Source organism: Numida meleagris, chromosome 1, assembly GCF_002078875.1.
Source record: "Numida meleagris isolate 19003 breed g44 Domestic line chromosome 1, NumMel1.0, whole genome shotgun sequence".
NCBI lineage: Eukaryota > Metazoa > Chordata > Aves > Galliformes > Numididae > Numida > Numida meleagris.
In genome coordinates, this window is record NC_034409.1 from 77,694,110 (window position 1) to 77,836,942 (window position 142,833).

The following is a 142,833-nucleotide window of genomic DNA, read 5'->3' on the forward strand; positions in this document are numbered from 1 at the left end:
TCGTACAATCAACCCCATATGAGCTCAGCGGTTCATTCCCTGCTCGCCCACTCACTTGGTGCCTCAGGAGGAATATGCTCAACTGCCACCATGGTAGAGCAAGCCACCAGCCCAAGGAAAGTCACACCTCCTGCTGCCATCAGCCCTGCGCAGCTCCCTCACCTGCCCTGGAAAGATGGCCTCCATGCTCCCACATTGCAACCCACACCTTCAAGAGCCACAACCCATCAAAGGTTGGACAGCGACAGGGAAAATGGCTACAACCAGCCCTTAGTTAACACTCTCTGGCCTTAAGTGTTGTTGCACCCCAGCAGCCGCTTCTCCTCCCGCCCCAGGTCTCTGGTGACAGTTTGGACTTGTGCCTGCTCTGACACATACACCTATTTTTTTGTTAATGACCTGCCAAATCTCATTCTCTTCTCTAAGCCTTCCTGCTGAAATACTGCACTCTGCATGGGATCTCCAGTCTGGTTGCAGGCCTATGTTACCAGCAGGGGAGCTGGAAATCTCTTGGCTAACATGAAACACCAGCTGCAGAAACAGGTCCTTCACCCCTCCTAACATTGCTTCTTGAGTACTGTGTCCAGTTTGGGCCTCCTCAGTAATAAAAGATATTAACATTGGGTTCAGCCCTAAGATGGTTAGGGAGCAGCAGCATGTAATATATGAGAATAGGCTATGAGAACTGGATTTTGTTGGCCTTAAGATGAGAAGGGATGAGATGTTACCACTGTCTACAATGGGAGGGCATAGAGGAGATGGATCCTGGCTTCTTGCAGAGATGCTGTGATAGGAGAAGCAGTAGGCACAAGTTGGAACATGAGAAATTCTGACTTCATGCGGGAAAAGCTTCTTCATCATAAGGATCATCAAAATCTGAGACGTTGCCCAGAGAATTTGTGAAATCTGCATCCTTGGAGCTGGACAAAGCCATAAATAACTTGCTCTAATTAGGCCTCTTATAAGTGGAGGTTTGGACTGGATGCCCTCTAGAGTATCTTTCCAACTTCAGTTAACTCATGACTCTGAACTTCATTTACTGAGCTTTGCTTTTTCTTTCTCCTATGTGGCTACTGTTAGCAGGACCAGCCCCATTTCTGTGCTTTGGGAAGATTTGCCCGTACTACTGCAGCACAGAGGCTGTAAGTTATTTTCTTCTCATTGTACTAAGCTGATCTGTACATCTCACCAATTCTTTGCTCCAGCGTGGCATACCACATGCCTCTGCTGAATAGGCACTTGAACTTCATTCTTACCTGGCTCAGAACCACTGAGATGTGTATTTATACAAGGCATACAGTAAGCACCGAAGACCAAAGAGAGAAGTTTTATCTCAGAATAGGAAACCCTGATGCGACTTACAAAACATAACGAATGCACAGTGAGATGATGCTTTTAACGCTTTTTGAACAGGAAAAGTACTTCAGTTTGCACTGTTCCTTCCAGGAGTCTTTGACAGCAGGACAAGAATTTGGGCTTCATCTCAGCAAATGCAACTCCAAAAAATTATTTTCCTAAACATCCAGAGAAATTAACATCTTCCCATTCCCAAGGATTTATTTTGCCCATTAATTTTGCCCTTGTTGTTAATTATGACTTGTGCAAAGCTTGACTTTTCTGTGAGCATGGACTCTCTCTGAAATAATAATAATAAAAAAAAATACCTCTTTGAAGTGGAGATAATATGATTGTTATAAACCCTATCTCCTAGCATTTCTTATAACTGGACAACTAAAGTACTAAATATATGCACTAACCACTCAGAGCTGATATAATATTGCCACCACTTCTGAGTTAATTACTTTTGCTTTCAAAGGTAGAAAAGTAATTTTTAAATTATTTTAATCTCAGTCTCACTCCAAGAGTACTTATTGCATTTCTTCCATAAACTGTGAGCAACGCTAATGAAAGAATCTTTCTTTTAATCTCCTTTGGCTCTTTTACAACAAAGACTGTATCTTTAAGAGAAATAAATCAGTAGCTGTCATCTCACTAGTGGGTATTTCCAGAATCAGGGCTGGAATTTGGAGGTTGAAATCCACATCTTGGCTCTAGGGGAGAGGGCCGTGTTAGTGTTAGAGTTACAGAAGCTCTGTAACTTGCAAAGAAAAAATCTCCCCTTTACCTCATGCGCAAAACCAAAGCTCGCTGTAAGCTGCGGCCTGCTGTCCAACGAGCAGCCCAGTGCTCAAAGCTACATCACCAGTTCTTCAAGTGACAAGGCCGGAAAGGACAGAGCCTCTTATCTCTGCATTTGAAGCTTTAAAACAGCCATATTGTGTGCGAGCGAGAGATCACCGGGATCAGCAGCCTGTCTAATTGGTAATTAGTGGAAGAAGCTTAGAGGGGAGTCAAAAAACAGGACCACGGGGAAGGTGACATTCCTGTATCATAGAATCACAGGATGGTTTGGGTTAGAAGGGACCTTTAAATTCCATTCCATCATGTCTAACAATGAACTTCACTGTCGATTTTTTTTCAGTTCTCTTTGAATACGGGGTTTCTCTTCGAATGCAGGAGTGATTAGCTCCACTGTGCTTTGTGGAAAAAGCCCTTCCTGGTGATAGCAAAGATGCTGCCTGATAACCCAAAAACCAGAGGCACCTAGTGAAATTACATAAGCAAGTGAATAATGCTTCCCCTGGGGGCTTCATCTTTTTTCTTTTTTTTCTGGGCAACAGCCAATCTATACATTCTCTCCTCACAGAGGGACTTACTGAGCTCCCACATCTGGATCCTTCCAACTCCATCACTGCTGCTCAGCAAGGAAGGGGGTGACCTCAGCACTTAACACTCCCTTGGTTTTAGGGGCTGAGAACTGACTGGATAGGTCCCTGTGCGAGAATGACATAAACAAGACTCTGAAGTAACAGGACGCTTGTGAGTTTTGTCACCCAATAGTGCTAATATATACTTTTGAGGTTAGAGGAAGGGAAGCTGGAAGACAGCAGCCACTGATGGATGTGCACAGCTGCTTCAGGGTTCTGCTCTGCATCCTGCTCTTCTCCATGTAATTGCCAGACATCTGTGTTCCTTTATGATTGCTTCTGAATATTAATCAGTCTTCATGGGGTGATCCATGAGGACTCTATTTTTTCAAAGCAGCAGTAGCAGCAAGAAGGTACATTTAGGGTTGGTTTGTCCTCTGCCTGCACGCTCCACCAGCTCATGCTGCTTTATGTGCATAAACAATTAGTTTCCTGACCTTACCACCCTTCAGCAGTTCCTCAACCACTGCACCAATTTTAGGTGCCTTGGACAGACCACTTATAGCAGCTCTGAGCAGCACTGGGCTCAGCAGTGGTTTTTCTGCAGCACTCCTCTGCCCAGTGGGAGAGCTACACTTTCCTTCCCACCTTTGCTTCCAATCTAATTCCTCATTTGCTCATGAGCCTTTGATGTAGGAGACTGGTGGAGAAAATGTAGAATTCAAGCAAGATTGTCCTCCCTTTCACAGATAGTGTCTCCCTCAAGGGCACATGGGTTGGAAAAGTGCAGCTTCTGCCTCTAGGAACTTCGACTGACACTTCCCGCAATGGTCCAAGAGCTCATTAATTCTATTTATTCCAGTTTCCACTGTTTGATGAGCATGGAAATCACATCCTGTAAAGGAATTAGACACACTTGCCTCCTGCTGCTGCTGCAGTACCCAGGCTGTGAGTCTGCTCCATTGCCAAGAGCACGATGGCAGACTCAGTTCTGTTCCCCATCTCCACCTTCAGGGTTTGCAGGCAGATCTGCACCAAACAGAAACATTCTGACCACCTTCTGAGGTTGCCTATTAATCAAGCAATGAAAACAAGAAATTCAGATGTGCTGCCAGCAAGTAGTAGCAACGCCATACATTTTAGCAGCAAACCTCACTAAGATTATTTAGACTGAAGACAGCCAATAGATACTGGTACTATTAAACTACAGTTACGAAGCCATAGAATTGTTCCTGACAGCTTTGCACAAGGTTTAAAGCCAGTTAAGCCTTGAGTTAGCTTATTTGTATGTACATAGAGGAGCTAAGGCAGCCCCATGTGAGGGCACACTGTTCCATACTTTGCCTCTCCCACAGAGAACACGCTGGAGGCTCAAGTTATTTAATGCTCTAGATATATACATCTGTATGAATGTTTTTGTGCATATATGCCCAAACACAGACAGGCATACTTACAGCCTTACCTTGAGCTTAAAGTGTTTTGCCCAGAATTTGCTGTTCACTAATTACATGTGAGTGCAGACATAATGAGGTAAGACTTTTTCAGTTTGATCTACTCAAAGATATCCTCTATGTGTAGGCTATACAGAAAGAGTCACTCCTTAAGATTTCAAGGTTGCAATGACTGCTGTCAATAACCAGCTGTACCCAGCAAGGGCTTCTGAGTGACAAATTCTCTGTGCAGCTTGCTTAGAGGAAAATCCCACCAGAGGCAGAGAAAGCCCAGGACACGCTGCAGGTGCAAGGCAAGGCAGTAGGATCTTGTGTACACCAAAAAACAAGTCAGGTTGGATTTTTTTCTAGCTTTCCTGATACTGCAGTTCCGTATTACCTGGGAAGTGAAGGGATGGAATCTCTCAGACTGATATCGTCTGTTCTAAGCCATCGTTCAAATCACCAGGCTCAGAGGATCTCGTGTGTGTTTTCAGCTGCTTTTTCTACGATGGTTTAGTTGCAAGACTACTTGCTCATCTTCAGATGACGTTTGACATCTCACTGTAAATAGTCTTGGTTATAAAAACCTCATGTGTCAGAGTCTGAGGATGTTTATCTGGTGTTCTGCTTTACACCTGTTTCTTATTCTGACTCTTCAGCAGCTATGTCCTTGGTGATGACTGTTTGAACTTGAAATCTGATTTAGGTACAGGTTGGGCATTAACCAGTTAGCAGAGTTGGCTGGGAGGTAAATAGTCAGCTCCAAATCAGGAAAACTGTCCCCAGAAGGGCTGGCAACGAGCAGGGAACCTGAAGGCCTCAAGTGCATGGCTGACAAGGAAGCACGGGGCTGGAAGCCAGGGCTCAGTTCCACAGCAAACTCAGTCACTTGATGAGCCAGGAACCTCCTTGCTCCTGTCTCCTTCTGGCAGGATTTCAGAATGGGCATATCCTGCCAAGTGCTGCCTACTGCTTTTGGTGAGATGCACAGCCAATTCCAGGCAGGTGAGGGCTGCTGTTCCCATGGGAGACCTCTACCAGTCCCTCTCAGCCTGATGCTGCAGAGCCAGGTGGCCCTCAGTATGCTGAACACTTCCCTGTGGTATGTATCTCACCCAGCAGTAATTTGGGGGGCTCAAATCCTCAAAAGCACATCAGTTTATATCATCATTGTATATAATTTAAATGAAAACAATAATTCATTAGAAATACATAAGAAAGTCACTAGCTGTCTGACAGACACTATTCCCATATTGAAAGAGACCCAGAAGCAATTATCTGCATAAGCTTTTTCCTATGCAAGTGGGTTAGCATCTTGTCTTCATTTCAGAAGGTACTCAAATGTGACTTGGGGTTAATTAAACTACAAGACACCTGGAAGGAAATTCAGTAGCATATATACTTTCCACTTCTGTCATTTATAGTGGGAAAAAAGGAATATTTTACCAGCAAGACATTTTGAACCTATTAGTGTAGAGGAACTATTTGGAGAATTTCAGGACAGAAAGCACAGAGCAGCCCAAATGATGACAGTGCTGGTGCTTGTAATTTATCTACCACCACATGCAGGTGCTGGTCTCTTGTGTCCAGCAGTGCTTGAAGGGCTGATGAGGGCTTCTCACAGATGCTGCACATTGTGCATGTGTCTATTTAAATTCAGGTTATCTGTAACTCAGCAGCACACTCCTTGTATTGATAAGTCTGGTCACGGCACCAATCAGAGTGACAGTCCCTTCTAACCTGACACAAGAAATTGGGCTGAAGCTTTCCACTTCCCTGCAGCCTACCACCAGAGTCACATTGAGGTGAGGTTACAGCTTGTGCTTAAGAAGGGGAAATGAGGAACAGGGGAATGGAGGCTGGGAGTAGGTGAAAGACAGAGAGCAGAGCTCAGAGTTGCAGTGGCAGATCAGTGGATCAAAGCTCCAGTCATTGTTACTCACAGAGGTTTCCTGGGCGATTTACTGCCAGGCCTCAGGCTCCTTCTGTCTCCAGCACTGTTCTCTAGAAAGTTGTATAGTGTGAATCAGGATCCAGCAAAGCATCCTTCCTGCAGAGCCATCACAGTATTTTCTCAGTGCTGGTGCACATTTGAGCCTACTTTTGTGCTGCATAAACTGCCACCACTCTTATGAGCAGCCACCACTCATTCTCTGGCATCTCTCAGAGATGAGGACTGACCCACAGTCATACCTCTCCATGATAACCTCCCTGTGCCAGGGTGTGTGGCAGCTGTGAAGCTACCCAAACCTCTAGCATCTCTTTAACTCTCTCTTACTCACCTGGTTGCAGGAGGATAGCACAACCCCAGCACATAACATCTTGAGAAGAGGAAAGGCTGCAGAGGCAAAGGAGAAAAAAGAGCAGTGAACACCTTTTCCTGCAGGGTGAGGTGAAATCCAGCATGCAGAGCCAAGACACAAGGCACTGACTGACAGGCTGAAGAAGACTGGTGTCTAAGAGGCAGGCCAACAGCACTGTGGTAGACCATTGCTCATGCTCCCATCATTTATGGAGCATAACCAGGTGGTTTGGTTCCATCCGTTCATTCAGGTTTCCCATTAAGTTGACCAGGAGCCCTCTATCCTATCTCCTGAGGAGAGGCTCAAGTTGCCCTCTCACCTTCCCATCCTGTTCCTGCCAATGAGTCAACTGAGGAAGGCTGTGCAGTATCCTCTACCTCCAAGCAGGAAACCCCTGCAGCTGATCTCTATAGTACACAAACTCATGTGTGCCAGAGTCTCTGAGAATTAACTCAGCTGAATTCAAAGTTGCTCTCTACAACTCCCTTTGTTCTCTATAACGACCTGAAAGGATGTTGTAGCAAGGTGGGTGTGGGCCTCTTCTCCCAGGTAACAGCAATAGGATCAAAAGGAATGGCCTCTAGTTGTTGCCTCTCCCTCAAGGAGATGTTCAGGTTGGATAATAGGAAACATTTCTTCTCAGGAAGAGTGGTGAGGCACTGGCACAGGCTGTCCGTGGAGGTGGTGGGGTCACCATCCCTCGAGAGGTTCAAGAAACGTGTAGATGTGGTAGTGATACAGGCTGGTATGACAGTACTTAGGGACATGGTTTGGTGGGCATGGTGGTAGGTGGACTGTTGGACTAGATCATCTTAGAGATCTTTTCCAACCTTAATGATTCTGTGATTGTATGATTCTATTCTAAAGTTGAAATGAAATCCAAAGTCACTGCACTCCAGATCAACACTTTTCCTGTGCTTTCCCACTGTATCAGCTTGTGGCTCCCCAGTAAAACATCACTTCAGTATGATTTCCCAATTGTTAGTGATTATTTCCTGAAAGATCAGAAACTGAGGGAAGCCTTAAAGGAATGCAAAGAAGTCAAGAGGAAGAAAAGAGCCAACATCATCTCCATTTGAATCTGGAGCTTGACGACAAGTGAGTGAGCAGCCATATTACTATGCATCAGCTGGAGCACAAACTGTCTGTGAGCATGGTAGTGCCCTTGGCAGAAGAGCAGGTATCCCATCAAGCCCTAATGGAAAAATTATACAGTGAACCCTCTTCCTGTGGAGTTTTCTTGGGGCATGAGTACTCTTACAGAGAGGCATTAGCGCTTGGTTCATGTGAGGTACCTGTTTGTGCACCTTGGGTTCTGGTGTTTTGAAATTGAGCTCTGGAACCCTTCTGCAACCAGCACCAGCTGTGTGACTGGCCCCTGCTCCCTGTTTTAATGAACTTGTTTCCCTCTAGGAAACGCTCCTTGCCCAGGTTTCTCAGCCTCTGTCCTCTTCTCCCCTCGCTGCAGACGGAGCTGGACGCAGCAGAGCTGTGCCAGCTGCAGGGGCTGTCTGACAGACACAGCAGTGAGCACTTCGTGTCTCAGAGCTCTGCGCAATGATTGCCTCATTAATTCCCATCCCCCGTCCCCACATCCAGAGCTGAGGGAGGACAACTTGCTTTCCCTTATTTCCACAACCAGGGAAGCTGTAGCACAGAAAATTTCTGCCATTCGCTCCTGGCCAGCAAGAGAGTGGTCTTGGGGAGAGGAAGCCAACGCCAGGATACTCCAAAGAAAAATACAGGGGAATAAAAGAACAGAGTGGGCTCTGCGCAGGGAGAGCTCTGTCTCTTGGGCACCCCTAAGGCATATGGATAGAGGCTGCTGTGGGCTCTGGGTGGCACATGAACAGCCGCCGTGAGGACCAGAGGCCAGGGATGCAACGTGTCCCCTCTGCAGCAGGGCAGGGCCGAGGGCAAAGCTGCTTCCTGAGCAGAACTCACCCTAACCAGCCCCACTCTGTGCCTTGCTGCACTCGGAGGACAATTTGATTACACCGTGCTTCCCTTTCGATGTGATCTGATTAAAGGAGGAATTAATGGGGGCAGAGGAAGAGAACGCCATTGCTTTTCTATGCCCACACATAGCCAAAGCCTTCCTGAAAAATGAGATGCTCTCCAGGTGTTTGGTTTTTTTGTTAGGGAGGAAAAATGGAAAGAGCTGTTGGAGGAATGGAAGGCAGATGCCAGCCTTGCTTACAGCAGGGATTTTGCAGAGCTAAAGCTACGTCCATGGGTTCAAGATGCCCAACAGGTGTCTGCCACCAGTGTAGGCCAGAAAATCCACAGCTGAGCCTTCTTAGTGGATGCCTATAGAAGAAGATATGAGACAGGTATCAGAGCTTGCTCTCCTGGTCACACAGCTCCCAAGCACGAGCAGCACCACTGAGCAAGGATTTCCCACTTTTCCCCAAGGACGCACTCCTCCCTAGAGCTCATGGCATTGACATTTCCATAGGGAATCTGATGCATCTCCACTGACAGTGCTTGAGCTTGTTCTCATGCCTGACACTGAGGAAGAGCTGCAGCCAGATGACAGCAGGATGCTTTCATCCCCATTCCCAGCAGCTGCTCATCCCGGCTGTGGATATGCTGTGTTGTGGATGGAGATGTGGGGGCTGGCTCTCACACTACCATTTCAAGTCCAGGATGCTGTCACTGTGCAGATACACTGCTCTGAGGTCCAGAAGCTGCCTCAGGTCCCTGGGACAGTGCAATGGGGTGGCACTGGGACAGATCTGTGCTAACAGGAGAACTGGGGAATGCAGAAACCAGTGGGAACAAGAGAAACAGGAAATAAATGTTCCCAGGTCCATGCTCTAACACTGCAGAGACCTTTGCAGTTTGCTCTCTGTTGTGGTCCATGTTATCAAGGTTTTTGGGCTCAGCTGAGTAGCCCAGCCCTTGAATGGTCTCTGGGACTTGGGAGAACAGAGAGTTAATTTCACATATCCCATCTTATGGAGACCACATTTCCAGTGTCCTGACTGAAGAGAGGAGACACCAAGGCTCATGCACAACAGCTCCTCCCAACTTAGTATCATCTGCAAACTTAGCCAACAGGTTAGGAGGTACACAGCTCAGGTAGGTGTGTTGGCTTGCTTAAGAAGGACATTAAATCCACATCTCTAATGGGAATAGGGTTGGAATGGCATGGTAATACCTAATTTTGAATCTAATACTCTGTGAAAGTTCACATCCATTCAAACCATTGGGATGTGTTTGAATCCTTGGACTAACATTAACTGCTTTCTGTGTGTGAGATAGTCTATCCAGATGGCAAATCACACAACACATGAGCAAGCAACTTCACTGTCATTTCTGTCTACAGCTGAGGAAGAGCCAGGTCACTGGAGATCTTCTGAAGAAACTTCCCATTACTTGTCCCTGATGCTGTACCTGGTAGTAGAGGTGGTGGCACAGCCACAGGGACCAAAGGAGAGGGCAAATAACCCTGGTGGATAAAAAACAGTCTAGTACAGAGTAAAAGGAGTGGGTCAAAAACATTTCTGGAATCTAGGGACTCCTGAGCAGGAAGATGGTTCCAGAAACTGAAGCAGGTAATCATTGTGCATGAAGCTGTGAGGTGGTTAGAAAAGACAGAATGGTAGTCTTGGGGACAAAACAGGTGATGGGTGAGGAAGAAAATGACACCAAGCATTTACCTGAATTGCATACCTTTGTCTATCATGACTATCACAGCTGTGGCAAAGGCATAACTGCTTCTTTGGAGCACAAAGGAAATGACAATTCTTAATTTTAAGAATAAAATGACAAAGGGTTATAGTAAATGGGAGGATACAAGGCTGGCAGACAGCCACTAGTGGGGTTTCTCAGGGCTCCGTGTTATGTGCAGTTCTCTTCAGTGTTTTCGTCAATGACTTGGATACTGGACTACTTGAATGCATACTTAGTTTGCAGATGATACTAACTTGGGAGGAGCTGTTGATTCCCCTGAGAGCAGAGAGGCCTTGCAGAGAGATCCTGACAAATTAGAGAGCAGGGCAATCACCAGCTGCGTGAAGTTCAACAAGAGCAAGTGCCATATTTTGCACCTGGGATGGGACAACCCTGGATCCGTGCTGAAACTGGGGGGTGAAAGGCTGGAGAGGAGCCCCCAAAATGGGACCAGTGGGACCAGGAGGTTCTGGCTGATGTCAAGTTGAATCTGGGTCAGCAGTGTGCCCTGGCAGCCCAAAGGGCCAACTGTACCCTGGGGTGCATCAGGCCCAGCCCTGCCAGCCGGGTGAGGGAAGGGATTGTCCAGCTGTGCTGTGCACTGTGCAGCCTCACCTCGAGCACTGGGTACAGCTTTGGGTGCTGCAGTGTAAGAAGGACATAAAACTGTGAGAGCATCCAAAGGAGGGCTGCGAAGATAATGAAAGGGTCTAGAAAGCAAGGTGTATGGGGAGAGGCTGATGCCTCATGGTGTGCTCAGCCCAGAGCAGAGGAGCTGAGGGGAGGCCTCATGGCGGCTGCAGCTCCTCACAGGGAGCGGAGGGGCAGCGCTGAGCTCTGCTCTCTGTGACAGCAACAGGGCCCGAGGGAACAGCATGGAGCTGTGTCAGAGTAGGGTCAAGTTGGGGGTTAGGGACAGGTTCTGCACCAGAGGGTGGTGGGCATGGAAAAGGCTGCCCAGGGCAGTGGGTATGGCCCCAAGCTGCTGGAGTTCAAGGAGTATCTGGACAAGGAACATCTGTCTCTCTTACATAGGGTTTGGATTTGGGGTTGTGCTGTGTGGAGCCAGGAGTTGGACTCAGTGATCCCTGTGGGTCCTGTCCAACTCAGCATATTCTGTGATTCTATGACAAAAGGAGACAAGGTGCTGGCTTAGGCAGACTGCAGCGGTGCTGGACCCAGTGCCTGCTGGGCTCCACAGGCTTTGTTCTTCGCTCTTGGGATGCTCAGTTTTGACTCTCCTCTGTAGGCAGCTGTACCAACACCACCTTTGTGCAGGGGCTGTGGCTCTCCACAGACTCTGAAGTATCTGAGTAGATCAAAGAACACAGGGATGTAGTAGTCAAAGTGCTTGGGAATTAAGTGTGTGGGGACATCTTTGGCCTAGAAAGTCAAGGTGTGAAAAGCAGGGTTTTGTTCTCCCCCATGAGCACAGGCAGTCCAGACCACAGGTGGCATGTGTGCAATCAGTGCAGGACTAGCAGCCTCCACCTTAGGGTGTAGAAACAACAATGGGCAGAGCATTTTTATATACAGCTTTTACAGATCCTTGAATGTCCGACAGCAGAAGATAGACAAGGTGGCTATGCCCCAGTCTGTCTGATGAATCAATCAACTATTCATTTTAACTTCTGTGCTGACCTCCTTCCACTGCATGGAGCAGGCACGGTACTGATGCAGCCTTGTCAGTGGGACCAGTGATCGGAGCTGGCCCAGCAGTCTGAGCGCAGATGAGCTCTTAGGGCAGATTGATTACCCAGATAGTATCTTACTGCTTTAATTACAGTCACTTCAAGCATTGCTTGAATTATGACATTAAGTCCCACATTTTCAGAGAGCCAAAATCATTCTGCAGTCCCAAATGAAGCCTCAGGACCTGACATGGACCCACACTTGACTGCATCCCACTGACCCAGCCTTTCTCCACTGCCAGAACAGCAGCAGTGACAAAAGCAGTCTGGTTTTGTTTACGATGTAAGGGGAGTCTGTACATCCGGTAACGCTCAAGCAATCTCTAATGATAATTCAGCATTAATGCTTGCTTAACATGACCAGAAGGTGTTAATGAAGTGTACTGAAGAAGTATAACTTTTGCTGAGGTTCTTATTTAGGCAGTGATGGCATGAATATTGTGGGAAGCAGACTTCCCAGCCAGTGACCTTCCCAAAGCATGAGGAAGTGTGCTACAAGAGAAGGAGCTGGAGAAAACTGATAGTGTCATGGGCTTCAGAGATGAAGGATTCTCTTTATACTCTGGAATTTACTGAACAAAGTGACTGCCATTATTACTTAGCTAAATAGAATTTTCTACTTGTGTCGGATTATTTTAAATGTCAGTTTGATTAGTCTAATTGCTGTTGATTTGTCCCTAAGAAATGTATTACTTTCATATAGCCTTACATTGGGAAAATACTTTGAATGGTGATACCATTTATCAATGTTATTTGCTGTCTCCCACCAGACATGTTAGCTTTGCCCGCTGCTTTGTTTTTAGAGATGAGTTTACAGCATTAGTTTCAGCTGTGGGCAGAGCTGCCCTCCCCACGGAAGTCATGAAGGGGCTCCAACTGTTCCACCTGCTGCCACAAGGGAAAGCAGATGTGGCCTTTGTGATTTCCATACCTTAAGATGGAGGCTGGCTGGCCTGGTACCCAGCTGTATCACAGTCATCTGAGGGGCAGGGAGCATTCACACATTCTGGATAAGTGCCCCAAAATGATGAAAACCACTGCTTTCCCTGATGTTTTTAAGGATTCTGTAGTCATAGTTGCCATTTTCTCTTAGTGGTAAAGCAAGTCTTCAGCACTGACAGGCCCTAAAATTCACTAGGCATTAGCTGTGAGGATTTCTGGTGTTACAGGCTTATTGCATTTTTTTCCCCTACACTCTGCTCTGCAGCTTCCAGCTCCTGCTCTGAATTGCTTAGCCTGTGGCAGGACTGCTGGCCTCCACCTCAAAAACAGCAGCATTTTGGAAACAGTGAAAACCATCCTTCTGTGGAGAGCTTGTACAGATGATATACCGTGAGGGCCTGGGGCCAGGTTGTTAGGGGAGCACATCAGTGCAGCTCCATAGAACCAGAGGCTTCCTGGTCCCTGCTTGCCAACATCTACTGCCTGGTAGTCACTGTAGAGCAAGTGCAAGCGAGCAGAGAAGAAAATCACAATGGGAGTGGGGAAAGGAGCCCAAACCAATCATTTTGTAACTTGGATGAGGCTTTATGGTGAGCTGAGTTCTGCCTCCACTTGCTGTAGTCTGGGAATTAGGATCACCTAGCTGCCTGTTGGAAGTCCTCTTGTGAGCTGTACCACTAAGGCTGGACTATGAGCAGGACCTGCCCCAGACCTCTCTGATTGCCTGTGAACACAGCCTGGTCTTCTCCAGTGGGTGGGGAAGGGACTCTATCACTGCTAGAGCATGGCTGCTGTCACAGTTTTTGCTCTGGATGTTAAAGATGCTTGGCAATAACAGCTAATGGTTCCAGAAGCACTGGTACAATTTAGCTCCCACCTGGAGAAGGAAGGAAATGAAACAGAAATCTCCCTTATTCCCTAATGTTTCCCAATAGTGCCTTTCTGCCCTCGAGTGAGGCCTCTGCCATTGAAGGGGACACAGGAGATGAGATGCTCATTTCTCTGTCATCTCTCTGGAGAGATGGTTTCCTGCATTATTCCTGGCGTTATCTCAAGCAAGGAGGAGGAAAGCTCGGTACATCCTTGCTGAAAGCAGCACCAAAGGTGAGATGCTCTGGCCTGGGAATGTAGTCCACATCAAAACTCACTGCGCTGAAAGGTATTGTTAATGTGTTGTTACTGACCTGGCTGGTCAGCTGGGTTTCTGCCTTCCGGGAGCTGGTGGTGTGGACATTACCCCTTCTTGGTACCAGGACAGGAAGCACCCCTCACATATAGCCATGGACTTTTGGAGTCTTCTTCTGATAAATGGGCACCCAGAGTCTCAACTCTGTCTTTTAAGGCCACCCCTGTATGATTTTGTGCAGTTTGTATCAATAAAGAGGAAGGCATCTGGAGAAATACCTCTTATGATGCTGCTATCATCTTCAGCTGCAAGAAGGATGTAGCTTCTTGCTAATGTGTCTTCATCCTTGGGGCCCAGCCCTGGAGCCAGCAAGAATCACAGTACCCATAGTACCCACAGCAAAATAAAACGCAGATTTCTCTCTTCCTTGGGCTAAAAACAGCTTAAGAAGGAGCGCCATGCTGTGTCCTTAGCAGTCCATGTGGGACTGCTGAAGAGCACACTTGTGAAATTTTGGAAATTTGAAGATTGGCTTTGGCACTGATAGCCCGAACCCCGATGCCTGAACACCACAGGCAGCTACAAGTCACCATGGCCCTCATTCCTTGGGCCGCCCAGCATCGCCTGGGAGCTGCTTACTGCCATCAGCCTCTCGGTGCTTGAAACATTTCCAAGAATTCATTTAATACCTGTATTTAAGCCATTACATCTCCCTGCAGGCCTGCTGGAGGCTGGGCTGTGATTAAGGAGGAGATGAGTGCCCTGGTTATGGCTCTTCTTGTACCTCTCTGCTCTCTCCGCTTCCACAAGCAACACACCCCGCACTGCCAGGAGCTGCTCTTTCAGTGCCATCTCCTGCACAGTGCTTCTGATCACCTCAAGAAATATGCTTCCAGGCACAGTGTTTATTTGCTTTGTTTTTGGTATTTCTATCTAATGGCTTCAGTCATGCTTTTCCTGGGGAAGACCCCCTTAGCTGGTGAATTAGCAGTCCCACACGAAGCCCATTAGAGGCCAAGCAGGAGGTCTTCAGTTCATGGCAGCACTCAGCCCTCTGGTGCATTAGTGAGGCTCTATTATCTGAGCAACAAAAAATACAGTCAAAAAACAATAAAACAGGAGAAGGGATGGAGATGGGAGAGTTTTTACACCTGTCTTCATGGAAAAATCCACACAGTTTGCCAGGCCTGTCATTCGCGAGGATAAGCTCTTTTATTCTGGACTTCAGATGGGTCCCGGTGACGTAACAAACACAAATTCCAGCTTCCATTTGGTGCTGTGGCAGCAGCTCCTCCCTCAGCTGTACAAAACGCCTCGTCTATCAGCATCCCAAAGGCAGATGTGTTCCAGCAGAGCTGGCAAGCTCCCTGAAGGACTTTGTGCACCTGTTTCACACACACCTACGTGACACCACACTCAGAAGAAACACCCCAACAAAGAGGTGTTTTTAATGTGGAGTTGAACCCCTTTTTGCTGCTGCATGGTGTTCTTGCACCCAGGTTTCCAGCTTGGTGAAAAGCAGAGGCAGGTCTCTCAGATGAACTCAGAGCTCATTACCCCTCCTAATGGGCTCAGAGGCAGGGGAATATGCCAGGCTAAGTGGATGGTGAGCCACAGCCTTCCTCAGGCATACTGTGTTTTTCTTTGCTTCTGTATAGCACCCATGTGGCCTGGGAGAGTGTGTGGAAGGGAAATGTCTCTCAAGATGCGTCACTTTCTAAAGGCCATGTTTCCCTCCAACCTTGGCTCTCTCCAGTCTCCCCTGTTGTAATGGGGATAGCTTTCATCTCCTGACATCACTGGGAGGTTTGGGAGATGTTCAAAGTACATCTCCTTGGAAGGAAGTGTTACACAAAAAGGAAGAATAATGATGGTGACAGAGCAGGGAGAGCAGATACATTTCCCCAGACAGATTTTACAGCCTAATTTACATTTAAAAAAAAAAAAATTGTTAGAAGCAGCAGGGAAACATCATGAGAAATTCAGCAACTCAAAATATTTCAAAGGGAGAAAAAGAATAAGGGGAAAAAAAAAGGGGATAAAATTCAGTTGTACCAAATCATACCTAGCTCAAGAAGCAGCAAAGCCTGAGCGCAGGGGGCGACCAGCCTGGGGCTGATGCTGTTGATAAACAATCAGAATGACCTATGCTGTTGTTCTTCCATACAGGAAAGGTTGGTTTGGATGCTGCAGCCCCAGCAGACCCAAGTCAGCTGCTGGCCACCGTTACATGGTGCTGGCACATTCCTCCTCCCCCTCCCAGCAGTGTGTGTTGAAGGACATAAGAAAAGCACTGCCCCTGCAGCAGTGTCTGGCAACTCTGGCGAGGCAGGTTGCCATGGTCAGAAGCACAACAAAAGCATTTCAGAGCAGGAGGATCGGCTTACTGGGCACACCTGAGCCAGATCCTCATGCTGCTCACTGCTTTAGCCCACTGCAAAATCACCACTGCTCACTCTCCTCTCAGCAAGCAATGGGATGGAAAGGACTGGCAACAGATTCTAGGTGAAAAACACACAGAATTGTGTGTTTTATCCACAGCAGTACGCACTGCTCCTTTTCTTCCCTGCCAGATGCACATCTCTGCACACCCACATTCCTGCTCAGCACCACCTGTTTTCAGGGCTGGACCCCAGCACCCAGCAGGGTCTGTACATCTCTGGCTGAGTGCAGGCAGCAGGCACCAGCCCCAGTGCACGGCAGTGGAGCTGAGCTGCAGCCTGTGCTGCAGCCAGCCCAGCCCCGCTGCCATCTCTGCATCAGCATCAGCGTTCAAAGGGATGGAAATCAAATTATATTTAGGTCAGGAATGTGTTTGAAGCAAAACTACCTATTATATTTAAAGCATCTTGTTTAGAGATTCTCTGCTGCTGCCAGGATGGCTGCTTCATGAACACTCGCTGTCTTTAATATGATCGTAATGATGCAGAAGGAGCTTCCAAAATCTGATTGTTGTTTAGCCATAAATTAGGTTCATTCTCTCTCTCAGCCTAATTAATGATGCTAAATAAGAAGCCACCTGCTGGTAGCTTGTTTGGTATCTCAAATAGTGACCAAGCCAGGGACACACATCTTGCCCAGGGCTCACGAGGGGATCGAGCCCACAGCCCTACTTGCTCATGCTGATGCACAGCCAGAGGCAAGGAGTGTTCTGCTTCTCAACAACTCGCTCAGGCAGGCACACCAGAGGGCTTGCCCCACCGCTGAGAGACCTCGTGGCCTTTTACCTGCTCATAGAACTTCCAGTTTTCACCTTGTGTCTGACTGCAGGGGCAATATTCTCTCCTCTGAAGGGGACCTGCAAGAGGCAGAGAGCCAAGCAGAGCCTCCTGCACCCCCAGGCCCCTCAGCATCCCCCCAGTGCACTGTGTGGCAGGCACATTGTGGCCAGGCACTTTCCATGGCTCCAGGAAAGGGAGATACTGCTTTTCCACCCTCCCTCCCTGGGATTCTCAGCTCCTGTGAGCAGCAGCCTGGTCAGTATGTTGGGAGGAGGCAGCACCGCAGGACAGCAGACTCCCTGATGGAGGAAGCTGCTTTTCGGGAGCTTTGCGGCCTGGAGCACCTTGTTCAGTTTTGGGTCCCTGGCTCCAAGAAGGGCTTGAGCTGCTTGAGCATGTGCACAGATGAACACCGTATTTAGCAAAGGAACTGGAAAACAAGGCCTACGAGGAGCAGCTGAGGGAATTGGAGGAGGCTGAGAGGCCTCATTGCTTTCCACAGCTACCTGACAGGAGGGCACAGTGAGCCTCAAGTTGCACCAGGGGAGGTTTAGGTTGGCTCTCATGAAGAATTTCTTCATGGAAAGGGTGGTCAGTTCTTGGAATGGGCTGCCCAGGGAAGTGGTAGAGTCCTTATCCCCGGAGGTGTTTAAAGAGAAGTGTGGATGTGGCACAAAGGGACATGGTCTGTAGCAAGACATGTGCAGGACAACCAGGGGATCAGGCCCAGCCAGCGTGGGTTCATGAAAGGCAGGTCCTGCTTAACCAACCTCATCTTCTTCTATGACCAGGGGACCCGCCTGGTGGATGAGGGAAAGGCTGTGGTTGTTGTCTATTTAGACTTCAGCAAAGCCTTTGACGTAGTGTTCTCCTCTCCCACAGTATTCTCCTGGAGAAGCAGCCTGTGGCTTGGACAGGAACACTCTGTGGTGGGTAAAAGCTGGCTGGAGGGCCGGTACCAGAGAGTGGTGGTGAATGGAGTTAAATCCAGCTGGTGACCGGTTGCAGGTGGTCTTCCCCAAGGGTTGGTGCTGGGGCCCAACCTATTTCTTTATTGATGGTCTGGATGAGAGAATTGATTACATCCTCAGTAAATCTGCAGATGACACGAAGTTAGGGGGAAGCGTCAATCTGCCTGAGGGTAGGAAGGCCCTACGGAGGGATCTGGACAGGCTGGATCGCTGGGCCGAGGCCAATTGTATGAGACCAAGTGCTGGGTCCTGCACTTTGGACACAAGAACCCCATGCATTGCTACAGGCTTGGGCAGAGTGGCTGGAAGGCTGCACAAAAGAAACAGATTGGGGGCGATGGTCAACACTCAGCTGAACATGAGCCAGCAGTGTGCCCAAGTGGCCAAGTATGATTCTATGATTTCTGCTCTCCAACAGTGACAGCAATCCTCACTTTCACCAGCACCTTCACCAACCTGCTGTGAGATGGAAGATGGCATCCTCCCTGCCCCACAATGGGCAGATGGAGGCTCTCACATAGGTGGGATGGTGTCAGGGCCTTTGGGGTTAGGAGCCCGAGCAGCTTGAGGAACCTGTTTTATTTTCCAGCTTGAACTCCAGGGTGTGGTCTCTAGCACACTCATCAGATAAAATGCGCTTCAGGCTAAAAGCAGATGCAGGAGTGGTTTGAATGTGGTTAGCAGAGCAGCCACACAGGAAGGCTTCGGAGCTGGAGCACTCTCCATATTATTTGATTAGCATGAACACAGCGCTTGTGGTCCAGCAGCCAGAGGAGGCTGCAGTGCCTTCCTTCCTCTGGACCGACGGCTTTATCTTTGCACTAGCACCAGCCTGCTACAGCTAGGGGAAAACTTACAGCTTCATTTTTCAGACTAAAAACCACTGGTGTCCTATGAGCATGACTAGTTGCACAGCACTCAGGATTACTTCTCAGTTTCTATCCTCAGCTCTTTGTAAAAGAAGCTGCCTTTCTCCAAGGTTAACCTTGAATTCAGATTAGACTCGAGACAGAACTGGCAAAGAACTTTTCTCTGAGCTGATCGTTGACTCTGACATATCAACTTGATTCTAGAAGCTCGGTATTGGATCCATCTGTGCAAGAGCGTCATTTTGGCTGGGAACAAATGTCAGTGAGGCCCCTCTGTAGCATGGGCTTCCCTCGAAGAAAAGAGAAGGGAATGGAAGCGCTGATCAAAGGGGCCCACACAGCATTGCTCTAATGAAGTGTCCTTCCTGGAAGTGCAGAAGATAGCAGGAGGCATCCAAGGAGCTCTGCTGAGGAGAACCAATGTGGAGCAAAGCTATAATGTGGGATTTCAAATAGTCCCGAAGGAGTGCCTCAAATGGGTTGTTTTCTTGAATCAAGGAAATCAAAATGATAAGCGAAGATTTCCAACAAGACACATGACAAATTGGAAGACAACCAAGGGGAGAAGTTTCCATTTATTTATTCCACTTTAAAATGACTTAAAAGCAAATTTAAAACACTTTAAAAAAAGGAGGAGTTCAAAAATCAAGAAGCTGAAAATAAAACCGTAGAGGAGGCATTACAGGGTTAGCAGAACCTAGAAAGCAGAATTAGTGTAAAACAGATTTACAGTCTCAATGAACAGCGAAGTCAGACTGCCCATGTAAACTGAGCAGCACGCAATGCTGCCCCTACCCTCTCAAACACAGAATTCTTTTATCACTTTGCTTGCTGGATAAGAAAACACAACAATTTAAAAAACCCATCACTTTCGGCTGGTAGAGAAAACATTACAAATATGGTATTGCTCTGTAGGCACTGGTACGTGGTTTTCTATGGTAAGAGAGCATGCCAAAGCAGAATTCAAAATTGCATGATTCCTCTTAAATTGATGCAACCTGGGTGTGACTGAAAATACAAACTAGTGATGCTATTTCTCTGGTAGTGCCTGACAGCAGCCCTGCTCCCTGCAAGGCTGGACAGAGCTGGGCAGAAGTGCCAGAAAGCACTGCTGGGAAATGAAGGTAGCTGGTAAGTCAGAGCTCTCTGACAGCTCAGATCCACAAAAAGCTTTTGTTACACTGACAAAGAGTGGCTGCGTGCTTGCCAAGGCTTTCACTCTGCATGTTTTGAGTTACTCTTGACCTTGAGGTGCTGAGGTGACTAAGGAGAGAGGGGGAGCAAGCAAAGGAACAGGTTGCTGCTCAGAACAGGGGCTGCTCAGCAATAACTGCTCCATGGCCAGCAGCTGCTGGCAGGAGGTCAGCCACAAGCGCTGCCCACACAGAGCACTACTTCCCTCCCCTCTGAGCTACGCAGACCCTCTGCAGAGCACTCTGACCACATCATGGAGCACTTGTGTCCTCTGAGGGCAGGGACATGGAGCTCACTAGGATCTGCAACAAAAATCGACCCAAGCAATTGGGGGGAGGCAGCTACTGGGCCGTGGAGAGGGTTAAACCAGTGCCTGTGCTGGGCATCCCGAAGCAGATTTTTAGCTTGCAAGCATCCTCACTTATTCTCCTCTACCTGTTTTGGCATGAGTAGCCTTCCTGCTCCCCCTCTCTGGTGGGCAAGATGCCTGAGATCAGCAGCTCCAAGCCCCAGTGTCCCTGTGCACAGGTGAGGAAAGATTCAGTCTTCTGTTTTACTAGGAAGTCTCTGGATAAAAAACTGTTTAAAAAATGTTGTGGCAGGAAGCAGTTAGTCAAACATATCCTCAAACATGCGTCGCCCCATGGCTATATAAACCTCTTTTTCCTCCGGCGTCATCTGGGCCACCAGCTCAGGGCGCTGACTCACTTGGCTGTAAGAGTGCGGACGCCCAGCCACTGTGACAGTGGGGTCCTCTGCCACCACCTCAAACTCCTCCTCCTCATCCTCCTCCTCCAGCCCGTATGCCATGGTGGCTGCAGCAGGAGGACGGGGAGGAGTTTCTTCCTCCGACTCGCTCGTCTCGCTCTCGGAGTCACTGGCGTTGGCACCGGAGAGAGGAGCGGCACCTCCAACGGTGACTGTAGAAGCAGAGGGCGTCTTCTTCTCATGGATCAGCAGGGCACGCATCACCTCTTCATTATCATCCAGAGCTGCCCGGCCCTCCTCACGCTCCTGGAAGGCATCCAGGTCCCGCCCTCCTGCAAAGAGACGCAAAGGAATGAGATTCTCCTCAGAGAGATTGGGGTGCTGGCACTGAAGGCTCTCTGAATCCTAATTTCCTTACTGCCACTGCGTGTCCTTGGCCATGTCACAACCCTTCTCTGGGACTGGCTCCCTTAAAAGACAGAAAGTGAAGTTTTCTCTTAATAACCTGGTGGTCTAGATGATCTTTGAGGTCCCTTCCAACCCGAGCCATTCTATGACCTGCCAGGATGACAAAGACCAGGATGGGATGCAACTGACCAGGAGGGGCAAGAGTGTTCACAGCAGCAATCTGGCTGGGCTGATTAGCAGAACTTTAAACTACAATTGATGGGGGAAAGGTGTGAGTGACAGAGAAGAGCCAGGGAACACTATCACTTTAGGAAGAAGCAGAGGAAAACCTCAGATTTGTCACAAAGGGATTTGGGAGGGCTTTTCCAATGTGGCCAGTACCCTAGCTGAAGTGCCTCTACGCTGCATGGGAAATAAGCAGGAGGTGGAAACCACAGTGCAATTAGAAAACTATGAACTAATTGCTATCACAGAACCATGGTGGGATGAATCACATGACTGGAAGACTATGATTGAGGGCTACAGAAGGGATAGGCAGGGCAGAAGGGGCGAGGGAGTTGCTCTCTGTGTTAAGAAGTGGATAGACTGTGAAGAGCTGCATCTGAGTATCAGACATCATCAAGTTGAGAGCTGGTGGGTTAAAGTTAGGGAACAGACCAATAAAGGATATCTGGTGGTTCGAGTCTACTACAGGCTGCCTGATCAAGGGGAGCTTGTTGATGAGGCCTTCTGTTGCAAGAGGCACTGCACTTGCAGGCGCTCATCCTGGTGGTGGATGAGATATGTGCTGGGAAAACAACTCAGCGGGCTGCAAGCAAGTCCTGGAGACTCCTGGAGTCTGTTGAGGACATCTTCCTGGTCCAGATACTGAACAGACCCACCAGAAGTGAAGCGCTACTGGACCTGGTGCTCACCAGTGCAAAGGAGATCATAAAGTGGTTAAGACTGGAGGCAGTCTGGAGGCATGCCTTGTTTCAGTTCCTGATCTTGAGGAATACAGGCCTGGCAAAGAGCAGAGTCAGAACTCTGAACTTCAGGAAAGCAAACTTCTGTCTGTTTAAGGAATTATTGGATGGGATCCCCTGGGAAACTATCCTTAGGTACAAAGGAATGGAACAGAGGTGACAGCTCTTTAAGGACACCTTTCTGAGAGCACAAGAGCTCTCTATCCCCCAGCATAAGAAATCAAGTAGAGGAGGCAGGAAACCAGCATGGCTGAGGAAGGACCTGCTGGTTGGGGTGAGGTATATGAAGGAAATGTACAGGCAGTGGAAGCAGGGATGGGTGGCCTGGGAAGACTATAGGGATGCTGTCGAGATGTGCAGAGATGGGATCAGGAAAGCTGCACATGGAAATGCACTTGGCAAGGGATGTGAAAAATAACAAGAAGAGATTCTACAGAGACAGGACAAGAAGCGTGTACCCACTCTCATAAATGAGAACAGACTTTGGAAAAGGCTGAGGCACTCAACAAGTTCTTTGCCTCACTCTTCACTGGCAGTCAGGCTTCCCATAACTCTCACATCCCTGAACCTCCAGGTGGGGGTTGGAGGAGCAAAATGCCACCCACTGTAAGAGCAGAGCAAGTTCAAGACCACCTAATGAGACTGAATGTATACAAGTCTATGAGGCCAGATGACACACATGTCAGGATCCTGAAGGAACTGGCTGATGTGGTTGCCAATCCACTCTCCATCATATTTGAAAAGCTATGGCTGTCAGGAGAAGTTCCTGGTGACTGGAAAAGGAGAAACATCACTCTCATTTTTAAGAGAGAATGGAAGACTGGGGGAACTACAGGCCAGTGAGCCTCACCTCTGTGCCTGCAATGATCATGGAACAGATCCTCCTGGAAGCTATGTTAAGGCACATGAAAGATGAGGAGGTGATCCAAGAAAGCCAGGACAGCTACAAAAAGGTCAGATTGTACCTGATCAATCTGGTGCCTTCTATAATGAAGTAACAGAACTGGTGGACAAAGGAAGGGTAACTGATATCATCTACCTGGACATCTGCAAGGTCTTTGACATGGTCATACATCATATTCTTATCTCTAAATTGGAGAGACAAAGATTTGAAGGGTGGACTGTTCAGTGGATAAGGAAGTGGCTGGATGGTGGCAGCCAGAGGATGGTGGTCATCAGCCCTATGTCCAGGTGGAGGCCAGTGACAAGTGGTATCCCCCACAGGTCTGACTTGGAACCAGTGTTCTTCAACATCTTTATCAATGACATAGTGAGACTGAGTGCATCCTCAGCAAGTTTGCTGATGACACCAAGGTGAGTGGTGCAGTTGATACAACAGAAGGAAGGGATACCATCCAAAGGAACCTGGACGAGCTGGAAAAGTGGGCCCACAAAAATCTAATGAGAATCAACAAGGTCAGGTGCAAGGTGTTGCTCTTGCGCTGGGGCAATCCCAGGTATGAGCACAGACTGGGAGAACTCCCTGAGAGCAGCCCTGCCAAGAAGGACTTATGTGTTTCAGTGGATGAAAAGTTTGAACCAAGCTAGCAAATCTGTGCACTTGCAGCCATGAAGGCATTACGTCCTCCCTGCGTCAGTCCATTAGGCTGCATCAAAAGAGGGGTGGCCAGCAGAGTGACAGAGGTGATTGTCCCCCTCTAGGCTGCCCTTGTGAGGCCCCAGATGGAGTACTGTGTCCAGGCCTGAGGCCTGCAGCACAAGAAGGATGTGAAGCTGTTAGAACAAGTCCAGAGGAGGCCATAAAGATGATCAGAGGGCTGTAGCACCCCTCCTATGAAGAAAGGTTGAGGGAGTTGGGCTTGTTCAGCTTGGAGAAGAGAAGGCTCCCGGGAGACCTCACTGTGGCCTTCCAGTACTCGACGGGAGCTTATAGGTGGAAGGAGACAGACTTTTTACATGGTCTAATAGTGACAGGACAAGGGAGAATAGTTTTAAACTAAAAGAGGGGAGACTGAAGTTAGATATTAGGAGGAATTTGTTTTACTCAGGAGGTGGTGATGCACTGGCACAGGTTGCCCAGAGAAGCTGTGGATGGAGGTGTCCAAGGCCAAGTTGGATGGGCCCCAGGGCAGCCTGATCTGGTGGGTGCCGACTCTTCCCATGACAGTGGAGCTGAAACTAGATGACCTTTAAGGTCCCTTCAAATCCAAGTCATTACATGGTTCTATGGCTCTATGACCATCGGGAGCTTCCTGCATAGGCTACGCACACAGAGCCCAAGCCTGCCCCCCCCCTTGCTGAGCTTCTCATCTACAAGGATTAAGATGGATCCAAGCAGGGAGTGTAAGGAAATCGTGTTATAAAACAGCACTGTTTACAGACTGTATAAGTAAGCTCCGGGTTGCACTTTGCAGGCAGGAAGGGGGAAAGTTCATTAGAGGATCATGGTGTGAGTGCGTGGGATTTATCCTGCAAAGCTGATGAAGCTCACAGCCTGACACCACACGGTGCAGCACAGCGTGCAAGGCTGTGTTAAAAGAGCTGCTGTTCCCCATGCCAACCTGCAGCCCAGTCAGAACAGCGAGGCTGGTCTGTCTGGCTCTCTACCTGGATCTCCTATCTGAAAGGGACTGTGGTTTCCCAGATGGCAGATGCAAGGCCTGTGTCCCTGTTTCAGCAAGGTTAGCTGCACAATAGCTGGGAGGGGTTTGACAAGGTTTGTGCAGGCAGGGTGCCTGCAGTTCACAGATTCAAAAGATAAAATTCTTGCTCGAGAAGTGGCTTTCTGCAAAGAACTTCTAATCCTAAGTTTGCCAAGTACTGAGAGTCTTCTTAGTATCAATAAAACTACAGGCCGTAGGAAGGAAAAAATAAAAAATAAAAAAGAGATACAGAAAATCTTATGTACAAAAAAGGCCCCAAAAGTAGGACAGAGGCCCCAAGGCAAACTTTCTCACACCAAAAGAAGCTGTGTGCAAACAATTGCTGGAGCCAATGTGATGGCTTTCTGCTTTCATGAATTAACACTGCTTGCCCTCTTTTCCAAGACCTGGGATGTGAGCACCACATCCAAGCTGCTGACACCCAAGCCTTTCCCTCCAGAGTTCAAAAATGCACTTGTTACTTTTTTCAACTTGAGACAAAAAAAATGCTGAGAAACAGATAAACTAAGGAAGTATGTCCTGCATTCTGCACTAAAAGCAAGGGGAGTTTGGGGCCACTCCTTTCCTATGGTAAAATAAAGGCCAAAAGACCCATCTCTAGCTTCATGGGAATTGGATTTTATTGTAAGTGAAGCTGTAGTAACAGGTGATGGCCACAACTACTATTATTAATACACTGGCAAAATTCTTGAAAGGAGAGAGCAAAGGCATTAGGTTGGCAGCCTTGTGTTTAGCTGTCTGCCTGTGATTCTACAGCACAAAAGACTATTGTGAGAACTGTTCCTGCCAAATCCAAGCAGTCAATGTTTTCATTCAGTGGTCCCAAATTTTATTCCTTCCTATTTATGACATGCAAGAGTCATAGGACTGTGTTCCAACAGCAATTTCAGGCTATTTCCACAAGCTCCCTCTTAGGTCTCCAGCAGTGAGGTGAAGCAGTGATGCCATTGCATTCTAGGAGATATACTCTCCCTCCATGTCCTTCAGTGTCATCTGAGAAACATTTATGCTGTGTATAGCAAAAGTCATCTCAAGGAGCCCATTTAAAGTAGAAGTGAATTGAATGCCTAGCAGAAAAACATGGGTTACAACTCTATGGCTCCTAACATCATCTGCTACAGATTGCAAGAGGAGGTTCTTTTAATCACCACCTTGTTTAATCTATTGGGATAACATTACAGGATCCATTTGTACTGAAGGCATTACATGCAAACAACATCAACAGGTGTCTTCTGACCATATTTTACATCTGCTTTTTTCATTTCCACTATACCTATAGTACTCCTCTCCTCTTTGGGTGCTGGGAAAGGAACTATTTCAGGGTCTCACACTCACACACGATTCCCTTTCACCATCTTCTCTTCCTAGGGATTATTCTATAATCCCCAAGTCACTTGGAAGACTGTATCTATTGATTTGCACTCATACAAATGATAACAGGTCTCTTTTTCCCATTTTTAGTGTGTAAGCTTAAATAGCAAACTTCGCAATGCAGAAAGTTTATACTAATGCCTACAAGATCTTAGCCACGGTCAGCCAACAACCCATCCTCAACGCAAATGAAAATAAAAGCGAAGACAATGACAAACCAACAGAAAGCAAGGACTCACCTGTGACAGGCCTTCCTACTGTGCTTCCAGAAAATTTATTTCTGATACACTCTTCATATAAAATATTTTGTATGCTGGGAGCACAAAAACACTGCTGGTAGATTTGATAGGCTTCAGAGTCACCAAATGTTAATAAATGCTATTTTCCAGCAGTGTCCCATTGGGGGCCAGCTTTCAAGATGAAACTGAAAGACCTTCATCCAAAAGCAATAAACTCTCAAGGCAGGAGAACATCCATTAATAAAGGTATAGGAAGAGGTAACAGATAATTAACATTTCAGAAGCACAAACAATTCTGTGGATCTAATCAACTGGGATTTTTTACATCTACCCATACCACAGGTGCTTCGCACAGCAGAAGGGAGCTGACAAAATCTGTAGGGTTGGGAGCAGCAGCTGTACACATAGGGTAATGTATTTTTTGCATCACATAAACAGAGCAGCACTTCTCGGTGAATTTTCTTACCATCCTTGATTTCGTCAGGATCATAAGCCCCCTGCACTGTGCTCTCCCGTAGCCAAATCGGCCTCTCCCGGGCTGGCTTTCCTTCACTTGCAGATCTGTTAATATCCTCCTGGTCCTCCATGCTGATGACAACATTCTGGGTATACAAGTCCTCATAGGATGGTCCTTTTGTAGCCCAGGCTTCTCGATGGTGTCCACCTGTAACACCAGCTGTCCCTGAACCGGTCCCAGCTGTACGTTCCTTGCTACACAAAAGTAAAAGACAAAAACAGAGCACTCAGAACAAGTTCCTTCTTGGCCAGGATTGCAACACTTAAACTAGACTATCTCCCACGGTCTGCACTAAGAACTTCAATTTTTATTTCTAACATGCGGTCCAGGAATTTCTACACCAGCTTGCTGATTTGGGCAACCTGTGGTCTCTAATGGGAAGCCGTACATAAGGCCATGGCAACTTCTAAAGCAGATGCTGAAGAGAAGAGGTAATATTAAGGATGCCGATGCACTTATATAAAAACAAATGCACAATCCCAGAATACCCCGAAATAGAAGTCACAGCAGCAAAACTTGGTCCCACGGTAATCTAGTGTTTGGCATCTGGTCTCTGTTTTGCTTTTACATAGCAACCTCATACTGCCCAAAATCCAGTACTAAATTTTAAGTAAGTCAGATGATCGGAGCAAAGACCCAGCATGTTCAATCTGTGAGACACTAACCTCAGGGCTCCTGAAGGGGTTAACTCGCCATGAAAAATACCAATCTTTGAAAAAATACCTTGCTTGAACGGTGAATGACAGTGTCCCCATAAATCACATCTCCCCCGTTATGCAGGATATCTGCACTGCCCACAGATTGCCCTGGGAGGAGTGGGAAATCCAGGCAGAGAAAGATGAGAGGACAGCTTCAAACCAAGGACATGGGCTGGGCAAAGGGCTTTGCGTGGTGCTGGGGAGCAGGGAGAGATAAGACAGAACTGTCTTCACAGCAGAAAAGCTGGAGAGAGAAAGGTGATAACAGAATCAGAAGGTAGGACAGGCACAGTCTAGCACTCCTTTGTGTTCTGAGAGGAGCTGCTGCCAGCAGATTCTCCTTCAGGCTCCCTTCTAGCTCAGGAGACTGATGAAGAAAGGAAACTGTCCTGCTTGAATCTAATGGAAAGAGGACATCAGGCGGAGTATTTTCTGCATACTGATGGAAATGAGCCGAAAATACTCTCTGGCTACAGATGCAGAAGAATGGAAACTCTCTCCTCTCCAGGTGGGGGAAGCCAACAGTAACTATTCCTCTACTTCCAAACTGTATTTCATTTTCACAGAAAAACAACAGATTCACTGCACATTGAGACCATCCACAACCCCTACTAGATGCCAGAGAATTGCAGCCATCCGACTGCCGACGGCAAAGGCTGCTAAGGCTTTCCACGGGTACCAGACCTGCCTAGGTTTCTCCTTTTGTCCAAAGGAAATCAATGATGGATGCTAGCAGTGTTCCTGTTCTGCTGCCAGCTGCTATCAGCTGAGCTGACACAAGTTGTGAGTGAGCACGGTTCATTTGCTGCTATCTACCCGGCAACCTTTCCTCCAACGGAGAAGCTTAAAATAAGGTTGCAGTTGGAGACCTGAGTAATATGCGTCTTTTTAAATCAGGGAGGATTTAACCACCTCTTGACAATCTAGCTCTGCACAATTTTTAGGTGTAAACGAGGGGGAAACACAGGTAGGTGATCATCTTTCTTCCTCAGATATAAAATATCAGCGTGCTGAGCCCCGGTTTGGATTGCGGACTGTTCACAGCCTCCTAATAGTGCATTCGCTGCGATCTGACATCAAAATACTTCACAATATTTGTGTTAGCATGTGTCCACATGCTAACTGCTTCTCTCCCACAGGCAGCCCCGCTAGGAAAGCTTCACAGCAACCTTGAATTTCTGGGCTGAAGGAAAAGACTCGTGCACATGCACTGCTTATATAACCTAAGGAACCACACAGAGAGACCTTCTTCCCAGCGTGTTATTTCAAGTGTTGGCACCTTTCAGTTTTCCAAGACAGGCATGTGTTCTGTGAAAAGCACCGCTCTGCTTCCCACACAATAGAAATCTGTGACTAGCGTTTCCCTGACAATTTTATGTAATCCACTTTCCTCACAAGATGCACAATGCAACTCTCCCCCAGCCTCTCCCTCTCCACGCTGCAGTGTGACAGCTAAATACTCTCCAGTGCCAGGAGCTGCCTAATAATACTTTCACATAGAGGTGCCCAGAAGTATATTTGAAATGGACTTTTTGCCCACACGGTATCATTTAGTGGCAAAATACTTATTCCATAATGTCAGGAACATTTCAAAATGAAGGTAACAGCTTTAAGAAACACCTACAATATGAATTACTTTAAACCATCTACTGCAGTGTGTCACATTCACCTGGAATAATGTAGACATTTCATCGACTCTCTGACCTCAGTGAACTTCGTAAACACATCCCAACTCACTGCATCATTTATGCAACTGCATCTTCAAACGTACTGCTAGCAGGAGTGGGCAGCCTCAAGGCTATGTGACCAGCAGAATATTCCTTACTACAAGAAGAGATCTTACTGTTCAGCACACTCACCCAAGGGATGGGATTAAACACCCTAGATCAGGCACCCTCAAAAGGGCAGATGAAGGCAGTGTGCTCTCCCAATAATTCCTCTGTTAGATCCAAGATGTCCTTTTTCCCCTCGTTCCAGACATTGCACAGCCACCCCGGAGCCAGGAACTGCTCAGACAGCAGCAGCTCGGTGGCCCACATCTAGCTACACTTGCTCTGTTACCCACAGTTTGTTTTATTGTGATGGAAGTTGCTCCATGAGTGGTTAAGCTGCCTTCAAAGGTGACATGAATAATTCTCAACATAGCTGAGGTATGGCCCACAGAAACCACACTGTGCAACGGGAAAACGAGTTGAAATTTTCATCTCAAGCCTGTCTAGACTACTAATTAAAGGTCCTGCAAAACAAGGATAACTCTTTCTGTGCCATATTTGAAATAAATCACTCTTTCATTTAGCTGCTCTTAACAGATTCAGCTTCAAAGGAAACAACTCATGGTCCTTGATAGCATGACCACAAAAAACGAATTCAGTGAAGATTTATGCTATCTAACATCATGCTATTCTGACATAAGAAAATGAAGGGGATATTAAAATCCATCTGTTTTAGGAAACCATGCAGAATGGCTGAGATAAAGCACGTATCTTTTGAAAACTATGCGGCTAACTCACACTCTGCCAAGATTAAGAAAATGAATGACTCCTAGGAAAGTACAGATGGAGATATGACCAATTTTCATGGCAGGTGGATGACAACAGCGCACTATTGATGTAGTTGGTTGAGCCACCATCTTCAACACCTGCAGTTGTCTGTGCCTGTGCAGAGAGAAGAGGTGGGCACTTTGTGACCTTTTCTGTCTGTTTCAAAATCAGCAAAAGTCAGTTTTGTCAAAGACTTCAGAAACTCTAGCCTCCATAAAACGGCCGTAATAAATAACCCAGGATTTGGCACTTTAAAAAAAAAATCTCACAGCAGGACTTTCATGCAATTAGCTGCATTAAATTAATAAACGTTAGTAAATAATTAAATCATCGTATGTGCTGAAGTAAGTTGTGCTCAAGAAAGGATTTTAAAATGCTTATTTATTTTGTCATTCCTTGCTCAGAGTAGCTAATCATTTACAGTGCTTTTTAAGCATTTAAGAATCAAGTAAGTGGGTGCTCCTATTTAATCATGGGACTGTATCAGGGTTCTGCCATGCTGATTTCCTGTGCACTGAGACAAGGTAGCCATGGGGAAGACTGAGAAATGACCCTCTTTTTGGTGGGGTTATCCCAGTTCTAGTACACAAACTACAGAACATAGTTTTTAAAGCAAAATTTAGTGATTCAGCCTGGGAACAAAGGCTTCAAAGACTCCCCATATCAACAAAGATATGTTGAGTGACCTTGGAAAAATCTTCTCCCCTCCATGTATTGCTTCTGTTTTTCTATCGGAATGATGAGCAAAAATTAGCTATATCCTTGGCTAGAAAAAGACTATGAATACATAAGTAATTTTTATTATACTTATTAGAAACTGTCTAGCATTAATATACGATGAACATACTCTCTCAAGGTTAGCCTGAAAGTAAAGAAAAGATTCTCCTGCTTGTTCTCCCATTAACGGAAGTCAAGCATCCCAAGACACTGTGGGAATGCTTCCCTCTGTGGTACAGATTTTTTTCTTGGGTGTTTAATTACTTTTTAAGCAGAGAGAAACACATCACATTTCACCACAGCCGACAAAACTGACAGCTCCCCACATCTTTCTGCATTATTTAAACATCATCGGTTTTTGTCCAACTACAAAAGTTCTGAAAGAAAGTGTCATTTCCCAAGGGCAGGAATGTTTTAAAGATTTTCTGACTATAAAGTGGTCAACCCCCCAAAAGACTAACAAGCAGAAGAAAATCAGGAAGAAAAATACACTTATTACAAATGATGTCTTCAATCTAGTTTTGTCACAGATGGATTTGAAACACAAAGTATAGAATGCAGTTAGCTTAGTTTCAAAAGCTGTGTGGAAGTAAAAGGAGAAGATGAAAGATAAGGAATGGTTTCAGAGAACAATGTGTGTGGAACAGCAAGTGTGGCCAAAAAGCGTTCTAGAGACTAGATGGCACCTATAGAGCTTTGCAAAATGGCCACAGTTTGCATTTCTTAAATACTGGGGCAAAGGCTCAGAATACATCCTAGCTGCAGGTGATCCACGTACCCCACCCCAGAAAAAAGTGCATGCAGACTGATTAGAAGAATAGTAATCTGCCTTGTTTCGTAAAGAAAGTGGTTGCGGATAAGTGGATGAGTCATCTTATAAACCATACATTCCTCAGGGAATTTGTCAGTGGCTTGCACCGCTGGTGCTGAACAAGTGAGTCCCTAATGCACAAGGCTTGGGAAAGCCTCGCGGAGCAGATGAACACACTACAAGGAAGCAATGTGGTCAGAGAAGACAGGGTCCGCTCCCACCTCTGCTTCAAGGCAGGAATCTCAGTGGGCTCTGGTTCGAGGACTTCATAGGCTAAGTTGACATCTTCTGTCTCGCGAAGTAGCTTATAGATGGGCTCGATCTGCTCATTAAATCTTGCCACGAGTGTCCTTGCATCCTTTTTGGGCATCACCGACTCATCCTCTTCCACTTCAGTCTCACAGAAAGTACAGCGGAAAGTTCCTAAAACGAAAAAAGTTGCTAAAGATCAGAAGAAAAGCAACAAGACCAGCTCTTTACGCTGCATTTTCAGCAGCAGTGCCTCACTGTTTGCTTTGCTTGATGCTAAATAGCTCTTCTCACTCTGACAGTCCCTTTCCACGAAGAGTGTACTTGGTTATTATTTAAGCAGAAAACAAAGCCAGCACTCTGATGTCACCCAGTGACACCCATTTTGGGGTACAGTTTCTTGCTCTGAAATGCCCAGATGTGGTACAGTACCACTATTGAGACACTCCCTAATCCCACACACTCTTTCTTGCTAGACATTTTAAATGTTATCTACGACTGAGCTGCGATAAAAAGCTTCACAATATACTGCTAAGAGCTTAAATATCATCTGTTCCAGGTGCTGGAATTGCAATCTCCCAGGCCCCCGAACCATTCAGTTTCACAATGAAGTGGCGTGTAGCTTGACACTGCCCACCCAAACTGCTCTGCAGTAACTGTTAGAACAACCATTGTCACCATGAAATTCATGCAAAAGGATGGCTTCTCCTCCTGCTGCAGGGCCACGGCAAGCAGACCAGTCATTACGGCAGAGTAGCAAAAGTATTTCCCTCATATTAACTTCTTCAAATTAAGAATGGTAAAATAACAATTGTATGCAATCAATTGTTTCACAGAGCTCACCAGGAGCTAGCAAAACAGGTCAAACAGAAAGGCAACTGAAATGGTTGCCTGGCAATGCAGTTACAAAACCTGACTGAACTCCTCCTGCACAGCAGGCCTTTTGGTTCCGTTGCTCCATCTGTGAGCAGGAACCTTAGGGAAGTACTTGCACAGTAGGACCCTGCCATATGGCCCGCTATGAGGGCAGCAGTACAGCACAATGACTTAGCCTTGAAATGCTGCACAAGAGCAAATCCTGCTGCCTCCCCAGAACTTACTTACATACACCATCATGCTCTGAGATTTTTGGATTTCTCTTGTGTGATTTCTTACTTACCCTTTCGGTGGCACCTAAAAATACATAGTATCATCTCTCAGTATCCTAATAAATAAAGAAAAAGATTTCTTTTTCACTAACAGGGAGCCTGAGGATAAGTTGTATCAGGGAAATCATAAAAGCATAGAATGGCTTAGGTTGGAAGGGGTCTTAAAGCCCACCCAATTCCAACCCTGCTACCATAGGCGGGATTGTCACCCACCAGACCAGGCTGCCCAGGGCCCCATGCAACCTGACCCTGAACAACTCCAGGGATGGGGCACTCACAGCTTCTCTGGGCAGCCTGTGCCAAGGCCTCACCATCCTCTGAGTAAAGAATTTCTTCCTAATGTCTAATGTAAATCTCCCTTCTCTTAGTTTAAAGCCATTCCTCTTTGTCCAATCACTATCAGATCGTGTAAAACGTCCCCCCCCCCTCCTACTTGTAAGCTTCCTTACAGTACTGGAAGGCTGCAATGAGGTCTCCCTGGAGCCGCCTTCTCCAAGTTAAACAAGCCCAACTCCCTCAGCCTTTCTTCACAGGAGAGTTGTTGCAGCCCTCTTATCATCCTCGTTGCTCTCCTTCGGCTATGTTTATGTCCAGCAATCAGTGTTAGGATCAGTAGTGGAGCCTGCTATATCACTGACAGTAAGTACAAACACAGTTGGAAGAAGGGGGCTGGCCCATGGTACTGGAGCATGACATAATGAGACAGGTTTGCAAGCCAGGGCTTCCAGCACCTTGCTTTGCTGCATTCACAGATTGTTGGTCTTGTCATCTCATTTTTCAGCATATCTCCTTCCCCCGCTCATAGCAGAGTGATTAAAACAGCCCCAGTTGGCTTTGAGGGCTAGACCATGCTTCTGCACGTCTTGGGAAACACATAAAAAACACTTTAGGGCAGGAAGCAGAATCAGTTCCCTTTCACCAGTCTGTAGAAATGCAATTTTGTACCTCGGCACCATCTAAAATATGTACTGCTCATTGTTACTTGTAAATTAACCCAGCTGTGCTGTTTATGGGGCCTGTAACATGTACAAACTTCCTGCAAAAGCTTTATAAAGTTTGTCCTACCTACGTGTAAAAGCTAGAACACCTGACACCAGCAGTATGCAGTGTAAAGGGTAAGTGGATAAAGTGCTCTCTTCTCCCATCAAAGCACAAAACACTGCTTACTTTTTCATCCTACAAAAAATTGCCACTATTGACTTAAGAGCAGAACAACTATATAAGAGGTCGGCCCGGCAAAAATTGAAGCCAAAGTTTGGTCTCCTTATCCCACATCTGAGGCATGACAAATTGGCACTAGTTAAATCAATTTAAAATAATTAGCACATCTCAGTTGCCATAAAGGACTAAGTCAACAAAGACAAGGAAAACTCTCCTCTTTTTACAACCTACTCCCGAACCTCAACCACAAAGTCCTGCTGCATGTTCCTGAGACAGCTCATGCTGTGAAAACATGTCCATCTGTGAATCCCATGAGTATATGCAAGAGATTAAAATCATTGGGAGAATGGTTCCAATTCCCAGCACCAAAGAATCAGACAATAAATAGAGCTCTAATGAAACGGAACTATCATGGTTTTTCTGCAACTTCCACCCCTCAGGGTTTGTCATAAGCAGAAAATAAAGTTAATAGATGAATTATGTAAAGAATCCGAGAATGAGTGAAATGACAGGCTTCCTCCATTAATATGCTGATTTTTTTTTTGTGGTGATGTAGCATTTCAGAAGAGGCGTATGTGATTAGAGAACTAAGAAGTTGGTTTGCCATGGCAGATGGCATTTATATGTTGCAAACCTCTCTGTTAGACATTAACAGGTCACAAAATGTCACCAGAGCTTTTATGACATGGCACATCGCATCAGCAGTGACACATGCTCCTTACGAACATGAATTATATATGATGAGAAGTGAAGGCCATCCAAAGCCTGAGAATGGCAACGTTCCCACTTTGACGACATATTTCTTCCTTCAGTATAGCTACAACTGATGGCTTTCCATTCAAATATGCTGCATAAGGCAGGGCAAGTAGATAACCTGGAACTTTCTTGTATCTTGGAAATACCAGCGGAGAGCGCACATATCCCGCTCAGGCACACACAAAAGCATGTAAAAATCAGCCACATGGAAGATCTCCTCATCTGCTCCCACACTCTCAAGGACAGACATACTGGTCATCTGGCTCCCAGAGGCATGCTGTGATTAAAGCAGCTCAAGCTCTGAAGTATAGGGCCAGCATATTTACAGATAATTCCCAATGACTTTATTTCACTTGAGAGAAGGAAAAGGTCAACCTCCCACACGCATTACATGCACAATGCCCAAGCATGCGTGCTACATCTGCTGTAATTCTACTGTGTGCAAAAACACAGTGATGGTACAAAAGGAGCTAGCAGAGATAGGAGACGCCAGAATTAACGTTGCTTCCACTACGTTAGCTTGGCTCATCACATATTTACACACTTAACTGGAAATGAAACTGCCCAAGGCCTTCTATAGAAACACTGAATTGTTTGTGTTGGAAGGGACCTTAAAGCCCATCCAGTTCCAACCCCCTGCTACAGGCAGGGACACTGCCCACTAGATCAAGCTGCCCAGGGTCCCAGGAACACCTCCATGGACAAGGCACCCCCAGCTTCCCCAGGCAGCCCGTTCCAGTACCTAGGAGGATCAAGCTCATATCCAGCCAAAGGTGTATTTCTTCCACTCTGTCCTTTGGGATGCTGCCTCAGACTCACTCCATTCTGATACTTACAACCTAAATTTACTCCCATTCATTTCAAACCTATGTACTGTTGTGCCAAAACGTGTACCTCACCTCAGCTAGCTTCCATCTTGTTGTTAATCCTTCAGATACATTTGCCAGCTGGTGTCCTACTAATTCCCTCCACCTTCATTTTGCCCGTCTAAACAAGCCACACATTTTTCACCCCCTAATAAAACTGGCCATCCATCCCCTTGGCCATGCTATTTATGTCATAACACACTTTCTCCAGTTTGCTCTCATCCTTCTTCTATAGAGAAAAGGCTGAAGTGTATGTAACTCTCCAGATGAGATATCCCAAAATCCCAATGGCATTAGTTCTTCTTCGATGGCTGCTGAGACCTTTTAAGATCATGGAAGAGTTGCTTCAATTATCACAAGCTCTAGCAATACTCCCAGATCTTTCTTCCTCCTTCGCAGTTTCCAGTTGATGAGCCCTATGTTTACAAGAGATGTTTGCAAAGGATGCCAAGTGCATGACACTGTACTTTATACTGTGATCATTCAGCTCATTTTTATTACTCCAGCGTTCATCTCACCCAACTCTTTATTCTTGACTGCAAGCACAAAACATTAAGGTAATTTATTTCAAAATCTGCTACAACCTTCTTTTAGCAGTAGCATTATTACCAGTACATGGAGGGTGATCTAAGGCGCAGATAGCAAAATTTCAGCAGTATCTGCTGACTGGAGCAGTACTTGGTTTGAGATACCTAAGAAATTATAGAAACATAGAACCTTTAGAGTCGGAAGGGACCTCTGAGGGCCATCTAGTCCAACTCCCCTGCAGTGAACAGGGACACCACAGCTAGATCAGGTTGCCCTTATCCAGCCTTGCCTTGAAAGTCTCCAGGGACAGGGCATCAACCACACTAGGTAACCTGTTCCAATGCCTCACCAGCCATCTCTGTAAAAGATTTTTTCCTTTTATCTAACCTACATCTACCCTCCCTGTGCTTGAAGCTATCTCCCCTTGTTCTATCGCCACGGATCCTGCTAAAGAGTCCATCCCTTTCCTTCCTGCAGCTCTGAAACGTGCTTCTCTGAAACTTGTTTCAGCAATAAGCATGCAATATTTTTACCCATCATCTTCTAGGCTCTAGAACTGGGCATCTCAAGTGAGAGGAAAAACAGTTTGTGACAGCTTTAGAGAAGTTTACCTAAAAATGACCGGTCTGAAACAACACAGAAACTTAGCTGGCCTACAGGGTCATCAGATCACATTCCTGTGATCGCTACAGCCATTTTCTTGCAGTATTTCCCTGACTCTTACACATTTTTAGCTCTTCTGCAGTAAATCAGACAAAAAGACCATTATATGCACGCAGCTCATCTTTCACAACGTGGAAAATAAAAAAAAATCTGTGGAAGAGAAAATGTCACAGGATACACAAGGAACATGAATTTCAGCACTTTCTAACTCAGGAGTACTTCATTTGATGTGAAAAAGGGACTATTAAGATTCTGAGGAAAGGACAGGAGTTCCTAGGTTCCTACCAACAGAGATCCAGAAAACTGACAGACGAGCTAGAGAGACAAAAGATCTCTTCACAGCAAAACTTGCCATTCAGAACATTATAATACAGGCAAAGGAAGCTACCTTTCCCCTGTCTCTTATTCTGCTTTCTCAGCCCATTCTTCAAAACAGCCAGACTGTTTGTGATGAGTTTTTCCTAAGCAGTTTAAACTTAGGTGGATGCATAGAATGGAAAAGCTCAGCATAAAGCATTTGACAAGTTTTGCACAGAATATAAATAAGGAAAGAAAGAAAAACAGAGCAATTCCTATATCTTCCCTCCACAAACAATCCAAACTAATTTAATGGAAATACTTTGCAGTCTAAGTAATAGGCAGTGCTGTCAGTACAAGTTATAATTAAGTTCCTTTTGTTTCTCACTGATTTTCAGAATTTAGTGGACTATTTAGGACAGCACCTAAAGGCACTTCTCCCCTGAATCATTACTGACAGAAATAGTAGGTCGAGTGGCTACACAGACCTGGATCGTTATTTACCACAGCACACTCCATGTTAGTGTATAAAGGATGGTCACCTACTAGCAATAGAAACCTGAGGGGGTTAAACTGAGGCAAAGAGAGTTTTAATGATTCTAATGAACCAAGCTTGTAATAGAGCTAACTGTTAAAACAATTGATGGTTGATTGGATTAATGATAATGCAGATTAGACTTCAGGATGTGTTGATCTTTAGTGACTCTCACAGCTAAAGGGACTACTCAGCCTTCATGAATCCATCCCTAGCATCTCAGTGAGAAAGCAACTCAATGTGCCTGAGAGGGAAACAAGTTCCTGTCCCCAGGAAAGATGAATCTCCTGCCAGTTCTATCACCTAGCCTTCTCTCTCCCCATCTCTCTATTCTCCCCGTAGTGGAGACCTATAGGCCTATCTGCATTCGTATTTGACTTCTGCTTTAGGCAAAGGATAGAAAAATCCACTAAATAAACGTGTCTCCTGAATGGCACAGCAATATTATTCTCCCTGCAAGTAATTCAGTGTTTCTATAAATGCATTAAAAAAGCCAATTACAGAGCACAGTGTGTTACATAAAATGGAGTGCCACATCTCATCTTTCTAAGAGGTTTCATGGCCCACTGGATCTCAGGCTCTTGAGGACATGCCACAGCCCAAGGCTGACTGCAGTGCTCTATCTTGAAATGTGGCACAGAAAGTGTATGATTTTACTTTAGCCCTGTCTGGACATGGACACCCTGGTTAAGACACGCTGCTTTTAGAGCTTCTTAGGGTACAAACACTGGACCATATGTAGGAAAAGTCAGTTTAAGTAACCCAAACTCTGGAATGAAACATCCAGCTCTGCCACTGAAACATTTATGAGATGAATACTTCCTAGCATCACACCTTAAGATATTATGACAGCTTTCTGTGAATTAGGTGATGAGCAAGGATCGTTCACCTGCTGATGGTTTTTTTTCACTGATCTTCTCAACATGACACAGGACTCCATGGCAGAGGCAGAAATATGAGATCCAGCTTCTCAGGACTGCATTCACTGTCTAACCCACAGGAAAAACAGGTTTGGGAAGCAGTCTTATATACTTCTGCTGTAAAACTCACTCAATCAGCCTCCAAAAAAGGTTTATTTTGTGAATTCAGTATGGGCAAAAAACAGTATTTGATCACACAATTCAACACCATTTCGTAATATATGCACGCCATGGTACAACTCTGACTTTTGAGATCCCGATTTTGAGCCTGAATAATATTTCTTAAACATTTTTCTTCTTTAAGCAGAGCACTGAATTGCCCACCAGGTATTAAACAGAGAGTAAACATTTCATTTGGGATTAATGTCAATCAGTTTCTTTTCAAAGCTTCTATTATTATAATATAGATGTAGCAGACACAGCATTTAAGGGCACTTATGCAGCAGCACTATTTCTGATTTAGATGAGGTAATACTGCCAGAAACATGCTCAAGAGGGCTCAAAACTACAATTCTCCAACATTTGAAGAATGATCAAAAAAAATTGTTTAAAATATAAGATGGTTACTTAAAAAAAGAGATACAGGCATACTCCTTAACACAGCACAATTAGGAAATGGTGAAACAAATCTATTTTGTAATTGCCATTAACTAGTGTCTCGCTGCAATCAGAATGAATTTTCACTTAGTCGGTGCATATGTTCAGCGTGTAAATGCATAAAAACTGAGAGCAGTGTGTAAATGTATAAAAACCGAGGAACTGGCAGTCCTGGAAACAGAAGGTCTCTGTTCAGCTGCAGAGCGAGTTTTACTCAGGCAGTCACATTATCACTGGAATAACTTGGAAAAATGGTGCTGCTAGAATGTTAGTACAGATGGCTAAAAATAGTGTCCAGCACTTGTTCTGGACCTTCTTGGCACAAAATGAACCCTGCTGTTAACAAAAATAGGAACTGCTGAGATAAGACACCCTTGGCAACACCTTAGAATACGTAAGGGAAGCATTTCTCATCCTTAAAAATCCCAAGCACTTAGGGGCAGGGAAAAAGAAGCAGAGAAATGACCTGAGATTCATTCAAGACCCACCCACACTCCCACCCCCCTGGTTCAGATAAACATGAAAGACGTCCCATGCCTGAGATCAGTTTGTTAAGCCACAACAGCTTCACAAACAACTTGTGATTTTCTGGGAGAGATCTGTTCTTCCACATTTACTGTAACTCCCAAATCCCTTTAGAAACATACAAGAGATTCCCCAAGAACAGGGATTTACAGCTCTGACACACCTGCTATGCTACCTGTCATCAAAATGGACACCCATTTCAATAGAAGATGGCTCAGAAATGCCAACAACTGAAAATTCTTACTTTCAAATTCCCTTCAGAGTTTATGTGTGGCAAGGAAAATTCCCTACTGCGTGAGCTTCCTCCACAAAGCTACTAGGGCCACCGATGGAGAACAATGGAGATTAATTTTAAAAAGTCTAAAATGTCATTTGCTCCTCATTATAATAAACTCCAGTTAAAAAGAAGGCTACACAAGGGATGCTGAGGCTTTGCATTTCATGCAGATCTGCTCACATACCCACCAGGAATCTCTTCAATAACAAAAAGCAAGAATGAAGTGTTTAAACCATCCTCCCGAGGCAGTGTTTGAAAGGCCAACAGGCCATTGCCAGAAGCATGGGTTTCCATAGTAGGGCCTCAAGCAGAAGCAGGCCTTGGGAGCCTGATGGCAGCAGCTGGCAACAGCAAGGAGGAGGAAGCAACACCGTGTTCTTTCTAGCTCTTTTCAGTGGCATTGCAAGATGGGGCAGCAGAGAGTACACACTGCTCTTCAGTATGCTTTTCCTTCTTTGTTTTCTGAGAGGCTCTGGAGGCCCTTGACAAGGAACAAAGCAAGTTTTTCAGATGCTGGTTACTTCAGAACAAAGGCAGTCTATTATCAGAGCAGACGTTGTCCTCTTGCCTTCCTTTCTGAAGGTCTGGAACAGGCAGCACTCACCAAATCTGCTATTTACTGGCGCAACAGATCATGCTCCCAGCCTGCAGTTTTTGAAAAGGTGCCCCAGCACTGCCAAGCTATACAATAGCGTGTAATAAGAACAGGTATTGCTCTCCAGCTGGCTTTTGGGGATTCACTTTTTGCTGGCAATAAAAAGGATGATGCAAATTAGCATTTTCTCATCAACTGCCTTGTATTCTCAGTTGTACAAAAGTTGACCTATACCCTCCTGACACGCGTACACACATGCTTTGCCTGAACATCCTACCTGTTAATAATACTTTACATTGCAAAGTATTATTAATATTTGTTACATTTTATCATGTGAAACCTCATCTGTGACTCGCAATCAAGAAAACAGGAGTATCAGTGTAATCTCTTTTGTTCCTTTAGCTACTCAGCCATGCCCCTCCAGTTCTTTTTTCTTCTTAGTGAAATGTCTTTAAAAAACCCTTTCATAGAATCATAGAATTGCTCAGGTTGGAAAAGACCTTCAAGATCATCAAGTCCAACTGCAACCAAACCATATTACCCTAACTTAACAACCACCGCTAAATCACGGCCCTGAGCACCACATCCAAACGGTTTTTAAACACATTCAGGGATGGTGACTCAACCACCTCCCTGGGGAGCCTGTTCCAGTGCTTAACAACCCTTTCTGTAAAGAAGTTTTTCCTGATATCCAACCTAAACCTCCCCTGGTGCAACTTGAGGCCATTTCCCCTTGTCCTGTCACCTGTCACCAGTGAGAAGAGACCAGCCCCGCTCTCACTGCAATCACCTTTCAGGTATTTGAAGAGAGCAATAAGGTCTCCACTCAGCCTCCTCTTCCCCGGACTAAACAGCACCAGTTCCTTCAGTCTCTCCTTGTAGGGCACATTCTCCAAGCCGTTCACTAGCCTTGTTGCCCTTCTTTGGACCTGTTCCAGCACCTCAACGTCCCTTCTGTATTGAGGCGCCCAAAACTGAACACGGTACTCGAGGTGGGGCCTCACCAGTGCCAAGTACAGGGGCAGGATGACTTCCCTAATCCTGCTCACCACACCATTCCTGATACAAGCCAGGATGCCAGTGGCCTTCTCAGCCACCTGGGCACGCTGCTGGCTCATATTCAGCCGACTGTCCATCAGCACACCAAGGTCCCTTTCCATCAGGCAACTTTCCAGCCACTCCTCCCCAAGCCTGTAGGGTTGCCTGGGGTTGTTGTGACCAAAATTCAGGACCTGACACTTGGCCCTATTGAAACTCACAGTTTACCTTGGCCCATTGATCCAGTCTATCCAGGTCCCTCTGTAGTGCCTTTCTACCCTCTGGCAGATCAACACTTCCTCCCAACTTGGTGTCGTCTGCACACTTACTGAGGGTGCACTCAATCCCCTCATCAAGATCATTGCTTTTTTTTCTTTACTCTTTTTACTGTCTTTTCCTCCTTCCCTGTAAAAACTGGCCATGACCAACAAGACACTCAAAACTGCTCCCAGTGTCCAGGAATGGATTATAGCTGAGTTGGACCCTACCTGCTGGGCCCTCTGCATGGAACCCTGTGCTCAGGGGTGGAAAGCCAGCAGAAGGGTGGAAAGGGAAGTCCAAAGCAGTGAGAAAACTTCCTGCAAAGGTAGCGTGCTCAGTGCCTGCCTTTCCCTTACTATGTCATCGTAGTAATAGGGAGCAGTACTGAAAGCACCAGGGGAAAACTCTCTTACCTGACCCATCCCTTTTTCTTCCAACTCCTGCAGTGAGAACCACATAGCCCTGTGTAAATGAAAAGAACTAAAGTGACAGCATGGTCCAGTGAGACAATAGTAAGTGCCAAATGCACATGTTAAAAATAGGCATTTCTACAATTCTTGCCTACTGCACTGTGATCACTTACCACAGGTTTCACGGTAAAAGTGTGTAATGCTCACAAAGTGAAACAGGAAACTTCTCATTGCAAAATATGTGTATCACTCATCTTATCAGCAGCGAAATACTCAGGACGTATAGAGCATCTCTGAGTATATAACTTTCTCTAACTTTGTCCCACTCCAGCAACCTGCATCCCAAGAATAATTAAAAAAAGAAAGAAAAAAACAGTTTGGAAGGACAGGGACACAGAAATAAACTAATTCCTGAGATTAGATCTGTTATTAAAAGACAACTAAGACAGGAAATTTCAAGTGCTAGAGATGCAATATACTAAGAGTCTGATCCTCCTGCAAAGAGTTAGAATTTATCAGAAACAAAGCCTGCAAGACTGATCTACCATTTCAGCCTGACCTATACCTAACCAGCAATAAGCCAGTAATTTATCTTCTCTCTCATCATCTGTAACATAAGCAAGAAAAAAGGACTTGTTGGCATCAGGAGTGTTTTATAAATGTTTCTGACCCGAAGATTACTGCTGTCTCAAATAACCTGCTGGTGATCTGCCATCTTGCTCATGGAGCTGTTAAGGAGACATACTGATGAAGCTTATTGTAATGCCAGACAAAGCAATAAAAAGCCTCCCTGACATCTGCAAATCTTGAGAGTCCAGAGGGACTACCTATCTTAATATCATTTTATCTTATTTCTGTTTCAAGTAAATTTCCTCTTACGGCCAATGTTTCAAATATGATCATCTGTAAAATAAGAGCCAAAAAAGCTTAAATTGCCTTTGCCTTGCTTTCCGCTCACTGTCACAAGGCAGACAGAGACCTCAGATTATTTGACACAGGAAGTACCTTTTTAATGGCCTAAAAATACGCCATCATTTAAAAAGAAAGTATAAAAAGAAAGAGAAGTGGTTAAGAAAGCAAATTCCATCCCACCTTTTATATCTCACTATGTACGCTTGTGGAAAATGCAATACTAAGGTAGACTGTACATGTCCGACAGCTCTAGATAATAAAGTATTTAATATATATCACCTGAAACATCTTCAGAAACAATAATATAAGTTCTCCATAAATCAAACTCCAGCAAAATATATCTTTGGAGGTCAGAGCTCTTGTACACTGAAAGGATGTGCCATGGCTGGATAACAGAAGCTGAAGACAGAACATAAAAAGTTTAACAAATTTTACTCAGGTAATAAGATGGACTGACAGCTTATCTAAGCAATCTCAATTTACTGTTGTCTTCCATTACAGAAAAAATACCCAAAAACGCACTCTCTATTTTATTTCTTAATTTGATTAAACAGAATGCCACATCTGCTAATTGTTACAGCACTTCATTAACCTCTTTAGTCAAACAGTAAAAAAAAAAAGTAAGAAACACACCGTAGGTAAACTACCCTTCAGATCACCAAAGTGTGGAAACTCCAGAATTGTAGTTCTGATACTATCTTTCAGCTCAGTGGGTTGACTCAGCTTTTGCCTGGTTTATTTTGTGAGTATACAAGGAATTCACGTTCGTGAAGTTTCCAGCACAGCAGGTCTCAAGTCCTTTACTCTGACACAGACCAAAAACCCAAACCAGGCACATCCATGCGTAATGTTTCACATTATACATGCAGCTAGTATTCATAAAGGTTTTATAAACCTCTACACGTTTTTATTTCAGGTGTTCTACAATTCCAGTGAGACAAAGGCAAGAGGAAAGTGATCAAATTTACCCAGTTGCTTTTTAAGAGCTAGGCATAGTGCAGCAACATAAAAGAGCACAAGAACATATTAAAAACAAAACACTAAAAACATTCCCGTTTTTCTTAAATAGCCTCCTCTCCATAGGAAGCTTCTCCTGTCTTTGGAAATGAGTGCATCTCTGATAATTTGCTTTACAGAGCTGCTTCTCTCTCCTTCCCTCCCTTTTCCCAGAAAGGAGCAGTGGCTTTGCTGATCACGTGCCATAACATCTCCCGATTAATTCTGATGGACAACCAGCAGTTAGCTGGCACATCATCATCATCGCCCTAGGATGAACAATAATCTGCCTTGCCATCTGCTCGCAGATACATTTTTAAGCAGCCATCACCCCCTCCAGTGCCACTTCCCCTGGAAGTGATGTGCTATGAGGCGGTGATGTGGGGGCTGGGGGAGCATCCTGCCCCGTGCCACTGAGCACTGTGGGAATGGAAACCAGATTGGTAAAGGCAGGATCAGAGGAAGGAAAAATTGCTGCTTCTCCACGGGGGCAGGCAATGCCTGATCTCCTCCAGCAGACAGCCCCAAAAGCCCCACCATTCTTCAGTTCTTTCTCAGGTTCGATGAAGTCGAACAGGCACACACATCCTTGCATTTCTTGAGGCCTGTGCAGAATTCAAGAACAAACCTGTGAAGCCGTAAGGTAGTAAGTTGCTTTGAGACTGCAGGACAGCTCGCTACCTTCACGCCTACTTTCAGGTATAGCAGTGCAGCCCAGGAGGTGACAATCACAGCCTCACTGGAGCTATGTCACTGCTGAGAAGTGCTGATACCACCAGCAAACCACAGGGAGACTACACATTTGGAAACTGATGTCATGTTGTCATACAGACTTAGAAATAAATCAGGTGGAGCCTAAGGTTTTGTGCAGTTGGTGAAATGAGCTATATATCTTTGATGTAGTGTCAGCAAGCTCTGATGATTACCCCACAGAAATGAGGAACTGCTGAAAGCACTCCCTGTGATATGAGCAAGAGCTGCCAAAATTCCAGCGACAATCACAAAGGGCAAAAAGAAAAGCTAAGAGGGATGCAAGAAAGGCTAGAATCAGAGTGGTTCGGGATGGAAGGGATCTTAGCATGTCTCTAGTTCACCTTCTGGCTCAAACCAGGACCAGCTCTGAGATCAGCCAGGCTGCTCGAGACTTTATTCAGTCATCCTGAAGATTTCTAAGGTTGGAAACTGAACAGACTCTCTGGGCAACCTGTTGCACTCCCTGACCCTTCTCGTGGGGAAAAGCTCCACCTCACATACAGCTGGAACCAATTTACACTCACTGCCTCTTGTCCTCCCACAGGTACCACTGTGGAGAACGTGGCTCCATCTTCCTGGTCATCTTCTGTAAGTGTTGAAAGAAACTGTCCCACAAAACATCCTCATAAGCACACCAGGCAAAAACACTGAAGAATGGAATTGACATGAGGAAGATGCACACCTAAAAAAATATTCTCAACAAGTAAGTATTAATAGTCAGTTTCAGTGGAGATAGCCCTACCAAAGGTCTGCCCAGGTCCCAGTGACAGCTAATATTTTCTAGTGACTGGCAAATAAATTATGTGAACAAAACAAGGGCAGAGGGGGGGTACAAATGCTTAGGGAGACAGCGCTGCTAAACCAAACGAAGAAACGTCTGGAATCCACATTAGAAAATTCAGTAGAGACAGGTAGAAGGTCCTGTCCTTAGGTTTTAAAAAGGAGAGTGAGCAGAAAGGGTAACTGTCAAGGCAACACACTGCAAAAATCTCAGGCTTAAAATGAAGGACAAAATAAACAGGAATCAACCGTGCTGTGCTGCAAGCAGTAAAAGAAAATCCGGTTGCTGTGTATATTAATAACTGTCATGCAAAGCATGAGACAATGGTATGTTACCCTGCTTCATTCTGCCCTATGACCACCTGTGGTGATAAAGAGATTGCAGCTTCAGATACTGTAATGATTCCAAAGGAACAAAATGACAATTTAATACATATGCTTCATTAGGAAAAAAAACGGCAAAGACAGACTTGTTCAGTTTTACAAAGGTCGTTGTCATGGTTTTGTGATTTTCGGTTATTGGTATTCCACATCATAACATCATGTAGTGGACATACCTAGTTCTCAGAAGAGAAGGACTACTACAGTCCCCACGGTACTTTGCTCCTTTGTTACCATTTTCCAGCCGGAGGGAAAAGATAGAAGCTCGCAGTATAAAAACTTGCAGATCACGAGACCTCATCCCTTTTTCCGCCGTCTCTCGTCTTGGCAGCACCTCGCTCTCCAGCCGTCTTATCGTCGGTAGTAGAGTAAGACCTACCTTGACTTTGGGACATTCTCTCTCTCTGTGTTGGATTTATCAGCTTAAATTGTAATTATATTGTATTATAGTGTGTTGTTTTGCATTCCGATATTTTATTTAGTAAATTAGTTTGTTTCTCCTCAGATTGTTGCCGCTGTTCTTTGCTCTCAGGGCCATCTCCCTACCCTTTTCCCCTTTCCCCTTTTCCCGGGACGTGGGCCCTTGGGTCCCCCGTCCCCTTTGTCACGGAATCGGGCCTAACGCCCGTAAACCGTTGACAGTCGTGAAAAGCAAGTTTTGGATATTTCATACGTTTTAGTAACAAAAATGATGACAAACTGTTCTTCAATTTCTGTAAGAAAACTTTAGGTTAGGATATTAAGAAAGACTGAAGATACTGGAATATTGCCAGCCTTGGTGGTTAGTTGCATGCTGCTTCAGAACACCATGGGCTGTCTCTGCTAGCTCTGCACTCTAACTGAAAACAGTCCTCAACACACATTAAAATCGAGTTATTTATTTTACTGACTGCTCCTTCCCTACTTTGTCCCTGCTTTTTCAAAGCAGAAACAAACATAACATTTTAAAAGCCACAACAGACATAAAATTGACAACCTGGTAAGAAAAATTCAAACAGAACTTCTCTCCCACTGCTGGTGGCTTTTAGATAAATAACAACTGTTAACAATAACTTCCCTTGGAAAAATTTTGATTCTCTATCATTGTTCTGGTTCACAAATAAATGTTTTCTCACTCATTTTATCTGCTCTATCTTTTAATCCTCAGGTTTCCGGTTTTAGCATGTTTTTTCCACTGTCATTGTGATGAAAGCCAGGCAGCCCAGTTTCTGGTACTTGAAGGGTATCAAATTGTTCACCACCTCTGGAGCCCTGCACTCCTTATGGAAACCAATCCAACAGCGGCACCAAAACAGGGTCCGGAAAGGACTGGTTCAGTATGCAATAGCATGCATAGAGTGAGAAAATCTGAGCCTTATAGATGGCACTGGAGTCACTGCAAATATGCCAACTACCCTGTGGAAACATAACCTGTGTCCCTGTCTTAATATCTCACAGCAAAACTGCATGTTCACATGCAAAGTTTTTTTCACTCAACAGCAGACATGAATAATGAAGTTGTTTTCTTCCAAGAAAATCCTGTAAATACTCTAAAGGCCATAAAACTGGCGAGCCTCTCCACAGATGCACACTGCACCCTGCCCAACGGGAAGTCTATCTGACGCTACTCAACTTGGAGCTCCCAGCATCCCAAGGGACAGAATATTACCTGTTCTCCCTTCCTTTCTTGTTGGCTCCAACAAATGACATTTCGGTCAATACCTCAGCAAGGCTGAGTGCCTTACTTACTGGAATCATAGCAAGCACATGAACTAGCACATTACACATGACTGATACAAACCATCTGCTAACCTGTTTAACTTAAAGTCACAGCAATGCTTTTGACTTTAACACAGTATTTCGCACATGACTCAGCACCAAACATCTCATGATGCCTTCATCCTGTTACTCCAGTTTTCAACACATGCAGGCTAAAAGGAGAAGAGCAGAGAACTGTAGGTCGATGCCTACCCGCAATTCTTGTTCATCCCATTCTCTTCTGCTGTTTCTAGCGTGTTTTACTTAGGAGCTACACTATACAATAAGTCACATATTTTCACTTTGGTAGATAGAGTAGACTTGCAGATTGGAAAGTGGACTGGAAGAAAGCTTAACTCAGCTGGAATTTGATGAACTGATCACCACTCTAAATAAAAAAGAAGCAGTTTCAGGGGTAAAGGCAAAAATTAACAGATGTAGAAGCTGACCAAAAGCTGAAAACATTGTCCAGAATCTGAGCCAAGACGTCTGAGCTCTCAGTTTGCTACAGGCTTTTTTGAGAAACCAAAATAAAGTGCAAAAGAGTAAAAAAATAGTTTTATGCCAGTCACTGATAAAGCAGCAGGTCATTATTTTAATTATTTTATATATTATATGGTGTGGGGCTTTTTTAATGAATATAGCTTTTTCTTAATAAAACCCAAACATCATTCCTGTACAACAGCTCCCCATCTCTCCCAGATTGAAATGTTCCATCCAAAAGAGAAGTTTAACTACATCAGACCATATGTGAGCTTGAATCTAACATGTGACATTTTAATAGGTCCTCCAGAGTCTTAGAATGAAATTGGCAGGCTTCGTATTCATCTGGTACTTATGGCAGCTGGGGAGAATTCTTCTCATTGAACATAAGACATTTATAAGGCAGGCATGAGCATACAGGTTACTTCACTCAACAGCAGGGCATCCCTTACTGGCAGTGTCAAGAAAGAAGCTCTGCCATTGACCACTTCAGACTAGATCAAACTTCTGCCTCAGTACAGCCATGCTGGACTTGAAAGTGCCTCTCCCTCAAAGCTATTAAGAAAGCCTTCGTAACAAGGTGCGCAGATGTCGCCTGGTCTGCAAATGTCTGGTTAGGAGAGCCAAATATCTTGTCCAGCATCAGTGCCCATGTTCAGGAGGAAGTTCTCATTTATTCAGTTGTGTTATTGGAACATCTAAGGTCCTGCAATTGTATTTTAAAACGAAACCAGCACTTGTTAATTTTAGCTTCCTTCCAAAGTCTTCAAAATAGTAGAAATGTCAGCTGCATTAGTTTCTTGAGCTGCCTTTTGTTCTTATTTTAGCAGCATTAACTAACAAAGAGTGCCACCCTACAAGTGATAGTTTGCAATAGAGGCAGATGAGAGAATTTACAGCTTCAAACTATGACTTAAGGAAGAAAATGATGATACATCTAGATGTCCAGCTTTCTCTGAGGATCAGACTTCGGGAGTCTCAACTCAGAATCTCTTCTGAGCTTTGTCACCAAATTATCTCCAGTTACAAATGCATCACACAAGTTGGATGGATATGTATACTTACATAGGTGTGTTACTTCATAAACCCTCACCATAATGCTGAAATTATTGTCCTTAGATAATAACACTGACACAACGATTTTTTTTCTTTAATTTTGCTGCTAATAAATACCAGCACATTTTAATATTATACATGTAAACATGTGTATGGGGCTTATGTGGCAAGGTTTTGGTGCTGGGAGGCCTCTGCGAGCAGAGCCCCACAGCTGCCCTGTGTCAGATAGAAGCCAGCTCCCACTGGCTATCGCAGGTGGCTGTAGCCTGAAGGAGGCTGCAGCCTGAGGAGAGGCCCATGATGGAGCAAGCTGTTCCCTGCAGCCCACAGGGCACCACATGAAGCAGATCTCCACACGGAGCCATGTAGGAGCCCACGGTGCACCAGCGGATATGGCCTGAAGGAGGCTGTGGCCCGTGGAGAGCCCCCGCTGGTCTGGGAGAGCTGCCCCCTGTGGGGATGCGTGCGGAACAGTTCCTGAAGGATGGAGCTCATGGTACAGAGCCATGCTGGAGCAGTGCTTGGAGTGCTGTAGCCTGTGGGAAACCCACACAGAATCAGTTCAGGAAGGATGGCATCCCCTGGGAGGGACTCCACGTGGACCAGGGGCAGAGGGTGACCATGGAGGAGTGGCAGAGAAAAAGCATTATGGACTGACTGCAGCTTCATTCCCCTGTTAGCAATAGGCAATAAGTTACATTAATTTCCCCTGAGCTGCATCTATTTGCCAGTGACAGTAATTGGAGAGTGATCTCTCTATTCTTATTTCAACATCCAAGCTTTCTTTTCATCATTTTTTCTCTCCCATTATGTGGAAGAGGGGGCATGGTATAGCTGAGCTGTAGTGTGAAAACCACCACAGTAGTTCAGTGCAAGAATTCATTGTCTAATACAGTACATGAGACTGTAAACTCATTTGTAGAAAACCACAGTGTACTGGACATCTTGAGAAGAAATGGTATTTGCATATCTTGTTAGACGCACGTTCACATAAGAAATAAAACTGCAATTCTACCCTACCATTTCTGACTTCCTGCTGGTTGAGCATCCACTACTCACTCTTCTCTAAGCCAGACAGCTCCAGGACTGTTCTGTTTAGATCTTACATGCCCATAACTGCAATAACTGAATGCCTTTGAGCTCCATGTCATTAGTTCTCTTATCTGCTCTGTCTTGCCTCCTAGAATGTATATACTTTTTAAAAAATCTAATAATAATAATAAGGATTCTGAATAGTTCACTGTTTTCCTATTAAATATATATATATATTTTTTTTTTTTTACAGAGCAAGGACCAAAAATTTCTCTTCCCACTCAGATCAAGGGTCCTTCCCCACTTGCACAGCCCAAGATCCTCTCTACATTTTTGCATCAGCTTTCTTTTCTTTTTTTTAAAAAAAAACAAAACTCTAACTTCTTTACATATTTTCAAATTAATTTTGCTTCATTCACAACAACCTTGGGAATGCAGCAATTTGTTCTGGTTCCATGTGATCACACAGGGACCAAGCGATGTTTTGCCTTAGAGCTACAACTAAATGAGGCAAACAGCGAATTAAAACACAAACAAAACCCCAAACCACATAACCTCGCTCTGCTGGCACCTGCACCAGTCACTTGCTGCACTATGAAAAGTGGAGCTTTTAACTGGAAGCAGGCACAAAAACAATCACTTGTTGTTGCTGTGATCCCAAACCAGAACACTTCCAATTCTCCTTGGGCACAAGATGAAGAATAGCACTACAAAGTTAGTAGCATCCACTTCTGTATGCTCCAAGGACTAATTCCAGCTAATTCATCACTTAAAAGTCATAACAACCATCCCCATTTAATCCATTCATTGTCTGCCTGATGCACATCACAAAAACATGGCAATACAGATCAGAGGTGCAAGAGAAGCATCTCTCCATTTCACAACAAAGCATTAAGTACTTATACAGGACTTACATCAAGGTCAGCGAAAGCCAGACAAAACGACTGCAGTGGAAGCAAGAAGAAAGTTTCAGTTCTTACACAAAAGTAGTCAGCATCAGGGTACTTTATTAAAAGCCATGCAAGTCTTCTTAAGATGCCAAAACACTGTCTTTTAAACAGAGTCTGATTTAAACCTTTAATAAGAAAATGATACTGCTTTAGATTCCCCCTGCTCAAGATCCTGACACTGGATGAGGGATGTGAAGTTGCTACTGGAACGGAAGTATGCAAATCTGAAGCTACAGGAATATGCTAGATTGGTCTCCAAGCTTTTTTTTTTTTTTTTAAACAGATAGAGTCAGCAATCAAAATTTCTTCAATAGGCACCAATGTAATTTAGAAACTTTATACATGTACTACTGGACTAATATACAAAGGCTGCTCTGAAAGCAATGTCTCCTATGCTATTATATTGGTCCACGACGTCACAGACAGATGTTGGTGGAATAGCAGTACAGGTTGAACCTTCCCACCAATATTCCCTTACATGCTGATGCCATGTGACAGATGGCAGCAGAGGGGCAGTCTAACAGAATGGTGTCTGACACGAAGTACACATGAAGCAAAGGTGTGGAAGTGAATTCCTCCATGTGGAAAAAATGGCACCCACTGACATCCACTGACACTTGCTGAACATTTACAGAGAACAAACAGTGGATGTGAGCACAGTGAGGTGCTGGGTGGTGCAGTGTAACAGTGGTGATAGTGACAGTGGGACACCTCTGCTAGTGCGGTACGCGGGCTCTTGTTTATTGGTGGCAAAAATGCACAGCTAATGGTTGTGACTACACTGAAAACTAGTGTCTTGGAGCTGAGAACGTGCTCTATCCATCAGAGTTATTGCACTCTTTGTATTTGTTGTAGTTTCCATGGAAATAAATGGGTGGCACTACTTTTGAAGCAACCCACATATTATGTACAACATAAAACTTAAGAATAGAAATATTAATGATGAGATAAAAACAAAATGAACATTCAAAGTCTGTTAATAGTACAAAGAAATATTTTCTTCATGCATCCCAATGGATTGTTTTGCACACACCCCACCTGGAGACTGCTCTAGATGGCCTTCTACTTTCTCCCTTGAAATGCATTATGTACTCTCTTGCATGTACCTTGAGATAATGCAGGAAAAAAAAAAACTATGATGGCAGTGAGCCCAGCAACTGGCATTCAGATCTGAGAAATGATGTAGAAAATCTTAGGTTCGTGGTTCATCTCATTAGCAACTACACTCCATGACACTTGAGGAAAACTGGAAGTTGGAGGCCAAAGAACAGAAGAGAATTTACTGGTATAGAGGGAACAGAGCACAGTTATGAGTTATTACAGGAAAAGAGTGAGCTCAGTCTTAAGTTTTGGATGTGATAGAGGATCACAGGAAAAATAGGAAGCAAAATATTTTGACTGGGAGAAGGGAGGACATTCAACTGTTTTGTATTCTCACTAAGAAACTCAGGAAATATGATCCAGATTAACTAATAATTAAACGATTGCATAACTGGTGAAGAACAGCATTTTTAGACTAAATCACTGTTTTCTATGAGCCTGAGAGTGCATTTCAAGAGCCTATCTTGGCTCACTTCTATTTCATGCTTTCTATTAAAGATTATGAAAGTAGAAGAGGATATGCACATGCATCGTACTAATGAGACAGATTTGGAAGAGTCTGCAAGTCTTAGAATGCAAAAGTCTTTCCAAACTACAGATATTGTCAGAAGTCTACAAGATGACGTTTACTGAAGTCCAAAGCATCACCTTTTATATTACTCACACATAACAGCGTTTTCCCTTCTATACTGCCTAGGAAAACTCACCATAAGCCTTATACAAACACCTCTGGATTGGCAGAACAGGGATGAAAATGGTGTTGTAACTTAATTCTTCAGACACTGCAATGCTGGAACACAGACCTACACAGGATCAAATTGAGTGCCTCTGCTCAAGACCATGCCACTAGTGATATTCTCTAACAAGAGAACTTCTGAATAAGATAGGGATTCTGAGCTTTAACTGCTATAACCTGAGAAGAAAAAGCTTACAACAAAAGGAAGGATTTTGCATCATAGCTGACAGTAGTTCTTAAATGAACAGTCATTACAAGTTGAAAAATCAATGTTTTGACAATGAGAAATTGCATTTCATATCTGCATGCAAACACAGGCATTACATTAAAGAAAGCAGTTTTATGCTTCAAAAAAAAAAAGAAAAAAGAAATCAGCAAATGCATATTTGAAATTTTTATCACATATTAAGATTCAAGCAGCAATCTGAGAAGACAAAACCTGCTACTTAAAGGAATTCTGAAGCATTTCTAACACTGATACAGCTATCTTTCCACACTGAGAAGTTAACAGAGTTTTAATGCTCCTTCCCAAGCTGGTTATAAACAAATACACTGATATTAACTGCAAATCTCTCAGCTCTCGCAGAGAGTTCTATATAGAAGGCCTCTCGTGTTGTTTAATTCCTTTTGCTTTCCATCCCCTTAAGTAAAAAACTCACACTTGGTACCATAAACACTTCATTCTCTAGTAAAATATAAAGTACCAAGATGAAATTTTACAACAGTGCTGAAGATTAGCAGAGGCTCACTGGTATTTCTAAGGCATGAGTCCTATTTGCGTGGGATCTAGAGGTTCCAAGTCGCACAAAATTGAAACCTGGCAAAAAATAACTTAGTGAGAAAAATTCTGCTTGTAAAGCTGTTGGTCTAACCAGAGAAATCAAGCAAGTGTGAAGAGAAAGTGATTATATTTCCCTTTCAGAGAGAAGGTAGAAAACCTAAGTAATAAATCATAAAGTCAAGAAAATATGTGGTAGAAGGGGGATCTCTGGAGCTCATGGCTGCAAGCTTCTACTGTGGTATCTATATGACAAAGTCAGCCCAGGAACATGTAGGAGGATCCCCATACCAGCATGCAACTTGAACATGGGCCACATTAAGGCTCAGCCCACATCTTCTCTGGTTCCACAACCAAAGTTGTTCACACTGGTGATAGTCTAATCCAGGGACAAGATGTCAGCACAAAGCAGCAAATCCTTAACACTGCAACAACCAAATGTATTACAGATTGACACGATTAGGATTTCATTTTGGAGGCTAATATTCAATTGCTGTGGAGCAGAGTAGCCTTCATCCCTTGAAAGCAGCAAGTTCCTATTCCTATCTGCTTTACAAGTTACTGCTTTGAGCTGCAGGCAGATTCAGACGAACCACTAAGTCCACTAAGAACCACTTACCTGCAGCAAGACTTTTAACTAAAAGGACAGGGTGCTGCTGAACACTCCTTGGCAGACACATTCCATTGTGGCCATCTGGTGTTACTTACCACACTGTGTAATAGACTTCCTCAAGTTAAATTCTTTAAAGCTCCCAAAAGAATCAAGCCAAACAAAGAACCAGCTCAAACTCTTCCAAAATTTTTAGCTTACATATAGCATCAAATATAGCACGTGAACATTGCTTCCTTTCTCTCTTCCTTTTTTTTTTTTTTAAGCTTCACTGCAATATTTTTAAGATTTTAGATTAGTATTTATTTACATACATACCAGACAATTTAAATAAAACTGTTGCTGATTTCTCATGTAAAGATGGGAATCTTTTTAAAATTGATGTAATCCATTCCCAACACGAAATGTCATTTATTCCTAACATGGTGTTCACAAAGCAGGGAGAGCCATTCAGAAAGCCATCTCTCCATTTCAGTGGTGAAGCATCACAAATCACCTAAGCACTTGTCTTTTATGGTCAGGCTATAACCTTGTCCTCAACTCACTGCAGTAGCGTGTGTGCTACTTCTTAGGCCTGAGGGCTGACAAGCAAACACCTTTTGAATCAGTTTCACCAGCTGAGTGCAATTATTATGGAAATGAAAAAGCAGGTCTCTCTTCTGAATATAATTCACTGCATTTGGGAGAAGTTGCTAATCATCCCTTTACAACTTAAAACTACGGTATTCAAATATGTATTCCCATAAATACAGACACAAGAGCTCATACTCAGACTTGCAGTAAAACAGTTAATCCATTTATCTTCTTGTCAATAGGAGTGTGTTCAGAAGCTTTTTCTGTCTGAACTCAGCAAGCCGGGTCACACAGATTCAGACCAACAGCAAAGGTAATGCAAGAAAGCATTGCCTTAGCTCCACATGCAAGCACAACCAAGAAATATTAGACACATTTAATTCCTCACGAACAAGCAGGAGACTAAGAATAAAACCATAAAACAGCTTCGGAGGACTGCAAAGAGGGAAAAATTCTTTCATTACGCGATTTCAGATCGGCTTTATTAGAGCCACTTTCTATTATTGAGCTTCCTCCCGTTCTGCCGAGGCAGCTGCCCATTTCCTTCCGCATCCGAGATTTCCTTTAATCACCGAAGACAGGATGCTGCGCTCTGACGAAATGCCCTTCCTGGCCATCCCTGGTGGAGGGAATTAAAAGACTTGCCAACCCTTTTGAAATGCAAATCTTCACCAGATAGGTTTCATGCCTCTTGTTACGGTTGCCTCTCCCTGAAGAGCACGTTCAGTGGAACACTGAACGGAGGACGGTTTGCTTATCTTCTAAAATGAATATTGTCTCGCACTTACCACCCCCTAATCTCTATCATTTTTTCTTTCTTTCCTCCTTCCCAAATCTCACATGTTTCAAGCAAAAGAGCTTCTGCTACCTTCAGGTGACAATAAAGCTTGAACCTCCAGTATTAATTCTCTTATCTGCATAGCCAATGTGGCTACACGGAATTTTCCCCCTCAAATATTAACTACTTCTGTCAACTGCTGAGACCTTAACAGTAAACATCCAGACCAAACGCTTCTCTTCACATCACTAATGGAAGAATTCTTTCTCTACACCTTTTTAGAGAGCCTGGGAAAAAATCATTTAATTAAAAAGCATTTTAATTAGAATGAGGAAGACCAATAATCTAGAAAAGGACAAGAGAAAAGAAGATACTGAACTAACTTTGACAGTTCCAGGGAGCAAATAAGCGTCAGTATGAAAATGCTGAACAGTTTTGTTTTTTAGGTTCAATTACAGCCTTACAGTTGTGGGGGATGATGTAGAGAAAAGGGTAATTACTTTTAGTTACCAACTATAAGCACTTTGTGCATCAAGACAAAATTCTCTGAAGTAAAACCTCGTACGCTGCAGGATATTCACCTGGAGCCACTACTGAGAGCTATACTGAATATTACTATCTTTAAAGCTAGACTGAAAAATGCAGTGAGAAACAGGTATTTATGAGCAGCTGTATAATGACAAAAGACTTTTTTTTTGTAATTTTGGAACAAATTACAAAATTTACATTATTTTGTATACAACAAGCTAGATTCCATAAGTTGGTACTAATGTTGCACTTCCAACAAATTCAGACAGAAATGTTTGTGTTGTGAGCTGATCAGTGACTACCAGCACATTCACCGATACAAATCTTACCTTCTTTTTTGCTTTATTTTGTAATGGGGCTCAAGGGGGAAAAAAAGAAATAGGAAGCAGTGAATACACAGCAGTTGGCCACTCTTTGGAAAATCGAATTTCCAGTCCCAAAACATTACCAAAAGTAGAAGGAACCAGCAACTTCCCATTCAAATGTAATTCAATATTGCTTGTAACTCGAGATTGCTGTGGGTAACCTCAACACCAAAGTTAAAAATCAGGGCTAATCGAGCTGGGAGACACACGGTGCTTATTCCTGCAAATGTAAGGAAGCAGACTGCGTGAGCGTGGCAGGGCACACGTGGACTGCAATTGCAAGAAGTATATGTTCGGCATGTATAGAGATGACATTACTGTCAGTTATCCGGCATTTCATCAGGACACCTGCCACAGCGTCAACTGGCATGCTACTGCAAGAAACTTCAGCCTCACAATCCTCAGCTGCTTTGAAAACTGGCTCAGAGAAGCTGTATTATCACTGGCAACCCCGCAGCACAATTGATCAGATCACTACAAAAACTCCATGTTTTTCACTCATTCATACAACTGATATTTCTTGGTAAGCTGGAAACGAGTCTGACCTGACATGATAACAGAAAGAACAGATTGAATGTTGCCAGAGGGGAAGTCATTAATTTTTCAGAGAGTGTAACAGATCAGTGGAAAAGGGTATTTTCCAAGCTCACAGATCAAGGTTCAAATGCTCATCCTCAAGCACAGAATGGAATGGCAACAGGGACCAACTCTGACTTTCTTTTCACCTCATGACAAAAAAAAAAAAAATCATGCCCTTTAAGTATAAATAGCAAAAAAATACACTTTCCCCCCCCCATATTAAAACCAAAACAAACACATCTCCCTCCCAAAACCAACAAGGCAACCTAAAAGCACTTTCCAAGACTGACAGGAGAAGGACTCTCCTCCCTCCCCTCAAGGGCAAGGGATTTCATTCTTCTGCAGCATAACTGCTTTTTCTTCAGTTATTCTCAATTTCAGACATTGAAACAAAAGATCAAAGTAGAGTCGATCACTTCAGTATACATACTGAAACTTATATTCTCCTGAAAAGTTGTTTTCTTTTAATAAGAATCAACTGAACATGAAGCAAAATGCAAGATGTGACGTATTTCTGTCTACAGAAGATCTACTTTTCATTTAAAAAATAAAAAAGAGAGACAAGGCTCTTTATGACTCCAGACTGAAAACAAGTCAGTCAGAACTCCTCTAACTATGGAACTGGCTTTAGGAAATCACTGTAGGCAGTTTTCATTTGTCTTCTAAGATTAGTCTACAGCTTAGTAATGGTTTCATCAGGTCAGAAATCTTCAGGAGTCACCCAGCCCATTCCCCTGCTTAATAAAAGCAATGGGAGCCGTATCTCTCCTTTCCCTCGCCCCAAATTAGACTCCCTTGCATTTACCACATTTTCCCCATTTTCAGTCATCATTTTTCCCAATTACACTTTTTTTTCTGACAGCCCCTTCACAGGTTTGCGCAACTGAGTGCCATCAAATAGAACAGGCTGCCCAGGAGAGTGATGGAGTCCCTGTCCCTGGAGACAGAACCATGTAGATGCGGCACTGAGGGGCATGGCTTAGTAGGCATGATGGGGCTGGGCTGATAGTTGGACTAAGTGATCTCAGTTTCAATCATATTTGTTCAAGGCTCCAAAAGACACCGTCAGAATGCACTGTCAGATGGGCAAGAAGTTTGTGTTCCCCACAGAAGACTGAGGCAGCGCTGCTGCATCCAACAGGTACATCCAGAAAACCCCAAAACCAAACAAAAAAATACAAACAAAAAAAAGCCCCCCAAAACTTCAAGAAAAATACTTCCTCTTGTAGGAATACCAAATGAGCAAAGCTTCTTTGCTATTCCACTTCACCATCTAGAAAGTGAAAATAGTTCCTATTTAAGATATTGTCCATCCCACGGACAAAGCCGATGAAAATAATAATCTCAGCATTTTTTCTTTGACCTTTTTCCCCTTCAATTCCACTGTGGCATCATCATCCCGATTTCTGACAGGTTTGAAGAAACTTTTTAATAACAGTTCTTTTAAAGTATTTTTTGGTCTCAGATTTAACTTGCATTAAAGATTTCCCTTAGATCGTCTACCTACTCAACCTGTACATGGTAGGGTTTTCTTCCAAAAGCTGATCAGGAAGGGCACATGTTGGATGAGATGGAAAGCTTTTGTTTAGGCAGGATCCTTATCTGTTCTGCATTCCACATCTCCGTGGGAATACCATGAGGATCACCAGGGGACATTCAGGTTGGATATTAGGAAAAATTTATACTCTGAAGGAGTGTGCAAGCATTGGAACAGGCTGCCTTGGGAAGCGGTGGAGTCACCATCTCTGGAGGTGTTCAAGAAATGTGTAGTTGTGGCACTTGGGGACATGGTTTAGTGGGGGTGATGAGGATGGGTAGACAGACTAGATGATCTTAGAGGTCTTCTTTTCCAAACTTTATGATTCTGTGAGTCTGAAGCTGGAGAAATCTACATAATGAAGCCTTTCACGGTAAAGTCCCATTACCACCTGCTTCCCAATATCGTATGACTTACAGACTCATGAAGGATTCATACAGATGCCAATTATTTTCTACTGTTACTCCACTGTAATTATTTCTTGGACATAGTATAAATAGCAAACATCAAAACAATCAAAAGGTATCAACCAAATCTAATGCTGCATTGCAGAAAAACAGCATTAGTCTGTTTTTTTTTTTAATTTTTATTTTTTTTAAAAAGCACTTTGGAACCACTTAGTATTATCTAGAGGAGCTCTATCACTTATTCTTCTCAGTGTGCTAGTAGAAGCACTGTCTCACAAGTAACAGGATTCTAGATGTGCTCCTAATCTGACTTACAAGCAGAAGCCCATGACTAAAAGGATGACACTTTGCAGATGGCATTACTGAGCATGCAGTATCAAAAGAACAGCAAGATATCAGAGTAAAAGATAGGAATGGTGCAGTCCAGCTTTCAGGATATCACTGCAAACGTTTTTGCAATGTTCACAGATCTAGAGATCTTATTGTTGTCTATTTCAATTTGCAAAGCCAATAGAAAAGTTAAAGCGATAACCCTTACTTGAAGGACAAATACTGCCTGTACTTCTAATAATAAGATGTCCTTTGCAGACAAAAATTCTATCAATACTGTAAGTAAAGGCTTGCATTTATCAGACAGATTAAAAAAAAAAGTAGAGGCATACCAACCAGAGAACAATCTGGAGTACAGGGAAGGGACCAGCCAGCACTCCACAGGCAACAGCACCGAGTTTTGGATTTTGCCTTGGAAGAGGCTCTTACAATCCCTCCAGTCTCTAACATTACTGTCACCTATCTCTCTATCAAGTTGAATAATCTGCACTTAGAAAAAAAGGTACCTTTCAGAAGGGGTGTCCAGCTTGAACTCACTCCTTTCAGGTTACACGTAGAACCTACACACTCCTCATGAGGCTTTCTGAAGAGTATTTTTACTTTTATAAAAACACGCATTAATTTTGATGTTTTTCTCCATTTTTCTTCCCTGTAGCTCCAGGCCTTATCACACTGGAGCAGAGCAAAGCTGACAGGAGTATTCTTGCAGCTTTTGCCAGAAATTTGAATAGGAACAGTGAAACTAAGCAGAGTATGGACAGTTTCCTTCTGCTGGCGTGTGCCAAAAGCTTTGTGTGGCAGTGCACACAAACAAAACATGCCTGCAAAGTCAAGGAAAATCACACTGACGGGTTTACAAACAGTTGGAAAACTAGGAACACAAAGACAATGAAAATTTCACAGAAATTAAAGTTGATCAAAACTGAATTGCTCTGAATCCTTTCTTTTTCAGGGAAAGTTTCTGGTCTGCCAATTCACACACAGACTTTTTAAGTCCTGCTCTTGGCTGGTAAGGCTGTCAACTGTTGTTAGTAGGAGTAACATATAGCACACAGACAGCAGTATATGGCAGACAAAGCTATCTAAAATGTCTATTCTGAAAAATCATTCAACGTAAAGGACAAGAATCAACAGCAAAAAGAACAATCGGATTGAATATGTAGCATGAACACATAGAATGAATAGCTCAACATGATTTTTTTCTAATGGCTGAAAGGGAGCAAAATCAAAGATGTACCAGAGATGGACAGGAGAGCTCCAGAAGAAAAGACAAAGCAAAGAAAAACAAGTAGAAGGGGAAGCAGAAGAAAAACAACAACAAAATAGATAAGACAGGCTCAGAAGTCATTTGAATTGGATGAGGAAAATGTGAAGATAGTGTAGAACTTGCCCGAGTAAGCAGAAATTCAGAACAATAAGAGAAGACAGTTGTGTTCTAATAGCTTGCTGGGGATGAAGTGAGGAGCTGAGCGCTCAGAAGAAAAGGCTCCAGAAGTCTATACACAAGATCTAGGCAAAAATCAAAGACTGGTCAAATTTCTAATCTTAATAACAGGGCCCAAATCATGTAAAAGCTCAGCTGAATAAATGATGCCTGAATGTGATATAAGGTGCCTTGTGACAGGCACAGAAAACCAGCTTCTAAATATATTTATGTACTTCTTAGCAGGAATACACATAATGACTGACAGTAAAAGAAAGGGGGGGGAGGGGGGTATGAAATTCAAGGTGATGTTTCCCCTTCCAGAAAACTGCCACCTTCAACTATTCATCCCAAAATACATTCCATAACAGCACACATCATAAGTCTCATGAACAGCAAGCTACTATTACAGTGCATCTCCAGGAGCAGTCAGATTGCAATAGCTATTCATCAAACCAGGACCAAGCTGTGGGAGGGCAAGGTGGCTATGAGTAGTTAGCTGCTACAATTCCCAGTAACAAAAGACTCTAGTAATTACAACCACAATTAAGAACATCCCAACAGCATCATCTTTCTAATTCACGTTACCCAATTACCTTCTATCCTCTTATTTCCACTATTATTCATGTCTTACCTAACCAAACATTATGGTGAGGACACAACCCATGGATGTAGGTAAGAGACAACTGCAAGTACATTTACTGTTAATATCAATATTATATTTCAGAATAAGAGAAGTGAAAGAAAACAAGACTGTAAAAAATCAGATTGCAAACATAGAAGAGAACAGAAAAGTTACTTTATTTAGCTTTTATTTTCTTTCTAGAATCAAATTTACTTGTTACCCTGGTAGATACGCTGATACAGTTTGGTATTTAGAATACATAAGGAAATCCTGGGCTTAATACCAGCCACTGTAATGCACTGCAAGATCTAGTTTCTCTCACTCCTCTACTTCAGTCCCACTCTCCCAATTGCAGTTTCTAGTCACATCGTTTCTTTCAAACTGACCTTGAGTTTGACAGGCAAATCCAACACTAGTCTAGATTTACAAATATGATTAGAGTTTGATAACAGGATACATCAGAGACCTTCCCCAACCAGACCCACTTAATCATGCTACGGAACACATATCCATGAAAATAATTTCCATTTTTATGGCATTCAACAAATTAACCAACCTAAGCCAGTATGCATAGAGAAAAGAAGATAGCTCCCTCTACTGGGTGAGACAACACAGCTCTTGGGTCCACCTCACCCTACACAGAACATACTAGCACATATTTAAACCTCAGAGATTTACATATTTTTTTTAAGCCAATCCACAAATTACTATCTAATTGCTTAGACTGCTCTATAATTCCAGAAATAGGCCTACAGAAACTAAATTTCTGTAGTTTCTACTTTTAAAACCACAGGAAACGGCAATCTTCCCAAAGGTCTGTGGAAGAGCCAGATGAAATAACATCCCATCTGAAGGTGAAACACATGAAAAACCAGTGCCCCTTATGTCAGTGTAAATTGAAAGCCCAGGTCTGGAAGCAGACAGTTCAGCAGAGTTATTCACAGTATGCACTTAACACCTGACTTTTCTTACTGTTATTCAATTAAACCTTTTCTTGTGCAGCTCTGCCTCAAGAGACAGTCCTTACCTTGTTTAAGGGAATGGCTGCAGCTTTCTGCCTGCATGAGGTTTCATCGCAATGGCAGAAAATTGCTAGCATGTGTGCAGAACAAAGTGATGAAAGATCAGAGCGCGGGTCAGACAGCAGACGACAGCACAAAGGTAAGGCAATGATCAGTATTTCAAGTGTTTATAACAGGATCTCTTTGGAAGACTACAATCTTTTTCTTTTCTCAGTCAACCCACCTGAAACAAGGCTCAAAGACAGACTTTATTTAAACAGCATTCATGTTTTTCTTCCTGTAGTTCTGAAGACATTGAAAGTGGGTAAGAATTGTCAGCTCTGTGTAGCAAGCCAGTCCGCAGCAATTCCTATCAAAAGCACTGTCTAGTCAATAGACAGAATGCAAACCTGAAACCTCATGAATTCAAGTCCTTTCTATATGTTTTCTGTTGCAATTAGCTGAGTGAAACAAGTGTGACCCTGCATGCACAAAAAGACTCTCTTCTGCAGGTCTCAAGGATATTCACCTTCATATTCAAGAAAAGCCTGGAAAGACAACCGCAGCTTTTAAATCTTCACTGCAAGCCTCTACAGTAACACCAAACCTACCTGCAAAAAGACAGCAGCTTATCTAAATGAAAGCTCTTAATATGGTTTTCATTGTTATTATCAATTCTCCAAGTACAGTTGGAATGGTAATGCAAAACTTGATATATCATCTTATATCATCTGACCTAGGAGGCTAAAAATGCTCAAACCTTTTAACTTTGAGATCGAAGAAAGCAAAGGGAAAGACAAGAAAAAGACAGCTAGAGATTGTCAGACAAGATAAGTCCCCAACATCAAGGCACAGAGAAAATAAAATTCCAGCAGAGGTACAGCTCTGCACTTCCTAATAAAGGACACAGACAACATGACTTGGGAGAAGATTGCCTTCTGTACGTCCTTTTTCACAGAGTATAACTAACCAACTTCTTTCCCTTGTTCAAGGCACATCATAGGTAGGTTTTTCCCCCTTGTTTTCACAAGACTTAACTGAGTTTTCACCCAGGCTTCTCAGACACAGAGAATCTTTTAGTTAAGATACATGAACACTAAAATGACAAAAGCAAACTTGGTGTCTGCTCAAAAGTATTTTCCAAATAAATTGAACAGCAATCAAAGCATGACAATACACCTCTATGTTCCCTTATCACTATCATTTAGTTTCTCTTGGCAAACACTTCTCCAATCTTCAAACAACAATAATCACAACTTGTATTGAAAAAAAGAAGCACCTCAGTTTTGTTCCAAAATTATCCACAAATGAAGTAAAACAGATGTGAAGCAAGAGGGCCTGTAGTCTACATGAAACAGACACTGGATGAAGCTGGGAGGCTGACAGAGATGCTGCAGTAACGACTTTGTGATTGTGATAGAACGATTACAGCACAGACAAACACTGGAAACCTTACCATTGCTGATAAGGAAGGGGAAAAGTGAGAGCCTCTTCTAATCCTACTTTCTTTCTAGAACAATTGTTTAGTTCGCGTTTGATTTTTAATCAGAAAAGAAGAAAGAAGCAGAAGGAAAGTCAAGAACTCTAACTGTCTCCAGTTCTGCATGACAAGGACACTGAAGAAGCAGATAACAGAACAAGATGCCTTTTAACAGTAGATTGCCATAAAGTATAGCTTGGTCTAGACTAGCATAGAGGATGTTTTCCACGCTCTACCTGCTCCACAGACCTCTTTGGCCCTGCATTTTGATTCACAATATTTTATCAACACCGCTGCAGTCCAGGAGCAGCTCAGGTCAACCGTGACTGAAATACACAGGGCTTTCAGCTGCCCTTCAGCTCTTGTGCTGCCAGGAGTTTCAGTGAGTGAGAGGTGTATGTACAGCGCTGATAAGGGCCAAAGGCATCATTGAAAAAGAGTGGCTATTCACTGTACAATAAAACCTGGTCCCCCACACGCCTTATGTTCTCCTTCTACATGCCAGAGTTCTCTCTGGGAGAGACCTAAGAGTCTCTCAGTTCTTTTCTGATATGGAATTCCAGAGGACAGGGAATGGATGCGGACAACACAAATCACTTATTAAAAAGCAGCCACTTTCACTTTAAAAAAAAACGTACACGGACAAAAAATTCAAAGGGAGAGATTAAAGAGTAAAGAAACTAGTTCAGAGGGTGGAGGCCTGATGCACAACCTCTGCTCCCTGCCTTCACCTCAAAATAATCCTAGATTAGGGAGGCAAAATAGGATCTCATCAGGCACAGGTGTTCTTCCCTCCCCGACACAGATTCAGACTCAAAGCATTTGGACTGCGCCTGTAGATAGTGACACCTTGCAATGACTGATTTTATATGCATGAGACAGATACACATCTCCACTGAGACACAGACTTGAAAAAAATGTTGTTTATTCCCAACCACAGACAAGTCTGTAATTAATTCCTTTTAACTTTTGTGAGAATGCTTTACACGAGGGAAACTAGGTCATGCAGTATAATGAAATGGCTAGAAGAAAATTAAACAGTAATAGTTTACTCCCTGCATGCCCACATCTACATTATAAATTTCCTGCATACAAAACTCAGCAATTTATATGCCTTCTCTGCAAAGAGACCTCAATTTCTCTGCTGCTTGTCACTCAAGTATATCTATCTACAAGCATTTTACCGAAATTACTATTTGCCTGGACAGACAATGTAAGAACTACCCTATCCATTACCAAAACTACCTGCGGGCAGCTGACTGTTTAGATCACAGCAACAATGGACAGTATTTTTGTACTCATACGCTTACCTCTGCAGAAACAGAGTGCTCCTCCCTCCTGCCAGGCTTGAGAGAATTGCTCTAAGACTCCCTTTCCTTAACACCCAGCACTTACAAAGGAGAAAGCCAGAGCACTGCTACCCATACTCTTACCTGCCCTGGGGTCAAACAGCTGTTTGGCCTCCAAGTCTGTGAAAGTACTGAAGCAAATGGGGCATTTAAAAGAGGCGCGATTGGTGGAGTCTCTCTCGTCCGTCTCAATCCTCCTCCTCATGTGGTCCAGCTTGTACTTCACCACATTCACCAGCAGGCGGTAGTTGATGAAGTAGTAGTTATGGCGGGTGGTTTTGCCATCTGCAGCTGTCTCTACCCTCATTCTGCATTTGATGAACTTGTCACCCTTGAGGGTGTTGAGGACAGACCGCAACTGCTTCCTATCAAATTTAAGGAGCTCTAGCATGTCCTCTTCCTTCACGCAGGGGTTTCGGATGAGGATGTCCAGAGCCAAAGCGTGTTCAATGCCATAAAAACCACGCACGACATACTTGGCAAGGCGCTTGAGAGCTGCAGGGACCTCAGTGAGGACGTCTGGGTCAGTCATAGCAGGTTCAGATCTTGACCTTCATGTATACTGCAACGAAAAAAGGATGCTTAACTTCTGAAGTCAGAAGACTAGTTTTCATGTATCTTCCCTACAGTTAGGAAAAGGATGTTGTGTTTTCCCTCCTTAGATGTTAATAATGCCAATGCAACAATCGTACAATTAGGAATCGGTACCTCAAATTCATAACAAAATGGTGGAAAGCAAAAGCACTCAAACTGCTGTCATAACATTCAGCCAATTGCAGTTCTACTCAGAGCTGGAGTAAGAAAGCTGTCTTGAATCTGAGCTCCAGCAGACAGCTTCCTCAATGATGAAACTTTCATCTTGGTAGAAGCAGAAAAAGGCTACAGCAAGACAGGCCTTAAGACAGCCCACAAGAGTAGAGCATTCTTACGGCCCTAATGGATGTCACTTCACCACCTGTGCCTGCTTCTGCTTCTCAGACATCACCGGACAGAGACTCTACATGAGGACAGCTTGCTAGTACAGACTGGTTTGCATTCAAGCAGAAGCTCCCAGCTGCACAATCAGAAGAGACGGGTTCTTTTCCTTACTCACTGATAAATAGATTTCAGTCAGCAGCATGAAAACTATTAACACTGTCATCAATTACTACATAACAGGTCACTTGAGCCTTGATCATAAGTGAGCAAATAAGCTCTTCCAAAGGACTGATCCTTCATTTAAAGCATCTGCAACACACAAGGAATCATTCACAAGAGCAGGTCATGCAAAGAATTCCTCATGTTGCCACCTCTGCCACAGACATATTCCAGAACCAAATCCCAGAATGCAATAAACAGCAGTGATCCAGGTTGCCCAAGGTTGTGGATGCCCTGTCCCTGGAGGCATTCAAGGCCAGGCTGGACGTGGCTCTGGGCAGCCTGGTCTAGTGGTTGGGGACCCTGCACTCAGCAGGAAGGTTGAAACTCGATGATCTTTGAGGTCCTTTGCAACCCAGGCCATTCTATGATTCTATGAAGTAATCAGTTTTGTCCAGTGGCTGTAACAAAGGGAAGCAACGCTCCATACGGCACAGGGCAAAAGTTTATCATCTTTTCACAAAGAGGTTTTGTGCATTTTCCCTTCACTATTTCAAGCCTATGCATCTCTAGGCAATAAAAGAATTCCCCTCCACTCAATGCATGTACATACGGAAGGTTCAAGGTAAGCATGAGTATTACACATGCTTTGGAAACACTCAGAGGTTTGTACTTTCAGTTAACATCAAATAAATCTTTGACTGGTCTATTTCAGTAAGAGCCTTTATGCTCTTTTACGATATGAATAACCATTTCTTTAGCAAAAGTTTCCTCTGACTAAAAAAACAAAACCAAAAAATATACCACATTTGAAGTTGTTTGTTCTTCATTGCTAAGTAATTTTTATCTGTGAGCTAATGTCAAAAATAGTTAAATTCTGCCAATCTCACTTAGAGATTGTTAGATTTTTCCCACACTGAACACGTACCTCCCCAGCACTCAAGTCTTAAATAGAGAAAAGTGGGAAAAGACAGCAGAAGGAAGGATCTGGATGAGCATCTTGTTGTTTTTCATCGCTATCATAAAACTGTAAAAAAGTATTTTTACAGTACTTTTCTATTCTCCCCACACTAAGACACCCCCTGAAATTATCAAGCTCTAAATGTTTACCCCCCAGCTGATGACTCACTTCCATCAGGTAAGACTACTCAAAAATTTGTTATCACTTAGCACAGTAACCCACTTGGATTTTATCTTTCATGCGAAAAATGCTTCCCCCTCAAAAACCTTAAGCACCATTACTCATTGAAGCTTTACTTCTCTTTAACCCTCCTCTGCAGCTGAGGTTCGTTCCCCTCAAGGGTTACAGCCAGCCCAACTACACAGCAATTCAGCCTTGCTCTGTGGTTTGTTGGTTTTGTCTCTCAAATAAAAAAAACATTTCTATTCTTTTCTTTTAAAACACTTCTCCGCCTCAGCTATCTATTTCTCTGTCTTAAGGCTAAGTATTATTCACAGTGCTCAAACTGAAAGGAACCGAACAAAATCTGTTGTCTGTTTGCTGGCAGGCAAAAAGTGCTTACAGAAAACAGTGCTTGGGTGTCCAGCTCCAACTTCCCTTCAAGGAAATTTAATTATGTTTATCCCAGCATGAATTAGCCATGAAGCAAGTATTCCTCAAGTCAGCCTTCTCCTGCATGCCTCATGCATAATGGTCACAGTCCCACAAAGGTCATTTTTAGTGGAGCTTTGTGTTAAACTGGGTAAAGATAAAAGTGTTAGCAATAAAGGATGGTCCAGTATGAGTTATCCACACAGTACTGAAAACTTCTGCATAAAGAAGCCAGAGTCCATGTGAATACACTCACAGGACATTGTTCCTGAAAATCTATATCCATCAGCAACATATAGGCACTATAAAACTGTGTCAGTGCAGATTCTAGCCAGAAGCTTTATTTATTCAAGCTGAATAACTCTACTTACTCAGAGTTTAGGAGCAATGTAACACTAATAAGATCGACTTGAAGTCATACCTGGCATCCCAGAAGTAATTTAAAAAGACAAACTTTGGAAGTCGAGGCATTTCTAAGTGTTGATCCCAGAAACAAACAAACAAAAAAATCCCTATGAACTCTGTGATTCTAAGCAAGCACATCTCACTGTGGATATGTCAGCTGAGAGCTGATGGAAAGCATTTTCTCTGCAACAATCTCATTGATTAGACAGCTGTAGAATTTTGCAGACATTTTCCAAACAGGTCTAAGGTCCAGTTTCCTGAATTAAGCCTTACAGGCTTATATGGAGACCCACAAGGCATTAATAAAAACATCTTTCTTTAAGAGTATGTACTTCTAACTATTGCTGAGAACCATGGGAGAGATTTAATAATTTTTCTTAGTATCGTGTGCTAGAATTTAAACCTCTTGATCAAGCAGGGACAGGAGTCTTCATACAATTCTTTCTTCTCCTTTACTGGAGTTTCTAGACACATTCAAATCCTCTTTATCTTCAGACTACAGTGGGCATATCTTGCATGTAACACTGGTTTTCTTCCAGGCATAGATAAATGGAAATACAAGCATTCTGAAAACACCACAAATCACTCTCTCTCATCAAACTTCCCTTCAAGAAATTGAGCCTTTGGGTGAAAAAAAATGACTAGTGTCAGCTTTAAGGGAAAAAATAAAAGAAAGAAGGTCAAAGACCATCCTAGTCAGGCCCAGAATCTAGCATGGTTTCTCTAGGAGAAGCCGACATCTTGCCACCCTATCACAAACAGTCCCAGGCTGCAGCAGGAACCCAACTCCTTGCTGTCTTTCATTAGCCAAGACAGGATCCATCTCACAAATGGTAATCCAATACCACAAGAATATCATTTTAAAATTCAAAAGCAAAGGATTTTACCACTGTGTTCTTAAGCAGTGATTTTACCTCCCATCAAAGCAGCAAAGTCAAACTTGAATTAATTACATGGGCAAAGAAACACGATAACATCTCCTAACAAGGTTTTAATGGACGTGCATCTGTTTCATAATAACATCTGTAATGTCCTTAATGTATGAACTTCAAGGGACACCATCTGAGAAAAAAGAAACAAAAGAAACGCAATGGCCAAGATAAAGTACTATGCAACATGCACCTACAGCAACAATAACAAAGCACACCAGACAGGACAACGTTCTGGAACACCCAATTTCTAAATCTAAACATGGACATGATTAAAAGACTACTGTTAGGGAAATGTTCTGTGTGGAATTATATGAATACAGTTCAGTGTCATGGATATATGAAGAACGTTACAGTAGGACAGTAACACCATATATACACATATGGTTATTGGAAAATCTGCTGGAAATAAAGGTGTACAGCTACATAATATAATAAAATCTGTTGGATAAAGAAATCTGGGGAACAGGTTGCAAAATAGAAATCATACATCAGGGTGAATGAAATGCCTAAGAAATAGGTCTTGAGCATACCTAGAGATGTCAGAAAATTTCAGTTTCGGCTTTTATTTTTTTTATTTTGCCCAGAATATGAATTTTGGAGAATTAGGCACTGGCCTATTATTTGATTAATTAATTCAAGTAATTCACCATTAACTTTCCCTGTTCTCTTTCTGTCTTTCTTGTATTCATGCTTGAAGTTAGAGTCCTTCATCTTCAAATGTGGCTAAGTATGACAGGCTTTTGAGAGCCTCTATTCACCATGTCTCCATCCAGTGGTCACTTGGAAACTTCAAATCTGGCTTTGTAATATCTAACTCTAATAAAATGAATAATTGTCCTCCAGAAAATGACAGGGTCGACCCAACAGGAATGATTCTGAACCTTCCTGAATACAAAGAAGGGAGGCACAAAATGGGAATGGAAAAACTTGCCACCAAGACTTTAAGTGTATGTACAAAGTAACTTTGGCCACTGTCTCAAGTTTTGCCCGGGGAGGTTTAGGTTGGGCATCAGGAAGGTTTTCTTCATGGAGAGGGTGGGTGGGCAGGCACTGGAAGAGGCTGCCAAGGAAGTGGTAGAGTCCCCCTCTCTGGAGGTATTTAAGAGATACATGGACATAGCAGTAAAGGATGTGGTATAGTGATGGGATTTGGTCAGTTAGAGTGATGGGTGGAATATCTTTTACAACCAGAATGATTTTATGATTCCAAAAATGGCACAAGATCACATTCTGTGCAACATATCCCTATTATCTAGAACTGCCTTTATACTACATCATTTGCAAAACCAAAGTCTCTCAACATTTCAACAAAAGCCTGCTTAATTCCTTTCCCTGTAAACTGCAGGAACACTGCCTCTATCTTGATGTGAAATCACTCGCTTTCTTCGCAAGACCTACCTGTCCTGAAGCATTTCAGCAGAAAATTAAAAAAAAAAAGTCTGCTTTCACTAAAATCCTATCTTCTTTTTGGCATTCCTTAAACAGAAACCAAGTGGCCATGTGTATCTTTCTGTTCTTCTTCTTAATGCTTACTTCTTTCCTTACTTCTTTTAATTAATTACACTCCTGCACAAAGAAAGGCTGAAAAGCCCAGCTGAAAATATGACGTTTTCACCTAATCTTCTCAGCAAACATATATGGAACTTCACTTAAGGCAGCAAAGTCTGACCATGCATGCAGAAGCTTGAGAATTACATTCTGAGCCTGCATTCTTCATCACATTCATGATTTAAATCTCACATAATGATAGCAAGACATCAATGCATTTAAGGACTACCTACGCGCTCGTATATACAAAAGCATATATTCAGAAGTAATCCAAATGCATAGTAGCATTAACAAACTGTTTACAGTTGTAGAAAAAAAAGTGGAGTGTACTATTTACTGAAGGTGAAACTTAGTGGCTAGAATGGTGAAGATACAGTTTCCTGATACAGCTGAAGTTAAATTATTCCCTCACACAGAAGGAACTCTTCCTTTGCTGCCTGAAGCTAACCTAACTCATCTCCCATCTTGTGCTGACTTCAATGATTAGCTATTTATGTAGTGAGGTGAATCAAGCTAATAAAAAGTGAAAAACCAACACACCAAAAAAAAAAAAACAAACCAACCACTACGGTAATTTAGATGCAGAGCAGTGCACAAACCACATTACTTAAATTACTAGACTAGAGCATATGCAAAGCAGATAGAAGACAGCACGGCTAGGGATGTGGAAGAGCGAGCCTTCCACAGGTGGTGGCAAAAAGATGCTCTAACCAGGGATATCATTAGCTTATAAATCTTACACTGTTCCTTAAGTGTATGCTAGCAGAAGCACATCCACTATTTTTGAGATTTCTCAGCATTGGTCCACATTATCAAGTGACAATGCTTTGGGTTTTTTTTTTCATTTTAAGAAGAGCTTTTCTCAAAAATATCAAGCCTAAGTAGTCATGAATACACTAGAGTACAGTGGGCTTAACCCAGTGCTGCTGGTTAAAGTTCAGGGTGGACAGAAGCAGTAATTACCTTTTATACCCTACACTGAAAAGACCAGGTACACCATGCTTCTCACCAAGTCAGATACATCTGACTTTCAGGTACTCAGAAAAGTAGTAACAAAGTATATGAAGGTATTAGGCTCAGAAGAGTTTATCAGGGTGTAATAAATAAGGGTATGTAAGCAACAGTAAGAAACAGAGAAACTAAATAGCTACAAGATACAATATTAGCTTTAATTCATATAGCTTCTTGCTTTTAAGAACCTCCTGAGGCATCCTGCATGAAAATGAACTGGAAGTAGTGTCTTAAAGGGAGCAGTAGGTAAAACTCCCTTCGTTCCTTATTACTACCTTCTTCCAAGCACACGGCCCTCCCCTTCCTGTGTCAGCTCTGGCACTCACAGTACTTTCCTGTGCCTTAATTTAACTCACTAAAGGCAGGAGAAGATCTTTTTTCAATGGTTTAATCAATTGAATCTGCTCATGGAAAACTCCAATAAGCCAAAGAGCCAAAAGTGAGAGGATGCCAGCACATGGAAGAGATGAGATACTCAACTTTCTGTGGCTGAAAGATACTAAATCACCTATATTTCATGCAGCTGCACCCTAACACTGCACTGCTGAACATTTTCTTCATTATGCTGACCTTCCTTCTTTATTCTGGGCCAACCGTGATGATACAGGACTGACAATGAAGCCATTTAACAGCCCACTGTGAGACGTGACGCTCATCAGGTCCTCTGGGAAGCATCAGCCTCATGAAGTAAGAGGAAAACTACTGCACACAGACAAAATAGCTTGTGGGCCTGTGAACCGGATGGCAGCAGAGCACGCGCTCAGGCACTGGTTAAAGCCCACACAGAGGGAGGTTAAGCACGTGCCTCTTGGTAGCAGCACCTTGCTGATGCAAGGCATCAGGCTCATTTGGCTGCAACCTGGATCTGTTACAAGGTAACATCAAAGTCCCCAACTCCACAGGAGGAGCTGGGCCGGCCTCCTACAACGCAGTGACAGAGCCCAGCTCAGAAGAGTAGCCCTTATACCACGTGCACGGCACCTACGCTCTCCCCACCGTTACAAGTGGGGTTTTCAACACCGCGTTCTGCGAGGTCTTCTGGGATGGAAGACTCGAGGGGCTCAGCAGTATCACCAAAGAGAGGGGAAAAAAAAATTAAAAAAAAAATTTAAAAAATTACACCACAGAGAACACAAGAAGGAAGGTGGGTGCCGGTTCGGAGCCCAGGCCGAAGCAGCGGAGCGGGGCAGCCGCCCAGAACCAGGGCAGCGCGATGCCCGTGGGCGCTCCAGACTATCCAGGCGGAGCCCCGACCACCCGGGCCCGGCTCCCGGCGCGCACCGCGGCAGGCCCCGCGCGAGGCCTGCCCAGGCCGGCACTGACCTGCCGCCGCTGCCAGCTCTCCCTCCCTCTCCGGGCGGTGCTTCCGGCCGCTCCGCCGGCTGCGTCAGTACTGCGCGCCGCCTGCGTCAACGAGACGCCCGGCCCTCCGCGCGAGCCAATCACGTCCTCTCAGAGCCTCAGATGGTCCCGCCCAGGTGGGAGCTATGCCAATAGAAAGCGAGCGCCGCGCGGCTTGCTCGAGCAGCCAGCGAATCGCTTGAGCGTACCGCGAGAAGGCCGTACGCGCGGGAGTTGTTGCTAGGTAGATTTAAGATGGCGGCTCTGGATAGGGTCAAGGTGCTGGTGTTGGGCGACTCCGGTGAGTGCGTGCCCCCATCCGCTCCCCTAGCGCGATGCGCGCGCGCACAGCGAGGGGCGGGGGCGCCCCCTCCCCTCCCGTGCCCCCCACCCGCAGCCGAGGCGCATGCGCAATGAGCCGCTGCCTGACTGGAAGGGTCCCCCCGAGACCCTACCGTTGGGTCTCGAGCGTTGGCCGTAACCGCTGTCCTGGGGCGCATTGCCCCGGCCCCCGTCAGCCCCTTTGTCCTGCGGTTGCCCAGCTGACTGGCGTTGTCCTCTGTGTGCTTTTGCAGGTGTCGGAAAGTCTTCGCTCGTGCACCTCCTGTGCCACAATCAGGTGCTGGGAAACCCGTCCTGGACAGTGGGCTGCTCGGTGGATGTGCGAGTAGGTGCCAGGCAGCCAAGTGTACTGGGGAAAAACTGATACCTTATTATAGAAGCACAGAATCACTAAGGCTGGAAAGAAAAAACAGTAAGATGATCTAGTTCAACCACTAACCATGTCCCTCAGTGACACGTCTACACAGTTCTTGAATGCCTCCAAGGGACGGTGACTCCACCACCTCCCTGGGCAGCCTGTGCCAGTGCCTCACCACTCTTTCAGAGAAGATGTTTTTCCTAATAGCCAACCCAAACCTCCCCTGGTGCAACTTAAGGCCACTCCCTCTCGCCCTGAACTTGAGGGTATTCAGTGTGATCCCTCACTTCCTGCTCACTGCAGAGGATGAGGTTATTCACTGACTTCTTTTCAACCCTATGTGCAATCTTCATAGCACAGCGATAAACGCTTTCATCTTTTTATTAGTGTTTCCTGTGTTTTCCTTGAAGTTCTGTGCCATCATTTAGGACTGATCCTGCTTTACTGTCTGTGAGTTTCATCTCTGAGAATCCCAAAATATGTTTCCAAAATTTGGGGAAGGAAACGCAGAAATTCTGTTTCACTGCAGAATAAAACAAAAATTATTGATTGATTCATTCAGTTGAGATGTTGGCAAGAATTTGGAGAGGAAAAAGATGTGGTCAGTTGGAACCCAGTGTGTCAGTGTTTTAATCTTGTGGTCCTAGCACAAGAAGTCATGACTGCATCTTTACATCTGCTTTAGCAACAATGCTATTTCTAAACGCACGATGAGGCATAAGGTTTGGTAATATTTGGTTGACAGAATGCTTCCTGCTGATTCACCAAACTCCATCTTATGTGAAAAAGATCTCCAATATCCCCTGTCCACTGCCTGACTCAGCCCAGCCAGTCCCTTTCCACTTGAGAGATTTGAAATGCTGTCAGTGTTAAGATTTGCAAATTTCTATCCACGTGCAGTAGTCCTTTCAGCTGTATTGTATGGATTAATGCCCACAGGCTGATGCTGTGGTTATGTATGATGTTAATTTTCCATTAGATCCATGACTACAAAGAAGGGACTCCAGAAGAGAAGACTTACTATATTGAGCTGTGGGATGTTGGAGGTTCAGTGGGTAGTGCCACTAGTGTGAAAAGCACAAGAGCAGTATTTTATAACTCACTGAATGGTAAGTTTGCTTGGTATCAATCTCTTTTTGTTGCTGTTTCTGTTAAGAGCTCTCTCTTGGTTCTGGAGGATGACTCCTTTAAGACTAGCTGAGTGCTGTCCCATTCTCTTTTCTGATTCCAGCATATTTGTAAAGGAAAAAAAAAAAAAAAACGATACCATTCTTAGAATTTTATGGCTTCAATTTTGAACTGGAAAGCTATTTTAGGCAAACCTGTGCAAATAAGCTTCATCAGCCTTCCCCTTCAGTCTTGTGCAGCTAGTGCAAAGAGGAGTCAGTCAAGTTGCAGTGATGTCCTTTCCAACTAGACATGCAGACATAAAAGGCTGCCTTCACCTCTCCAGGCCTGTTTTACTTGCAGAAATACAATTGATATTTTCTTGTCTGTCTAGTTCCAAAACCTACAGTACGGAAATAATTATTTGAATTTATACAATATGAACTTGAATTTATGGTATGAACTTTGATGGTTATATCCCACAATGACAAACTTGAACTCTTCTCCCATAAAATTGCAATATTCTGATAACCATCTTGCCTTCTGCTCATTTAATTTGCCGAGTGATTTTTAGTAGTTGAATCTTGCAGCTTGCTGTTGGTGGAAAGTTACATTTCATGCCATTTGAAAGGATGGCATCTGTTCCCTTGAGATACTGACTTAAAGGTCTGGTGGTTCATCTGTATCACTAAGGTAGCAAATAAGAGATTGCATTTCAGTTATTACTTTTTTGGCATCCAAGGATAGTTCGCTGAAAATAGATATATACCTGATTAACATCTGCTTCTGAATCTCATTTCTTGTTCCTCATCATTTGAGAACCTTCAATAATGTTTTAAGCTATACAGTAAGCAATTTTTGCTCTGTGATTAACTAGTTATTTCTTTCCCCTTCCCAGGAGGATAACTGTATGAAGGTATCTCTTGCTCGTATTGTTAACCGGAGCTCTCTAAATAAGATTTGATTTGAGTTGTGCCCTCAGAGCAAGGGCCTCAAACTAGGCCTCTATTGTACATGAAAAAAAAATGGAATTCTTTTTAACACCAAATTTGCAGTATGCCAGCCTGTATAGGTCAGACTTGGAAATATCCTAGAACAGCACATTAGGAGATGAAATGTCAAAGTTATGTATCTGTGTTATAATTGATGAAGTTACTAAAATAGAGCTATTTATCTCCACTGCCCAAATGATATAATTAGTCAGCTTGCATATGAAAACTGTTGGCTTTGGTAGTTAGCCTTGGCTCTGTTGTGGTTTTTGGTTTTTTTTCATTAAATAAATTCCTTTGTTAGAGCTTGTCTCACAAATTGCTTCTCACCAAATGTGAGAAGATTAATGCGTTCCTTCTGCCTGACTGCTTGGCCTTGCTGGGCTTGCGGCGATTGGAAATACCTGACTTCAAAAGACAGTTGATGTTTGGTTGCGGCAACGCCATTGTGGGCTTTCAGGGAGACCTGAGTGCTTTGAGGCTTATACAGTTTACTCTTGAGTTGACCTCGGTTTCTCTGCTTTGTTGTCCCTGCATCTGGTGTGTGGATTGTGGTAGTCTAAGGACAGTGAACAGGCAGCAAGGCTGTGGTTTGCAGACCTTTGTATGGGAGGAATGTTTCCTTGAGTGGTCATTGGTCCTACCTGCTCTTTTTTTGATGTTGTCTTTAATGCTGGCACAGCTATCCCTGTAGGCTTTCAGTGAAGCAGAGAAGGGAACCGACCTATCAAAAATACAACTAGGGAAGAGTGTCTGGAGATGGAGCGTATTTCTCACAGACTGTGCAGCATTGCCTGTGAATCTGCTGCCATAGGCCAAGTTACGCTGTGTCATGCTTTTTCTCCCTACCCTAGAGATAGGCAAGCAATTGAGTTGTCTTTCCATGCTATTACTAAGATAAATGCTTTGGAATAAGGATGTGGTTGTGAGATGATGGGAAATCACACAGCAGTGAGTTTCTGTGCGCAGTAATGTGAGGTGCTGGAGAATGTGTTTGTTCTTAGTATGTACAGTGGGTGGCATCTTTCGGAATTAAGGTGAAAGATTAAATGACTAGTTTTCTACACCTATAGGCTGTGAAGTGTGTTTAAAAAAAATCCTGATAAGAATATGATGCCACTTGGTCCTTGAATTAATTACGGTTTGAAGTCTGGAGGAAGTGGGAACATTCCACAGGTTTCAGAAGGTGTGAATAAATAGAAGAAATTTGCTAGCAGGAATTGGTAACGGAGTTAGGAGCTATGGTTATCAGAAGTGGGTGTCTGTTAATAGCACCGCTAAGAAGTTTGGCTGGCAATTTTCCTCTCTGATTTTATATTGTGAAAGCTGATGGTAATGAAAAGTGCTGGAAGCTTAAATACATGAAATCATATTCATTCATATTTCTACTAGCCATTTAGTGGACTGTGAAAGTCTGTGGGTCTGTTTCTCTTGTGGTTACCTCCCCAGGTACTTGGCATCAGTTCTTGAATACCCTTCAGAACAAAGAAGCAGCCTTTAGACTTCTCAGCTGGTGTGACCAAAAAATGGTTATGTTTACTAATTAGGCAAAGCAGAGAAAGGATGATTTCTCTGCTGCAGCCATACAGTTTCAGTATCCTTAAGACTAGACAAAGCAGAATCAGAGAATGCCTGCAAGCCACTTGCAGATTAAATCCTGAGGTGGCTGTTCTTTTCCCTTTTTTTTTGTGAGATTTTTCTTTTAGTTCTTATCTAATTCCTGATAAGCAACTTAAAAAAAAAAAAACAAAACAAAAAAAAAACAACTGCTGCATTACAATATTTTCTGTTTTTCTTATTTACTGTAACTGAACTGGTTATACTTCCCTTCCCTGATTGTCAGATATCTGGGAATCTGCAGATGTCATTTTGTGAAGATAAGAAAAAGACGTGTCATTAAATAGCATCTTGCTGCCTACTCTTTCACTTTAGGGATAATTCTAGTGCATGACTTAACCAACAAGAAATCATCCCAGAATTTATATCGCTGGTCTTTGGAAGCACTCAACAGAGATGTTGCTCCAACAGGAGTTCTTGTGACAAATGGGTGAGTGAAAACGTACGCGAACTGTTAAGTCACATTAATTCCAAGCTGTTACGGGAGTCTTTGTTCATCCCCAAGTGTGAAAACCACACAAAGTTAGATGTGGCTAGACTTGTAAGGCAGAAATAAAAAAAATGAGAGTGTACCAAAGAAAATCACTGTTCTTTTTGTTTTGTGCTGCTGATCAGGCCATTCTATCAATAGATTCCCCAACTGCATAGCAGAGACCTTGCTTTAAGGGAAGAGATGTTTACTGTGCCCTTCATTTGCCTGAGGCTTCTGTGTGAGTGTGTCCCTGATACATCAAGAGTTGCAAATCCCTTGAACAGTAAGTGTCATGGGATGGCATGACTCTATTTGGAAGGGCTTCCCCTGAATGCACCCAGACCAAGTAAGCTCACTTTTTGGTGGATGGGAGTCATTTCTGGAGTGTAACTGAAAAAGAGCTTAAAGAACTCCATGTAAAGAACATGATAATAATTAGCTTTCCAACATCTTGCCAAGTATGTCCTCTTCTATCTCTGTGCTTGTGTTATACACATAATCAAAGAGGTTTTCGAGTCACTGATAAACCACACACATGAGTAGGGAAGCAATAGTAAAGGACAGCTTTTTGTGGGTAGAATCCAGTGTTTATTTGCCTGTGCTGGTATGCAGGTACTTCTGTAGGAACATGGGAGAAGGAGAGGAGGATTTGCATTTAAGTAAACTTAAAATTTCTCTAAAGCTTCACTTCAGGGACAGATGCCCAGCCCCTGCCAATTACTTGATCAAGTTGTTGCTATTACTCATAAAATTACTTTATAGAAAGCTTGTCTTAGGTATAACTGGCAGGTATCCTAAGGGCAATGCTTGGAGTATGGATTTGTAATGATGTTTAATTACTATATCATTTATTTTATAAAGACTATCTTTGATCATGATTCATACCTGAATCAAAGCTTGCCGGAATTCAGGTTGTAGTAGCTATGTTTACGTGAATGTAGAAGTTAGTAACTTGACACATCAGCAGTGTTATTGCAGCCATTTTGATCTAAAGTGGAAAGGGATAACGTTTCATAGTTGTGATTGATCTCATTGTCCTGCCTTAAAAATTTAGGAACTTTGGATGTTCAGAGATGCTGGCTCCATTCTTTGTCTCTGATGGCTGTATGTGCTTGGTATAATACTGAATGAAATTCCTGTTTCTTTCTTGCTTGTATAAATTATCTAGCATTTCTTGTGGCCTGCAGGTCATCTATGCAGAGAAGAAATCCAATCACCTGGTTTCTTTTTTCTTTCAGTTTCTGTGTAGGGTCTTAGATGCCAAAGCCTTAATTTACAGATACGTCATGTTCTCACTTAGATAAATAATGTTTGTAAATTACTCTTATTTGAAAGGAACGGGGAGTCTCATGGTGGCCGTATGCTTCCTCAGTTGACCATTACTCCATTCAGGATTATATTTGTTTCCTTCAGTGACTATGACCGTGAACAGTTTGCTGATAACCAGATTCCGCTGCTGGTAATAGGAACTAAGCTGGATCAGATCCCAGAAACTAAACGTAATGAAGTTTTGACTAGGACAGCTTTCTTGGCTGAAGATTTCAATGCTGAAGAGATAAATTTGGTTAGTATCCTTGTCACCAGTGTTTTTCTTTTATATGGCAGAGATTCTGATTTGCTGTTAAGTAAAACTTGTTAGAAAAATTGCAATTCTAGAGATTTTCTCAGTAGTGCAGGAGTCATGCACATTTTGATTAGCTGTCACCTTTATGGGATGAAATGATGGTCTTTGTTTCACTGTAGAAAGATAGAGGGGTTAGATAAAGCTGCTTATCTTGGAATTGGTGGCTGGGAGTTAAGTTTTCTCTTCCCTCTCCTTAGTTCTGACACAAAATGTCTTTGAATGAAACATCAAGACCATTCTGGACATGGATACATATGTGTAGTGTGTTAACCCCAGCAGGCAGTTAAGTGACACACAGCTGCTCACTGACTCTCACCCCATAGGATGGGGAAGAGAATCAGAAGGATTCTCTGAGAAAACTCATTTCTCTGAGAAAACTCGTGGGTTGAAGTAATGACAGTTTGACGTACAACTGGAAACTGTGCAAGCAAAGCAAAAAAGGAATTCATTTGCTAATTCCCTCAGCAGGCAGATGCTTAGCCACTTCCAGCAAAGCAGGGCTTTATCATGCCTATGTAGCAGTTACTTGGGAAGACAAACACCATTAATCGTAGTGTCTCCACTTGCCTTCTCCTTTCCCAAAGGTGTTATGGCTGAGCATGATGCCTTGTGGTATGGGATATTCCTTTGGTTGGTTGGAGTCGGTTGTCTTGGCTGTGTCTCCTCCCAGCTCCTTTCCCACTCCAACTTGCTCGTTGCAGAAAAGGCCTTAATGCTATATAAGCGCTGTTCAGCAATAGCTAAAACATTGATGTGTTATCAGTACTGTTTTCAAATCCAAACCATAGCACTATGAAGTGTTATGTTTTTATGAAGAAAAAATAAACTCTATTCCAGACAAAACATTACTATGTTTAAAAATATCAGTGTGCTGTGTAAATGACTATGCACACTCACAGTCTCATATAGCCAGTACAAATTATTAGCTGGCTTCATAGCTGGTGACAGAAGGTAGATATGGAGAACATAGGTCAGATTTATCTGATTACTTCACAGTATAGAAGTGGCTTTGCCTCTAGTGTGAGGAGCCTACCCTTCAGGCAGAGATTAAGATGAAGGGCAGTACTAAGGAAAGCTGCCACTTCCACATCTTTCATGAGAAAACGGTTTTGGTCTACAGGTCAGGCTAATACCTTGCATAATACCTGCCTAGGATTATTTCTGGATCATCTCCTGATACTGCACCTCTGAAATCACTTGACTGCTGCTTGTCTTGAGCAATTTATTTTGCCTTCAAACCTCTCATTCCCAACTTTTTTTGTTTAGCTAAACTTAAAACACTAAAGGTTTTTTTTTTATTGTTCCTTCTCAATCCATTTGATGACATTTATTTACAAATCACTTTTTTCTCTCAAATGACTTTGGAGCTGAAATAATAGCAGATAGACTGTTTTCCTTCATTGATTGTATGTGCACGTGTGGGGAAAAATGTTATGGTAATTTCCATATGTATGTCTTCATTGCACTGATTTTCTTGTGCTTTGTTTGTTGACTTTTATGTGTTCTAGGATTGCACCAATCCTCGTTACTTGGCTGCAGGCTCATCCAATGCTGTCAAACTAAGCAGATTTTTTGATAAGGTAAGTCAAGTCAATTAAACTAGGTTTTACTGCTCTGTGTATTGACCACTGTGATTTGAGCAAGGAAAACAGTTAGCTATTCCTTTCACATTGTGCTTTTTGAGTTTGAATCAACTCAAGCGAGGTATGGGCAAGCCAAAGACTAGTCTTATCTTGGAGATCTCTGATCAACTTGAAAATTTGACTTTTGATCCGTATGGAGTAATGAAGAAAAACTCACAACTGTGCAAAAACACTGCATACACTTTTGAAATCATTTGGCAGACCAGAGAGTTTGCAGTGAGCTAGGGTAATGTGAAGAGTTACAAGATGATGGTTAGCTCTATTTCTCCTAGTTAAATCCAATTTCAGGAATGAAGAAATTTAGCACCTTACTTTTCTTTCCTGAACTAGAGAGCATCAAGACCTACTGTGAAAATGACAGGATTGCTCTGGCTTAAGACACTTTTCATCCCCTGGACAAGGAGATCATAGTGAAACAGATCATGTCCCGTAACAGATCATTCTTCAGAAAGAAAATTTGGCCTGAATTTTCTTTGGAGGAGAGGGCAGGTTGTACAAAATGATACTAATTACTTTTTGATTCTCGGACTGGTGATGCTGGATCCATAGATGCCCTTCAGCATGGACAGTTTGTGTATCATTCTCAGAGAGCAAGTAAGACTACCTCCTGTCAAGCCTCACCTAATGCCCACTGGACACGTGCAGAATGAGCTTTTGCAGCAAAACCGATGCACCTGCAGATAGGGATGAGAATAACATCAGCTCTGATGCAGTAAGGAGACACCAATCCCTCCATTACTAAAAGAGGGCTTCTTTCATTTGGTGTACAGAAGTTGAGGAGCCTTACCAGGAGTTACTGAAGGTGGCAACTCCTTCAGTGCGTAACAGAGTATTGCAATTAAAGATGTAGGCCTGGAGCACAGGGCTTGGGTTCAGATCTCTCCCCAGTTAGCCACGAGTTTCAGGGCTGACGTGTGAAGTATTGGTTGAGATTTGAGGTTATGCATATATTGTGCCTGCTATGATCATTTCTCTGTTTTTTCCAGGTCATAGAGAAGAGATATTTCTTAAGAGATGGTAATCAGGTTGGTAATTTTTTCCTACTTTTTTATTTTGTTTCTCCCAATGTCATGAACTGCTGATAGAGACCTTTTTTAAAACACGGGCTTCACGTGACTTAAATGCTCATTTATGCCAGTAGTTGAGTTTTTATATCTGTGGGAGCACACCTGCTTTGAATAGGTGGAGAAATATCTGACTTCTGTCAGCTGGAATGTTTGTCTGTAATGTGATGAGCAGTAAACTAAGTATGCTAACATAGTTGAGGTAAATTGGGCTAACAGGATCTCTTTCAAATCTCTCAGCTTCAGGCTGCTGGCTTGCAAGTTTGGGCCAGAGATGCTGTCTTGAAGGTCAATGAAAGGGCTTTTTTGCACAGATGGAGCTAGCATTTTATATTTTGAACAGATAGTTTTCATAAAACCAGTGGAACTGCAGAAAAAAAACGGCAGTATGATACCGTACTGTAATTAATTCCTAAATGGTTATATAAACTGTTTCCAGTACAGTTGGTAAAGAACAAGTAAAATGACACTCTTTGACAGGCAAGTCACTTCAACTTTCTATTGCCCCTGTTTTCTCATGTGTTGTCTAACATGCAGGTAGCAATGAAGTTCTACTGATCGTGTCAGTGAGGTGCTTGCAAATTATGGTGAATACCATCACAGAAATACTGTGAAATGTATCACTAAGTGTAGCTGAGCTGGAAGTCCCTTAGGGAGAGTGGAAAAAAAGTGAATCCGGAATTATAAAATGCTTACCTTATGTGAGCGTTATGTTCTTATGCATAATAGAAATAAATTTGCTTTTTTTCCTGTTTCAGTTCTGCAAGTTTCCCTTTTATTCTCCCCTCTCCACTCCTACTCACATTCTAGAGAAATTCCCTTTCATGGGAATAATAGCTTAATGCAGAAATCTGATTGTGTGCTGTTTGTTACATGGTGTAAGACTTTTATTTTCTTATTTGATCGTTTCTAGTAGCTAGCCAGAGATTATTTTCTATATGGTCTCATGGCGAAGATTACAGCCTGCTGATTACTACTCTCATTTGCCTTACTGACAACAGCTCAAAAGCTTAAAACAGATCTTAAGCTGCGGACAGTTATATTTAAAGGCAAAATCCAAATTTGAATGGAAGACTTCAATATAAACTCATAATGTTACTATTTGAAATGAGCTATTTAATGTGAATCTTGTGAATATCTTTCTGGGTTTTCTACGACGGGTTCCTTCAATCCCTTTTGTTCTGATTGTACTTTTGTTATAGAATTCTTCATGATGAAAAGAATAATAAGTTTCAAATTGCTTGTAGCTGGGCTTCAATCAGATCTTATGTAAACAAATAATTGTTACTCTTAATTAATTGGCTTTAATATAGAAAATGCTAAAGCAGTTAAGTTTTTAGCTATGGTGTCTTTCTACTTTTGAGTTATAATGACAGCATTTTTCTTTTCTGAATTCCCAAAGCAGTTTGGATTAGATGAACTTCTGTGTAAAACTACGGGGTTTCTCTCAGGGATTATTGTTTTTCAGGCTTGAACAAAATAATTCTTGAATGAATACCTGTCTGTTTAAGTCTTAGGTAGGCCTGACTAAATTTCACTTGTGTTTCTGTAGCGGATTTTTATTTTGGGTAAGCTCTTTGGCTGTCTCCATTTACCAGTGAATTACATAACCTATGCAGTCTACTTCGTATTGTGAATTACATTCTCTTCCCATATCAACCATAAACGCCTTTATTGTCCTAGCACGATCTGTAATGCTTGGCTGACACCTTCCATTTTAATATTCTGTATATCCTATGAGAATATGGATGTTTACTGATTCTGCTGTTTCTGCTTATGTGGAGTTAGAGATTCAAGTTATTCTGAATCATAGTCACACAGTTTTAAGAGTCACCAATATGCCAGCCGTCTAATGCAGTATTAAAGAGCAGTGTATCTCTTTCTTTGGGGGGATTCGTGGCTGCACTGCATTGCAAATGTTTGAAATACCATTAAACCAGATAAGCTTTTGATGGTTTTCAGTAGATTTTTTTTGTAAGTACTCATCATCATGGTGCAACCAGTATATGCAGATAGTCTGCAAAAATAAAGGGTGCTAATTCTTTGTATTATTGCAGCTTTTTCTATTCTGATGGTTTTCTCAAAGCTTTCACCAATTGTTAAAACTGTACTTTCAGCTGTACTACAAGTAAAATGCTGCTGTCTCAGGTTAGAGGCATTAAGTGTCAACAGTTGTTTAATAGAATGTGGTAATAATATTTTATAGTTTTAAGAATGAATGGAGGATAAATTTTTTAATGCATTTGAATCTGGGGGAAAATATGGACTTGGGAATCTCTAATTAAGTGGTTCAAGATTCACTGTACACCTTGCCAAAAAAGCCTAAAGGCTCCTAAAGGAGCTCTACAGGACAAAAGATCCATACTATAGTTTGACATCTTGTTCAATTGATGGTGCTCCTCTAGCACTAGTCTGAAGCGTTTTAGTCCTGATTCTGGGGACAGTGTGGAAGAGGAAGACATTGTTGCAGTCGGGGCGGTAAGAGGCACGTGAGTATGGGTGAGAGGGAACTCCTGCTGATTCTAATGAATTATCTTTTCTGTCTCTAGATTCCTGGCTTCTCAGAAAGAAAGAGATTTGGAGGAGGAACACTGAAGAGCCTTCATTATGATTGAACACTGAAAGAGAAATAGAAGATGACTTCTACAAGTTTCTGACAACATTCTCATTCCCACCGGATGCTTAAAGACAATAATTCTTATGTCAAGCAGAATAAAATGAAATTATGCTTTGGCCAGGTAGACTGCTGAAGCTACTTTTGCCAGAAAAGACTTTAGGAAGAATTTCCAGAAACCTAATTTGAAACCTAAAGTCCTTCTTAAGATTGCCTGGAGATATGGGAACATTTGGGGAAAGTGTGCAATAAATTCAGTGCCTCCCACACCACAGTGGTGAACTATCATGCACAGCACGTATATTTGACATCTTTTTTTCCATTTAGGAAACTTATGGATAGTCTTTGCAATGAATTACATTCATGTTACCTCTAACAGAAAGATGATACTGAATGGGCTTCTCATTTACAGTAAAATGAACAAAACAAGTGAGCAAAATGTAAGAATGAGTAAGGGGTGGTCTGGAAGATAACAGAATGCTATCATTAAATGTGTGGTGTTGTTTCACCTGGAACACGCTATTCAGCCATATTGAAAAGGGATAAAAACAATAGGTGAAAGATGAAAAAGGATTTGAAGCCTAAAAAAATCACAAGTGGAAAACAAATTCTGCTGCTTAAATTAAAATTGCTTACTTTAGAGATGACAAAGTAAATTAGATACTTCTGTTTGTCTTTTCGTAATTGAGTGTTCTTGTTCTTTATATTAAAAGGCAACGTCTTGAAAGATGATGGAAAAAGTAAAGCTTTATACAGTGCTATATGGAACAAATGTGGCATGGTCTTACTGAATCTGAGAGCTTAGAGAATTCAGAAAATGTGAAATATAAGAACATCCAGTGTTAAAATAGATAGAAATGTAAAAGAGGTACAAAGCCCTGAAAAAGAAGAGACCGGGTATGACTATAAAGGAAGTTCTGTGATGTTTCCTTTTCACATTTAGTGCTAAGGACGTGGAAAGGGTATTGGCCTCATCTGCTCTCAGAGTTGTTGGCTTTGCAAATAGCCCAAGCTTTGCAGAGTTTCTCACCTCCCCAGAATTATGTGAAGTGGTGAGAGCCTGATTCGTGGCAGTTTATTGTTTCCTTTTGCTTTTCTCTCCTCTCTCATAGTCACTGCTAATGGTTAAGCCTCTGGCAAAGGCTAACTAAGAGCTGGAGTTAGATATAAATACAGATTGGTAATAAATGGAGGTAGAAGAAAGTAAAATACTGGTATGAAATTGACAGTGAGCTGAGTTCTGCAGTCTCCAGATTACATCTGCCTGCAGCTCTTCTCTAGCAGCTGCCTGGAAATAAATGGAAAGCTGCCTATTGCTGCTAATCAGGCACAAAAATGACAGCTAGGTATACCCGTCAAGCTTATTAAAAATATGAATACTTTTCCTCAGGCCATTTTCAGAAATTGGAAATTTGCAAACGTGAGTGCATTAAGTTTTCAGATGCACGTATAAAATAGGTTATTAGTTTATGCTTAGTTTATGAGCAGGAAAAATAAGGTACCGAAATATTCATAGCAGATAATTCATGTCTGAGCTATGCAGATCAGGACAGCACCAGTATCTGATTCTGCTCCCTTGACAGTGAAAGCTAGAATTGTTTTCTCAAGGTCAGATGCTGTCTTACGGTAATCAGAACTGGAGTCCCTCCTGTTACCAAGGAGCTGCAGAGTAGGACAAGAAAGCCAGTAAGGAGTATTTTTTCCTTCACTCGATGGCTTCTTCAAGAGAATTGGAAGTGTTGCAGAGTAAGGAAGGACATTCTACTGAAAATGCTGCATGAAACAACAGTTGCACAGGTCTTTGATTTGTAAGAAGCAGCTTTCCAAAGTAGCCCTCTTCAATTAATCAAAAAAAAGATCATTGTCTAGCATGCTGTAGGGAAGTCCTAGTTCCAGCTCAGCTGTGTTTGAGCATTTTGCTCCTCAGGCTCCCTAAAGAAGAAACAAAGTCATCAATTCATACTCCAGGAACGGAAGAGAATGCATAGGATTTGTGCCTCAGTGGAACTGAAGGCTATGACAGTCAAGATGTTGGAGCAGATTAGAAGTAGATGCTTTTAGGACAGTAGAAGAGAAGATAAAGGGAACGGTACTGAAAAGAGTGGAGTATGTGGACAAGCAGTGCAAGGTTAGCAGATTGAAGTTGGCTTGAGGGCAGAGCTCTCACTGCAGGCCCAGCTATGCTCCTCTGGGCTCACTCATCTACCTGTGAGCCATATAACACTAGTTTTAAATTGTCATCAGAAAAAGCTGTGTTCATTTTTCTCCCAAATATTTATTGTCCGTGCCAGGTTATTTCCATTTACTATTGAATTGACTTGCTGCATTGTCTGACGAGTGACTTCATGGACGGTCTCACTATCTCATCTACTAAGTGGAGGCATGGCTTTGATGTATCTGTTTATCAAATTGTATCACATGGTTTATCAAATACACTGGGAATTAAAGAGTTTACTTTTTTTTAACAAAAAAAAATTAGTCTGGATGTTTAATTTGAAGAAAATCAGGATCAAAGTTTTTCCAAGCTCTTTGTGTTGTCAAAATATTTATTCCATTAGCACCACCCTCAACTCTGTCTGGCCATAAATACTGCCATAACTTTGATATGGTTAGTTTTAATGCGAAGAAATCCTTTAGACAGCTGACATGTGATTATAATTCTAAAAGGCAAAGGCTACGTTTCTGCGCTGTTCTCTGTCAGCAGTCCTGAGGAATGACTGCAGACCCATCTGGCCGTGATTGCAGCACTTTAGTATTTGTGGTCCTCAATTAGAATAGATTGTTTTATAAAATACTTATGTATGTGGGGTTTTTTTTCCAAGTATTTTTACCCACTTTTCTTGTAGCATTTCATCAGGGCTGAGCTAAAGATGTTAGCATATTCTAGCTATGCTTAAATATAATCCTGAAATGTCATAGTTTTCCCATGCTTGGGGTTAGGATAATTGCAGTATCCCTATTTTGTGGTTTCTGCATTTGCATAGCTAGCATACACTTCAGCTCTCTTTAAATAACTCCATACTATTTTGCTTTGTTACAGTAGCTTCTCTTCTCCTAAATGCAATACAGTGGCAGAATGGGTAGTGAATAACAAATTAGACAAACCATAGGAATTGGCATAAACTCAAGCAGGCACCGTTGGCCTGCTGAATATGTGTAGTGTGTATCCAGGTGAGGGATGACCATCCCAGCTCTTTTTTCCATTGATTTCACCCTTACTCACTGTCTCATCTTTTCCATGCTTCTGCTTTCTCCCTCTCTTAAACTGGTTGAACATCAGTTTTAAATAATCACTAGAGAAAAGCTGTGTTCATCTTTCTCCTAAATGTTCATTATGCAGCCCAACCCTGTTTGGTTTTGGTTGGTTTTTATTTATCACAAGCAAGAGTGACTAGCTAGATCATCTTGTGCCTGTGTTAACACAGTGGTGCGAGTCTAACATCTTAGTTATTTTAATGCAAATAGATCTCCAGTCTAGATTAAGATTCTGATCTATTTAAATGTCAGCAGGTTGCCACAATTATGTGTATTTTTTTCCCTTTAGGACAAGGCGCTGTGCAGTAGAGCTGATGAAGTTGCATTTATTTTTAAGAGAAGTGATAGGTCCACTTCAGAAATCACAATGAGAAACCCAAATCCGTTTCACTGCTGTTTGCCCCTCACCTTTTTCAGCTGCCGACAAGACACTGCAGCTCCAAGCTTGAGGCTGTGGCACCAGGCACTTTCTCTGTGCTGCACTTGACTCCTCCTGTGTTTCAACTTCCATTTCTCTGCCTTCCCCTCCTCATGCCTTGTGTGAGCCTACTGTCTGTCTTTTCTCTGTCCCTCCAGTTCCCTTTCTTGGTCCCCGATTTCTTTCCCTGTCTGACCACTCTGTCTCCCCACTCTTTTTGTGCTCCCTCTTCCCCCCACCTTTCTCTGTTTCTTTCCACCTTGATGTCTTTCTTGTTGTCTCACTTGCTTTCTGTCTCTGTTTTTTTGTCTTTTGTCTCCCCCACTACATCTCTCCCTGCCTCTGTCTCTCCTGTTCTCTCCCTCTCCTGTCTCCCTCCCTGATGTCTGTCACAGGCACACACATTACTTTTACCCCTTTTGTCTAAAATGGAGCTCCTCCATCTATGTTCTCAGAAACACATTCCCAGATGCTCTATACCTAATGCTTAGTGCAAAGTGTCAGGGAAGACGGTTCATGCATGTATTTCAAGGTGTGTAAGACTTCAGTGCACACACGGGTGTGAGGTATAGCAAATGAGCACAGAGCCTCCCTTCTTCCCAAAGGGCTTGGCAGAACTTTCTGGTTGGTTTATGTCTACCTTCTTCACTGAGGGCATAGAAGCATGAATATGTCCTAAATAAGGAAAATCCTCAGAACTGCCTTCTTGATTTCCGAACAGAAATACAGGAAACCGATATGTTAAGTAACCTTAAATTCTTCAGAATGTATGTGTTTCTGGCTTAGTAGCAAATAACGGGATTGGCTGCTCTACAGCAGTCTTTAGAAAAGGTGCCACTGGCTTTATTTATGTTGAACCTATCCAGTAATGGGGTTTTGGGGCAACTTTAATACCAATTTTCATTATTGATAATAACAATAATATTTGCAGAGGCAGCTTCAATATGCTCCGTCTATCACAAATGAGATACGAACTGCTGTGCCAGAGCCTGCAGTCAATAGATTTTTCAGTGAGGTATGGTGAAGTCTGTGCTTGAGTCATCATTTCTCAGTTGATAAGGAGGTGACAGGCTTTACCAGGAGAAAAACTGCTTCTGCTTTTCAGCAAAGAGAGCTTAATCCTTCTATATTTCCCTTTCTTTTGTTAGCCAGCTCTTCCCATTAGAACTCTTGTTCCTGTCTTACTTTCCTTAAGAGGATGCCGGATTCTTTGATTCCTTTATAGGGCTGAGCATGTCTACAGCTTAGTACGCTAGTTTTCTTTGACAAAAAGCCATTATCATTATTGATGAACCTGTCACTGGCTGGCAAGTTACCAGAAAGTACTCAGAGGTAAAGCTTTCCTTAGGGTGTGCTTTGCTGCAGCACTGTGTATTAGGTCCTCTGACAGGCGCTGATTTTGGAAAAAACATCAGGTAGATGTTAAGTGGAAGAGGGAAAGGAGGACAAAAATAAGTAAGTCCCAATCCTCTTCAAATGTCCAATCACCTACAAAGAGCTTCTACCCAGTGAGAAACCACTACATAGCTGAAACACTGGCTTTACAAACAGGAGCATTGTTCTTAGCATTGTCCACTTGTGCTACTGTAGTGTATTGTAATATCTGATCAGCAGACAGGGAAAATGGAGAATAGGATCCCTTTGTTTTCTTCATAGTACATCAAAATGAACAGTGAAGGACTTAAGTCTTCATCACTAACATTAACATCACTAACAGCAGCATACAGGCTTTGCAGTTGTGCAGGCAGAGCTGCAATCATGAAATCATAGAGTCATAGAATGGCTTGGATAGGAAAGTACCTTAAAGATCATCTTGTTCCAATCCCACTGCCATGGGCAGGGTTGTGACACACCAGATCAGGCTGCCCAGGACCTCATCCAACCTGGCCTTGAATGCCTCCAGAGATGGGGCATCCACAGCTTCTTTGGGAAACCTGTTCCAGTGCCTCACACCCTCTGAGTAAAACATTTTCTCCTAATACCTAATCTAAATCTCCCCTCTGCCAGTTTAAAACCGTTCCCCCCATCCTGTCACTATCAGACCATGTCAATCTCCCTCCTGTTTGTAAGCTCCCTTCAACTACTGGAAGGCCACACTGAGGTCTCCCTGGAGCTTTCTCTTCTCTACACCGAACAAGCCCAAATCCCTCAACCTTTCTTCATAGGAGAGGTGCTGCAGCCCTCTCATCATCTTTTGTGGTCCTCCTCTGGACCCACTCCAACAGCTCCACGTCTTTTTTGCACTGGTGGCCCCAGGCCTGGAGGCAGTACTGCAGGTGAAGCCTCACAAAGGCAGAGCAGAAACAAACACCTCCCTCTCCCTGCTGGCCATCCCTCTTTTGATGCAGCCTGGGATACTGTTGGCCTTTTGAGCTGCAAGTACATGCTGTTGGCTTGTATCAAGCTTTTTATTCACCAGAACCCCCAAGTCCTTCTTGGCAGCGATGCTCTCAAGGCATTATTTTCCCAGTCTGTACACATATCTGGGACTGCCCCGACCCAAGTGCAACACCTTGCAGTTGACCTTGTTGCATCTCATTTAAGTTCACGTGGATGTACTTTTCAAGTTTGTCCAGATCTCTCTGGACAGCATCCCTCTCTTCTATTGTGTCAACTGTACTACTCATCTTGGTGTCATCTGAAAACTTGTTGAAGGTGCACTCAATCCCTCTGCCTGAGTTATTGATAAAGATATTAAAGAGCATTATCTCAAGACAAACCCCTGGAGGGACACCACTTGTCACCAGCCTCCACCTGGACATAGTGCCAGTGACCATAACACTCTGGCTGTGGCCATCCAACCAATTCTTTATCCACTAAGTACTCCACCATTCAAATCCATATCTTTTCAATTTAGAGATAAGAATGTGGTGTGGGAAATTAAGTATGATTTCCAGAAGCAGAGTCTAAAAAGATCTTGAAATTAGATGTAGTTTCCTGACAGTGAGAGTGATGTCACCTGAAACAGTAGAGGAAAGCACATTTGTCATTGTTTGATTTTCTTTCAGAGTAGAATTAGTAGTTTCTGAAAAGTGTTCTTTAATACAGCTCTGAAGAAAAGTCCCCCAGAATACTTAGAAGGAAGCTGATTTAGATGATTGAAGCTATCTGTGCTCTCCAAAGAGACTATGAATTCTATCTTTCTCAGTTTAGTTTCTTAGTCATCCTTTACTGCAAATACCATGAAGTTCAGGCGTATTTTCTTTTTCCTGCTTTGAAATTATTTCATTGAGATAGATCTTATTGTGCCCCTTGGGCTTAACAATGTACAGAAACTTTGGTTCCATAGCTAATGAAAGTGCACAGGCAAATTCCTCCTCAGCATAGCCTTCTCTCAAGATATCAAATGCCCTACAAGCACATAAATAAAAATCCGGCTTCTTTCTTGGCTAGATCAACTGAAGTCAGTGCTGTGTGAACCATCCAACCCAATGGACAATCATTTCTTTTTACGAGGAGACAGAGCATGAAATAAAATAGTGTGCAATTAAACCATGCACTTCTATGTTCCCTTTGACCTGAAAGTTAACATTTACAAAGGGAATATGAACCACTGGCTTTGGGTTAAAGATTTATTAAAAGCCAAGGAGGCCTAGTGGCTCTGAAGTCTAGGACTAAGCTTAGAGTTGTATCTTGATATGTGATGCCATCCTCTCTTCCTGAGGTTTGTTCTGCCCTGGCTTACATGGGCTTGATGGGCTGTCATATCCCTGATGAAAAAAAAAAAATCATATCACAAAATTCAGTGACTATCCAACAGGAGCCACCCTCCTTGGCTGCTCAGGGGGAAGGACAGAAGAGACCAAGGTGACTAAATGTTCTCCCATCTCCTGGAAGTGGTTTTTCTAGCCTGAAGGCAGAAGCATCACAGCAAAGTGAGCAGGTGGCTTCTCCAGCCTCTATCCATGCAGCATCTGTTTTTTCGCGACAAGAAGTGTGTGCTCTCTACTGCAGATGACTTTTATGACCCTTCCTGCACAAATAAATGATAATAATTAACCTGTCTGGCATCTGCTGCTGAATTGTCCCAGAAAAATGAAAGGACGTATTTCATAATGGCCACGCTACAAAAAAAGTACATGTTATTAAAAAAAGCCTTTTTGCCACAAAGCTGTTGGCAGTGCTAAAAAAAAAAAGTGTAAATATTGCTTTATTGTCTCGTATTATGATGAGAGATCTAAGACAACTCCTGTAGCATTTGTTAGTTTGTAAAGGGTTAAAAATAGAGGAAAAATGCAGGTTAGGAACAATGAAATCACAGGCAGAAGTGAATGAATATTTTAATAAATGCATACATTAATGAGTGCATTTTAGCTGGACAAAGGAAAGACTTCCCAGTTTACCAAGATCTCTCTACAAAGCCTCTCTGTCCTCAAGGGAATCAACAGCTCCTCCCTATTTAGTGTCATCTGCTTAAGAAGCTGTAGGCCCTGCTCTGGCTAAAGTATGCCCTAAGGGACAAGAATTACAGTAAAGGGACAGTGAAGAACATATAGCCTTGCCTCTGTCACATGGCACTGAACCAGAAAATGCATATGGAGAGCATAGGGAGGGAAAGGCCAGAAGTCCCTTGTCTCTCCCTCCCTGTTTTTTCCCCAGTACTCATGTCATTCATCCCTCAATGCCCCACCACCTGAACTTGAAGATGATTCAACAGGAAAAAAAAAAGTATCTTAATGCACTTGCTATAAAGTTAAGTTATTTGAATCCCCCTTGTCTATTGGGCCAAGCATAAGCTGTCTCATCTTCCATTTGAAAGGCTTTTCCCATTCTCCTCTCATCTTCCATTCACCATTGATATGCTGAACACCAGATGCCATTTCCAAGCTGTTACATTTTCAAGCAAACCCCCTGGTACTTTCATTCTACCTCTCTGACACAGATGAGCTCCTTGCACATCTTTGCAAAGCTGCCTCACAATGCTTGTGAGAATAGATTTCAGCTAAGCAGCTGCTGGTATGCAGTTACCATGCAGGTGCGTATATATCACGAGATGTATGGCTGTAACAGTCAATACCATGTTTTTTACATTTCTCTTATGACTTTCATCATATATTGCAGCTGCAGTCTCTCTGGGGTAAAGGCCACGTGAAGCCATGCACTGGGCAAAGGTCATAAACCCAGAAAGGGAGCTGAAAAAACACTGCACATTCTTAAAGCTCATTCTCCCACCATTGATTTATTTTGTTTATGAATCATGTTTATGTGATAGCAATTCATTGTGACTATGAATCATATTTATGATTCATACAGCAACGAAGACAGTTGCTATAACATTAATAAAGTACCTCTGTACTTAATATTTCATAAGATCTATATTTAAGAGCCCCTGCAACTAACTAAAGGAGTTGGCAAAGCTGAATCACAGAATAGCTGAGGTTGGAAGAGACCTCTTGAGAGCATCTAGTCTGATATGCCTGCTTAAGGAGAATCAACTGGAGCAAGTTGCCCAGGACTATGTCCAGTTGGGTTTTGAATACCTTCACCACTGGAGAATACAAATCGCTCTTGGCAACATATTGCAGTGTGACACATGAAGGACAACAAGACAATGGGGAATAGTCTATGGATTTATGATTTACCTCTTAAGATGGAAAGGCTGGGTCAGAAACACCACAGACGTGTTAAAAAGCTTTCTTTTCTGCATTTCATATAATTTGGAGATCAATAAATCAAAAAGGCCAGCAACATTATTTCAACAGCATCTCGTTATGTTTTTCCCTGCATAGAATGGAAAAGCAAGGGTAGACACCCTGATAAGCTTTGAAACATTGCATAGCATGTCAAGTGAGTAAAATGATTACAACTTACGTTAGAGAAGAAAACAAGAACAAGCAGGAAGTAGGTCTGCCCATAGTTGGGAGGGCTGCTCCAAAAGTAATGTCTCATATTCTATTATGTTAGCTCACAAAATCAGAAGTGGATGTTGGTGGTATGACAGTAAAGGTTGAACCTTCCTGACAATATCCCATTACATTTTGATGCTGTGTGACAGATGGGAGCAGAGGGGCAATCTGACAAAATGACATCTGACATGGAAATTTGGGTGAAGCAAAGGTGTGTCATTGAATTCATCCATGCAGAAAAAATGGCACCCACTGACATTCATCAATGCTTGCTGAACATTTATGGAGACCAAACAGTGGATGTGAGCACAGTGAGGCGGTGGGTGGTGGGTGTCAGCAGTGTCAACAATGACATGAAAGACAAGCCACATCCTAGGTGGCCATGCAGATTTTGACAAGCACGACATGCAGGCTCTTCTTCATTGCTGGCAAAAATGCACTGCTAATGGTAGTAACTGTGTTGAAAACTAGTGTTCTGTAGCTGAGAATTTGCTCCATTAAATAGCGTTATTGTGCTCTTCGTGGCTGTTGTAGTTTTTATTGAAATAAATGGGAGACATTACTTTTGGAGCATCCTACATAAAAACAAGACCTTTATTTTAATCTGTCATGCCAGAAGAAGACAAGTGAGCAGGACCTGTAAAAACGTATTGAGCAAAATGAAATGTAGGTTCTCAAAGAGCAGTGTAAGATGAAATCCTACTGCATGGCTCAAGAAGGGGGAAGCGATCTTGAAGCCCCTGAAACTTTGTAGCTTTGTTTTCCAAAACAGGTAATTCTTCAATGTCAGAAAATGTGAGATAAACTCTACTCTTAAATATTGTCTGGTAGGAAAGGAATCTCCAGGGTAGGTGGTAGGTGCTGGGTACTTTATTTCTTTGGCTATGATGAATCACTGTTCAGGGTTTTCTAAATTGTTTGCAGCTCTCTTTGAGGTGGAGAATTCCTTGGTGCTGACATGATTTCTTATGGCAATGCTAGAAGAGGCAAGGGTATGGAGAAAGCCTTCCTTGGTATATGGTAAGATGGCAGACAGTAACTGAGAGCTAAAGAAGGCTTATAACTTGGAGACTGTTATGTCTATAGTCTTCCAGAGCGTAGCACAAGGGACTCCAGGTCTATGGTTCAGACTTTCAGGCGCTCTCAAAATAAAATGATCGATATTCCCAGTTGAACTTGTCCCCCGTGCACCCACATTGTAATATGAAACAATTTTCATCTGTTTTAGAGAAAACATCAGCTAGGCACTGCTGCCTAACAGTGCACAATCAGGTTAGCTAAGTCTGTTCCTGGTGACTACGTGACACAGCCTCTAGCTTCATGAAGCCAGAGGAGCTAAACTCAGCCCCTCACAATCTCTAAGCAAGGAAAGTTGAAGGCAGTAGGCCAGTCCTGATCTCAAGCAGGCAGAAATCCCCATAGAGTTTGAGAAAGTGTGGGACACTTCCTTTCTTAGGTCATCTCTCCACAACATTCATGGTCCCTGCTGGTTATGAGGCACCAGCTCCAGATAGTGCTGTCAACTAATGTCTTGCTTCTTTCCGGACAAGTCTTCGACTACATCTCTCTATCTCCATTTCCAGGTAATTTCCCCACAGCCCATGTCTCCAGAGCTGCACCTGTGCTTGCTTTGTTTCTGTTCACTCAGTGTGTGCCGTGCGTAAAACAGCATGCAAAATGAAGACAGACTGCCTCAAAACTTGCCAGCCACGTCAACAAGCAAAAATGCAATCAAGGAGCTGGTGAGGTGTTGTGGTCTGCTTTGGCTGCGGTGCTCCTGCTTCTGGAAGACAAGTATTGTAGGAACAGAGGAGATGCTGCATCCAATTTTAGGCCCCTCAACATCGGGCTGACTAATGGCTGTAAGTTGAATGGTGGTCAGCCAAGGTGCTCAGGGGCCGGGGCCCTCCTCTAATGAGGGACTGGGCTGGTTTGGCCTGTAGATCATGCAGCCTTGGGAGAACCAAAACTGTGGGGAGGATACCAAGAAGATAGCACCCACCTCTTCACAGTAGTGCATGATGGGATGAGACAACTACCACCAACTGAAACATGGGAAGACTGAGCTGCATAGAAGTTACACTTTTTGACCATGAGAACAGCTGCCAGGTGAGGCTATGCATTCTCCATCCTTAGAAGTCTTCAAGACAATACTGCATAAAGCCCTAGGTGGCCCGATATGATCTCAGAGCTCGCTTTGATTTAAGCTGAATATTGCTGTAGTGACCTTCTCAAGTCCTCCCTGACCAGAATTATTGTGTCATCCTAAGGCCAGAGGGGATATCCAAGGAAAACTACCCCTTATCAATAACCACTGTCTTATAGAATCATAGAATCATTAAGGTTGGAAAAGACTTATAAGGTCATTAAGTCCAACCATTAATCCATCCTCACCATGCCCAATAACCATGTCCCTTGGTGCTGCATTTACACAGTTCTTGAAACACCTCCATGGATGGTAACTGCACCACTTCCCTGGGCAGTGTGTTCCAGTGCCTCACCACTCTTTCTGAGAAGAATTTTTCCCTAATATCCAACCTGAACCTTCCCTTGTGCAACTTAAGGTTACTGCCTCTCTCCCTATCCCTCATTAAGTGGGAGAAGAGCCCAACACCTACCTCTCCACAACCTCTTTTCAGGGAGCTATGGAAAGCATTAAAGTCTCTCTTGAGCCTCTTCTTCTCCAGACTAAACAATCTTGTTTCCCTCAGCCACTTCCCAAAGACTTGTGCTGCAGACCCCTCATCACCTACGTTGCCCTTCTCTGAACACGCTCTAGGGCCTTAGTGTCTTTCCTGTAGTGAGGGGCCCAAAACTGAACACAGTACTTGAGGTGCTGCCTCACCAGAGCTGAGTACAGAGGGACAATCACCTCTCTAGTCCTGCTGACTACAACATTTCATACACCACGTTTACTCTTTTGTAGCAGTCAGCCTAGTTTGCCAGAACTGTCACTGGAAGAACAGGCAGCAGAGCTGGAGCCATTTTGTCACATCCACAAAGAACTGTTTTAGAGCAATGTCTACACCCAGTGCTAGCGCTGCTCAAAGGCATCTCCTTTCTCTGCAGACCTTAAAAAATGGCAGCTGGTGGTGCAAGGGTCGTGCAAGGAGGTTTTTGGAGAAGACAGGCTGTTAAGAGCAGTCCCTCTCACAGCAGTATGGCAGGAGGAAACTGGTCACTGCTCTGGATGTGAGGTCTCCCAGGGTGTTCCAGGGAGAGCAAGACATTAACCACAGAGTCACATCTAAATCTGAATGCTTGCCTCACAGTAGAGCAGGCCACAGAAAGGAAAAAGTATTGCTACTTTTTTTTTTTTTTTAAAGATAGAGGAGTATTCAAAGTAAAAAAAAAAAAAATCAAATAAAATCAATTGATCTTTTTTTTCCTGCAACTTCTGGAAAGGCAGAGTTGCTTTCATTAGTATTCTGTGCCACCTGCTTGCTTCTGCTCCTTCCTTGGCAACAGCTTTCCTGAAAAATATTAATATTTCAGAGTTCTGTAAGTTTTGTTCGCCAGCTCTAATGGTAAAGTACAGAGCCATCCCCTGCCTCTGGCCCCAGAGTGCTGTGTAATGTTGCCGCGCAGTGCTGCACCAATATCACTGACTTCACCAGCACAGGGATATGATCCCTTCTATCCCCTAAGACCAGATGTGACGTGGCTCAGAGGCATAATGAACAAATGCGTGTTTACGCATTTAGAGGGTCATACACAAAAATTGCTAGAGGTGCGATTTACAATAGAGGCTCATAAATAGGTTGCAAAAATGACTTTTCCTTGTTCTTAAATGCCTTGTCTTGTTTTCTCACCCATGTGTAGGAACTATGACCCCTTGTTTAAAAGCTGATGAGAAAAAGCAGTGGTGACAGTGTCCCCCTTGCCTCCTTTTCTTATTTCCAAACTCTTCCCAGGACTGGCCCAGGGGGAAGGCTGGTGTTTGATTAAACACAGGCTGGGCTGAGCAAACAACCAGAGCTCTCTTGGACTTTCTCACTTCCAGCCTGTGACCCGCTCAGCTGGGTTGATGCAGCCCTCCTGGCTGGACAGACGCGCTCTCACAGACATCTGAAACCACGTCAGGCTGCATTGGCTATTTAGCTGCTTGGGGTTTGCATCTGCTGGCAAAGGAGGAAGACCAAGAGGACCATGACGAGCTTGAAGGTGAGGGGCTGCGAGTGCTGGGGCTGAGAGTGCTGGGGCTGCCTCCGCTTGTCATCCCCTCCGTGCCCCTCATTTGGCACCAGACCACCCCAACCAGTCCCTCTGGAGGGGCTGGTGGAATGAGGTGCAGGACAGTGAGCTGTGTGGTTGAGGTCTGGTGACTGGTTTTGGCTGGAGGTAACATGTCTCATTTAGTTGTGATGTGACTCCCTTTTGTGTTTCAAGGTGTGTTTAAAAGATCTCTCAAGAATATAGGATTTTGCTCTGTTTCACCCAGATGGGCTATTATCACTTTCTTCCCCTTTGGAAATCATTCTTGTTCTGGCTGGGCCTGTTCAGGACCTCTGCATGGCATTATTTGTTCTTCCCCTTTCCCTCTTGCCCGGCTGCCAGGGGGTGTTTCCCCCTCAGCCTATGAAATTTGGCCACTAACATTTGCCCAGCTCTTCCCCAGTGTCCTAGGGAAGCTCCATCCTGGGTCAATGTCTCCATGTAAATGGAAAACCCAGTGCCAGTTCCTCCTGACAAGCCATGCCCTTCAATCCAAGCACAGAGTGGATTGGAAGGAGGGCAGGATGTTGCTCTATTGTTCATCTATAGGACTGCAATCTCAAATTTTGCTAGCACATTTGTGGTGTAGGGGACCAGGTCATTGTTACAACGGGTGAGGTCTCACCCCAGGACCTCTGTGTTCTTCCCCAAACTTAGGTGCTTGCACTGTTAGGAAGCCGTTTTATTTTCACCCTGCTGCTGCCCGTATTTTCATTAATCCTCCTGTGGGTTTGTCTTAAACACGACCATGTTGGCCCCTCTGAGCTGGGACAAGGCACTGAGCTGTTTGTGCAGAGATGAATGTTGCTTTCGTGCGTCCTGCAGCAGCAGCAGATAGAGAAATGTATTATGCAGCGTTTGAAGAAGGGCCTTAATTATCTTGCAGCCCATGTGTTCAGACTTCAAATGCAATTTTTTCCCATCCCTGCTGTCTAATCTGGTGAACAAAAGGTTATGGTTTATAGGTCAGAGCGTGACACCCATTGCGAGCTCTCTGCTTTGCATCCCAGTTATTGCAATCAATGTGCTTTGCTGAATTTTTAATGCTGTGCTGCGCTTTCATCTCTCCCGTTTTACTGAAAAGCAACAAAACAAAAACAAGGTGGAATCAGACACACTCCTGAGATCCTGTTTACATAAAAATCTACAGGATCATGAACAAAATAATAACGATAATTAAAAGCAAAGTGTTTCACAGAGAAATCACCTACCCAATTACTAAAACAGTCCCTGATTAGTTAGGAGCCATGGATGGGGGAGCAGGGACTGAGAGGGAGGTCACTGCCCTGTGCTGTGTCATGGAGAAGAGCTGGTAGTGGAGAAGAAGGGTTGGTTTTGGAAAATGAGAAGTGGTCATGGAGATGAAAGAGAGGTAACAGAGAAGTAGGTTTGGCCATGGGGAAGAAGGGTTCTCCATGAAGAATGGCTGATCATGCAGAAGAAGGGTTGCAATGCCCCAACACACCTCATTGCCCCTCTGGCTCACAGGGGATGAGAGCAGCCAGCCCAACAACTGTGGCCACACTCTGGAGGCAACAGACAAGGAAAGCCATTCATTAGGAGGTTTTCAGCCTTTCTGAGCCATGCTCAAAGCTGGACCTGAGTACTGGTTTTCTCTTGCTGCAAATCATCTGAGCTCTATGACATTTTTACCATCCCTCAGCACTGGTTTACTTGGAAAATAAACCCACAGGCAAATAAAACCAGAAAAGAAAAAGAAATAAATAAACAAAATCTCTACTTCCCAGCCAGAATGTGAGCATGCAAGTAGCAATCTTTAACTCCCCAGCCGTGCATCTACACGTGGGATCTTGAGCGGGATTTTTTAGCAAACCACATAGCGTTCTGTACTGACCCCTGAAGGAAAGGCAAGGAGGCAACCCTCCCCTAGGGAAAGACAAAAGAAAGTGAGTGAATGAGAAAAGCCACACCAAACAGCAGGGTGAAACCTGGAGCAATGAAACCTCAGGACGATAAATCACCATTAGGAGATGGTCTGACTCCCACAGCTGCAGTCCTGCCCGCCAGAGGGAAGTGCCTTTTTTTTAGCCTTCAACGCAGTTACCTGAGGACTTTTTTTTTCCTTAGCAGAGAAAAACTGATTTGCTTGAACAATGATGCAGCAGCTTCTCCCTGCGCTCCCAAAAAAGACTGTCCACCAGCTTTAAGCCTCAGTATTTTGCAGACAGAGTTGATGTTCTGCAAAGCAGTTATATTAACCCTCCCTACACTGTGCATCCTTAAGTGCCCCTTTCTTCCCCTGTTTGCAGAGGCTGGCCTGCCAACCAGAGCTCCCTCCTGCCTCCACCCTTTACTGCCAGTGAAGGAGAATGCAGTGGGGAGATGTGGGTTTATTCTGGAAGTGCTGCAGTTCCAGCAGATAGTGCTGCATTTCCGTTCAAAAGAGAGGAAAAAAAGAAAAAAAAGGCAGAAATGCTCCAGCACGATACCTTTGCCAAGGGTGTTTAGGTGGCCTGCTGCTTTGCATATCAATGTGCTTTGTGCACAAGCAAGTGGAGAGCAGAGTGCGTAAGGAGAGATCCATCCTCCCCGATTCTAGAGAGAGCAGAGCTTCTGGCCAGCCTGGGTCCCTCTGGAAAGGGACTCTTTTTTTACAAATAGCTGACAGGCACCTGAGAAAAACTCATGTTTTTGGAGCAAAATCTGAGAGCAGGGGGAAGAAATCCAGGCACCGCAATAACAAACAGAATCCGGCTCTGCTCAAGGCAACGGCAGTGTTATTCTGCCCAAGCTGGACAGGTGGGCAAACACCTAGTTCCAACTTGAGCTAAATGCACTCCTGCCTACCCTAGAAGATGGGGCTGCAGCAAGTTTTGTGCCAGGGGAGTGGTTTCCACACTGAAAGTAAAGAATTCTGAAAAGGTCGATCTAAAGCCGGGAGGTCTGAGTGAACAAGCTGCCTCTCAGCAGTACCACGAGCGCCTTCAGGCTGCGTGCAGGGAGAGGGACAGCAGGCAGCATGAATATTTAACTCTGTTGCCGGGCCACGAGGCTGAGCCATTGATCGCTGCCAAAATACCTCTGCATTCATGCAGGGTGCAGTGGGGCTGCTTCGTTCTGTAGGATCAGAGGGACAGCCTCTCCTGGGGTCCTGCAGCCCCCGGCTGTGCCCTCGCACAGACCATGGTGGACAAGTCCCTCACCTGTACACTGCCCTAGGACTCTAGATGATCACCTTAATTTTTGCCTGCTGCCATGGTGGGCAGCTCACACCCCACTGGGTGACGCTCATTTAGGGCAAATCAGTGAGATGCTTAAGTCCCAGCAGAGCCTCCTTTCCTCCCCCATCCCAGCTAAGTCCTGACCTTTCTTGTGATGGCGATGGAGATGTGTCACGAGAGCCATGCAACCAAATGACCCCCAGTTTCAATTTCTGGCACAGAATGTCACGAAAATGTACACACAGGCCCAGCAGAAGAGCGGGTCCTGTCTGTGCTTCTCAGCCCACCACTAGGTTAGCTAGTGAAGTTGACCTGGGAGATGGGAAGATGGTGCATGGAAGCAAGCAAGCAGAACACTTGGGGAAAGTCTCAGTGCATGCAAAGAGTGTGGAAAGAAAGCATGGGAAAGGGATGGGTGAGTTGCTTGGGGAGGTTTCAGTTGTGTTTTCAAAACACTGAAGAATTTGTGTGATTTACTTTACAGTACATGTCAGGATTTGGAAATGAACATGTTTCTGAGGACCCGCGCTGTCCAGGAGCTCTACCAGAGGGACAGGTACAGAGTTTGTGAAAATGCTTAATTAGAAAGACATGGAGCAGAATGAGTTTCTGTTCCCTGGGCTTCTTTTTAAATTAATGTGTTTCCTTTCTCTCTGCCACAATGAAAGTCTTCAGGAGCCTCCCTTATGCAGGATGTGAATAATAAGATGCTGGCAAAAACCAGAATTAAATACTTCCCATCATGCCTTCTATGTTTAAGAAGCTTACTTGTGAGACACCAAGTTTTGCTTGAGAGCTGCAACTTGCATGGCCTTCCTCTGCACAGCAGCACCTTTTCAGAAAGGATTTGGGAATGGAAGTGGCTTGGGCATGCTGGGTAGGAGGGAACTGGTGCGGGGATGAGTCATAGCAGAAGTCTGAGGCTTGGCATGGGGACAGCGCTCACTCCTGTGGATCTCAGCAGGAATGGGTTTAATTCAGTGGGGTTACTGGCCTTTGGCAGGATGGCAGCTGCCCTCTATGGAGCTGTCATAAGCGGGCAGATCAGTGGTTAGAAGCAGACAACTTTGGAACACATTCTATTAAAATACGCCTTGTTGGATTGTTTTAATGGAGGATTCATTTCCCATTTGGTGCTGTGCACTCAGTCCCTTCTCTCCTTTCTGTGGGTCTCCTTATGGCAGCAGGAATTCCCGGCTGGCTTTGCAGAGGTACCCCACCAAAGCGCAAGGACAGAGTTTGGGCTCAGCGTGGGAAGAGTTAATAGAAAACCTGACAGTGAAATAGATGGAAAATCTTCAGTCCCAAGGGTGGATCCTTTCTCCACTGCAGTATTTATAAGATCAGCATCTGCAGTCGTGCTGGCTCAGATAAAAATGACAAGGGCTATTGATCCCCCTGCTCCAGTGTGCACCCTTGCCAACAAGACAGAGTTTGGGAGCTTTTCCTCTTCCTGATGCTCCCCAGGCAGGTGATGCTGCAGAGTGACCCAGCACAGCAGGGACAGGATTCTGGGCTAGAGCCTGCCAAAGGGAGGGGGGCAGTGAACAGCGTGTGATTGCCAAAAAAGAGAAAGTGTAATAATATACAGTCCATAAGTGCTGGGAATAACTCCCTTTACTATGGTGCTCTCACTGCATTCTGGTGCTCGCGGCATGCTCCCACAGCCCATGTGCCTCCCGCTGGCTGTGAGAGCCTCCAGGAAATACTGCAGTAGGACTGGATTTTAGGTTGGGCCAGCATGCAATGGGCATCCAGCATCCTGAAAGCGGGGGTGTAGGGCTGCCGGGGCTTTTCACAGACTGAATGGGGTTTGAAGTGCCTCACATCCTTCACTGCTGGTTCCTCTTTCTCCCCACTGCAGAACAACCCGCAGGTCTGCCCCTATGGCCTCTACGCGGAGCAGCTCTCGGGCTCAACCTTCACCTGCCCCCGGGCCACCAACAGGAGGAGGTATGATGGCGGCATGTGTTGGGACAAATCAGGACACATGCAAGTGCCCTTGAATGCCTTGGGACACAGGTGGCGGGACAGTGACACTAGCCCTGGATGGAGAAACCTTTTCTGGGCAGAACCCAAGTGTCAGACTCATGTGTTTCTGAGGGGTTTCTGAGATGTCCATTCTTGGGCTGTCATTGCCCACTCTGCAAAGGTGATGGGCTCCAGTGGCACAGGATGACATGGTTTGGATTGGCACACACTCTGCTGGGTGAAACACTGGCTGGATAGCCAGGCCCATAGAGTTGTGTTCAATGGAGTTAAATCCCGTTGGTGGCCAGTCATGAGTGGTGTCCCGCAGGGCTCAGTACTGGGGCCGCTCCTATTAAACATCTTTATCAATGATCTTGATGAGGGAATTGAGTGCACCCTCAGTAAGTTTGCAGACAACACCAAGTTGGGAGAAAGTGCTGATCTGCCAGAGGGTAGAAAGGCACTACAGGGGGATCTGGATAGACTGGATCAACGGGCCAAGGTAAACTGTATGGGTTTCAATAGGGCCAAGTGTCAGGTCCTGCACTTTGGTCACAACAACCCCAGGCAACCCTACAGGCTTGGGGAGGAGTGGCTGGAAAGCTGCCTGACGGAGAGGGACCTTGGTGTGCTGATGGACAGTCGGCTGAATATGAGCCAGCAGTGTGCCCAGGTGGCTGAGAAGGCCACTGGCATCCTGGCTTGTGTCAGGAATGGTGTGGTGAGCAGGACTAGGGAAGTCATCCTGCCCCTGTACTTGGCACTGGTGAGGCCCCACCTCGAGTACCGTGTTCAGTTTTGGACACCTCAGTACAGAAAGGACATGGAGGTGCTGGAGCAGGTCCAAAGAAGGGCAACAAGGCTGGTGAATGGCTTGGAGAATGTGCCCTACAAGGAGAGACTGAAGGAACTGGTGCTGTTTAGTCCGGGGAAGAGGAGGCTGAGTGGAGACCTTATTGCTCCCTTCAAATACCTGAAAGATGATTGCAGTGAGAGCGGGGCTGGTCTCATCTCACTGGTGACAGGTGACAGGCCGAGGGGAAAAGGCCTCAAGTTGCACCAGGGGAGGCTTAGGTTGGATATCAGGAAAAACTTCTTTACAGAAAGGGTTGTTTAGCACTGGAACAGGCTCCCCAGGGAGGTGGTTGAGTCACCATCCCTGAATGTGTTTAAAAACCGTTTGGATGTGGTGCTCAGGGACATGATTTAGCGGTGGTTGTTAGAGTTAGAGTAGTATGGTTAGATTGCGGTTGGACTTGATGATCTTGAAGGTCCTTTCCAACCTGAGCAATTCTATGATTCTGTGATTCTGTGGTGATCCCACCACTTTTCTGAACCTTGAAGGAAGGTGGCACAAGCTCTTCAGCAGCCAGCTCGGCAGCTGTATCACACTAGGCAAGGGGCTGGCAGCTCTCACAGTGCTCAGAAAGAGACCCCCAGATAATACTCAGACAGTGATGGAGGCATGGGGGACTTCCTGTGGTACTAGGAGGCCTTGTCTCCCATAAAACTTTGACTCTATGGGTGTATGCAGCCATACAGGATGCTCCTTTCAGTAATCCACCCAAATTCAGGTGCTGGCTGTGACCTTCTATCTCCTGAAGCTCCTCTGGGCTTTTATTTAGCTACTATGCTCATCCTTGTGCTGCCTGAACTGCAGTCTTTATGTAGCCTTTGTTCCCACCCTAGAAATAGCTGTATTTCAGCCACAGATATAATAGAATCCTGTACTTATCTAGAAGTCTCTGACTGTGAGACAACATTCAATATTTAATATACAACTTGGTCCAGTGGCTGCCAACACAAATGTTCCTCCTGCCCATTGGGGTTCATTCATGCAGAGGATCTCAGATCTTCCCCAGCCTCATCCCATCCCTGTCCCTTCCCACAGCTGGCTCTATCGGATCCTGCCCTCGGTCTGCCACAAGCCCTTCCAGCCTCTGCATGAGGGCCACCTGACACACCGCTGGGATGAGGTGGAGCCTGACCCCAACCAGGTAACCTTGCCCTCCGGCCGGGGAGGAGAACAGCCCTTGGTATGGTGCAGGGTGCAGGATGCAGGCTGCTCCCTCATCCTCCCGCATTAGAGGCTCATGCTGCGGCCTACACTGCCATTGCCTCCTGCTGGGAGGCTGCTGGCTGCCAGCCTGCTCCTCTGCAGCCCTCCTGGGAAATCAAGCCCCATTCTGGAAAGGCACAGCATTTGTTTCCCTCTGTTACGGCCTTGCCATCATCTTTAATCATGATTTCTTTCCTGCCAGCCCCAGGACATTTGGCTCTGCTAATCTGCCTCTCTCCTCCTGCTGTGCTCCTCTCAACATAACCTCGTGCTCATTGATTTCAGCTCCTCCCTCTTCTGATGCATCATCATTAGCTATTCTGCAGCCTCCTGGTAGCCTCCCCATTTGTCTAAATATTTCCCTGGTTCTGCTGGAACATGTTTTCCAGCCACTGACCGAGCAGAGGTGACAGGCTGCTATTTAGGTGCCTGTAGTTTTCCTTCCTGAACACAGCTCGGCTGCAGCTGTGCAGGCTCCCAGCCCATCCCCAGCTCCCCGTGGCATTCTGTGGTTCACCTAGTTCACACCACAGCTTTCCCCACTGTCATCTGTCTAAAGGGATCACCATGTGGAGCCATCTTGTGCACAGCTCATTGAGGTCTATGGGAAAGAAATACCTTAGCCTCGAATGCTGTCCAAAGGCAATGGCAGAGTTATAAAAGGCACAGTGCACACAAAACATAGATGAAGACAAAGAGGGTGAAAAAATAAGGGGTGGCATCTGTGCAAGGAATGCTGATGCAGAAGAAAGCTCTCCAGCCTAGAAAGGAGGTGGCCAAGGGAAGCCACGATTGCTGGGCAGGGAGAAAATGAAACACCACCAATAGCTTCCCTGTTTTAAGCACCCATGTGGACGCCTGACTTGGAAACCCTGTTCTGCTGTACTTACAGTGGTAAAGTGCAAACTCAACAGGAACCCTCTGGGTAAATGGCAAATGGAGCCAGTCAGTGGTGTAGCAGCTTGCAAAAAATTGGGAGGAAAAGCACCATCCTCAGTGATGATCAGTGGGCTGGACTGCAAGCTGATCTCTGCTCTCCTTCTCCCACTGTAATAAGTTTACTTCCCTTTAATCCACTTTCATAACATGAAATTTTTTTCTCTTCTTTTCCCCACTCTGTCCCTGCTGCGTTCTGTGTCTCCTCTTGCTGTCTGTCCATCCATGTGTCCTTGCTGTCAGTGGCTCCCCATTCCCAACCACCCTTCTGGATGCCCAGAGCTACTGGCATTTCACCTGAGGCACAGCACATCTGTATAGGAGACATTTCTGGTGTCCAGAGCCAGGAGGACCTGGCCATTAGCCAGTTCCATCCTGAGGATTTCAGGCTCTTGGGTGAATTTGTACCAAAATCTCTCCTGCAGTGTGCTCCTAGATGCGGCACCTGATTCCGAAGAGATGCAGTGAGACCCCAGTGATGCTCTTTAGTGATAATAAACACAATGGGGGTTCTTCTGGCATCTCCAACCTGAGGGTCCCACTAGGCCTAGGGAGGAAATTCCCTCCTCTCAGCAGTGTTGTTAGTAATAGAGGAACAGACAGCTTTTAAATAGGATTTATAAAAAAAAAAAAAAAACAACCCTGGCTCTCACACAGGCCAGCCAATTACTTTACAAAATTATGACTCAAAGGGAAAGAGCTCCATAAATCAAAAGAAACCTGCAGATCAAATTAAGCAAGGCGAAGAGGAAACAGAAGCTATCTCAGCAAGCAGAGGGCAAAAGGGAGGGGGGGCAGTCTGCTTCATTTTGAACTGCCATCATTTACCTTTTAACCACCTTGTTCCCTTCTTGCTTTCTGTTTGCTGCAACCTAGCTGAGATGGAAGCCCTTTGAGATCCCGAAAGCCTCCCAGAACAAGATGGACTTTGTGAGCGTAAGTTGGGGTGCCAGGGCTTAGGATTTCAAAAAAAAGCCAACAGCAGAATTGGCCAAAGCCAAATGTGGCAAGGCAGGTGGCTGATACCCAGCCGAGGGATGGGATGAAGCAGGATGGGGCTGTGCATCCTGACTGCCTAACACTCACTCCCAAGGCCTGGGGTCTGCCCGCAGGGACTGCACACATTGTGCGGCGCCGGAGAGCCCCGAGGACGCCACGGCATCGCCATCCACATCTTTGTCTGCAACACCTCCATGCTTGACAGGTCAGGGACTCGTTGTCGGAGGGTGGGCTGAAAGAGGGAGATGGATGCAGGGATGCAGGCAAAGGAGACGTGGTGGGCCCAGGGGCTCTTGTCCCAGGGACCAGTGCTCCTTGGAGGTGAATACAGCCTCTGGAGAGCATCGCTACCCATTGCCAAAGGCTGATTCACCCAAGGCCGCAGAGGCAGTGCCAAGGTGGGAAAAGAACCTGCTATCAAGCTGTACACATCAAACCTGCACCTGCCTATGCGTCACCTTCCCTGACTCATGTGTTGCATTTCTGTGGGTCTCCCAGCTCAAAACTCCCCTGCTGTGGTCATGGTCTGGGCCTGGTCCTGGGCACTCTGCTCTGGGTGGCCCTGCTTGAGCAGAGGTTGGGCCAAGTAACCTCCAGAGGTCCAGCTCCAACTGTGCTGTGATTCTGTAGCAGCATGTGTACAAGTGATGCCTTGATCTTCCTGTTCTCCTTTTCCTTTAGATGCCTTTATAACTCAGATGGTGACTTCCTGATCGGTGAGTCGATGCTTTGGCTTCTCCTTTCTCCTGCAGGACATATCTGGGTTGCCACCTGCCTGCTTATTTCCTCCTTCAGAGCCAAAGCCTGGCAGCCATCTGCAAGGACTTGAGGAGGCGTGACTTCACTCACATGCCATCCAGATGTGGTGGTTTGGCAATAGCTGGGCTGTCAGGCTTGTCCCATCACTACCAAGTGGCACAGAGGGTGCACAGTCACACCAAAACTCATTGTTGCTTTTGAGCAGTGACCCAGCTTCCCCAGCCTTGCTCTCAGAGATCCCTTCCCAGATCACTAGCAGGCACACTGTGGAGGTTTTCTGGAAAACATAAGCTCTAGAATTTCTGAAGAGCTTACAGCAAATTGCCTTCAGTCCAAGATGGTTTGGCACGGTAGCTTAGCTCCCACACTCCTCCAGCCTCAGGCAACCAGACTGCCACAGTGAGAGCTGAGCTTGGCACATGAAGAGCGTGCATGCAGAAAAATACTCTGCACAGCATCTCAAGACCGAGAGCCTGATATTTACCTGCATCTTTTTTGATCAAGGAACAGAAGTGCTTCCAGGTCATCAATGGGAACATTTCTCCCATAAAACAGCTATTGAGATGCCCACCTCCCTTAGTACCCTGAGGTTTTGTAAACCTGGTTTTATAAATCTGTCAGATTTCCAAGTCAAAATGTGAGCTCTTTGGTGCCAAAAAAAAAAAACCCAAGGAAAGTACTGCAGACATTAGTGAAGCACTACTTATGTTCTCAGAAAGCAGGAAAAATAAGTTACTTCCTAGCTAATGTAATTGTCCCCTTCTCAGGGGACTGAGAGGAGGCCATCACGCACAGTGACAGCCCGCTCCTTCATCTCTTCTACCTCCATTTTACTTCCACAGTGCCCCAGCAAGGAAAGCTGCTCATCACGACTGAGTTTGGGAAGATGCTAGTGGAGCCCAATGAAATCTGTGTTATACAGGTAAGGGCTGTGGTTAGCTGGAGGCCCATTGTTGGAGCAAGCAGCTAAAACCTGAGCTCTGTGTGGTTTATGTGATCTCTGTGGGGCTGGAGGGACCAGAGGAACCCAGCTGAAACCACTTCCATCGTGTAGCAGAGCCCCAGGTAGATGATGGCACCCATTGTAGGTGGGGAATGCAGTGGCACCCAATTCAAAGAGCAGCCCCTCACATGTTGGGATGCATGGCCACAGAAAGGCCACACGGCCATGTGTAGGCCTGGTGCAATCTGAGGGCCTGCTGCAGACAGCCAAAGCCACAGCACATCTGGCATGTCCTGCATTGGGTTGCTCTTGGTTTGTTAGCAAAGTACAAGGATGATCCTGGTTTCTTCCTTTGTTTTCCAGCAAGGAATGCGTTTTAGTGTGGAGGTGTTTGGAGAGACCAGAGGCTACATCCTGGAGGTGTACGGGGCACACTTTGAGCTACCTGACCTGGGACCCATTGGTAACCATCTCCCATCAGACCTACAGTGAATTCCAAAGGGACAGAGTGAGGAATTGCCAATCCATCTCTTATCTCCCACGTAATCCATCCTCCCATGCACACAAATCCTCCCCAAAGGCACACTCCATCCTGGCAATGTTATTCCCCAGCAGAGCACTGGGGAGCAGAGACAGTTCAGCCATCATGAGTATCCCCAGGGGCTGGAGGGACCATTTCTCTCCCACTCCCTTTTCCACCTTCCTTTTTCCCCTCCGATCTGGAGGTCCCAGGCTGCTGACTCCTCGATGGCTCCTCCTTACATATGTGGAGTAGTTGGAGAGAGTTTAGTCGGTAAAAGGACAGGCGGATTTCAGAGGCAACAGATTCTCTTGAAGCCTCATTTTAGAGTTAATCAAGCATTTTGCCCCCCTGCCTACCTTAATACTTCTGTCCCCATAGCCGGACTCAGCTTTCTAATGCACAGCCAGAGACTCAACACAACAGGAATGCCAGATGAAAAGCAGAGAAATCAAAGTGTTCATGTCTGTGTACAAGCTAGCATTTGCCTGTGCAACCTGAGCACATTGCTGCTGCCCACACAGGCACCGTGCCTCATTAAACCTCATTAACATTTGGTCATGAACCGCAATGTTGGATGAAACTTTCCTTTCTGGTTAAGAAACTTGGAGGATTTGCTGAATTGCCTGTAGTTTGAAAAATAACAATCCGTGTTTGTTTTCCATGCCATAATAAGTGTACACAGGAAAGAGGAAGGAAGTGCCAGAAGGTTTTCCCTTGGAGAAGTGGGGATCAGCAACACGAGCAGCGCAAGGCTCAGATCAGCCACACAGCCATGCCTCTGCACTGGGCTGCTGGAGCAGAGCAGCTTTCAGGCAGCACAGGCCCAGGGCTCTCACAAATCACAGACCTCCTCTGCCTCCTTTTTCCCCTTGCCTGAGCGTGTTTTACGGCTCCCGGTGAGATCTAAAATACTGCTTGTGCTTGAAGCAAGCCAAATAGGTATTCTAAACTGGAAACAAGCCTGGCACAGCACATAAGTGCTGAAGGCCTATGAAAGCACTTCACAGCCATAGTGAAGCTGGAGCTGTGGAGCCCACAGGTAGGAGCCAACCCAGCCTGCAGTCCCTGGTGGGCCCCACTCCAGCATCTGTCCCATGCAACATGCTCTGCACAGCTTTTCCTACACTGAATCTATACTGATTTTTCATCAGCTCTCCTTTTAGCACATTGGGATTGCCTGCCTTCACCTTGCTTCTTGTGTTATGTGCCCGCTCCACTTGATTATTGCTATTGTTACACCTGCCTATTCGTGGGAAGTTTTCCCATTAGCTAGTTTCTCAGACTCTGTTGGAGAGGAGGGCTTTTTGGTCTCCAGAAGGCAGGAATCTATTATAACATTTACTTTCTGGAGAAAAGAAAATGAGTGCCCTTGCCTGTAGATCGTTTCAGGAGATGGTAATTATGAGAGCTCCTCTTCTTACCACCTACCTGCCTTCCCCTCAGAGACCAAGATTCTTTGTATTTCATTCTTATTTTATTCTGGCTTCACTTTTCACTTGAAAAATGGCAGCTGGAGAAAAGCGCTGACTGTTAAACCTTAGCAGCAGGTAGTAATGTCTTGCATTTTTATCCAAGAAACTCAAAACTCTTTGCAACAATAATGCTAATGAGAAGAAGAAGAATATTTCAGCACCCATACGGTACTTTGCATTTTGAAAATGCACTCCTCACACTAACCAACCCTCAGTATGCCCAAAGTCTACAGGTATCACTAGCCCTCATTTTATTACTTTTTTGTTCAGAAAAGCATTATGATCCCTCATGACATGCTTCTGCATTTCTAAGTGTCCAGGCGGCAGGATGTCCAGGAATAGGGAGCAATTCACCCTCCATTTTTTTGGCTTAATTTCCAAAATCCACACACCTTTAATTGAGGTTGAAGGACTAATCCTGTTCAGAAAAGAATGGAGGGAGACTTGTCTTAGTCACATAAGGGAGCATGGACCTAAATGCTAGGATGTATTACAATTATCTACTTGTAGGAGCCAAAGAAACACATGAATATTGGAGATTTAATGAGGGACCAAGAAGAACTGGGGTCTTTCCCAACACAGAAGGGCACCTACAGAGCCCTGTTAGCAGGTTGCCCAACAAGCTCTGGCATTTCTTTTGCAGGAGCCAATGGCCTGGCGAACCCACGCGACTTCTTGGTGCCAGTAGCATGGTATGAGGACCGAAAAATTCCAGGGGGCTACACAGTGATCAGCAAGTACCAAGGCAAGCTGTTTGCAGCCCAGCAGGTGAGGAGGCCACAGGAAAACACTGGAGCAGCCACCAGTGCATACAGCCATCTGAGCCGTGTACAGCTTGTTAGCGTGCATGTTGTCTCAGGACATTGGGTTGGGTGAAATGGAATAGGACTGAGCTCTCACCTTGCCTCCTTCATCTCCCCAGCTGAGGCTCCTCAATTTGTAAAAACAGTCCATGGAAACTTGGTTAACCTAAAGACTCAATGGTGGTCTTGGCCTCCTTGTTTCCACATACCCGTGTTTCCATTAGATAGGGAAATCCGTTGCCAATTTTAAATGCTGGAGAGCCACTGCTGGAGTCAACCTTGTTCAAGGACTGCTTTGGCACTCAAACTTCTTCAGAGGTGGAGCCCCAGAGGGAGGGCTGAGGCTCTCCAGGTGGGAATGCTGAGGAAAACCATGTCCTTGCAGCATCAGGCTGTGCCTGAAGGGCCTTGTGCTCCAGGCTGTCAGTACACTTTCCACCAGCGTTAAAACCATTTTAACTTGAGAAGGGGCAGTGCCGTGTGTGTGTATGCAGAAAGGTGGAGAGCTGTGTGTAGTAACGTTCTCTCTGTCCTTATTGCTTTGATAGGATTTCTCCCCCTTCAACGTTGTAGCCTGGCATGGGAACTACACACCATACAAATACCATCTGGAAAACTTTATGGTCATTAATTCTGTTGCTTTTGACCATGCGGTAAGTTCTGGGGCCAGGCAAGGCAGAGCAAAGCTTTGTGGGTGCTGTGCTATCAACATTCACCTGGAGCTCCAGGGTCCCAGTGCCTGCTAAAAAATATGTTATGCTTCTTACTGTAAGAAGCAGTGTGAAATCTGTCACACTTGTTGTCCTGGGCCTCAAACAAGCCCTTGCAAAAAAGAAAGACAGCCTCCTAAGTGGTGCAATGACAGAACTGGAGGTTGATCAGCTTCCTAAACAGCTTAGCATAGAAAGCCTGCGTTCTGGAAGAGGGCTGAATACTGAAGCCAGTATGCACCATGCAAGTCAGAGAAAAGACGTGTGCTTAAAATTCTTGTTTTGATTTATTTGTTGCAATTGCACAGGCTCCTTCCCCTGGTTCATCTGAGCCCTTGAAACACATTCCAAGAGCTGGCAGCTCTCATTGCAATAATTTCTAGATCTTATGGAAAATAACTAAAGCCAAAATCAATGTGAGCAGCTCTTCTAAAAAGGAAACCAGCCCAGTGGGAGAGGTGCCCACAGCCATACCATATCCTGGCACTGCTTCCGCAAGTGGGTGTGCAAGGAGACGGGAGCACCGCTACTGAGACAACCAGCAGAAAGCATTGTTTAAATCTGGAAAAACCTGCCAGGAGAAAGATAGGTTTGGGATCAAAGCCCAGAAAATCACTTTACTGGAGTGGAAACTTCAAAAATCCTTGAAGCAAGTGACAATTTCTCTGCATTTGTCAGTCACTGGTGCGGTGAGGCAAATACCCCTGGTAGGATGTTTCTGTGCTCTGAAAGCTGCCAAGAAAGAGGTGCGGTTTTGCGGTAGGAGCACTGGACAGTGCTCCTGGAGTCACAGTGCTGCATCCCAAATCCCAAGGATACCATGCTTGCTCACCCTCTCCCAGCTTTCTCCTCTACATAAGGGGAAATTTTGACCCATTAGAGTGAGCAGGGAGGGAAAGCAAATTATTTTGAGGTCCTCAGATTGAAGAAAGTAGGGAAAGGCCAAGGTCTATTATGCATATTCATACCCAGATTTATCGATGGAATGACCTGAGTCACACTCTATTTGATGCTTTTTGCTGTGGTTTTTTTTCAGGATCCATCTATTTTCACTGTCCTGACAGCCAAGTCGACCCGTCCTGGAGTGGCAATCGCTGACTTTGTCATATTCCCCCCACGATGGGGGGTAGCCAACAACACCTTCCGGCCGCCTTACTATCACAGTACGTCTGCTCTTTGTGGGTTTTGTTTGAGTGCAGAGGCGCAGAAAAACCAAGCCTCCATTTATCTGAAAGCACACACAGCAAAAAAGTCTCATCTGTTGCCCTTGGCACAGTTACACACAGCTTCTTGAAGTCAGTGAGTCCTCCTTGAAAAATGAACAAAACCAGAGATGTTCTTATTTGCAGAATCTCAGGAAAACTCAGAGGTGATGGGCTGGTTGTGCTTGCATAGGTGGTTGTGCCTGTACCCAAGGGGCTCCTGCTGAGATGGGGTGCACATTGAACTTGGCACTGCGTGAACAGGTCACAAACTGTCCTGCCATCCAACCATGAATTACAGAACAACTCATTAGGGTACAAAAGAATGGGAGAATAGAAAATATGACAACACAAGTGGAGTGAAGCACTGTTAGAGCTGCCCACAATCTAGCAGGGTGAGCTCAGAGTTGCAGTGAAGGGTTGGATTGGCTCTCCTGAGCCCTTCTTCACTGCTGCACAGTGGTGGATGTACCACTGGCATTTACGAAAGCCAGAGGGAGGGACTGGGCTCCTTCTCAGGCTGAGAACTGGCTATATTTGGGGGATTTTGTCACCACCACTAGGGGTGGTTTCTTTCTGGTAGTCCCTGCCACGTGTTGCACTGAATGGATGCTAGAAACCTGGCTCCCCACATGGGGTTACCCTGCCAGGCTCCATGCAGACAGCTCCCATAGCTATTTGTTTAACCACAATGCCTTGGCCATAGGCTTAGCACTGAATCCATGGTGAGCATGGTGGTTGTCTACTCTAGCCCAGACACAGAGGACTAAAACTTGAATGGATACGGTTGGCATCACAACAGCTAGTTCTCAGGACACTGTGCATACTAGTTCCCTTGGCAATTTGTGCTGTTATGAGAACTCTGTGCCACTGCAGAGCCATAGCAGGACAAGAAACTGTAGGGCAGGAGAAACACTAGTTCAGTAAATCTCCTCTTCCAAACATTTTTCAAGAGGTCTTGAAGAGAGCACAAGAGTTCTTTTGCCAGAAACCCCCTTTGGCCTCCTCCTCAAGTGCAGTAAAAAACCTGTTCAGAGAAGTGTTCAGAGAACTTCGGTGGACTCAGAGTCATGGTTTTCTTGGTGCCTTAACTTTGCCCCAAGTAGGAATATAACCATGGCGTTCCAAAAATTTCCCACCTTAGCAGACACCCCTAGACACCACAACAATTTCAGTATAATGATGGCTGTGGAACTCAAAAGTACAATTTCTCTTGGTCACTTTCTATGTGCCTGGAGGCTGTGAATTACTCCTAAAGTCTGTGGGCCAGAATTTGGAATATATCTGATACCTCTTTTATACCAGGTGCATATACTGCATCTGTGTCTGAGAGAGTATTTGTATGATTCTTATCTTGGTCGGACAGAATATCTAATAGCCACTGAGGCTTTTTGACTTCACAACATCCTCTTTGGAGACGACAGTGCTATTTTACAGACAGGGTGCAGAAGCACACCAAAGTGGTTGGGAGTCACATAGGAAACCTGCAATTGAACGAGAAATTGCTCAACACAGAAGTCCCAGCCTGGCTTCCTATTCACCAGCCCATTCTCCCTAAGTGATATGATGAGTTATGTAGTGGGCACATTGGTAATGAAGCTCTCACAGTCTGTACTGCATCTTGAGTGCTCCAAGCACAGCACCTGAGCGAGTTCAATGAAAAGCCTGTACAATCGACTCCTACAGGAGATGCTGACATCCTGGGATGAAAATAAATGATTGTTTGCATACATATTTAGGCCAACTGTGCTTTGAGCTAAATTAGTTTTGTTGTTAAATATTTCAGACCTGGGGTTGTACTTAATGAAGACAGAACAAGTGGTTAAAAAGGGCTAAATATAGCAGAGTTGCAGAAGCATGTCCTGGTTTTGCAGCAAACTGACCACTCAGCAGAAAGTTGCCATATTGTTTAGTCACATCAGATCTACTAAAGCTGGAAGGCTGTGATGGCAGTTAACATACTTTCTTCAGAAGGAGCATAACTAGTAAGTACTGCATTATTAGATTTAGCCATCTGTAGCTAAGTTAGAGTACATCACTCCACTGGTTTCAGAGGGTCTGCCTAAGGTATTCTTCCTCAAGGAAGGACAGAATTTGGCTCCTTGTCTTTGTGTAGACAGTGGCTCTTGAAAACTAAGTAGATTCTGTGTGCATCAAAAGCATAAGGTACTGAAGTGCCTGGCTGGACTGGAGTGACAGAAGGACATTGAACAAGATGGGTTTGTGCTTCCAGCCTGGGACATCATACCAGGCTGCCTCACCAGGTGGTTGTGCCTCAGTACCTGTAAGGCAGGGATGATCACACTGAACTACCTTTCTGGTGCTTTCAGATCTCTGAGTCTGTAAATACCAGCTTACCCATGCAGTCTGTATGCAGCTTCAGTGCTTGTGTAGCCGAATGTATCAGGAAAAACACAGGTCTACCCACATCAATGCACCTTCATATTAGGGAGTTTTCAGTTTCTGGCTCCAGGTAATGGAAAGTAGGATAAAACATTTACCACTTTGCAAGCACTGCCTGCAGGATCCCTGATGCCTTCTCTTGTGGAGCCATGCTTATTAACCTCCACTCCCCATACTGCCCGGTTTGTGGGTTTCAAGGAACTCTTGGCTTCTTTTGTGTCACAAACTCTTCTCTGTGCCTCAGGGAACTGCATGAGTGAGTTCATGGGTCTCATCAAAGGCCATTATGAAGCAAAGGAGGAGGGCTTCCAGCCTGGAGGGGCCAGCTTGCACAGCATGATGACTCCACATGGGCCGGATGCTGACTGTTTTGAGAAGGCAAGCAAAGCCAAGTTGGAGCCTGAGAGAGTTGCAGAAGGGACTATGGTAAGGAGCCTATAAGGTTTTGTACCCAGCGCAGCATACTGCTGCTGAGACACTCACAAAGCCTAGCTTCTTACAGGCAATGTGGAAAAGTTCTTGGACCAAATTGCTGCAGCATTCACACCTCTGACTGATCAGATGTGAGATGCGGCAGCTTTGATCATCTGACTGCTTGAGTTGTTGCCTGAGCAGGAAGCTGGGAATTTTCATGCTGATTAACTTTTGTATTAGCCTATGGACAAAGAAGTCAAACCCACAACTGTCTTCCTTTCTTACTCCCTAAAATAAAATTATGATCACCAACAGGCTCAGAGCTAGAGCTCTTTGAACCACCTGGCTTTCGGGGTATGCAGAATCTAAAGTCACTCCTGGGACCTGGCTAACAGTGGCACTGTAGCGCCAGCTCTGAAGAGATGTGCCTATCTCTGGTGGGAGTTGCTTTCTCCCCCTGGGCTGATCATGTCGGATGCAGAATTTGGCAGAGCTGGACCACGTGTACAGCTCCTGTTTGTGCTAAAGTAGAGCCCCCTTGCCTGGATTCAGACTCTCCCTTGTCTTAACCTACCTTTCCTATTCCCACCAGGCCTTCATGTTTGAATCTTCCCTCAGTATGGCTGTTACTGAGTGGGGCCTCAAGACATCCAACCGCCTAGATAAAAACTACTACAAGTGCTGGGAACCTCTGAAAAGCCACTTCAACCCTAACTGCAAGTAAAGAGATGGATTTGTTTCTTGCAATGTGTGAACAAAGACAGGGAAATCCAGCACACCTATACGTGGCAGCACAGTCAACTCAGACAACAAGAGTGCAGAATGGAATTTCCAGCAGCCACCAAGTCAACAAAATGACCATGCTTATGTAATTCAGGAAATGAAAATAAAACCGTTATTTTTAGCTTTCAAGTACCCAATTAAAGCTACCCTGGTGCCACTCTGGAGCTGAAATACTTGGTGTCTCTCATCATGTGCAGTTGGTATGAATGCTGCACCCGCTGTGGATGCAAGGTGACAGCCACCATTCCAGGAGCTCCTGACTATACGCTGTGACGTGCCTTTCACAGGGAGAAGCTGGAGATCAGTGAGGCATTTCATGCCACCTGCAAGGGAAGGCTTTTCCAAACAGAGCTGAAGGCTCTACCAGATGTAAGCCTCCTACTAGAGCAGGGCATCTCAGCCTGCTGGGCTGCGGATGGTTGCCAAGAAGAGCCCTAATGGTCAGAAAAGCATTCTGCAGATTAGAAAAGGTCAGAGAATCCAAAGAGCTCCACTGCTAATTGAGGGGAAGTTTCCTTTTCTATCTTATTTTAGCTATCCATCAATTGTTTGTCAACAATTGTTGATGTCTCTTTTAATGAAGAACCTCAAAAACCACGGGAATATTGAAGCCTCACCCCTAGGTGGTGAGTTTGAACCACTCTCCTGTTCCACAGGGTGCAGCAGAAAAGGAAACCCAAAACAAGTACGCTAGGAATGAGATGCACAACCAACCTTCAGGCCTCTGCTTTAGCACATGCTCTCTTTGTTGTTGTATCAAAACAGCATTTGGACGTGTCAAATTTAGTCAGACAGATAGTGGTAAATGTTGCTACCAAGCAATTTGTCTCTCAGATCCTGAACTAGTTTAGTTTGCTTATAATCCACGCTCCTCGTTTCATCTTCTGAGGGAACCAATTTCTCCTACCGAGCCCATGAAAACTAAAAAGATTGGGTAAGTGCTTCAGTCTAGGATGTGAAACTGTTACTAAGTTTGGTACCTGGAGGACCTACGCTTCCTTCTTCTCCAAAGGAGCAATCTTTCATTTCCCAAAAGAGAAGGAAATGCAGATCTGGAACTCCAAACTTCAGTCAGTTACGTACAGCATCAGATTTGGATCTACACCAGATCCTTCAGGGAAGAAAAACATCAGCTTTGAGCAAAGCACTATATTATGTAATCTACAGGGAGATGTTTACTTTAAAATAACCAACTCCGAGGATGATGATCAGGAGGCTCCATTTGTCAGAAAAATTGACTTAATCAGACTGATCCAGGGATAAATGAGGTCTAAATGTTTCACAGGCTGAGAGGAAAAGCTTGTGTTCCATTTGGGACATAAATTACGATCCAATTACCTGCAGGCTTGGGTTTCTCTAGCTACAGAATTATCACTGAAGCAGACATGAGTGGTTACACATCAGTCAAGGGTAAAATTCCATCAGGCACACTTGCCCTTCTGTCTTCTCTCTTCGTTTCTGAAGGGAAACACCCCTCTCCTTCCCCTGCTCACTCAGCACCACTGCCTCAAACCACCAACCTCACCTTCAGCAACACATGCTTGTTCCTCACAAAAAAAACAGCCTGGGGAGTTCTGCAAGCAGCGCAAGAGAAAAGTAGGGCAGCCTTCCTCCAAGCACCATGCTCAAACCCATAGGGACATAGCATCAGACACTCCAGTCTGCAAAGGCACGCTTGCAGCAGGTGCAGTGAGCCAGCCAAAGGCCAGCCTAGAAGACCAGAGGTGCTGCTCCCATCCACAACCCATCCTGAACAATTTGTTCAACTGGCCTAAAACAATACAGCTGCAAGGAAGAATTTACATGTGTGGCAACTGAAGTTCCAATTAGCTGAGGAAATGAGTCCTGGGAGATCAAATTAGTTTGTGGCAGCAGGAAGATAGTTAATTTAGCATGCTCAGACAAGCAATTATTTCTTTCCCTACATATCACATTCTCCATGTGTTGATGCCTCTCTCTCGCACTGACCCACAGCCATATTTTGTAATATCGCTTGCGACAACCTTTTAGAAGCAGTTCTGCAAAGAATAATCAAAGTGTGCTTTAGTTAAGGCAGCAGAAGAGCAAGTTGCAGACAGGTGCAGGGGGCTTGCTGGGAGCACGGATGGGATTGCAAAAGCAGGCCAAAGTCTAGAGCAGCTGCTTGCACACTACTAGTGCCAAGCCCCCAGCTGGCCTGACACTTCATAACCCAGGCAGGAAAGTGAAGAGTTAAAACAGGAAACACTTTTTTAAAAAACATTTTTTTTTTAAACGTTTGTCTTAAACATCAGCAAACACGTTTTTACTGTGACAGCACTGGAGCAGGTTGCCCAGAGAGGACAGCTGCTCCCGAGCTGTTAGGAAGCCTTCCAGACAGTCCTGGCCAGGTGACCCTGCTTGAGCCAGAGCAGGACAAGATGACCTCCAGCGCTCCCTTCCAGCCCCAGCCATTCTGTGATTCTGTGAAGAGGCTCATCAGTTTGCTCAGACAGAGGGAGACTCCAAATGGCCTGTATGTACATCCTAATCATGCAGGACAGAATGCCTACCAGAGCTGACCTGCTCTGCAGTCAGTAACGTAGGCTGCATTCACCGCAGACAGAGGAGTTGTAACTCATGTTTAAGGTTGCATTTTTGACACTGACCTCAACATTCAGGAAAGAAAGCTCCTTTACAATGTCTGAAGAATTGGGGTTGTTTGGACTGTGATGGCACCTAGAGGCCATCTGAGAATTCAAGTCTGAATTAAGACCTTTTCGTCACACTCACATTCGGCTACCTTGTGGTGACGGTTCTGTACGCACCCTACACTGGTTGACCCTGGCAGAGAATAAGCAGAGAAGATACTTTTGCAGACACAAGGTTCGGTTATGCATTATGCTTTTAAAATATTTATTTTAAATATCACAGCTTGTTTCCAGGGGAGAAATTGAATTCTCCTATACTGTAAAGGAACCACTGCCAAAAAGAAATGCCTCGTCTTTTTAGTTCTCGATCCTCTGCACACAGGAATCACAAAATTTGTGGAAATGCTGTTAGTCACATATAAAGTGACAATGTCCAGTTCACTATTTCCAAAACTGGTACAGTAATTTTACTGCAAATATAGGACGTAGGCTTGTATTTTTTCAGGAAAGGAAAAATCAGCTTAACCTATTGAGAACAGGCAGGCAAGCTCCTAAATAGTTAATTAGAATAAAGAACAGGAGTTGTCTATTACCTGATTTGGGCAAACTATATAGTTAAACCAACAGCAGAAGAAATACCTAGTAAATAAGCAATTGTTCTTTAGGAAACTGTATAGGGATTGCTTAATATTTTAGCCTGCTATTAATTTTAAACTTCAGCCTGAACTGCTCTGATAGCAGCAACTTCCACATTTTAAAAGGAATCTTTATATGCAGATCAAAAGAGCTAACTGGTGAGCTCAGGACACGCTCTCTGTATCTATTCCCATTAGATATAAAGATTCTGTACAGCTGCACTTTCCATAATTATTAAAGATGGAAGACGACTGAGGAGTAATTAAGATTTATTCTTCTGATGGAGAAGCATCAGCATACAATACATCTTATTTACTTCTGTCTCAAGAGCAGCACTGTGATTCCAGCAACTTAAAAAACACTGAATGGTCGCTCGTATTTACCTTCTCGGATAAGCTTCTCTTTATAGTCCTGTGGAAGAGAGAACATTCATCATCAGTCTATTAAAAAAGAAGTTTCAATCAGCCTGGGATTAGAGAAAATCATTTCAGCACAGAATATAGGAAGATAGCACCATACAAGCACAAACTCTGCTAACAGTCACAGGTAAAAAGTAAGAACGAATTAGGCTTTTACCTTCACCTATACACAAGATGCTCAGACTGACCTTTGCACATCAGCTGTCTCTCGCAGGTCAGCTCAGACTAACTGCTGCTGTGTATTTTTCACCAAACTAGAGGTGTTCATGTTACTTTATGCATTTAGTCGCTACCTCCTGTTTCTGGCTGAATAACCTAGTTTAAAGATCTAAGTATGGTGAAACTTCTTAGTAACTTGCCTAAATGTTCCTGTGCTTGCTTTCAGCCCTTTTGTATCTCATGCTGCAGTCATCTACCATTCCACAGAGATGTACTGTAACAGCACACAGAAACTGTAGGTACTACCCTGACTCTTTCTGCTGGACAAATACAGAGGAATTGCTTAAGACTTAGAAGTCTCTCTTCAGCTTCCCAGACACACAACAATCACTCCTCAGAGAGAAGCATGACAACTACTGCGTTTCATAAACCACTGGAAAAATCCCTATACACCAGTAAAGGAATTGGAAAACACATTCTTCTGGAAATCGTATCCAACACTTCTGCTTTAGTATTCCCTGTCAAGTATGTCAGCGATGTCACTCATTCACGTTTATTTTCAAGTGCTCACATGCTAATCCACACTTTGTGGCTAAACCCAAGCATGGTTTAGCATATGAAACAAATCCAAAATGACAAAGAACTGCAGAAATATTAAAATTCCAACACTATTTGTATCAACATACTTGCTAAGTTTGTTAGTGCTTGTTACGTTACATTTATCCTAGAAAATATTATTCCAAATAGCACTGATGTTTGTATTTCCTGGTTTATGATTTGATCTAAAATTGGTACTTTTCTGAAAGAAAAAAAGAGGGAAATAAAACCAGCCACTAACTGGCAGTCACCTAGCATACTCCAATGTATATAGCTGAGTACTTTCAGAAAGATCAGCTGCTGCTCAGATTTTGACATACTCAATGCAGGATTTACAACAGAAGCAAGTTAAATGTGTTAAGTGTTCAAGAAACATTTAGATATAGCGTTGAGAGACATGGTTTAGTGGAGTTTTTGGTGGTAGGTGGATGGTTGGACTGGATGATCTTGTAGGTCTTTTCCAACCCAGCTAATTCTATGATTATATGATTCTAAATCCTTCCAAGAGCTCAAAAATCCAGGTGAGATCAGACACTTTCATCAGCTTAAGTGCTCCTTCCTGTCTGCTTCATGAGAATGGAGAAACTGTCAACCAATTCAGAGACCTTCCTAGGGCTGTCATCCATCAGCTCCCTACTTTTTATTTTAGAGAACATATGCTTTAGCACGTCAACAGCTGAAAACTGTAGTCTATTACAATTAATTTATGGAATTGGTGCTATGGAATGCTTTATAATGCAAAATGTCTTATCAGAGAAACTGTGACTGGCTCTACCTGCAGATGCAATACAGGCCTCTTAGCACAGTGGGACTTTGCAACTAGCTATGAGACCTTGAGATAGCAGGTTCAGCACTAATTAGCGTTCCTTCCCTTAATACTTCACTAGTATTAAGCATTCTTAGGTGCAAGGGGAATTAAGTGTCTAGGCAGATCTATGTTTTACAACCTGGTGTTCCCTGATGCTCAATGCCACCAACAGAACTCACCCTCTCAGTTTTAAAGGTGGCCATCCAGAAGAGGATAGGGCCTATCGCAAATACAGCTCCTAGGAAGGACGTCTTGGGCGTCGGGCGGAAATTTGGGTACACGTTGTGCGTCCTGGCATAGTCCCAGCGGAGCAAGGCAGGATCTTCCTGAGGTGGCAAAAAAACTGTGAGCCCCCACAACACGGCCCCCAGGGGCCCAGCAAGAGCCCATCGCGCCATCTTGACCTAGAAAGCCCGGCCAGGAGGGACAGACACCAAGGTCACAGGGAGAAGAAGACACGGCACCGCCCGCAAGGTCCCGGGACGAACTCAAGCTCTGCCCCGCGCTGCCCCCATCCGTGTGAGGCGGACGGGCCCGGTGCCCCCCGCCCGCACCCCCGCCCCACTCACGATGACGGCCGGCGGCTTCGGGTTGTTCAGCTGCAGCAGGTACTGCCGCTTGAGCCGGGCCCGGATGGCCAAGCGCTCGGCCTCGGCACGGCGCTTCTCCGGCGACGCGTCGTAGGTGGCAGGGTCGAGCTCGGCCGGCAACGAGACGTAGCGGTTGGGCCGGTACTCCTCAGCCGCGGTGCGAGCCGGCCCCGGCGCCATGTTGCACAGCCCGCCCCGGGCGGGCAGCGCGCAGGCGCGACATGGCGGCGGGCGGGGCCGCGGGGCGCCGAGGACAGCGAGGTGCCTGATGGCGCCTCAGGGCCGCAGTGCGATAACGGGCGGTGGTGCGGCCGGAGGGGCGAGCCGTTCCTGCATGGGGTAGCTCTGGAGGGCTCAGAGATGGTTGTTGGTGTTTAGAAGATAGGAGCTCACAGCAAAATGAAGTCGATCCCTTGTTGGAACCAAGCAGGGTGATGGCTGTGTATGGCTATGATCTCATTTAACCTGGGGTATCTGTAGGCTCAGGTGATGTTAGATGAGGGATTACAGCTTGCTCCTAAGCGCACATACAGTAGTATCACCGGCTTCATTTAAGATGCTGTGCCTTGGCACAATAATAGAGCAGAAGCTTTATTCACAACTTACAATTTCTCCATTTTCACCTAAACACTTGGAAAATAGGTGAGCTTTTGGTCTGAGCAGCTAATGGGCAGCTGGGGCTTGGTGCCTTGCTTCCAGCAGGAGGAAATACAAGCTGAATATTCCCTCAGTTTGTGTACCTTGTGCATACCAGTGCAGCAGGAGGCACTTCTCCCTCTCTCTGGTGCAAGACTGCAGTCCACTCAGAAACACATTGTTCCTCTGGCTTTTCCACCCTCCTTTGCTTCACAAAGACACAGCTGCAACTCCAATCAGCCACTTTGTTTGCTGTCAGCTCCAAAGGACCTTCCTACATGCCCCACTGCATTTTTTTTCTGGAGCTTTCAGCACAGTCAGTGCTTTAGACAGTGATTTCCACTGCATGAAGAAGCTTACTCCCTGTACTTTTCCATGTTGTTACATACCAGGCCATCAGATTTAATGAGCTCTGTGATTTTCTCCAGCTTCATTATTCTCTCTTTCCATAACTGGTACATATGGAAAGCTGCTTTAATTACCAGCACAGCATGAGTACTAGCAGCGCTGCCATGTGGCATTCCTGTGGTACTTTCATCTCCAAGGGCTCCCAAGCACTTAGGGGCTTGTGTTTCCCTGTCCATGCATGGCCTGCTTCTTTCACGGGAATTTAAAAGCCATTCCTCACTGCTCTGTGTTATTTCTGAATAACTGACACATGCAGCCTTAAAACAGAGGGAACTCTGGCAGCTGTGGGGTGCAGGTGACAGCTAGGAAGGACGATTGGCATCTTGGAAATGATAGCTGCTCTGTAGGCAACACTGAATGTTTTTTACCTCTTTACTGGAACACAGGAGTGGAACAGAAGACTCCTGTTCCTGCAGATCTCCCAAAGGACTCCAGAACAACCAAATGCTTTTCCCCCCAATCTGTTGGCTTCTGAGGTCTATCTGTAATGGTGTGAGACAGTTCCTGTGGGCAGAAGCAAAGATGGTCTTGTGGTGAAGTCACTTGGCAAAGGCAGTGGGGTCTATTTCCAGCCTTGTTACAGACCCTGTGTGATCTTATCAGCACAGGTCCAAGCTGTGCCTTCTTCCTCTCTCCAGAGCTCACAGCTGCGAGCGTGCATGCTTGGCATGCAAACAGTGCTGAGATTAATTCTACTGGGAGAAAAACAGAAGGTGCAAAGCTACGTTTCCATTAACAGTGTAATCTATTGTATTAGAAAATCAAACAACCAGGCACTATGCTAAAAAACCTTTGCATTTCATCTTCAATACTTAACTCATCCTCTCTCTCGAAGGATCCGATTCCTTACAGTCTTTTCTGAGCAACGTCACTTGTTTTATGGGATAAGAAAATAACTAAGTTGCTTCCAGAGATGCATATTACAGAATCACAGTATTGTTGGGGTTGGAAGAGACCTCTAGAGATCGAGTCCTACCTTCTGCTAAAGCAGGTTCCCTACAGCAGATTGCACAGGAAGGCATCTAGGCCGGTCTTGAATATCTCCAGAGAAGGAGACTCCACCACCTCTCTGGGTGGCCTCCTCTAGTGCTATGTCACTCTGACAGTGAAGATGTTCTTCCTCACTTTAGTATGGAACTTGTAATTTATTCTTAAAAAGCACTAGGATAGTACTTACCTTTCAAATACAAATATTCAAAACCAATGGCTTAAGGCAGATGTTTCTACCTAAAGTGTTCTTCACCTCTCCCAAAAAACAATGTGCCGCCCAAGAGCTGGTGTAAGCAACTCAGCCAGCACTGCTAGTATGGGACTACAGCATCCCATGGTCTTTGTGTCTTGCAACCAACTACCAGCACTTGGCAACATTAAAGTATGGCACGATTAATTCTGATGTGGCAAAATTGCCCAAAATTTGCCCCACAAACCGTCAGATATTCAGTGGATTCAGAGCAGTGTTAATCATAGAATCCCAAACTGATTTGGGCTGAAAGGGACTTTAAAGCCTCCCCAGCCCCAGCCCTTCCATGGGCAGGGGCATATCCCATAGTCCAGGTGCCCATAGCCCCACCTATGGCCTTGGGTACCTCCAGCTCTCTGGACAGCAGTGCCAGGGCCTCACCATCCTCTGAGTAAAGAATTTCCTCCTAACACCTAACCTAAATTTCCTCTCTTCCAGTTTAAAATATATCTCCCTTGTCCTATCACTATGAACCCATATCAAAAGTCATTCTCCCTCCTATTTATCAGCTCCCTGTAAGTACTGGAAGGCCACAATGAGGTCTCCCCAGAGCCTTCCCTTCTCCAGGCTGAACACCCCCAACCCCCTCAGCCTTTAAACTCAAGGCTGTGCACTGCACTTTGTTGCTCTCACTCCTCCAGAGGTGATTTTTGCATTTTCTTTGTTTAATAACAGCCACATCTCTAACTTCAGAATACCACTGTCCTTCAGCAAAAGCTCCAGATACCAAGGAAAAGGGTCTAAAAATTGCATAAAACAATGCAAGAAAAATTTAAAAAAAACAACAAAAGAACAAAAAAACTACCACAGTTAAAGTCCTTGACAGAAATCATTGACTGTGTTTTTTTCCTGCTGATAGAACTGCTGCACATAGTGAGAAATGCTGTGGTGGCAAACTGGACTCTTGTGCAGGCTTCCTGCATCATCCACTCATTCTGGGACAATTTATGGCAGATTCAAAACACAGTGCAAAACAACTTTGAAACAAAATATTTTGCAAGAATGAGCAAATTGTCCTTATTTTTACCAATCAGATTAGGAGGCTCATTTGACTCTCCTTGATTGCACAGTAGCTAGTGTTGACCTAAGTCAAACAACGTAGAAATAGGCACCAGTGAGCATGGGGCCAATCCCATGAGGGCAACACAGGCTTGAAGGAGAATATGATGGTCATAAAACCACATCCTTGTGGGCTCAAACTTCAGTACTTGAAAGGTAAGACCCCAAATGTTTTTTGTTGTTTTTTTTTTTTTTTAATCAGGACTGCTGGTTATTGAATGTTTGAGGTTGGCAGTATGGAATCAAATTGACAATTCTTCTATGAAAGTGCCTTTGAAATTTACATCATCTGTTTTCTTTATGAACAATAGTAATCAAAATGGAGAGAAGCAGTCAGGAATATTAATCTTTGTCCAGAACTCTGTGGTGGGCTGACCTTGACTGACTGCCAGATGCTCACCCTGCTGACCTCTCTCTCAGTCTCCGCCACAGAACAGGGGGAGAAAATAAGACAGAAAAGCTCACAGGTTAAAATAGACACAATTTAATAAAAACAGCAAAAGCTTTGCACAGAAGCAAAACAAAAAGAGGAATTCATTCACTGCTTCTCATCATCAGGCAGATGTCCAATCACATCCTGGGAAGCAAGGCCTCAGTGCACACAGAAGTTGCTTGAGAAGACAAACACTGCAACCACAGATGTCACCTTTCCTCCCCATCTCCTTCAGCTTTTATTGATGAGCATGATGTCATATCCCTCGTGTGGGACCTTTGGTTAGTTGGGGTCAGCTGTCCCAGCTGTCTCTTCCCAGCTTCTTGCCCAGCTCCAGCCTACTGGCCTTTTGGGGAAGTGGAATAATGTTGAAGAGAAAGCTTCAATCTGTGCAAGCACTACTTAGCAGTAGCCAAAACACAGGTGTGCTGCCAGCATTGTTTTAGCCACAAATGCAAAGCACAGTATGGTAGGAGCTGCTGTGAGGAATGTTCACTCTATCCCAGCCGGATCCCATATGTACCTTTCTTGCATCTTTAGTTCTTCAAATAGCTGAATTCTGAGAGTATTCTAATCCCAGTCAGAAATCTGAAATTGGGCACACTTCTGTGGCAGACTCTGGCTCAAGCTCACCTTTAAAGTAACCGAAGATAATCTTCATTTTAGACTTGTTTGAGTCTGGTGGTGAATTTTCAGTTATGTTCCAAAATAGACCAGTTTTGTTCAACTGATAACACAGAAGTGGCCACTTTTCAGAGTGGCCACACATAGTGGCTCTGTGTTTCAAATGAATGAAAGGAAAATTAAGCCAAGACATGGATCTGTCTACCTACATTTGAGGTGATTGTGCATGATGCTTTTAGAAGAGACAGGTTAAATATGCAGTCATTTCAAAAAATACTTGAATCTGTCAAGCTTCTGTGGACTGCTTATGGTTGTCCTGTTTGCATTAGCTGTCAGACTGGATCAGCATGCTGCTGGGCTCTGTTTTCTATTGTCACTGACCTTTTGCAAAGAAAGCAAGCTGAAAAAAAGGTCAGAAGCTGACAAGATCATTAATATCACAAGAACGTTCGCAAACAATGGTTCCTTACTTCTAATTCCTACCTGTAATGGACAGGAAGAGTCATTTGGTTCCAATTCCCATTCCATTCAAGGGAACGAATACTAATGTGTCTGCTGCCAGCCTTCTGAGTAGAATCAATATTAGTCATCCATCTACATGGACTTTAAAAGAGAAGGTGAGCAATATAAAATGTGTTGGGACACAGCATGGTTTGTTTAGGCTCATAACAAGTGTGTGTAATTGCAATATATAGCCATCATAGAAGCATAGAATCATAGAATGGCTTGGGTTAGAAGGGACCTCGAGGGTCATCAGGTTCCAAATCTCCTGCCACAGGCAGGGTTGCATAATATAAATCTCCCTTCCTTTAGTTTAAAACCATTCCCCCTTGTCATATCACTATCTACCCTTGTAAGGAGTTGATTTCCCTCATGTTTGTAAATTCCCTTTAAATATTGGAAGGCCTCAATGAGGTCTCCCCACAGCTTTTTCTTTTCCAGACTGAACAAGCCCGGTTCCTTCAGCCTATGTTCATAGGAGAGGTGCTCCAGCCCTTTGATCTTCTTTGTGGTCCTCCTCTGGACCCTCTCCAAAAGCTCCATGTCTTTCTTGTTCTAGGGGCCCCAGACCTGGACAGAGTACTCCAGCTGGGGCTTCTTGAGGGCAGAGTAGAGCGGGACAATCACTTCCCTGGCCCTACTGGCCACCCCTCTTCTGATGGAACCCAGGATACCCTTGGCCTTCCAAGCTACAAGCACACTCTGCTGGCTCATGTTCACTTTTTAATCAACCAGAACCCCTAAGTCCTTCTCAGCAGGGCTACTCTCAAGGAGTTCTTCTCCTAGTTTGTGTACGTATCTGGGACTGCCTTGACACAAGTGCAAAACCTTGCACTTTGCTTTGTTTAATCTCATCTGGTTCACAAGGACCCCCCATTTGAGTTCACCAAGGTCCCTCTGGATGGCATCTCTTCCTTCTGTTTTATCAACTGCACTGTCCAGCTTGGTGTTACCAGCAAACTTGCTGAGGGTGCACTCAGACCCATCATCATGTCATTGATCAAGATGTTAAAGAGTACCAGTCCCAAGACGGACCCCTGAGGGACACCGCTTGTTACCAGTCTCCAGCTGAACATAGAGCCATTGACCACAACCCACTGACTGTGACCTTCCAACCAATTCCTTATCCACTGAATAGTCTACCCTTCAAATCTGTATCTCTCCAATTCTGAGATAAGGTTGTGGTGGGAGACCATGTCAAAGGCCTTGCTGAAGTCCAGCTAAATTACATCAGTTGCCTTCCCTTTGTCCACCAATGCCATCACTCCATCATAGAAGACCTCCAGATTGGTCAGGCACGACCTTCCCTTGATGAAGCCATGCTGGCTGTCTCAGATCACCCACTCGTCCCTCAATGTGCCTTAGCATGTCTTCCAGGAGGATGTGTTCCATGATCTTCCCAGGCACAGAGGTGAGGCTCACTGGCCTGTAGTTGCCCAGGTCCTCCTTCCTCCCTTTCTTGTAAGAAGCTTTATTAATAAATTGTCCAGATAAAAGTAATTCATTCTATCTTAAGAACCAAGGTCCCCAGTATTTTTTATCTTACCACTGTTTAAAGGAAACCTGGCACACAAAGGAAGGAGTTAACATGATTAGGGGAATTATGAATAGTTCAGTTGTTATTGCAGCCAACAGGACACCCATAAATGTATATCAATTGTTGAGCTCAGCAGGAGTTATTCACAAAACTAGGACACTTAATGAGTCATAAAGTGCCAGGAATAATGAGAGACAGCATAAAACAAGCCATTTCTGCCTCTCCTGGGCTTGTCCAGAGATGGTGACAAGATGCCCTCTGCTATTTCAGCTATTCCTGCTGAAATAACATTTTTGACTTACACTGAATTATAGCTGTGGCTGAGCTGCCCAAGCTGGGGAGCTGGTGCTGCCTTGTGAAGCTCTAGTGGAAGAAAGAGAATCTGGTAGTGACCATCTCTTCTCCACTTGCTTGCAGGACAGTGACTGTAGTATCGCATACTGTAATTCATTTTCATAGTTCTCTCTCTGCTTCCAGCTCCTCTTAGGGGAGATTGTTAGTAGTCACATAGCATTAAAGAAAAACAAGAGTGGGCAAGAAAGAGATCTTAGAATAAAGTATCCTGGTAATTAAAAAGCTGAATGTTTAAAGAGATGTCCTGTTATTGGCTGAGTCTAAGTCTGTGTTAGAAATACTTAACCAGCCAAGGGATAACATTACTTCTAGTCTTCAGTGGCCTGAGTTCCTGGCTTGACCTCACACCTTCCTCACTATTCTGGAGTTGCCTGGAAATCACTGTACTCTGGTTGATGATGGTTATTGTCATTGGACCTGCCTTGCTCACCTTGTTTGGGTGCTGTGAGGCTATGCCATGGTCAGGGAGGTCGCTGCACTGCCTGCCTTGCTGTTGCCCTAGCTCACCTTCCCTGTGGAGCAGCCCGTTCTTACTGCCTCCTGACTGTACTGTCATTTGGGAAACAGGGTTCAATCAAATAACTATAGGGACTATGTGCGGCATTAACAGGTGGAATCAGAGTGATGGCAGTAAAAATTTAAAAAGTGGTTCCCAGGAAGAGTCAGAGGAGAGCAAAGGCAAGCGTTACAGGAAATGTCTCACACAGTAAGTAAAAGTAAAGTGAGGAATCTGTACTGACCTGCTGCTCCCAACATGTATCACTGACATTTTTTTCCCATTTCTCCCCAGATGTTTTGCTCTGTCCACAAAAGAAGTGATAGATCTCACTCAATTTGAATATCTGAAACCCAGAGGTGCCCACTGTAAACTTTACTTGCTTCTATCTGACATGATAGAGGGAGCTCAAGATCGTGAGTGCTCTTATCCTAAAAAGAGTCTAAGAGACTGCAAGCCATCTCCTAGAGGGCCTGCCACAGGTTCTGGGATGGGTCTAATTTAGCCTAACCACCTTTACTTTGAAAGGACTAAAATTAGGTGAGGTTCATTCTTCCCCTTCCCCAACCCCCAGAGAATGCAATGTGTTTCAGAGTGCTGAGGCTCTCGTGTCTCAGAGCCAAATGTTAAAGTCTTTATTTAGCTGAGGGATCCTTCTGTATGTTCTGCCCAGACTCACAGTTGAAAACTTGGCCTTGCTGGCAGCCAAAGAGAGCTCTACAGCAAATGGTTATGGCCCAGAAAGCCATTGGATTCCCTACGATCCCTTACTTGAAGTTACTTCATGGGTTTAGCTGGACATTCCTTCACAAACAAAACTGGAGCATGACGAAAAGGCTGCTGGTATGTTTGTGAAGGTCCAACCAAGAAGACCAGTGAGACTTTAATCCTCAACAGATGTGCCCTCCTCCAGTCCTCAAGGCAGAAATACACTGCCCTGGGTGTTGGTTTGTGTGTCAGAGACTTTGTGTGTCCTGGTGGAGCTACCCTGCTGAACATAGTCTTGGACGAGGTCTCGCTTTGTGTGATCATCCAGTCTAAAGCTTCTCCACAGCTTGAAATTCATTTTTATATGGAAAAGAAGAAGGGCTTTATAGGCAATAACACTTCAGGCAGTCAAGATGTTCTCCTTTGTACAGGGAGACACTTAAGCCCTTGGTGGGGGCCGGAGGGAGGAAAGAAAAAAAAACAGCCTAAAATCTGTGATAGATCATCCTTGAAGGAGATACAGTTCCACTGCACAGCTGCATAGGAAAAGATACTCACTTTATTTTGCTTCATACTTCTTGTTAAAGGTCTAGAGCTTAAATTTTAAAGCCAGGCTTTGGGAACACACTGTGATGCAGACCATCAGTATGAATAAAAAGTGTTAACAGGGATATGTTGAATTTAGTGAGACTGTTGGGCAATGTCTGTATCACAGTGGGGAACTACTTAGTTGTGGCAATGCAGAGTGGTGGGATTTTTTTTTGTTTTTTTGTTTTTTTGCTAAGGAAAAGACAGAATACAAATAAGGTTGTTGCTGCAGAATGCCAGCTAGTGGGAAATATATACAATGTGCAGCCTGACTATTTTATTGTTTAAAAAAATGATGGCAATACTAAAACCTTAAACTTCTGACCTATAAAGATAGAATGGCAGAGCAGTGCTTTCTTAGTGTTCTTGTTATCATTATATAAATCAGGAACATAAACTAAAACAGAAATGTCCCTAAGCATTGCAGAACCTTGTATCTATCAGGTTTCATATTCCTCGCTGTTGAGAGTGGGTGAGGCAGCTGCCAAGGTTAATAATTGCCTCCTAAACTGGTGTCTCCATACCTCTCTGGATAACATCTTAGAAGAGAGGATTGCTCTTTGCATAAACTACTTCTGTTTAGTGTCATGTCCCCCTAGCCTAGCTGACATAATTGTGATTTGCAGCCCTGAAGGAAAGGTTGCTGTCTCGTGTGACCCTTGCAGGATCGTTTTAGATGTAGTGCTCTCCCTAGACTCCTATTACCCCTCATTCCATCCCCTTACATGCATCTGCTTCTCTACTCATCTGTAGATGCTTTTACACTACCCAGACCTCTCCACCTGCACTCCCACAACTGCTGAGGTGATGAGGTGCATAATCAGACTTCCTCTGCCTTCATGGGATTTTGAGTCTTATCTCTGCTTTCCACTGCCTGTATCTCACTCACTTTCTTCCAAACATCTTCACAAGAAGCTCTTGTCTTGGTGGCAGCTACTTGCAAATGCCTAGCAGATGGCAACTGCTAAACATTTGTGGTACTCTACTGTCTGTTTCCTTTCTTCCTCTTTGTGTCAAGTAACCCATACATGATGCATTGGGAGCATGATCATTCACGTTTTTCCTAAATTGCTGTCTTTTATTTAGAGGCTTCCTGTGACCTGAAGCCAGAGGAAGTACAGCCAGCCATCATATTACTTGCTGGTTCTCCTCAAACCACGAGCGCTGAACAACTCCAGTTTCTGCAACCAGCCTTTTAGTTTTACAGACCAGCGTTATGCTGAAGGCTATAGAGAAGGACCCATCCACCTCTGTGAAAATGCCTCACATTGTTAATTCTTCCATTCACTGTGTGCTGTTGCACTGTCATGTGTGACTCTGATTTTGCTCAGGCACAGACATTGTCTCCCTGGCCCTCAGTTTCTGTGTGGATGCTGAAAGCTGCTCCAGAGAGGCAGCCTTCTCTTCCTCAAGACATGCTCCACAGTGCATGGTCACACTCTGAATGAGTCCAATGGAAAAGACAAAGCCACATGTTGCTATGCCTATACCAGTCTTTCACAGCTGGCTGGGATGTTTCTTCTGTTGGATCAGTGAGTAGAGAGGTTGCGTTTCTCCATAATTTCCTTGGAGACTGGGTACATGCCATCAGCTGAAGGAAGAAGAGCAGTGGCACACCTCTCAACCTGCCTAATTCTTTCCAGAATGGATCTTTCCACCAAGGGCTGAGAATGTGATATACTCACAGAGGAAGCTGATATGCCAAAATCTGTTTGTTTCAAATTCAAATAATATTTGAAATTTAAAACAAAACAAAACAAAAAAATTCCCTCTGCACAACAGTCATCAAATTTCTTTACAGTTTTATAACTACTCCTAAGTACAGAGCATGACTCCATTTCCTATCCTTTTGCTTTGCCCGTTAGAACTACATCAACACTGTGACCATTCTTGTTTTTACTTCCAGAGCCTGGACCAAGCAGGAAAACTGAGCCCCTGATCTTAAAAATCTACTGTATATTTTGTAAGATCTGTGAAATTACGGAGCTGAAGCCTTTGGATACTTTGTTCTTACTCACAGTTTTCACTTCATGGATGGGTCATAGGGGCAAGATCTGTTCCTAGCAGCAATGCTTCCCCTTCTTCAGGCAATGATGGAAAAGGTCGTTCTGACCTGAAGAGCAGTCTGAAAGCAGAGATACTTCCAGCTGTACACTCCCACCTCTGAGAGTAAAGGAAATATCTTCAGCGTTTGCTTGTCCTCGACTAATAACTTATTTGCAGAGGGAAGAAAAAATCAGCGACTGAGTGCGAAATCCCTTGCTCAGCACTGTAGTTGATCAGAACATGGATATTTCACAGTGGCTTCTTCTGGCAAAGAATTGCTCCCTTCAGAGATGAACAATATGTATGAACCAGGTCATTCTCTGAAATCTGGAGAGTAAGAAGTAGATTCAGAGAAGTGCCAACAAATGGTATGTGTATGCACCAACTATTTCCCTGTGGGTTCTGAGAAAGGGCACTTTCACAAGAAAACATATTTCACTGTTAATCAAATCAGAATGTTGCATTTCTTCAAGGAATGAAGGCAACTCATTCCAAATAGCAAACTTGTGTTTTCTTACAATTGCCACTCATGTTTCTTGGAAGTCTGAAGGACTTGCATCAACAGAAAACAGCTTCTGGGATAGGTTTATTTCCTTGTTATTTATTTCCTTAGCAGTTACCCATAACTGGTGTTTCACTTTCTGACATAACTTGGAGTTACTCCTTTCTGCACTAGTGATCGAAGACTGCTGAGACTCCACATATGCTGCTCTGGTCTAGTTTGCAGAAGTATGCTTGAGTCCTGCTCACAGAGGATTATTATTGCTCTTCTGCCACTTCTGAAACAAAATCAAACTCTGCAGAAAGCAAGAGGTAAATAGCAGTGATGCAACAAAACTGTTTCCTGGAAAAGGAGATATTGTCTACAAGTGTTCACAGTGCCTTTCAGAGAGTAAAAGAAAATTGAAACAAGCTCTATTCTCATATAGTTGACATTGAACATCTTGTAGCAAAAATATTCTTTACAAAGCACCAGAATTATTTTCCATTGGGTAGTCAACAATATGCACTGGTGAATGAGGATAGGGTTTTGAGCAGTACAGACTCAATCTTGTAAAATAGTAGAAGGGTTCAGAAAGGAAGGGAGCCTTGGTCTAATTCAAAACTTAATATATGTTTTCAGTGTGCATCTCTGCTGCAGCAGTAAAAGCTAAAGGACTAACAATAACTCTGGCCAGTTTTATTTATCCAGGGTTTTAGCCCAAATAGAAATTCCTAGAGGGAAAAAAAAGTAAGGGAGGTTATGATAGGAAGCACTGAGCTGTCTGGAGCTCTGATCAGTCAGGCTTCTACAGCTTCATTCTTAACCCTAGGCTGCTTTCTGCTGGTAAAAATAGCTGCTACCGAAATATTGATGGCTTTAAAGAAGCTGCAGTGCTTTTGCTTCCAGAGGAACTCCATATTGTTTCTGTGTACAGCATTAAAATAAGTATCTGGTTCAGAAAATAATATTTGAGTTGCAGTAGAGATTTCCAGCTGCTGCTTAACTTTTCCAAAAGAAATAATCGAGGGCAAAATGAAAATACAAGATCCTTCTATAAACAGAGCCCTCTCTTCACTGTAGGCAAAAATGAATACACAGGATCGCGAGCTGAGCTGAGATAGATCTCTGAGGATCTGTTTAGAGGGATATTGGAAGGCTTTGGAGGGTTCAGTGACAAAAGGAGTCTGGATTCTCATCGGGAGTGCAGTAAAGCTAAGGACTCTTCAAAAGAAAGGAGAAGCTTGTGCACTGGCCCTGCAAAAAGGCACGATGGGGAAAGACAGAAGCAAACTCTGCAGGGTCAGGTAGCCAAAGCAAGATGCAGTGTGTGGGAGGGCTGGAAAGAGAAGAAAATACACTGCCAGGCCCCAGTCTTAGTGGATTATTAAATGTCAAAACCCTTGGCCATCTGGTGATGTCGTCAAAACCCATTCTTCGGGCTGCTTTGAAAGGCCCTTGCACAACATGCTATGCTACAAAAGGGTGAGTTGAAGCTGCGTACCATTTCTTTGAGGCAGAAGAGCTCTCAGTGGGGCAGGACTGTGCAGTCCTGCTGCCTGCAGGGGAATGCAAAGAGGTTTGTGTATAATGATCTCCCACCAGGACTAAGGGATTTACCATCAACCTGCACAGTGGGCTTTACTTGTGATGTGCATTCTGTCCCATGGCCCCAGCTGCCATTATCAGTAGGACATTCAGGTTCAGATGTGTTTGTAGTTCTTACCCGTTAAACCAACGTGACTAAAGAGCATTTACAATGACAGCTGTCCATCTCCTTTTTGGTGGTGCTCATTCATCTTTCACCACTACAAGCTGTGGCCTGGTGTGTTGTGACTAACAGCAGGCAGTGGGAGGCCTGCTTTTGTTCCCACGTCTCTCACTGACCTTGAGAAATCTCTCCCTCTTCAGTTTACCAGAACAGTATTTTTAATCATTTTTTTGTTGACCATTTTGGCGATTTTAAGCAGACTGCATCTCATATTCTGGAACTTCTTAATGGAGACTGCTTGTTCAATTTTCCAAGGAACACAGGGGTAAATCTGGAAATGTCATGATTACTACACAATCATCTTGAGGTTTAACCCTACTGTCACAAGAGAAACTGCCTGATGTCAAAGAGCTGAAGCAAAAAATTATCTGTGGGAAGTTCACTAAAGAATCCTCTCTAGTCCCTGCAAAATACCATTAGAGCAGAGCCTCCCTGACTAAAACACTGGCTAGAAAGAGAATTTGACATCTAAATTACCTAGGTGCTCAGTGTAGTTCAGGAGGGAGTCCAGCTTTTTCTGAGTTCTTAATCTTTTTCTCAGGAACGTTTCAAATTACTCACATTGCCTAATATTTGGGTATAGAGCCATTTTTAGCACCAGACATTTTCATCCAAGATTAATGCAGTGGGATTTCAGTGCTGCCAGAGCAAAGTCCCTCAGTACCATCTATATTGTGCTTTTGGCAGAGGAGACTAAGAGCCATTTGGCAACTAAAGGATAGAAGTTTGAAAGGGGACTGAGGGAGTATTTTAAGTTGACTCATGTTGGGCGGGAGATATCAAAAGAAATAATGGGTCACATCACAGGGTATTTAGCATGATGATGACATGTTCTTATTGCTACTGCTTTCAGTGGATGGACTTCAGCTCCCAGACTGGAGACCAAGCATGTAGTAACATCTGTGGCCATATCGCACTGTGGGCATCTACCCACAGTGTCCTCAGGGCCCCACCTTGGGCTTTTGCAGTGCTTTTGCAACCCGTAGCTTCAGCACATACATTTCTTGAGTTCTTTGAGAAGAACTGCCTCGCGCACCTGGGAACACACCGTTCAGTCATGTCATGCTCTCCTTTGCTGGTGATACTTGTCTGTTCCTTTTCTGAGTTTCCAGGGCTGGTAGCCTGGCAGCTGGTGCATGTGGAGAGCCAACTTGTCAGAGACAGAGAACAAAAACAGATGTTTAAGACACCCATTGAAGACCTGCTGATGCCTTATGGTGAGTTTCCAAGAGATGCTGATTTATATGCATTTCTGCTTATATAAAGTGGATCCTTTCAATCTCCTGGTATTTTTAGCAACCTGATTGTTTGCGTGGAAATGCAGTCTTGTCCTAAGTCTGCATGTCCTAAGTCACTGTTTGCAGTCTCCTAGTCTTTTGCAGGCTGATAGCTGGCACTTGGACATACCAATATCATGGAGTGTCTTTTATTTCTCCTTTTATCATTGATCTGCCAAATTCTCATTAATATCCATTGTATCTGAAAAAAAAAAAAAGAAGAAGGAAATAATGTTTACTATTCACCTTTGTTATTACTATTTGACCGCTGTGGTAAGATCATGTTTGCCTATTCTATATGGACTTTTGCTCATTTAGATGGAAGATTACAGTTATTTGTTACTCCTTATGTATTTGTATCTGAACAATTCTATTCATCGTGATCAAAATTATTAGTAACTAGGATACATGGAACCTTAGTTCACCAAACTGAAACAGATTCACTAATACAGCTTTTGTTTATTTTGATTTGTAATGTTTAAAAGCAAAGTTTCATTATTCTAATCAACAAGCCAAAAAACGGATGATGCCACTGCTGGAGATCAGTCACACATGTCTTATCAGGAACAGTGCAATTTCCTGGCACTTCCCAACCTGAAACATTTTTGCATATTTTCTTGGATGAACACTCATCAGTGAAAAACACATCTGCAAAATTAGTCCTTAGTCCTCACACAGCATCAGAAAGCCTATGGCAGTTCAGAAATGCACTTAGAGTAAAAGGGAACGAGACAAAAAGGGCTCAAACCTCTGGTTGCTCAGTTTAAATTTTACCTGTCAAAACAGAGGATGTGCTGATCGTCACACTGTGCTGGCTGTTATTGCTGAAGGAGAAATTATATAAAAACTGACTGCTGATAAAATGTTTGCAGAAAAGGCCATTCTCTCCTCTGCAGAAAGTGGTATCTCTTTTTTCTCAAAAAGGATCAGTCCTTGACACTGAAAGCAGGGCAGTACAGCCTTGCACAGCTTGTCCCATTACACAGCCTGTCCAGCAATACCAAGAACCATCACTGCTGCCAAGCAGGGCTCTCATTGCCACACAAACCCATGGAACCGTGCAAAGAGCAGAGCAAAAACAGAAGACCTGGCATTTTGGCAGAACCGTTTCTAAATGCAATCCATTGAGGATCGAGTAATATCAGGTGCTCTTTTGAACTGTGCAAAGTGAGAGTTGGCTGCCCTACCTGGTGCATCAGCAGGCACAAGGTCTCTGGTGGCAAAAAGCTGTGCTGTGGAAAATGCCCGTCAACAGGAGGTTGTGTGCATGTGTCACTCACCTGTGTCACAGATACTTTCTTTTTCTCAGCCAGGTCTTCAGGTCCAGCCAAAGGGCTGCAAAGCAGATATGGAGGAAGACGGGAGGTAAAGAACACCAAACTTTTTCAGTTGGCAAAATCCCTGCAATTTCTCAGTTTCACCTTGCAGGAAAGTGAGCTGTGCCCTCTAGTGGCAGAAAAGAGAAGAAATAAATCTAAAACCGTAAGAAATAACCAGTCCTGACTGCAGCACCACGGCAGGATCCGGACATGCCTCCAGTCAGACTTGTGCTGCCAACGAAATTCAACTGATTTTCACGGTAGGGGTCTAGCCAGCTGCAAACAGTGCTTTCTTGCTACAGACAGAAACAGCAAGGAGCATCTTTGCTCTTCCTAGACGCAGTGTCAGCCAGACTGGCAGATTTCAGATAATTCCTTGAGCAACTCATTCAGAACATTCCCCATTCCCAAGCTGCTCAGATGTTGCAGCTCCCAAATACTTGGCCATGGTTAGCAGCATTTGAGGGCTTCAGTACCGACTCTGTTCTCTATACAACAAGCTGTTTGCATGGCACAGTTAGGAAGCTTTTAACAGTTTGCGCTGAACAACAAAGTTGATGGTCTCAAACCATCAACTTTGTGTAAAAAGCAAACAGAAGAGTTTTGCTGCTTGAAAGGAGAGCCCAGGCCAAATGTGAAACTGTGAAGCTTTTGTTTCCTATGCATGAGATCTCTGCGCTTCCAAAATAATCTTCTGCACAGTGGCCACATTGCTCCTGGCCTTGATGGCACCCATTGCACCTGGGACCACAGCCTCAAGCCTTCCTGGGTGCTTCCCTTTTGCCTCACTTGCTTCTTTCAATGTGAACTGCATGTCACTGATGTGTGAGTTTCTTATGGTTGCTTTTCATTCCTTTACAGGAGTGTGGAAAAATGTTTAAGGTGATTACAGCCCATGTTTCTCACTGACAAATGTGGTGGAAAGCTGTTGCAGGTAGGAGTCTTCCATCTGTTTATACTGTGCTGTTCTTACAATGGAACTGGTGAGTGCCATGCATGGGACGCGTGTCTTGGGCACTGAGGAGAAGTGCACAGAAATGCAGTACCTAGTGTTCCAGGCTTCAGTGGCATCCCTTCTGCCATGTTTGTGCTTTGGGGCATCAAATCAGCAGAGCTGCACAAGACAGTCTTATTCCCGTATGTGTTCCCAAATGTTGTGTGTGAGCTACGTCAGGGAGGCAACTGAATGTCACTTGAGTAACTGATTTTTCTCCTTTTGTTAACAGAGCAGCACAGCTCAGATAGGAGCTGCTTGCTGTTGCATCCACTCCTGCTGATGTGACTTTGCATCTTGAATCCTGAATAAAATGGTATTGTTTTACCAAGGCATTTACACCTCCAAAATGACCTCTAGCATCTTACTGACCACACAGAGGTGCACTGGCCAGGAGTCAAAGAGTACAGAGAGGGTGATATGCAGAGTTAGGAAGGGAGTGAGAGAAGAAAGCAGTTCCCAAGAATCATGTCCCCATTGCAGTGGTTATAATGGCCACTAAGAGGGTGACACCCATCCAGCATTGCTCAGTGCACTTCATTTGTGGGTCTGTAGCAGCAAGCAAAACATATTTCCACACTGCTGCGGCTGCAAAGATCTCTTGTCAAGTGGAGATGTCTGTGGTTGGCTATTATATAATTCTGTGATTATTAGAAGATTCCGTTGTGGAATCACACTCAGGAGAGCTTAGGTATGCTTAAAGCATTATTTGACATAATTAAAACAGCTTGTTTGAGAAGACTGTCTGGTCAGTCACGCCTAGAATTAATTGCCAGGGAAGTCTGGTGTGATGATCTGTTAGCTTAGAAATGAATTCCCTGGCTCCTTGCAGGCTCCTTGTGGGCTGCTCAATCTACTAACCTCAGTGGGCCTGAGAAGATTCATTTCAAATGATAATTTCAAATGACAAAAGAATAGATTGAGTCTTAATTTTAAAGGTGTCCTACAAACAGGAAAAGACCACACAATTTTGTGGGGTTTATTTTTTCACAAAATATATTAAGAACATAAAACTGTTGGGTTGCTGTTTTAATATTTTTTCTGCTTAATTTTTTATTTCAGGTGAGAATGCCAAGCCTGAAATTTAATTAACTTTGTAGAGGTTTTGCTGAAGAGTCAGCTATGAAATGGGAATTTTGTCAGATCTGAATTCAAAGTCTTGAAAAGGTATCAATTCCCCTAAAGGGAATCCTTGCTGTTTGATATGAAGTTTGTTTGTTTTTTGTTTTTTTTTTTTTAACACAAACCAGACAAAAGTCATTTTAACAGATAAATAGGAAAATAAATTACTTGTAAGTTAAAATTTGAACTCACTGGTATATTGTCTTTGTGATAACACTGCTACTTTGTCTGTTGACCATGGAAAGTTCAAGAAAACAAACAGCAAGAAATTCAGCAGAATTTCTTTCCAAGAAAACAAACAGCAAGAAATTCAGCAGAATTTCTTTCTCTCTTCTCAGAAAGAGTGGTGAGGCGCTGGCACAAGCTGCCCAGGGAGGTGGTGGAGTCACTGTCCCTGGAGGTGTTCAAGAACTGTGTAGATGTGGCACTGAGAGACATGGTCAATGGGCATGGTGGGGATGGGTTGACGGTTGGACTGGATGATCTTAATGCTCTTTTCCAGCCTTAATTATTCTATAATTCCATTCTACACTTCAATTTTACATGGATTTTTCTTGCCTGGGGACTGTTTTTTTTTTTTTTCATGTACACTCAGTATATTAGTTATTTGAATTATTTATATATTTTGTGACAGATTTAGAGCTATCCTTTTAGAACCAAACACACACCTGGCATACAAAGTTTCAGCTTGTAAGAAGTTTTTTTTTGTAAGTAAACATTAAATTACTGTCTCAGTCTGCTGGCCTCTGCAGAATCATAGCAATGTTACAGTAACAGAACATACAGAAATTCTGTGTCTCCTTGCAGTTGATGGGGAAACATGATTTTGTGATGCTCTTCTTTTATGCAATAGAGGACTGCAGGAAGCAGCCTGCTGCTGGAATCCTTTCCTACATCTGAGAGATAACGTGGCTTGTGATTCTGCTATATACTAATTCATTTATTTGTAATGTCATCTTCAGTCACACGAAACATCCCTTATAGTGCCAGGC

General features: G+C 44.1%; 4 protein-coding genes and 3 long non-coding RNA genes across 29 annotated transcripts in view; 3 read left to right on the forward strand and 4 right to left on the reverse strand.

Moving 5' to 3' along the window:
• LOC110399149 overlaps positions 1–6,751 on the reverse strand; it is a 25,238-nt gene extending 18,487 nt beyond the window's left edge. The window contains exons 1-3 of the long non-coding RNA XR_002438922.1: positions 6,574–6,751; positions 6,424–6,479; positions 6,085–6,191 (exon numbers count right to left, since the gene is read on the reverse strand). This is a non-coding gene — a long non-coding RNA (uncharacterized LOC110399149). The remainder of the gene's footprint in view (positions 1–6,084; positions 6,192–6,423; positions 6,480–6,573) is intronic.
• LOC110399144 lies at positions 14,769–16,429 on the reverse strand. 2 transcript variants are annotated; one of them, XR_002438921.1, is made up of 3 exons: positions 15,947–16,429; positions 15,033–15,266; positions 14,769–14,961 (listed from the first exon to the last, which is right to left on the reverse strand). It is a non-coding gene; the product is annotated as an uncharacterized LOC110399144 (long non-coding RNA). The 2 variants fall into 2 exon arrangements; XR_002438916.1 differs by lacking the exon at positions 15,947–16,429 and having other exon boundaries at positions 15,033–15,900.
• Positions 19,500–73,820, reverse strand: GTF2E1 (general transcription factor IIE subunit 1). Of its 2 annotated transcripts, none has more exons than XM_021397391.1 (5): positions 73,689–73,820; positions 65,925–66,402; positions 31,956–32,157; positions 26,918–27,162; positions 19,500–21,176 (listed from the first exon to the last, which is right to left on the reverse strand). In XM_021397391.1, exons 2-5 carry the CDS (start codon positions 66,370–66,372, stop codon positions 20,746–20,748), a joined length of 1,326 nt encoding a protein of 441 aa, XP_021253066.1. In that variant the 5' UTR covers positions 66,373–66,402; positions 73,689–73,820; the 3' UTR covers positions 19,500–20,745. The 2 variants fall into 2 exon arrangements, with proteins under 2 accessions (XP_021253066.1, XP_021253069.1); XM_021397394.1 differs by lacking the exon at positions 73,689–73,820 and adding an exon at positions 72,936–73,419.
• RABL3 (RAB, member of RAS oncogene family like 3) lies at positions 73,850–87,990 on the forward strand. Its single transcript, XM_021397407.1, has 8 exons — positions 73,850–74,007; positions 74,282–74,373; positions 75,386–75,515; positions 78,435–78,549; positions 80,005–80,155; positions 81,724–81,795; positions 82,845–82,883; positions 85,472–87,990. Exons 1-8 carry the CDS (start codon positions 73,962–73,964, stop codon positions 85,535–85,537), a joined length of 711 nt encoding a protein of 236 aa, XP_021253082.1. The 5' UTR covers positions 73,850–73,961; the 3' UTR covers positions 85,538–87,990.
• On the forward strand, positions 99,205–118,996 carry HGD (homogentisate 1,2-dioxygenase). Its single transcript, XM_021397422.1, has 14 exons — positions 99,205–99,219; positions 102,937–103,008; positions 104,317–104,405; positions 106,315–106,420; positions 108,295–108,354; positions 108,531–108,622; positions 109,099–109,133; positions 110,019–110,098; positions 110,483–110,582; positions 112,758–112,882; positions 113,466–113,570; positions 114,664–114,790; positions 117,477–117,658; positions 118,239–118,996. Exons 1-14 carry the CDS (start codon positions 99,205–99,207, stop codon positions 118,368–118,370), a joined length of 1,320 nt encoding a protein of 439 aa, XP_021253097.1. The 3' UTR covers positions 118,371–118,996.
• NDUFB4 (NADH:ubiquinone oxidoreductase subunit B4) lies at positions 121,927–124,471 on the reverse strand. The gene is made up of 3 exons (XM_021397430.1): positions 124,227–124,471; positions 123,837–123,983; positions 121,927–122,085 (listed from the first exon to the last, which is right to left on the reverse strand). The coding sequence occupies exons 1-3, from the start codon at positions 124,425–124,427 to the stop codon at positions 122,026–122,028; spliced, it is 408 nt and encodes a 135-aa protein (XP_021253105.1). The 5' UTR covers positions 124,428–124,471; the 3' UTR covers positions 121,927–122,025.
• LOC110399174 overlaps positions 131,832–142,833 on the forward strand; it is a 37,509-nt gene continuing 26,507 nt past the window's right edge. For 9 of the 21 annotated variants that reach the window (XR_002438950.1, XR_002438962.1, XR_002438968.1 and 6 more), the window contains exons 1-3: positions 138,212–138,346; positions 139,716–139,985; positions 140,587–141,886. This is a non-coding gene — a long non-coding RNA (uncharacterized LOC110399174). Of the gene's footprint in view, positions 138,347–139,715; positions 139,986–140,586; positions 141,887–142,833 lie in introns of all 21 variants that reach the window. The other 12 variants (XR_002438953.1, XR_002438954.1, XR_002438964.1 and 9 more) reach the window with 11 other exon arrangements.

Coding starts and splice junctions, on each gene's coding strand:
- GTF2E1 (XM_021397391.1), bottom strand. CDS start 66,372: ATGACTGACCCAGACGTCCTCACTGAGGTCCCTGCAGCTCTCAAGCGC. Junction 32,158..65,924: donor GCTGTTTGACCCCAGGGCAG/GTAAGAGTATGG, acceptor TTTTCGTTTTAG/GAACTTTCCGCTGTACTTTC. Junction 27,163..31,955: donor ATTCCTGCCTTGAAGCAGAG/GTGGGAGCGGAC, acceptor ACTTTTGTGTAG/CAAGGAACGTACAGCTGGGA.
- RABL3 (XM_021397407.1), top strand. CDS start 73,962: ATGGCGGCTCTGGATAGGGTCAAGGTGCTGGTGTTGGGCGACTCCG. Junction 75,516..78,434: donor ATTTTATAACTCACTGAATG/GTAAGTTTGCTT, acceptor CTTTCACTTTAG/GGATAATTCTAGTGCATGAC. Junction 78,550..80,004: donor GGAGTTCTTGTGACAAATGG/GTGAGTGAAAAC, acceptor TGTTTCCTTCAG/TGACTATGACCGTGAACAGT.
- HGD (XM_021397422.1), top strand. Junction 108,623..109,098: donor AACACCTCCATGCTTGACAG/GTCAGGGACTCG, acceptor CTTTTCCTTTAG/ATGCCTTTATAACTCAGATG. Junction 112,883..113,465: donor AGCTGTTTGCAGCCCAGCAG/GTGAGGAGGCCA, acceptor TTGCTTTGATAG/GATTTCTCCCCCTTCAACGT.
- NDUFB4 (XM_021397430.1), bottom strand. CDS start 124,427: ATGGCGCCGGGGCCGGCTCGCACCGCGGCTGAGGAGTACCGGCCCAAC. Junction 123,984..124,226: donor CGAAGCCGCCGGCCGTCATC/GTGAGTGGGGCG, acceptor TTGCCACCTCAG/GAAGATCCTGCCTTGCTCCG. Junction 122,086..123,836: donor CCACCTTTAAAACTGAGAGG/GTGAGTTCTGTT, acceptor TCTCTTCCACAG/GACTATAAAGAGAAGCTTAT.